Consider the following 132,935-nt stretch of genomic DNA (forward strand, 5'->3'; position numbering starts at 1 on the left):
GTGTGTGTGTGTACAGTCAGAATTATTGCCACCCTTGATGTGAACAAAGATGCCTGTAAAAATAAAAATGCATTTTTAATCATTTTGATCCTTTATTTTTTTTTTAAATCACAAAAAAATCTAACCTTTTATTGAAGTAAAATAATTGAAAATGGGGAGGAAAATCTCTTTATGAAATTTTTCTCCAATACATGTTAGGCACAATTAATTTATTCAATACTTTTTGCTACCTTTTTTTTTTTTTTTTTGCCAAGATAACAGAGTGTCTTTTATAATGCCTGATGACTTTGGAAAACACCAGACAAGACATCAGAGACCATTCCTCTGTAAAGAATCTCTCCAGATCTTTCAATAGGGTTCAGGTCAAGGGACTGGGATGGCCATGGTAGAAGCTTCATTTTTGTGTTGATTTTGATGTTTGTTTTGGATCACTCACGACAGAGGCTGTCAGGTTTTGGGAAGAGAAGACAATGCTGAATAAAGTCGTACTTTTTGTTACTTTTGGACCAAAATGTATTTTCGATGCTTCAAGAGATTCTAATTAACTAACTGATGTCACATATGGACTACTTTGATTATGTTTTTATTCCCTTTCTGGACATGGACAGTAAAGTGTGCCTACACTTCCATACCGTCTTGGACTAAATATAAAATATCTTAAACTGTGTTCTGAAGATGAATAGAGGTCTTACGGGTGTGGAACGACATTAGGGGGAGTCATTAATGACATCAATTTCATTTTTGGGTGAACTAACCCTTTAAGGGAATTCTGGCCTTTCTGTTTCCTAATATTTATACTCCTGTGGAACAAGAAGTCCCCCCCCCCCCCCCCCACCACCACCATTTGTTTTGCAAATCTAAAATGTTTGGATTTTTTTAATGAAAGATCAAAAGGGAAAACAACGCAGAGTTATTTTCACAGCCTTTGATCATATTTACCAAGGATGCCAATGATTCTGACCATGACCGTATATGTATTTGACAAAAATAACAACACCATTCAGTTGCATTTTATATTTTTCCACCTTGGTTTAATGTGTTAAATCTCATAAAAGAGTTTCACATTTGAAACAAAATATTGGCTTTATACAGTCTGTAAAACTCAAATTATTTTACACTATATACAAGACATGTGCATCACATTACACAAAAGAACGATGCTGTAGTGGACATGGAGTAGTTGACACGCTCTGTACTCAAAGCATCCAATAGCACGTGTGACTCTTTCAAACATACAGAGTAAAGGTTACTGGTAATTAGGCTCAGAAATGGTTTCATTCTGGTCTTGACAAAATCAGGATCATGTGACAAGACCAGGGTTTAAAACTGCTGTTAGGGAGATACTTTTTTCTTTGTAATGGCGCATGATCTTATGTAAAGTTTTTAAATGCTGTTAGAGGTAGAGACGACATGCTAAATATGTGCATTCAGCTAAACAAAACATGATTTTGTTATTTTAAAACAAAAAAAGAAAGTTAGTATTCAGATACAGTACCTTCCGAAAGTATTCGGCCCCCTTGAACTTTGCGACCTTTTGCCACATTTCAGGCTTCAAACATAAAGATATTAAACTGACATTTTTTGTGAAGAATCAACAACAAGTGGGCCGAATAATTTTGCACAGACAATTTTTCAGTTTTTGATTTGTTAAAAAAGTTTGAAATATCCAATAAATTTCATTCCACTTCATGATTGTGTCCCACTTGTTGTTGATTCTTCACAAAAAATTACAATTTTTGCTAAGTTCAAGGGGGCCGAATACTTTCGCAAGGCACTTTAGGACACCATACAAACTGTGCTAGAAAGCATCACAGACAGCTACATTCTAGAAAGAGCTCTTTTTCTAACTTCACCTTTCATATTTACACATACTGCATTCATAAGACATTGTTATCTCTAATCGTTTTTCAGTGAGCCTGATAAATAGGTTTTCTTTGTCTGTTATACTCTACTATTGACATCACAGGCTGTAAGTGCTCACTCACTCATTAACACACACGGCACACTGAGAAAAGCACACGAGCAAACAAATTGTGCAAACCTTCAATAACAGTGTTTGGTAATGAAAACATGACACTTGGCTTTTCTGCATAAATAATGAAATATAAAATCTCTAAAATCACTCCATTCTCATTAAGTTGCTCATGATGGTATATTAAACATGATGCTGTTACAGTATATGGCAGCACAACCAGTCTAAGAATAATATTGCTGTTCTGTATGTGTATATATACTTGTTATCAGATCGCAATACCATTACAAAACACATACATACACACACACACACACACACACACACACACACACACACACACACACACACACACATATACATATACATATACATATACATATATATATATATATATATATATATATATATATATATATATATATATATATATATATATATATATAATGTGTGTGTGTGCGTGTGTGGTAAAGGTACTGCGATCTGATACCATCAAAGTACTTTTTTATAATGGAAATAATTAATTAGGGATATTACAATAGCCTGAATGAATTAGCACGAGGGTTCATGAATTATATATTTTATAGGTTAAAAAAATTATGTTGGCTGTACTTAATTTCATCATTCAATGCTTAATTGATAATTTATAAAACAAATTATAATTGAATAACTTAAATAACTGCTCTACGGTTCCACTGTCTGTTCCTGTGCTGTTAATAATGAAATGTGGAACTAATTGGAATGGTGTGGCCACATAAATTGTTCATTGAATGTTTGTGTGCAAAATTCAGTCATTAAAATAGATCTGCAATTTCTTGGCTAAATATTTCCACACACTGATTTTCATCGGGTTGAAGTCACATGAATTCACTGACTCGACCTGCAGAAAGCTGCTTGGTTTCAGAGTGACTTCTGTGTGAGCTGTGCTTCATGCATCCCTAAAATTGACCTTTTTACTCACAAAGTTTCGCTAACGTGACTGCACTTTTGAGATAAAAAAAGAGTGAATGAAAATAACGAGATGAAGAAGAAAAAACAGTGAGTTGGTTCGATTTACAGGTGTTGTGCCAAATTCTGTGACCCACTGAATTTTGTGACCGTAGTAGGAGCTGTTTTGAGTTAATCCTAACCCCAATGTCACTACATATTGTGCAGTCACATAATTAGGTGGGTCACAGAATTCTGTATTACAACGGTTATCATGCATTTTTGTGTTCCATTGGGCTGCTTTTAAATAGTTTTTCTATGTAAACAATTGTGAACTGTATTATCATGACAGAGAGGAATTGTTTACAAGGCTGCGTCACTGCAGTACTGAAAGCTACAAAGCCAAAAAGACGTCACAACACCTGCAAATCATGCCAGATATAAAAGCCAGGTAATTTGTTTCTTCTTTTAGACAACTGTTGACCTAGACTGGTGTGTTTTTACAATAGTTATCTCAGTGATGGCTGTGTTTCAAGGTGTCTCTGTCAAGTTTAATTTGCACAGTGTTGAAATGTAGAACAAAAAATCTTCATTTTAAATGGAACTATACCAAAGATTTCATGTACAACTGTATAATTGGAATTTAATTTAAATTATTCGATTTGTTCATCTTAACCGTTACATGCTATGCGAATCTATAACGCATATTAAACAGTCTACCTACGTGTGTTTGCGCTGCGTTCACACCATGTCGTAATGGGGGTTATGCGCAACAGACTTCCGTATTCTGTAATACAGGTTGCATCGCTTCCGTTTCAGGTCTTTTTTATGTGCTTCATGAGTTATAGAGCGGTTTTACTGAAGATGCCTTCAAAGGAGCAAGCAAAGATCAGCATAACCAATGTCCATCGCATAGGCACACTGATATCTAGAACATTTTTTATTTTACATCTAACTAACATTTGGATGTTAAAATAGAATGAACCTCCACCAATAAAAATAACTAGCTAGGTTAGCTGTTTACTTTAAAAGTCCATAGATATCGCTGTCAGTTCCTCCGACAAGTGTATGCGATGAGATAAAGCCTTTTACCGTAATTTAAAATTGGTAAAATGACTGTAATGGGAATTATGGAGTATGTAATTACAGTAATTATGACATGGTGTGAACGCACCTTTGTACTAAAGTATCGATTTTGTATGCAATACGAGGTTCCAGGGGCAGGTATCACACTGAACCAAAAATCTGTAGTGTTCTATTTCAGCTATCTTTGTGTATGTTTTTCTGTAGTGTTGTGTTCCATAGTTTATAAATGAAAACGAGGTTTATAAGTCTCAGGAATATGAACTTTGTTGCGTGCATTACGTAGTGTGTGTTAAGGCAGTGTTTTTTCAGAAGCTGTTCTCGTGGCCCGCGAGGATGTACAGATTACTTTGAGCCGTGGGGTTTTCCGTCGGTTTGCTTTCCAACACCACCACTCTGAGAAAGACAGAGAAATGTTTATGAGAGCGTGCTGAATGTGGCTCTGCTGTGGTATTGCGTATATGTGTTGGTGAGCTCTCACCTGTCTGCACCCAGCAGCCTGTAGGTACGCGAGTTATCGGCAATCTCCTGAGTAATCTAAAGAAGAGGACATCAGTTAGCAACCACACACATATCATCTAAAGGTGCGGTCACATTTACCGTTGATCTGTGAAAATTTGTGGTCAAAATCCAGTAATTGCAAATGAATCTGCGTAATCTGGAGTTTCACATGCAGGTGAAATGTTTCCTGCGTAGATTTTGCACATGATCAAATTGGTTATTTGTCTGGCCATGACCAGACCAAGCTCAATGTAAGATTGAACATTGGTCTGGGGAGTCTGCTCTGTTTTTTCTATTGCCCAAGAGGCGTGATCAACGAGCATAATTCAAATTACTCCGTATGCAATTGGATAGTCCTTCAACCAATCCGAGCACAAGAGATGTGATCAATGGGTAACAAACCATCGCTTCTATATCCATCACTGTGTTAAACCTGCCAATAGCGCGCCAGGTGGATAAGCCGGTCTGTGATTGGTTCCCACAAAAGTGTAACAGAAGCAGGATAAATGAATGTACAGGTTTCCAGCCTGAGCTGCAGGGCGAAATCAAATTGCCAAATTGACCAACAAAAAGCTATCTGGTTTGATACCTTGTGCTCCATCAATCGCTCCACTGTTAACAATGGACAATAGACGCTTTTGAACGCAAAATTTTGCCAATGTGACTGCACCTTAAAGCTAAGATCATTAGTTACCAGCTATGAATGTATAATCTAGTTAACTGGTTCTCAACTGGTGGGCCATGATGCTGTGAGCACAAAACCATCAAAATCACTGTTACATGTTTTGGGCGCCACTTGATGACGCCTATAAAATCTGGGTCCTGAAACAAAACTATTTGAGAATCTACTAAATAAAAAATTCACAGGCATACCATACCTCACTGTTTTTAAAGCTTCGCCCCTGCATTCCATGCTTCCAGAACGCCAAAACACTGTCTTGCAGACACACTTGAAAAAAGACAAATACATTTAAATTATTCATCAAAGCACACAATGAATTCTCCTCTCAGACTTGATTTAATTTAACTTAATTTAAAACTTAATTATTTCTTACCTATTGCCTCAATCTGGAAGTTAAATGTAAGCTCAGTTGAGAGCTTCTGGTTGGATTTTAACCTGCCCTCTAAATTCACCAACTTTATACACCCTGCAAAACATAGAAACATTTTTAATGTAGTGATGAAATGGAACTGATGGATGGAGGAAAAAAACAAATTGCAAATGCTTGTTTGAACATGAATCTGTGCTACAGGTGCTGACAAATATCAAAAGAAAAATCCTGTGTAAATTCAGCAACTATGATAGCTTCACCAGGAGGCATTAGAGTGGTGTAGGTATGACATCACTTTGTAGGCCAACTGGCAGCACACTGGCTCCTTCGACAAAAAAAAACAAAGTTTATGATACTCATACATTTTGTCCATTAAGATTAACATCTCTGTTATCAATCCAACTTTTATGAATTTTGAAGCCTAAATGCAGTCACCAGAAGTAAAAAGCTAAAGGTAGGCTATAAACGAACTAGACCACGGTCCCACACAGCCTCTGTAGTCCCATTTAGCCAAGTGGTACTCACTGCAGTCTCAAATTTCATGCAGCTTCTCCCCTCTGGAGCTCCAGTGTGGTGGAGGGATAGAGTTGTGGGTAGGGTTAGGGTGTGGTTGAATATTCTAGCTCCACCCATTAGGCACAAATTACATTTGCCTTCTCTGGAACTCTCTGGAGTTCTAGTGGAGGAGCTAGTGTACGCTCCGCTCATTTGCTCTGCAGTGAGCAGCCATTTCGCCACTATCAAGACACATAAGGGCTTAAAAAATCACGAGTGGGTCATACTGATATATTTTATGTTGTAGAATAGACATGATAGTGTCTTGTGTTCAACACAGACCTCATTTCAAACCCATTCAAAATGCTAACTCCATGTTTTGGCCTGCAACGTGACATCATACCTGCACCAATCTATATCAGGTTAATGTACATGTGATTTTATCACACTGTGTCCAAAACTAGCCCTTAACTGAAAAAAAAAAACTTTAACACACAGCCTAAAGTGGTTGATTGATTTTATAAAACTACTATAAGTAGTATAATCAAGTCTTCCAAATAATATTAAGTATTTTATATAAATATTACAAAATGTAAATAATATGCATTTTATTATTATTTCTATTATATTAAAATGAATATTTTTTTTTTACTTACGATCTAAGCACACTAGGACAGTGTCTCTCTCCAGCTGAGTCACATGAATGACACACGTTTGAGGTGTTTCTGGAAACACATACCACAACAAGGGTTCATACAAGCAACAGTCTAAAAGCTCTAAACATTTTGTTTTAGCAATCCAAACCAAAATGTCATTTTGTGTTTAACATAGTGAGACTCTGTGATACTGACCGGGCTCTGTGAACGCGGGGGTGGCAGCATTGGGATCGACAGTGCCAAATGTGACTACCTGATCAGGGTGGCTTCCTTTACTGACTGCCACACAAACCACTGGATAATGCTGCTCGGGAACCACCAACATCTCAAAGACTTCTAATGGACACGGCAGGGTGAGCTCTATGCTCTGGACAGACACAAATACGCAGGATTAGACTGGATAGATGTATAGCTAGATTCAAAATGTGTTTCACAATATCTCACTTACCTTTATCAACATGAAGCGCTGCATGGCTTCTACCCATTCCAACAGCATTACGCTGGACTGGAACGCTCCACATAAGTACTTATGACCGGTGTATGGGTTTCGCACTATACATACAAATACAGAAGCATGTTGAGAATATTAACTATTTATGTGCAAATCCTAAAAAATGTGCAGTGTTCTGATCATATAATTTGGTAGGCATTTCAACACAAAATATATGAATGTATCGATACTGACCAACACAGCATTTCTGACAGCCCCTTGTATCTGGTATTTTATTGGATACGGTAAACTTTCTGAAAGAAAGACATTACACCATGACTAAAATGCAAAATGATGAGATTTAATAGGATGTGCATTTCACAATTATTTGATTGAAACTATCAAATAATAACTGAATTATAACAGAATAAATTACTAAACAAAAATAAAACGATTCTAAATAGATTAGTCTGAATTATACCGTGGGATGATTTTGTCAGGGAGTTTGTGTGTTGGTATGGCAACAGGTAACTTCTGCATCTGTCGAGCTTGCTCAAAGAGGCCCGTCAGGTTGTAAGAGTACAGCTGAGATGCTTTACCTGTGGAACACACACACGTGCATAGAATTACATTATGATAAAGCAAAAGGATTAAAATCATTTAAAAACATGTAAAGCCATTTGTTATTGATTTTCTCTCACCTGATATAGAAAGCAGCCAGTTGTTCATTACATACACCCATGTGCACCTTCGTGGAACCAGCTGCATGTGATACAATGAAAAAAAAAAACATTATTCTCCAAAAATCAATATTCAATTTATGTATTATATATATATATATATATATATATATATATATATATATATATATATATATATATATATATATATATGTATAACAGAGTATATATATATATATATATATATATATATATATATATATATATATATATATATATATATATATATATATACACAGTGATAAAACACCTATATTACACTGATGAGCCAAAACATTATGACCAATCACAGGTGAAGCAAATATAGTTGATCATCTCCTAACAAGTTCTGGGTATATTAGATATTAAGCAAACAATCAGTTATCATAATGGTAACAAACATGCAGGATGCAGGAGACATGGGCAGGAATTGAGAACTGAGGGACAAATTGTAATGGCAAAGCAACTGGGTGAGAGTATCTCTGACAGATCAAGGTTTGTGGTTTGCTTCCATTCAGCAGGGGTGAGTATTTACCAACAGTGATCCGAGGAGGGACAAACCACAAACCGACGACAGGGTTCCCAAGGTTTTTCAATTCATAAGGACAACGAAGGCTATGCCATCTGGTCTGTGCCAACAGAAGGTCTACTGTGTGAAAGTGCCTTCAATAGGCATGCAAGCGTTGGAAATGGACCTTGGAGCAGTGGAAGAAGGTCGTCTGGTCCGATGAGTCCAGTTTTCTTTTACATCACGTGGACGGTCGTGTACGTGTGCAGTGATTACCTGGGGAAGTGATAGCAGCAGGATGCACTGTGGGACGAAAATAAGCCAGTGGAGGGAGTGTGATGCTCTTGGTATTGTTCTGCTGGTAAACCCTGGGACCGCCATTCATGTGGACCAAATTTGACGCCACCTACCTAAACATTGTTGCAGACCAGGTACGTCCCTTCATCACAGTGATGTTCCCTGGTGGCAATGGCCTGTTTCAGCAGGATAAAGCACCCTGCCACACTGCACACATTGTTCAGGAATGGTGAAGTGTTCTAGATGTTACCCTGGCCTCCAAATTCCCCAGATCTCAATCCATGTGAGGGATTTGCTGGACCAACCAATTCCATCCATGGCAGCTCCACCTTGGATCCTAGAGGACTTGAAGGATCTGCTGCTAAGGTCTTGGTGCCAGATACCACAAAACACCTTCAGGTGTCTTGTAGAGTTCATGCCTTGGCGAGTTGCCACTGTTTTGGCTGCACGTGAGGACCAACAGCATAATGTTTTGGCTCATTGGTATATTATATACATTTATATAAATTGAATATGCTATATGCAAATACATTTCTAGCTATACTGCCCTTCAAAATTATTCCTGACCTGTTCCATGGTGCTCTCATGAATTTCATTCAGATTGAGGGTATAAATTCCTTCCTCGGCACCAAAAATCAGATACTCGTCTGAAAATGAGTCACAAGAGAATATTATAAAACTGACAAGAACCATGATTAGGATAATTATGTAAGAAGCATTTGATTTGAGAATGCCGGAGCTTTGCATGTGCTGTTTCTCACCCCTGGTGTTTGGGTTTATCCATGAGCAGGCACAGTGAATCTTCAGGGGACAGCCATTAAACACTTTAGAGAAACAAGCTCCCATCTGCAGAGCAGAAAGAAAGATAAACATCATGGCAGCAGAGCTGAGTTTGAATGGTCCAAATTTAGTTGCTATGACGTGTTTTCCTACAGGTGTTTCGATAGTTTCAGTGTCTTCAATGTTTGTGTGTATGAAAGAGATATAGCAAGAAAATTGGTGAAAGATGGAGATAAAGAGACAGAAAGAGAGAGAGCTGGATGACTCACATGTACTTTAGGGGTTGGTGGGAGGCCATTACAAAATGGTAGCTACAAAAAGAGAAAGAGGTAAAGTCTGTAAGATTCCATCACAGTTTACCAGAGCAGCAAATTATTTATTAAATCGTTTTTTCCTCGTTTAATCAGGGAATTGTAGTTACATGACAATAACTGTAAAGTCTGATCACTCTGGCAAAATATACCACATGTCCTCCTGTCCGTAGCACAGACAATGAAGTTTAATAAACTAAGTTTGGGGTTTAGAACAACCCTAATAATAACAACAACATAACAAAAGAGGCAGAGATATATATTTTAAAATCTGAATGTTAGGCTTTTTGAACAAATTAGGAAACATTTAATAAAAATGTACATTTTATATATTAAAAAACATGAAAAAGAATCATACCTTTAGACTAGACGAGGGAAGGGAGGCCAGTTTTTCTTTATCTCCATTCTCCTGAACAGGAACTCCATTACCTGCACATAAACACTCACATTGTATCATCTGTCCTTTGAAAACTGAAATCCCTTCCAATGAACAAGGACACAGCTATGTAAATTAGGCTCAATACAGACGCTCCTATTTAAAAAAATAATAGCTATTTGGCTGTTTTTGGTTGCATTGTTACTGCCTGCAGGAAGCAATTTGTGTAAATGTTCTATTAATGCGGGTGGTAATTCATCAAATGTTGAAGAGAAACATAACTGGGCATTTATCCAGATGCACAATTTAGTCAAATACACTTTCTGCATTTTAAAGAGCTGATAGAGCACGGCATGTTTGTTACCTTATTTGTTACACATTCTAACTACTTGGTCACACTTAGTAGTTCTCAACTAAACTAAAGTAAGGCTACAGCTATCTATGTTGTGGGACTGAAATAATGCTAACATGACAGTATTTAAAAGCACAAGGAACAAGGAAGACTGACTAGGCTGTCTACCAATCACAAGAGAGCACGCTCAAGTGGGCGGTGCTTAGCTTACTTTGTTCTTCCTGTTGTTCTGCATGAAGCCATTCCCAGAACCTATAAATCTCATCATCCCCTGCTGGCTCTGTCTGAACGTGTTCAGATGGTTTGTTACCTAGACTACTACGCCTGTGTGGGGGCAGGCGAGGAGGTGGCGGTCTGGGGGGCACGCAGGAAGCAGGCCGAACAGGAGGGGTGGAGCTTGCAGAAGCTGGACAACGTTTAATGGTCCCTTCTCCGGTATTGTCCTCTGAGACTGTACTGCTCTGTGCGGGAGACAGAAGCTTCGGCTAAGAAGTAATAAAGAGAAAGCGTATGAGTTGCACATTCTGTCAAAAGGCTGAGAGACAGAGAAGTGTCACTGTATCTTTTACCTTTGGTGGCAAAGGAGGTGGTACTTTAGGTCTCATGGTTGAAGTGGAGTTACAGCTGTGGGCACAGACACAAAAGAGCATCTTGTAATGATTTATACACTGCCACTCAAGACGTAGTAACACAAAAGGACACAAGGACCAATTGCACAGTTTCTTTCGACAATGAAAACGCATACAGGGATACAATGAGATGAAGAAAGAGACCATATACAACGTCAAAAAACAGTAAAGAACTATTACTGGCAAGCAAGAATGGTCATGTGGACACAAGACACACAAACATAGTGCTAAATATGCTCAAGTCTAATCTACCTAATCCAGAGCAAAGGTTGGGAATATTTTGAGCTTCTTAGAGTTTACTCCTTAAGGAAACTCTAAATGGGAGTAACACAATGTGGAATTGTCCTCAGCTCCGATCCTCCGAACTGACTGAAAATAAAAGTGTTTCTGTATGTCTTGTGCTCATCAACTTATTAAACAAACCAAAACAAGCATCTGATCAAACCATGACTGAAACACTAATCAGATTCAACACACAACATGAACAATTATTAATTCACTGTAATAGATTTTTATATCTAGATTTTGTGAGTAGAAAATATGAGTGGTGCTTGTCCCTGCAAAACTCATCGCCACAATGCTAGGGTGTTCTCGTGGTTGCCAGGGTGTTGCTATGTGATTGTTATGGCGTTTTAATTGAGTGATAGGTGGTTTCTTACATTCCCAAGTCAAATAAAATCCAGTCCTATCTTTTTACAATACTCGGGTTCCTCCTTCAAAGTAAATCAAAAATTGACAAAAATAGGAATGAAATTGTGGTTGTCTCACCTATTGTGACGTACATTAGGGTTAAACAGCTTTTCAAATGAGCCATACATTTCATTTCTATCAACTGAAATGTAAGACAGGACTTTTGTCCATCAGGAATTGATTGGATTGCTGTCATTTTTGTTGCCCGGGGAAGGCAAATCAATGTTTTTGAGTGATGATTAGGAAGGCTCGTGTAATAAATTATGTGCATGAATAAATTCCAATGTTTCATTAAATGTTAATATGTCCAACCATCAAATAAAGCAAAAATGCATACTAAAGTGTCTTAGCTTACCATAAACTCTCCTATAAATTAACTTACAAACACAAATGCATGTTTTCACAGGGATCATGCATTTGTGCACCAGCAAGCAACTTCAAACCATACACACTACAAAACAAACCGAGCACATCCATCAATCTCACATCCAGGAACACAGACAGGAAGTCACAGATGATCACAGATGTTTTTCAACGATACACATCTCACATCTTCCTCTCACTTACTGCAAATCATCACCTTCATCCTCCTCCTCATCCTCTAAATGTGTCACATGACCCCTGAGAGAGATGAAGAGGGTGAGGCTAAGAAGGTATAGCAGCCAGAGAAGAATGCAGAGAACACACACAGACACACTCTCTCAGCAGTAAGTGATTCTCAGTGCCAAGCAGAGGAGGTGAGACTGCAGAGGTGATTAGTTTGCATAGCAGGTTGGCTGACAAATCAAGTGACAGTGGGAGGGGCTGTACCTTTGATTGAGCTCCTCAGCTACAGATTTTAAAAGACTCCTGAAAAATAATGAATAAAAGAGGGAACTTGTTATATATGTACACAAACATATTAGTATAAACTAGGGATGGTTGGGACAAATTGACAAGCGACAACAACAAACTAGTCATCCAACAACAAAACTAGTTGATAAGTGAGTTCAACAGGTTGTAGCTTTCTCTTATTTTTTATTTAGTTTTAGTTTTGTTGCTTTAAACTAGAGATGAGTTGTTGACCAACAATCGATTATAGAGGCCAGCTAGTTTTAGACATTCCTTGTTTAATTTTCGATTTTGATATTTTAAACTAGGGATTGGTCACAATGGATACATAGTCAACTAGTACATTTTTATCTAGGGAAGGGTTTAGACTAGTCTTCTATCAACTGACTAGAGGATCAATGAGGTTGACTAGTTTTAGACTATTTCTTATTCATTCATTCATTTTTCAGATAGACTCAAAAATAATTGCTAAAACACACTTACTTGTTATTTCCCAGAATGCTTTGGGGCTCTAACGGTAGATCCTACATGAATCCAAAAGACAGTCAGACAAGTAATTCAAACAAACCGACTAAATGACAATAAATCAGTTGCAGAGTGTCACAAACCATCTCATGATGCGGTTCGGTCTCCTTCCTCAGAGGTGGATCGAACTTCACCTTATCAACTGGAAGAGGGCCACACACAGACTTGAGATCTCTTTTTGTGCTTATAAATACTCTGTTCATTCTTGTGTTTATTTCATTTAAGTGAGTCTAGAGCTGGTTGACACATGACTTACAATTAATCTCGGACAGAGTCTTTCCATCTCGTGAGCTCCTGCTAGTTGAGCGGATTCGATGTGGAACAGACACGGGAGACTGCAAACAAAGAGACCACAAGTAAAGTTTTAATACTTCAAAAAGTTAAAAAGGCTTAATTGTATACACACCTTTTCTGAATATCTGTTTCAAGACCCTAATCTTTCCTCAAGACAACACCGCAAGCCACTGCCGTTACATGTTATTACCAATAAACTCACATGCGTTCATATACACACACAATCGCATATGCACACTGCAGCATGGGTAACTGGACACACTTGTACCTGGCAGCTGGCAGAGCCAACTGTCTGCCCTCACTTAGGATCTACATCTAAAGAAACAACCAATTCAAAAATCAGTTCAGCTCAGTTTAAAGCCCTGACATGGTTTCCCACTGGTTAAAATGTGAAGAATAATTCAAATATATGGAGTTACCTCTGGGTCAATGTCATCCTCTTCTGCATCACTTTGTGTGCTGTGGTCAGGGTTGTTGGCTTTGTCCAGTAGCTCAATGGCGAGAGTCCGGCTAAGCGGCTGGGTAACAAATGGGTGCTGCAAAAACAGAAGTGATGCAATGAAACATTATTGAGCTATGGTGGCTCAATGGAGCCAATCATACATGTTCACTAAAGGAAGGGCAGATCGTACCTGTAGTAGTCTTTCAGCCGTTGGTCTCTTCTTGGGATTTTTGGTCAAAGCAATTTTCACAAAGTGATGGAAATTATTTGTCCTTTATGAACCAAAACAAACCAGAAGAGTTTCTCACGTAAAGAAAAGCTTTGTAACTTTGTTGTTTACCACATAAAACAATGAAAAAATGTAACTGTAACGTGATTAGTTTGCCATTATAGTAACAAACTTTTTGTTACTATTGAAATAAGAAGGGTAAAAGCAGATATTTATATTTTGAGCAATAAATCATTTTTTTAAATTAGGAATACTTATCTAGGCGATTGACCTTTTAGTTAGGAGTTACCAGCATAATATAAACATAATATAATTTTTAAAAATTATTATTAAATCCCAGATGCCCCCCCCCCCCCCCATTAATAAACATTAAAACAATTACCAACTATTTACCAACAATTACCAACAATCCAGTAATGCATTTCGTTTTTCTCATTCGATTTTGAAATAAACTTTAAATAATTTACTTACCACTTAACTTTGTCCTTCAGCTTAGGGGGTTGGAAACTGCTTTTGGTCATTAGGAAGAGTGCTCTAAAAGAGAAACACAACAGAGAGGACCAAAGTAAGACAAACATGGAAATGAGGGAGAAAGCTAGTGTCAGCATACTAACGATGTCCTGTTTAATATATATTAACTATGAAATTATGCAATCATCTAGCAGAATCTGACACCCATTATGCAACAATGCACTGCTCATGATGGAGGACACAGGATACACACCTCATGGGGTGCAAGTCGAACATTGGGGGCTCCAACTCTGCCAGTTCAATAGCTGTGATGCCAACGGCCCAAATATCACACAGCTGATTGTAGCCCCCTTTCCTCTCGACCGCGGCCACCTCAGGTGCCATCCTGCAGAGAAAGACATATATAGAAAGAAATTATATACATGTGACTACAGTTCAATGACTAGAATCAATCTTTTTTTTAAAAGAATCCTATCACACAAGAGACAAAAGAGGCCTACATACCAATATGGAGTTCCGATGAAGGACTTTCTCTTTGCTAAAGTGGCTGATATCTGAGCTGAAACTCCAAAATCAGCTGGAGAGAGACAAACGCAAGGTGTGAGAGAGGAATTCGATAGTTATGCTTAAATGAAAACTCTAAAGTCATTCATATAATTTTTTCTTTTACCTAGCTTAACGTAGCCATTGTCCGTCAACAATATATTTGCGCCCTACAAAGCAAGAATAGAGCCACAGTCAATGATTTTGAAAGATAACGAATCCTATTCTTTTGATTCAGAATCATTTAGACCAATTTGTGAACCAGTCCAACCAATTAATTGAACAAATACTGAATATTCACTTTAAAAATGCCCATGATTTTCAGTTCTATGACTTTTCCAGGCCTGAATAACAACCCACAATCCATGTTTTTAAGAATGGCATTTTCCAACAACAACAACAACAACAAAAACTTAATTTATCTGTTACTTTTGCATTATACCATTAGTCAAGTAGCACGAGTGACAATTATGTAAACACAGTGATCCTTCGAGTGAAATTTAATTGTATTTGAAAGTCCAGTTTGTACCTTTATATCTCTGTGGATCTTGCCTTTGTTATGGAGATAGTAAACACCCTGATATGAAAAAAAACAAAAAACACATTATCATTTTAATCAGTCAAAATTGTGACACATAATTACTTTTACACAATAATAAATGTGTGCATGTACCTGGAGGGTCTCCCGACATACATATGCAATCTGGGATTCTGACAACGGCCCGGTAACTGAAGACAAAAATATACATGTATATGAGAGCAGCTCAAGATCATAAATGTATCTCCTGTTTTGGAACTGGTAACAATAGATACCATGGTATATATCCTGGAGCGAGCCTCCACCACAGTATTCCATGCTGATCCATAATTTATCTCTCCTGAAACAGATATTAAACATCAATTATCAAGTCTTGTCAGACCATTTCTGGGCTCAACAGCCTAAAAGAGATGCATGTTGAGTTGAGATGTGCACCTTAATAGGTAGTGGAAAATATCAACAATTAATAAGAGAGAATTTGGGCTCTGTATGATTTTTGAATGTTTTTTTAAAGAAGTCTATTATGCTTATTTTATCATAAATACAGAAAAACATTAATATTGTGAAATATTCTTACAATTTGAAATAACTGTTTTCTATTGAAATGTATTTTAGCATTTATTTTTTAATTTAGAATTTAATTTAGAATTTTGAGCATTATTACTCCAGTCTTCAGTGTCACATGATCCTTTAAAATCATTATAATATGCTGATTTGCTGCTCAAGAAACAGATTTTCTTTGAAATTTAAAACATGTCTTTATTTAAACATTTATCAAATTAATGTGCCCTTGCTGAAAAAAAGTACACGTCAGAGTCCTCTCCTGCAAATCAAATCAATTCTTTCAGAAAAACGAAAAACTAATCTCACTGACTGCAGCATTTAAACATTAGTGTAATTCTAGTAAAACATAGTGTTAATTGCAAAAACGAAAGAAAAAAACTGCCGACATTAAATGAACAACCAGATTCTTCTGTATTAAGTTATAGACTGAATAAAACATATCAATTGAAGACAGAGACACAAGGGCGTTTGATTGCGTGTGTGTACATGTACCTGAGGTAACTGCCAAAATATGCAACGATGTTTGAGTGTTTACAATCTTTCATCATAATAATCTCCTGCTGCACCACGTCAAAGTCCTCTCCTGCAAATCAAATCAATTCACAACATAATTCAGTGAAAAAAGTTCAAAATTAAGCAATGTTGCAAACTGATGAAAATAGAATGAAATGGAAAACTGAATTCTGTGCTAAAAAAAGTGAGTGATCACACTGCCTGTATTTACAAAGCATGCGCAATTACATCATTGCAATGCATGAACACACCATACTTGTAATATTTAACTATTGAAGTATAGATGGATAGTGATAGGGCACTATCTACCGGTGGTTAAACAGCACTATGTGTGCAGCAGCGCTGGCTTACCTGGTTCTAGTTTGATGACTTTGATAGCAGCCAGTTCTCCAGTGCTGACATTACGAGCCTGGAAAAGAAGAGCATTGGAGCTGTGATTCCAAAAGTCCAACAGGTGTAATAACACATTCAAATGCCAATGCCAAATGCTTACTAACTCACTTGCTCTACTTATTATTATATGCATGAGATATAATTATTATGCATGTTGTATGGATCAGACCCACATTTAAACAATCAATCTGCAGCAACAATTAGAGATTGCAAGAGAAGTTTGCAATTTCTGCACCACTAGTCCTCCCATTTACCATCGTTTGGACATACAGACGTTCCCACTTGTTGACTGCAAAAACAAAAAACAATGTTCAAAGCTAAGTTGTTGCCTTTTTTTTTTTTAAATGTACCCATAAATGGAATATATATAGTTCTCTCTGAACATTAAGCTGGCATTATTTTAAAAAAAAATGTTCATTCAAAAATTATTTGATAAAATAAATTGTTTACTATCTAATGAGAAGGTTGATGTAGACTAGTGAACAAAAAAACATGGTGTAAGCATATTAAATGTTTCTTAAGCACCAAATCAGCTTATTCAAATGACTTCTATGTGACACTGGAGACTGGAATAATGGGAGCTGAAAATTTAGCTTTGCCATAACAGGACTAAACTACATTTTAAAATATATTCAAATAAAAATATGAATATTATTTAACATTTAAGTTAATCGGTTTATCAAATAAATGCAAACTTGGTGAACACAAGAAAGTTCTTTCCAAAACAGAAAATTATCTTACTGCCCCTTCACATTTGAACGCTAGTGGATACAGTCCAACCAAAATTTATTTAGACACCTTCAACATTTTCTCACATTGTCTTAGTTTATTCACTATAGTTTAGAAAATGGTAATAAAATATGACAAGAACAGTTAAACGGTGTTTGAAACAAATGAATCTTGATGATATCTGATAACTTTGATAGAAAGGTATGTAATGGATTACAATAAAACAATCATCTGTCAGCTATTACACAATTAGATAAATCAATTTAGGTTAACCAAATTACCAAGCAATGCTTCATTCTGTTCAGTCTGTGGTGTAAAAGGTCCCATTAGCAATTAAAGAAAAAACACTTAAGCAAAACATGGTCCGGTCAAAGTGTTTGAATAATTTTGGTACCAAATGTATCAATTTTCTTGGTAGTCCTCTGCATGAAGAATTTTTGGGTATTATATGTCACTTACATAAGTGAACTATAAACAAACTATAGTGTCCTGCACCCACTAATAAAAAATATATCTGGTGTCTGAATGATTTTGGCTTTGACTGTATATCAGTCCAAGAATATTCAGGATTTTCTAGAATACACGGCCACAGTATTTTGCATGTTCTCTCACAAGTTAACGCACAAACACACTCACAAAGGCCTCATCTATAAAACTGAACTGAGAGACATCTGTCTGCCAAACAGAAGTGAGGATGATGTCATCAGAGACACAAAAGAAAAAGAGATTTTCCAACATTTTATCACCATTTTAAACAGAATTTCATTCTGTATTTCAAGTAATATGGAACAGAGGCAGCTGAAATGTGTGTATTGATGTTCACAGCGCAGTGATGGCCGTCAAAAGTAGGACAAGGAGAACATCAAATAACTCACATGCACACACACTCGCACAGGGCCTCTCCAATTACAGTGAGGCATTTCACTGTCCTGTTATAAATAAGCTCAGTGCAGTTTCTACCTTTTACTAAAATAGATAATTGATATACCCAAGTAGGAGGAACATACATAATCAAATTAAATTATGTTCCAATAATAAATCAGATTTTTACTGACTACTAGAAAGTTAACTGAATTCGTGAAACACTCATTTTCCACACCGCTGAGTAGAGCCGAACCCCCATATTTCACATCTGCTCTCTATTATTATTTTGCTTACCGGTTTTGTTAATCTGGTCCTACATTTTAGACATGTCAGATGAACCCATTCATTCTCCACCTACAAGACTATGATTGAGTGAACGTGCGTGAATTACATGGCATACACCCAACACACACTCTAACCCACACACACTGCAAAACCCCAGGAAGAGGGAACAATTACGAACAAACAGGATGGACATAGTTGTGGGCAAACACACTCACACACTTGCAGTTTAAAGTTCAGCCACTTCCTGTCACCAGAGGAAGTCAGACACATTTAATGTTTCTCAAGATGATTGCACTTGCCCGCCCCCTTAGATCCTAAACACCTTGCAACACCCCTTAGTAGTGACCATCTGCCACTGCACAGTCTCTGTGCAGCATACTGGTCCATTCTTGCCTTTGTTTGTGATATAAAGAGATGCAGGACTTTGAGTTTGACAGCCCTGCTTTGGCTCTCTCTCTCTCTGGTGAAACAGACCTGCTAGGCCCTGTGCATTATGGAAACAAAGATCTCTAGAGCCAAAGATCTCTAGAGCCTTTCAGGAAATTATAACACCAGATGTGAGGCGCAAAATTGCTACAAAACACAGATACTGTGGTCCAGCATAAACACACATCTGTTGGCCCCGCATACACTGGTTACATTGGTCAGTTTTGTAGCTGCGTCTTAATCCCTAGTGAGCTGCCTACCTAGACAGCATTTTAGGGCACTATAGGGATATTCGGGCCGTTTGGAAAACGTATATGATGCCCAAAAATGTAGTCTAGGTCGGTAGCTTTCTAGGTTGTGATACCCAGTTGATCTCTACCTTGTACACATCTCCATAGGTTCCGCTCCCGATTCTCTGGATCAGCTCAAAGTCTTCCTGTGGGTTTCTGCGCGACAGATCCAAGCTTAAATTCATTGTGCAAGTCACCGTTTGCGCCTCCGGTTTATTTACGTGTCCCCGGTGTCAAAAACGGGAGGTGGGTGATGATCGCAGAGACATTCAGTAACGGAGAGATATGACGGTCCAGTCTCACCGAACTACAACAACATGGCCTCCTGCGCATGCGTATGGCGACGGACACACTCGCAAAGTGTCACAGCACACGCACTGAAGATGGAGAGAAATGTGTGCATATAACCCAGAAAGATTTTGAAAACTTGAGCCACGCTTAAAATGTATCAACGTTATTTTAGTAAATATCTAATTATCAAATATCTAATTAAAAATATTTTATTTATTTAAAGAAAGGTAGCACAAACTTATTTTTTCAAGCAACATATTTAAACCAAAACATAACAGTTTTAAATTATAATAGATATTGTCCCGGTTTTTATTAGGCTTAGATTAAACCAGCCAGTTGCATAAACCAATTAGACTAGTCTTTAAAGTAAGTCATCTAATTTTTTTTCTTTTAGACTGGTCCTAACTTTTTAAAATCAGTTACATAAAATGGTAGATCGTTTCAATTTGAATTAGAAAAGTAAGACTGATTACTTTTTGACTAATTGCTAACTGGACAAATTGTACTTAAGACACAGTCTTAACATAGTGGCTAAATTTATGCAACTAGCCCCAGGATTAGGCCTTTGTTCAATTAGGATATTTAAGTAGCTTAAATAACTTTAACCAGTAAACATTACTGGTATGCATCTAGAGACAAAACAATGGCACTGACATATTTTAAAATATGTCAGTTAAAGCTGCTTTCAATGAAAACATATCAAATATGCATTTTAGTCAGGGTCTAGCTTAAGCATTGTCTGTGAAAACAGGGAATAGTCTATTGTTTAAAATTGAGACTAGTATTTGATAAGAGGAACAATTCAAGTTTGTTAACACAGTTGTTATTGTTAACTAAAACAATTAAGTAATTTAAATTAAATTAAATAATCTTAGCTGAAGATTTAAAAGTAAAAAGACTGTCTGTCTTCATTTAAATAATGTGCAAATCTTAAATTCATACACACCACAATCATATTACAATCACTTAAATTAGTTGTAAAGTCATTTTACATAAAAGACAACATAAAGATCTTTTAAATAGTTTTTATTAGCATCCTGGTCATTTGTTGTTAATTCTAACTGTCCACAAGCATTTTAAGGTTAACTTATTTCGGTGCCAACTCAGAGTGTGCTTGAGTTTGTATTTTGGTGTAGGTGTGTATAAATGCGTCTGTGCTGCCCAGACTAACCTTGTGTGTCCTCCGTGCTTGCAAAGAGCTGAGTAATAACGGTGTATTTGATGTTTCAGAGGTTGATTTGTTAAACATTAAGGTTTTTGGTGTGTCTGTGCAGTCATTGTGTGTGTTTGAGGGGTCATTGTGAGCATTGTTTGTGTCTGAGGAGTTTAAGTGATGGTTGTGTTTGTGTGTGCAAATTGTCTTCTTAAGCTGTGCAGAAAGCTGCAAACTCAGCAACAGAACAAGATGTCCACCAACACAAATTACCCTGCAGAAAGAAAAACACACAGACTATAAAACTACAGCCCCAAAGCATTGAAACTGGTAGAGAACTAATATACATATGCACAAAGACGTCACCTCTCCATCTCTCTCAGTAAGTGTGGCAGGGCAGTTGACATGTCAGAGCTGCAGCTGAACTTCCTGCCAAATGGAACATCACAAAGCACAGCATCAACCGCCCCATCTGAAAGAGGGATCTCTGAGGAACAGAAAAAATATCGTAATGAATGAAGGAGATATGGCTCTTTCCTTCTCAAGAAAAAGATTGTTTTAGTGCAGGTAGCCAGTGCTTTGCAGTTGTTTGGTAGTGTCAGGATGTACATTAACTATGTACATCGCTATGAAGTCAAAATCGACAATTCGTATTTTATTTTTTTATATTATATATGATTTATCCGTGTGCATTTTGTTTTGCATGTTTACTGGTGTGAGAGCAGGACAACCTGCCACTCACATGAGATCACATAAATTCCCAAAGAACAAAATCCTGCCCTACATTTCATGCTGATTTTATAAGTGAGTGAGTAAAGTGACATGAAGCCAAGAATGATGGAATTTTTGGAATTTGTGCTCTGCATTTCACCCATCCAAGTGCAAACACACAGCAGTGAGTATTGAACAGACACTCACACCGTGTGAACACACACCCAGAGCAGTGGGCAGCCATTTTTGCTGCGGTGCCCAGGGAGTGATTTGGGGTTAGGTGCCTTTCTCAATAGTGCCTCAGTTGTGGCTAATAATAGTGGAAGCAAGCGCTGTTCATTCACTCCACCATTTACATTTCCTGCGGTACTGAGACTCAAACCCACAACCTTCAGGTTACAAGTCAGACTCTCAAATCGTTAGGCCACGACTGCCAATAACAATGCAATGTGGTCTCATATATTTCTGACTGACTCATTCACATCTGTATTTATCGCTGTCCACTTGTATACTTATCACCCAAGATGCATTTTAATTCTAGATGTTGACTAAATGGGGTCAGTGATGAAAGAGGAGTGAGTTTGTCCAAACCCATGGCAGAAGAACGAAGTAGCTGCACTCTTCCTTCCATTCCAGACGCTTTCAAGTTCTCTGCAGCTTTCTGCAACTGCGACGTGTCTGTATCCATGCCTAGAAATACAGCATTCTGAGCCCACACACAATATACAGTCAGAAGTCAATTCTGTGTGTAAAGAGCTGCATGTGGAGTTCGGCGTAGTGTGTTTACGTACAGAATACTCCTGAGCTGCTTCCAACAACACAGCTCCAACTCCACACATTGGGTCTAAAATCACACAATTGTTCAGCTGTGGAGAGAAAGACAGAAAGGATACTTTAATAAGGTGTAAGATCCAATAATGAAAATTCTGTCATAATTTAATCACCTTTAAATTGTTCCAAACCTGTATGAATTTCTTACTTCTGCTGAACACAAAAGAATATATTCTGAAGAATATGGATAACCAATCAGTTGAAAGCTTACTACCATAGTATGGGGGGAAAATACTATGGAAGTCAATGGGTTCCATCAACTGTTCTGTTACCGACATTCTTTAAAATATCTTATTAAAGATTAGACTTTTTTCTTTCTTTTTGGGTGAACTACCCCTTTAATATTAAAGAATTAATATCAATTAACATAATTTTATAATATAATTTATAAGTATGTGTAAATAATTTGAAAGTGAAAAAAATTTGGTACAACGTTTTTTTTTTAAAGAAATTATTAATTTTATTCAGCAAGGACACATTAAATGGATCAAAAGTGTCAGTAAAGACATTTATAATGGGTAATACTTTACAGTAAGGTTGTTTTATTTGTTAACATTATTTAACTACACCAATTAATACAAACTAACAATGAAAAATATCTTTAAAGCATTATTAATCTCAGTTAATGTTAAACATTTACCAATACATGATTCAAATCAAAATATGTATCAGTTAAGGTTCACTAACTAATGTTTACAAACACATTTTTTAACAAAGATTAAAGGGGGGGTGAAATGCTGTTTCATGCATACTGATCTTTTTACACTGTTAAAGACTTGGATTCCCATACTAAACATAGACAAAGTTTCAAAAGTTAAGGTGGACATTTGATGGGAGTATTTCTTTGTCAAAAATACTACTTCCGGTGTCATGACAAATCCTGTCCCCCTGTGAAATCGTGTCCGCTGGTAGCGGTTTTAAATGCCTGATCAAAAGTTGTTATACATGGTTCTGGACAATTAATTGCTTGAAAATAACTAAATAATAAACTAATAAACTATGAATTCATTGCCATAATAAGTACACACGCAAAACATTTATTTAAAATATGTAATTGATTGCTATAATGGGAGCAAAAACATGTTCTGAATTATATACTTATATAAGCACTTATAGCTTCAGTTATATAATACTAATATATGAAACATATGCTTTGTAAGACATTAAAGACTATTTTAACACAATTTAAACAGCAAAAATCAAAACGCAATTGTGTAAGAATTGTAATCAGGCTCTGAACAGATTACCTATTAAAATTTCTTTCAGCCAATAGAATCGCTCTTGGGGTCCTTGCGGACACGATTTCACAGGGGGACAGGATTTTTCATGACACCGGTTAGTCATAAGTTTCGGCAAGTTTTTTGCGATCATGCGTCCCCATTGACGTTAATGGGGGCGGAATTTCCTTGTATGGGCCTTACGGACAATTCTACCGGAAGAGCGTGAGAGAGAGAGAGAGAGAGAGAGAGAGAGGGAGAGAGCGAAAGCAACAGGCTACCCCCATCAAAGCGCTGGCTCGTAGGCTGCTGCACAGGTGATGTGCACAATTACAATGTCACCAAAAAAGTGCGTTTTTGGTTGCCAGACCAAGACAGTCCTGCACAGATTCCCCAAAAACCCAGCGTTAAGGCAACAGTAGATATAATTTGCTTTTCCGGATCAGCAACTGAGTTGCGCGAATGTTTATATCTGTTCGCTGCATTTCGGTGCCGACTGTTTCATAAACAAGGCCTAGCTCGACACAGGATTTTCCGATCGCCTAATGCTGAAGGATGGAGCAGTCCCAACGATAAAGGTCCCAACGTTAGAACCGCAGGCGGTGAGTAAGACTGCTTCAAATGTCTGTGTTTTGCCTATGCCCATCAAGTAGCCCAAACATGATCACGTATAGTTAATTGATCAATGGAGCATGCGATGTGTAGTGCGTGTACATTTGTTTAGCTGGCCACTATTTGTGTAACTTTATGTTTGTGTATTGTAAAAGCACTCCAAACAACAATACACAAAGAGTGGGGAAATATGTTGAACTAAATAAGCACGCTTCTTCATTCAAATGCGCTACTATTCCGTGTCTTTCTATGTAAACACTAACTTAGCCTGCCGTGCAAAACCAGTCCGCTTAATAACGTTACAATTGTCTACACAAACCACGCGTAAACACACAAACACACGTCCACAACTGCACTTCCCACATGTACACCTTCAAAGACAAAAATACGACGATATAATTCAAGTATAAATATGTAAATAACACAAGCCGCTAAGCATATTATCTAGTTAGTGTATAACTTGTACCACATAGAGACGTCCTGCTCTAGTCGTTTTTGCTGCTGCTCCTGTTCAACTGCAGCCTCTGGGTCTGATTCCGGATCATCGATGTATGGCTGTATCTGATTAAAAGCCATATTTTTATTTTGAATAAAGTTTTTTTCCCGCTGTTAGGGATGACACAGCTTTACGACGCACTCGACTCAACACAATAACAGCGACGCGCACACACGTCATTATTTAGCTCCGCTCACACGACACGCCCCCACCCGCTCGGCTTTTTTCGGAAAGACTCGGAACAGCGCATCTTTCTTATATAATTATAAAAAAAATAAAGACTTTTCGGAGATATGCAGGATGCAATGCTACTCTATAGGTACTCAAGATTGACATGACACTGACTGAAACTGAGTGTTTCACCCCCCCTTTAATGATTAAGATTAATACGTTCTGTACCAAATGTATAACTCATTGTTAGTTAATATTAGTTAATGCATTAACAAAATGTCACTAACAGAACCTTATTGTGAAGTGTACCATATAATGTTACAAAACATTTCTATTTTAAATACACACTGTTTTGAACTTTCTTTTGAAACTTACCACAGATGCAACAAAAAAAGCGGCACAAATGTTTTTTTACATTAATAATAATAATAATAAATATTTATTGAGCACCAAATCAGCATATAAGAATGATTTCTGAAGGATCATGTGACACTAAAGATTGGAGTAATGATGCTGAAAATTCTGCTTTGCATCACAAGAATAAATTACATTTTAAAATATATAAAAATAGACTTTTTAGCACTTATTTTGAATTGTAATAATATTTAACAATAATGCATTTTTTCTGTATTTTTAAGACATATGAGACTTCTTTCAAAAACAATTTTATAATCTTAGCAACCCCAAAGCTTTAAACGGCAATGTATATTTTAATGCAAAAAAAATTCAACTACCCATTTTCTTATCAACGACTAGCCAGGTATGAATACTTTTTCCACTCACTCTAAGAAACTGGATATACTGATTTAATTCTGCTAATTTAATGATTCTACCATGTGTGTGAGCATTTGCCTCTTTAAACTTCATTTTGGAGTCTGGACCGCACCTGTTTAGGGCAAAGAGAGGTCATGGCCCAGGCTATTGTAGAACGCAACCCGTGGTGTTTCATATAAGAACGACTGGCCAAAGGATGCCTAAAGAAACCACACACACTGAATTAGATCATAAGTTTAAAGCATAGACTTTCAAATCTTATATGTAAAGATACTTACTTCAAAAGAGGGATACCTACAACGCAATGGTCATCGCTTAAATACACATTCACCTAGTAAACCAAAGAAACAACATAAAGAGAGGAGTGACATTTAAAAAACAGTGGTATCATTGTAACTGTAAACATATTAGCTTATGTAGTATTTGTTTTGTTGTATATGCATGTATGCATGAACATCTGAATGCATGTGTTTCAGTGTGTGTTTATGAATGTATTTTTATTTTATTAAGTGACTGTGCATACCTCAAGAACAGGATCTCTCAGGTCCACCTTCCACCCAAGATGTTCTTTGATGGCCATCCCAATAATACGACTCAGTCTCTGAAGACACACATGCAACCACAATAAAAGCCTGTTCACACCAAAAGTGATAACTATAACGTTAATAATAACTATATTAGTGTCCACACCAACAGATATATTGTTTGGATTATTATAAGCACACGCTGCAGTTTTGTCATCTGCCATTTTAAATACTCAATCTGTTTAAAGCCGGATGGATTAAGAAAACAACATTGTGAAAGGGATTGCACTGATATCATTACTCTGTGCCATTATCGTTATAGTTGTGGTGTGAACTCTTCTTTTACATTTAGAATGTAAATGTAGCACCTGAGAGGTATAAGACCGGGCAATGACTCCACTACAGCGGCAGCACACTCTGAAGGATGGTGTGTGCTGACACGACTTATCCACTTCATGTTGTCTTTTTGTTAAGTGTGAGCTGGAGGTGAGAGAGTGTGTGGATTCATCTGCTACAGTCAAACTCTCCTCCTCCTCCTCCACATCCTCATCTTTTCTTCTTCTCTTGTGTCCACGCTGCTGGCTGCACTGAAGCTCTTCCTGTAAGTCTTTCCATATTAAGAGGGTCTGCTTCCAAATCTCTGGAGCTCCCACCACTCTCTGCTTTACAACAGCAGCTGTCTTTGCTATTAAAATAAAATAAGATCAGTAAAATAAGAGAAGATCAGTAAAATGGGTTGCTTAAAATGTAGTATCTATAAAGCAGCTGAAGGCTTCTCAGTCTACAGACTAGCCAAAACGAAGTGATTTTATTGATGCAAATAAGACTTTCTCAAATGTCCACAGCAAGTTCAACTCAAATTTTCCCATGATGGAATGGGAAGAGTTTGTTTGCCAGAGCAGAATTCTCATTCATACTCACCTGGGTTTTTGGGAAGTGAAATGGGTTCTGCTTTGCTCAGAAGTAGAAAGAGCCTCTCTGCAGACTTGAGTTGTGTCACAGTGTACAGATCAGCGTCGCAGCAAAAGAACACTCTACCTGGAATCTGCTCCACCTGACACAAACACAGCACAAAAACACTTATGTGTCAACATTGTGAAGGTGTGGATCATGGCTGTAATATGCAGTGAAGCTTTAGAGTAAATCTGACTAGTTAATCATGGGCTGATCTTTGTTCGGAGCTCGTTAATTTTCTCTTGTTTATTAGTGATGCACCGCTTACATTAATGCACTACTAGTGTCTGTCTGATGGCTGATAAGATTGGAGAATATCAGTTTCATATAATTTTATATACGTAGGTTTGCATAACATTTATGTAATGAAATAATGAATAATTCCAATGAAATAAAGGATAAACTCACTTGAGTAGCGCAGAGTTTTTGTTGTACCTCCTCGGCCAGCAGCTCTTCCATCCCCGCGCCTGCAGTGCAGTAGAAGCGCCTCATCGTCACCTCAAAAGAGGGAGTTTTATGAACGAGCACTACTACAATGTTACAAATACACGCAGCATGCAACTGTAAACCCTATGCTGTAAACACCACTTTACTCTTCCGGGTTCACCAGTCTGTCAAAATTAAACGTTAATGCCATTAACCGACTTTCTAAATAATCTATGACTTTCAATATTTTTTTTAAATAATTTAACAATACTTTCTTTTTTGTTTTTACATTGAGCTACTTTCCTGTGTTTTTGTTTTGTTTTTTATTGTATTGTATTTTTCGCTCGAATGTATTTATTTATTTTTATGCTCTTATTTCATGGAAATCCGTAAAGTAATTTGTATTGTTTTTTTTGTTTTTTGGAAATGCCTTATAATGCGTTCCTGAGTTTCTATTTTTGCCGCGTTGAGATTTGTATTGTTCTCCTTTTTTTTTTTTTTTTTTTTTTTTTGCAGGGATCCTGTCTAAGCCTTTTTCGTGATTTTACAATAAATAAATATTGTAGCTAGAGTGTTGTGTTATTTCCCCCGGTCATTCTAAATCCATAGACAGTAAGTCTAAATCAGGAAATATATTTTTTTTAATTGTTTACAGCGCCTCTCGTGGCCATAAACACAACTCTCTTTTTTTAACATCTTATGTTAGCTCTATACTTATGTTATAGAAACAATTAGCTAAGTAGTTCAACTCTATGATGCATGTCAATAAACTTGAAAGTGATGTCATACCAAAGCAGTTGCATGAAGTCAATTTATTACAATGTATTATTGCTATGAAAATATCCCGTGAACATAAAAAGTACTTCTAGAATGAAAAGAAAAAAAACGTATCTGTAAGGGACAACTTTTATATAACAAAGATTATAAACATGAAACAAACCACATATAAAAAAAGCAACAAACTAATGGAATCAGTTAACCCAGTTTACAATTCTTTATATTTTAAATGTCCATTTTTTCCCCCATCCAAAAACCATAATGTTTTTTGAATGTCCACAGAAAGATTTAGGGACAACATCTGTCATTCTGCTCTACTTTCTTGCCACTGCAGTCAGCTGGTCCCTGATGCGACCCAAACCGTCTATCATTGTGTCCAGTGTCTCTCTACTCAGCTCCATTGTAATCGTGGACTCACTTGGACCGCTGCTAATGCATGGAGTGTCCTGGAGCTTTGGCAAACACATACACAAGAGTTGTGAGAGGTATTTTGTAGGATTATTAAAAACATTCAAGAAATATAAACTAAATATTACATAGATCAAAATGAATTGATCATTTCAAATAAATAACTGTTCTAAACCAATGTTTTATTATTATACTTAAATTAGACATACCTTTTAGTAAAATAGTCATTTTAAATTACAGCAATGATTATGTCTGCATCTTACTTTCATTTGTAAAAGACAGGTTGGCACAGCCATGCGACTCAAGGAGTCCGAAGCAGTTTTCATGTCCACTCGCCACTCCATATCCACCAGTTTTGGTAGTGAAACTATATAAAAAATAAAAACTTCATAACTTCACAGCTCTAAAATGGTTTCATTATGCATCACAAACATAAAATACAATATCATCATGTGAAACAATGACAACTTTGACGAAAAGAAATCACACTTACTTTGACTGGACAAAGCATCATTTCTCCATGTGACACTGAAAATGTTTACACACATTAAAAAATCAGGTTATACACTTGTCTGCAGGGTAAATTACTGCAGGACATTTATTTGACAAACTAAAAGAAGGTTTAAAAGAAGCATCCACCTGTTTTCCAAGATAATTTTGGTGATCAGATTCTTTAGGTTTGAGTGGAATGATTCTGGGAAAACTGACAGGATCTGTTCCGGAGAGGTTAGATTCTGGTACACAACATGATGCGATAGTGTGTGAAAAGCTGTCAGCAACTGTTGATTAATAAAATAAAGGATGTATTAACACCAACAACATTTATGTGGTTGTGTACGTGCTTTATAGTGAACAATGAGCCAATCAATCCCACTGATAATTATATTTTTGAGTTTGAAGGATCTGAAAATAGCTGCTAATGCAAAGTTATTAACTATGTATGTAATGCCGTAGTAACATCTTTGATCAGTAAGCATTCTGACAATGTATTTATTTGAATATCGTACACTTTCCCCCACAAATTCATGATAGAAAAATATACATTGCTTTGTTTGCAACTTTCTTTTGTAAACATAAAAACACATACTTTTACATTAACAACCAAGTATACTAGCTAATGTTAGTATTTTAGCTGGGAATTACATGGCATATACGCACCTCCATTGCTTCAATGCTGGACACAGACAGAGAATTAGCAGTTTTTTCGATTACAGACTGACGCTTGGAGGCTCCGGCTGGGAAACTCTCCGCGCAGATCTGCCGCACAACATCTTTAGACGGAGCCTGAATCAGTAATAGTGGCAGAATACACGACTATTCAATGTCGTCAACAGAAACGGAAAAACCACATATGAATAACTGATATTCAGTTGCATACCTTTAAAAGCAGTTGTAAAGCAGTGAACTGGTCCTCTGCAAGAAAAGCCATGTTTTCAGAATGAAGTGGCGATCACGTGAATTGACCATGGAATTGACGACATACATCCATGTCAAAATAAAAGACCCCTACGTAGAAAAAAAAACCTAATACCCATGTTATCAAAACTATAACGCCACGGCACATCTCGTGATCAATATAGGCGGTCAGTAATCAGTATATTTTGACAGGCTTTAAGAGAACTTTGTATTCTCCATTTTTCCTTCCATTCTAAACAAGTACAAAACGCTCCAAAAACTTTACAGCCTTAAAAGCTTTCATAATAAACAAGATACATACTAGAGCCCAAGCTATTTTGTGTAGCTATGTCCACATTCAAACAAAGTTGTTAGAATGTGAATAAGTCAGAAGTGGAAAAATTTAAGGGAAAGTTGACCCAAAATAATTCATGAACACACCCAAATTAGTCGACTTTTATGAATTTCATCTGCTTAACAAGTTTGAACATGGCAATTTAGAACAGGAGGGGATTATTAAAGTGAAATTAATGGGGCCACATCAACTTTCTATAAAAACACTCAAATTATGTACTTTTCAGCAGAAAAATGTCATACAGGTTTGGAGCAACTTTGTAGAAACACCCATTTTAACTCAAAGCAAATTTTAGATTGGAATGGTGCTACAGAGACATTAAATCACTACAGTCAACTGAACCAATTAGATAAAAAATAATTGGGGGGCGGGAGGGGGGGTCAATAAGAAACAAACCACTCAAGACAATAGTTTCTATAAACATTTATTTTGACTTGCAGAACAGCTCAAACGAGAACACCATACTGTTTAAGAACCTCAGTGTATTTTGCAATCTTGCTTTCAACGTTCTTTTCTGCCTGCTTGGTGAGCTTGATCTCTAGTTTCTTCTTGGAATAGCGCAGCTTGGACTTTTCCTTCCTTTTCTCCTCCAGGGTGGCAGTGATGGCCTGGTACTTCCAGCCAACTTCATGTGCCAATCTTCCAAGGAGGGCAAACTAGAGAGAAATAAGTTTTTTACAAATTTAAATTAAGGCCAAATACTCAAAGCCAAAAATTAAGTGCAGAAATCGGTGTTTAAGCATTCTGGACCTTATAGCCAAGGTAAACAAATTAAATATCTGCAGCTTTTTGTCTCAGCTGGTAGTGCATGAAATTGACTCATGGTCGTTAAACTCATACTTGCTGTGGAAAAACATCACTGACAAAAAGCAAATTTCAAACAATCCAGAGATTGTGCCAAAAAAAAAAAAAAAAAAAAAAAAAAAAAAAAAAAAAAACTTACTTTGCGTGTGGGCTTCAGACGCACAATCTTGAGAGCAGCTGGGACGACCATACGCTTTCTCTGTGAAGCACAATCAGAGATTAAATGAGGAAAAAGACAAAAAGACCAATTTCTAACTCCAGGAGTAAAAGTCTCAGATAAGTTTAGGTGTATTCTCAGTTGACACTCAAACAAGGCAGTGAAAAGTCATCATCGACAGTATTCAGCTGTGAAATACTACGTTGAGACTGAAGAATAAGCTACCTTGTCATAAGGAGGAGGGATGCCATCAAAGACCTTCAGCCTGTCCAGAGCAGCCTGACCTCTCTTGGTTTTGTGTGGGAGCATACCTGTTAAAGAAATTCAACATTCAATACTTTATCCATCCATTGAAAGTAGCTAAAAATCACAGATCATCTCAGTGACATTCAAACTCAGTAGTCAGATCCGTAGATTGTATCATCAAACTGGACTCAGATTCGGGATAAAGGTGTTCATCATTGTTTGAAGTATAGCCAGTGTAAAATGCCCCTGGAGCAGAGAATGCATATAAAAATCACCTCTTACTGTCCTCCAGAAGATTCTGCTGGGGGCTCTGAAGTGATATGGTCCACGGGAAGGGTTGGTGTTCATCCTCTTGCGGAGGAAGGCCAAATACTTCACTGTACAAACAAACATCCCCTTTAGCACCACACAAATTCAATAGTTTCACATTGGTCAGTCAGTGTACTTAAAACCAAACATACTTATAGGTGATCAACAAACTTACGTTTGTTGCGGTAGAAGTTTCCAGAAATGTTGATACCTTCACACCTCACCACCACAATTTTGTGACCTGTGAACAAAGCACAAGTATTACTACTGCTTAAAAACTATGACAGTTAAGGTAATTTGAGGGCAAATAAACTTTAAAGAAAACAAAAACATGTCATTGTTAAACATTACATGTAGTCACTACAATACTCCATTATGAACAATTATAGTTATATAGCTTTAAGTTGTATGTATAGGTACACAGTAATAAGGACACATTAAAATAAGGTAACAGTTTAAAAAAAAACTTGGCTTCTGAAAAGTCTGAGCATACCCAGCAGCACTTGCTTGGCCACAATGGCGGCGAGGCGACCAAGTAGATGGCCTCTGCCATCAATGATCAGAACCTGTGAAGAAGTGAAACCAGGTTTGTTTTATTACTACTGAGTTGACTAATTGCATATTCTGCTATCAAACCATAGCCTTTTGTCTCAGATGGTAGTGCACGTAAGTATTCTCATGGTCGTTAAACTCGAATACTCGACTGTGGTTGCAAGCTAATCATCGACAAAAGCACATCTGACGTTATCCATGTTTTATTCTAGTAGATTACTACGCCATCAACTAATTTTCAAAACATTTTACAAATCAAGACGTGATCTTTACAATGGCGCAATATGCTTCAATCCATTTGCGCCGCTTGCAGTAAAACGTATTTTAATTAGTGTTGGCCTAAACGCTTCGAAACCAGACCATTCGTTAAGTATAAAAACATCCTAAAATAGAAGTAGTTCATTTATATACCTGAACATTGACACCAACGCTAGTCCGGTTTTACTGCACCACGTTACGATCACTACAGGCCTGCGACTTCCAACAAGACATGATGCGTGAGCAAAATTCTTTCCCAAAAATAGTAATTCTACCGTTTAAAACGGACCCCAAATAACGCAAACAGCGGCAGGTGATGTTACCTACACACTAGCCCCAAAATATCACGTTCACTCGATGAGGAAAAGCGAAATATTTTAATGTAAATCGCACCGCTCGAACGCACCTTATTGAACCGGTCCGCCATGATGTGGAAAAGAAAGACACGAGGGGCCGCCCGACGTAAAAGACAGGGGCATGGGCGGGTCTTTTCACATCGGAAATGACGTACAGGACTCTGTTCTTCACTTCACCATGTTCTTCAGTTCCGTTCAGAGGACGTTTGTAATTTGATTAATTTATTTCGGCTGCCACCAGCTGGAGCGCCAATGAGCTACAAGGGGTCTAAAATGACAAAATCAAATAAATTATTTTCCATTGCGTCTTGAAATCTTCTAAAGCTGTGTTTCTGAACCTATGTTCTGAACCTGTTCCTGGAGGTCCAGCTTAATCAAACACACCTGATTGGCTCTTTAGTGTTAAGGCCTGAAATTGGTTGGTCAATACAAATATCTAAAATGTGTCATTTCATTTGGTAGACAAAGTAGGATCAGGAGCAACTTTACCAACTCACAAGGTGCATGGAAGCAGTATATAAATTAATATAAAAGATGCAAAAAAAAAAAAAAGAAGCAAATTCAGCAACACTCGTGGTAAGGGGAGCTCTAAAAAATAACCAACATATTTCAGCTTCTGAGAGCCTTCTGCAGGGTGTACAACAGGCATTGCGCATAATTATTATTTGTTTTTAAAACACGTTTCTTAAAATGAGTATGCATCAAACCTGTTGTACACCCTGAAAGCAGCTTGTGAGTTTAAACACAGATTTTTTTTTTATTAAAGCTCCCCTTTTTTTGCATTTGATATACTTTGATCAGTTTGTCCACAATACAGATTAATACTGGTGCTTAAATCATTTGCCATCTTTGTGGAATAAGTATATAATTGATACCAATACACCATTTGAGACAGAAGTTAAATGTTTATTGACAAGAGAAACTGTACTGATTTAATACACATTAACCTATATTATTTCAGTGTTTCAATCACATGCCTTCATAAGTGACAGCAGATGTTACAGTTCAATTCTTAATATAAAGCATCCACAATTATTCCATAAAGTTTAAAACATTCTGTGTGGGACATTTGTCTATGAAATGTCTAGTTTTGCCAGTCTCAGTCATCATGTTTAAGTTTTCTGATTTTGCCCTCATGGCGGCTGATCTCCTGTTGTAATCTCTCAATCTCCTTCTTGTGGTGGTCAATCTCATCCTGGTGGTGTCTTCTCAGAGCAGCTAATTGTTCTTGCTCTTTTCTCCTGTGAAAGTAATGAAGAGGAAGAATATGACATGAAGTTTAAAATGTATAAAATAACTTTTTTTGGGTGGCTTCCAATTGGCACAGAACTTAAATCCTTCTAAAATAAAGTGCAATGAAAGACTGCAAGCTTTACAACTACACACGACGGAATCAAATGTTGAGAGGGCTAATCTTGCCGTACCCATGTAAGCAGTTGAGATCTAGTGTGAAAGATGAAATGCAATGGGATTAAGCAAAACCACTCACTTGAAGTACATCTCCTCCTCAGCGGCCTGTTTCTTGCCAAATGCACCTCCTGCCTCCCTTACCGAACCTCCACCGCCACCTCCTTTCCCAGCACCTTTACCCAGTTCTCCTAGCTTTATCAGAGGGAGAGACAGGGACATATTGCACAAGACAATTGTTTATTACTCTACCAGAAATTAGTAACAGCTCCATGGATTTACAAGCACAAATCAAATTAAATATATTATACATTATACAAATACATTGTACTGCAGGAGTTTCGCAGTTGTTAGTACAAAGGATGTAACTAGAAGTATCTTGAATGTAAACAAAAGGGTCATAACACAAGGGCAACCTGAAAGCGCTCTTGTTGTGCAATTAGTTACATAAAAAAGGTCCCGTGTTGACATGTTTTACCAACGTTATAACATAGGACTAGTGTCACATCTATAATATTCGCAGTTATTCAGCATACAGTTGAAGAAATGCCTTGACAAACTGACAGTGCGTGCTAAACAGGCATTTGAAATACAGCGAAACCCTTTCCCTTTAAGCTACGGAATAGTCACTTGGCCTTTTTTATCTACCTGGTCAGACGACATCCTGATCTGTGTGGCCAAACACTTCCTTATATTAGAGTTTAGAAACCTCGCCATTTTCTCTTCGTGTGCTCACGCGTGTACTGACATGAGCGTGCGCTCCTATTTTGTAGACTCAAAACAGGAACGTACCATTGTCATAGCAAAATAGGTGAGCGATATTTAATTACAATCATTGTTATCCAATGGTAAATTAGAAAGTGAGTTTATTTTATTATGTAAAATATAGTACAAAATTAAATACAACCGAGAGTTTATAGAATGTTTGTTTGTTTGTTTTTTAAATAAAAAAGACACAATAATGGTACAGCCGACAATCGTGATCAATGTACAGGTGCTGGTCATATAATTAGAATATCATCAAAAAGTTGATTTATTTAACTAATTCTATTCACAAAGTGAAACTTGTATATTATATTAATTTATTACACACAGACTGATATATTTCAAATTTTTATTTCTTTAAATTTTGATGATTATAACTGACAAATAAGGAAAATCCCAAATTCATTAGGCCATCTTTCTGTCAAATTCAGTAAAATTAGAATATTGTGAAAAGGTTCAATATTGAAGACACCTGTGGTGCCACACTATAATCAGCTAATTAACTCAATTTTTTTTAACTGGCATTCCTTGTGTCAAGCCACTCTTTAAAGGTGTCATGAACTGGCTTTTTTATTTTTTCATACTGTTGTCTGGGGTCAACTAATTATGTTAGTGTGTTTTTTTACATTCAAAAACATCATAACTAATAAGTAACAGGCTATTTTCTACACTGGTTTTGAGGCTCTCTCCAAAAAGCTGGGTTTTGATGGGCGTGATGCACTGGAGACTTGGAAGTAAACGCCCACGGCTATAGGATTGGATAAGATTTGCATATTTAATGAGCTTAAGCTCCCCTGTCAGTAGACATGAAGGAGAGGAGAGATTGAGGGAGAAGCAGCAACCAGAATGATTATCTCGATCACAGGGTTCATAAATGTCTTTATCAAACAAATACAATGTTTTAATTTCTCATTGACCCGTGATTGATTGGACTATTATATTACACATAGCCCGCAAGATCGGACGATATAAGCTCAAACTGCTCGCGCCGCCCTTCAGATGTCAACTCGAGGGAGACTGAGAGAGAATATAATAATAATAATAATAATAATAGATTTTATTTATAATGCACTTTTCATTCCGAAGAATCTCCAAGTGCAACAAAGGGGGGGGGGGGGGGGGGGGATAACAACAAAAAATGAATAACAAGTAAAAATATAGAATACTTCAAACAATCAACCAACACAGAAAACAGAACAGAAACAGAGCTGATGGTGAACAGAAACAGAGCTGATGGTGAACAGAAACAGAGCTGATGGTGAACAGAAACAGAGCTGATGGTGAACAGAAACAGAGCTGATGGTGAACAGAAACAGAGCTGATGGTGGACAGAAACAGAGCTGAAGGTGAACAGAAACAGAGCTGATGGTGAACAGAAACAGAGCTGATGGTGGACAGAAAACAGCTGATGGTGGAAGTCTCTGTTAGCTCCGCAGCACACTGTGGTCCACTCCATGTTTCAGATTTCTCCCAGCGGCAGTGTCCCGATGACATCGCCGAGGCATGAAAGGTGAAGACCAGATGATGGGTCTTCTTCATGATGATTCATACGATGGGGATCGCTGCAGCACCATGCAGGAGGCAGAACATTCCTCCGGGCACTTCTGTGGACACACCGGGGCCGGCGCAGATGTCGCTCCACGGTCGCAATGCAGGACGGAACAGCGGCGCAGCCGGCGCAGCCGAGAAGCAGAACATCCCAACATCATGCCGGACGCCGACGACGAGAGCCCGGATGACGCTAGCCCGGTGCAAACTTCAGCCACCATGCAGGAGACCACCAGTGAGCACCCGCGGCGAAAAACATCAAATGTCCTCCAAACCAGAAACCAACCGCAGCAATTCAAACGTAAACATTAGAGAAGCAGTGGAAAACGAAAACGGCGAAACGACGAACAACGACTTCTCAGTGGCTGCCAGCAATCAGCAACAGTCCCAATTGTAGCTCTGACTGTTAGACTAGTCACAAACATAAGGAAATAAAATAAAATGTAAATCTAATAGTACATTAACATGATTTGTTGTGGGTGGAGAAGCGGCGAACAGACAACGCCAGCGTCCTCTCCCCCACGTTGCCTCGTATATATACGATTCACGTTGCCTCTAGAATAGCAGAACAAGAATGGAATACTAAGAGATTCATCGGCCTGCCGGGCTTTGCGAGCCCTGGCCCATATGTGTCTGAGTCCATCATGCTAAAGTTATGCTCTGTTAGACACCTACACATAAGCAAAACGATCTATAACAATGCAATACTATTACTTATACCATGCAAGGTTATTATAGTTTTGCTTTTTTAAATTAGTTTTTATTTTATTATCGTTTTCAATTTTGCTACAAATTTCGGTTTAGTTTTAGTTAGTTTTACAAATGGTTTTGCTAGTTTTAGTTTAGTTTTTATTTTGCAAATACATTTCTATTTAGTTTTTATTTATTTAGTTTCAGTTTTAGTTTGAGTAATTATAGTTTAGCAGAGTTACCATAATGAAGTGTAGAGACCAAATCAAGGTTTTTATTTTCAGCAAAGTTTAATGTTTGCACTGATTAGAGTTTAATCTTACTAAACATCCTTAAGTGAAATCACTTGATAAACGAGCATTATTGTTTAAACCCAGGAAGGTCTTACAAAACATGCAGTAAAGTTGGGTCTTCACCTTTGAGCAAAAAAGCTTGAGTCAAACTATGACCTATACAGGATCTATCTTAAAGAACAAAATAGATGCAACGTAAAATATAAAAGTAAAAATTATAAATTCCAGACAAACTCACTCATAACAGATGAAATATTGTTAAACAATTAAAAGCTTATTTTAATTTCTTCAGTAGTACAATGTAGGCTAGCAGTGTCCTACACACTGTTTTGCTCTGTGTGTGTGTGTGTGTGTGTGTGTGTGTGTGTGTGTGTGTGTGTGTGTGTGTGTGTGTGTGTGTGTGTGTGTGTGTGTGTGTGTGTGTGTGCATGTTTTTCTAGCCTGGTGAGGACTTCAAACTGAATGCACACACTCATGGGGACTCGTGTCACCGTGGGGACCTAAATTGAGGTCCCCATGGGTACAAAAGCTTATAAATCATACATAATGAGTTCTTTTGAAAATGTAAAAATGTAGAAAGTTTCCTGTGATGGGTAGGTTTAGGGGCAGGGGCAGTGTAGGGGGATAGAATATATGGTTTGTATGGTATAAAAACCATCTATGGCAAGTCCCCACAAAGATAGCGCACCAGACATGTGTGTGTGTGTGTGTGTTTGTTTTGCTATAATTGTAAAGGGGACCAATGTCCTCACTTATCTAGTAAAATATTATGATAACTGACTAGTAAGGACATTTGACTGGTCCTCACTAGTTAAAAAGGCTTATAAATCGGCCAAAATATGTTTTTATTTAAATCTATTGTTTTGCACGTTCTTGGGATGGGTAGGTTTAGGGATAGGAATTGAGTTAGGAGATATAAAATATCATTAACCTGATATAAAATCAATGGAAGTCCATGCAATGTCCTCACTTATATAGTGAAACAAACCTGTGTGTGTGTGTGTGTCCTGGCATTCCCTACTTTGTGGGGAAATGTCTCCACACAGATAATAATATTATTAGAAGTAAATGATTATGATAACACCTTTGAGCCTGTCAATATTATGCAAACATGAAATCTCAAACGCACAGGAGGCTAGTAACGTTATTTGCTAATATAGTTGCTGACTTTTGCGCCTGCGTCTCTCGTCACGTAAGAAACGGCATTCTAAAACAGTGAGCTTAAAAGAAGTTCAACGTGCATCTCATTACCTTGTGTTATGTCCCCTTTCACTGCCACGGACGCATTGATTCTTTGTGAACTCCCGTTTAGGACTGGCGATGTGTTGCCTGTCTGCACGCGTCCGTCAGGACAGCGGTTAATCTCCTCAGCTCACTTCACGCGCAATAGACACTCCCTCAACCGCCGCAGTCAGATTTTTCACCGCATTAAAGAGAGCTTATTAACAACGAAAACGAATATTTTTTTTTGCTAATTATTATTTTATTTCAGTTAGTTTTTTAGCAAGAGTAGTTAGTTTCGTTTAGTTTTAGTTTTTTATTTATTCAGATTTTTAAATTTTATTTCAGTTTACGAAAATGTTTTTTGACCAATAGTTTTAGTCTTAGTTTCAGTTTTCGTTTACGAAAATAACCTTGATACCATGGTCTGTTTAAATACTCGATTCTGATTGGCTGGAAGGTGTGCAGTAAAACCTGCACAGGTAGTTCCAGTCAGTTTGATTACAGTTCGAAATTAATCTGCCACTATAAAAACTGGTACATTTTATGATGGTCGTGACACCTACACTGACAGACTCGAGCACCTATACTGACGTGACACAAAATCCTCAATAAATAGCCTAATTTTGTGGTATTTTAGATGTCAATAAAACGCATTAAAGTCAGTATTTTTTTTTAACATGTTATTTGTGTCACGTCTGTATTTGATTGGCATGTAGCCTAACACAGAATTTTATGTAGCCTACGTCACCCATTCTAGGAAAAATTACGACTACAAGTAAGGCATTAACAGTCGCGTCCGTTACTGTAAAACTTTATTTTTGCGTGACATGCTGACATTAGCCCTACGACATACTGACATTGCAACATATGAGATTTAGAACCTCAACCCTAATAAACCTGAATAACTCCATGTCTAATTTCACGAAAACAATCATCAAAAACGGAATTTTTAAAAGTTTTTTTTTATGTTTTATTATTATTTAATTTAATGCAAATGTAATGTGTCATTATAGTTTATTTCACTATAGGCTACATATGATTATAGTTCAGATTGCCTTCTCACTGCAGTGTTGCCTGTCATTCATAAATAATTTTAATAAATCCATTAACTAATCATTAAGTTATGTTCGATATGCGTAAGCAACGAGGGGATCTTCAGACTGACATAAAGAAGACTGCAGTCCATCGACTGGTTCCAGAAGGGAGCAGAATCTCATTGAGCCCCATGTTAAAATTCCTAACTTTACAGCAGAAAAAAACATGTTTACAGCCTGATACAAATTGTGGTTTTGGCATATACGCTAATTTTGACCTTCATGACAATTGTGAGGGGGGTGAATTTTTTTATAACTCATTGTTTATGTTATATAAAGCCTTACATTTTTGCATAATTAAGGGCGTGGTTACTTTGAGTGACAGGTGGATAGCCATTTATCTGCCATCTATAGTCATTGCGTCACCTAAGCTCCGCCCACATCCCGCCTTTTTGCCCATTTTCTGTTATCTGGGAGTGACACGCAATGACTCACTCGCAAGATGGCAACGCCCAGCTTGACCCTACTTTAAGCTTCAGAACCATAGATATCCAAAATAAAGGCTAGATGTCTCGTGCGCGCTGTTGGCCAATAGAGGTCGTCATATATATATATATATATATATATATATACGCTTTTATAATAAGAATACCACTATTATAATAAAATAATTTGTATTTTAAAAAACAAAACAAAAAAACAAACAAACATGCAAACTAAGTTTATTTTAACTAGACAAAAGATTGGTTGTCATAAAATCGTTATTGGTGTCAATAAAACCTATATAATTGAACAGCTCGATTGTGGTCTCAGCCTTGATAACGTGCATGTAAGTTAGCTGTGATACACAAGCTGCACAATTAAGTCATTTATCGAAACGAAAAGCTGCAATTTCAATGTGTTAAAGCATCTAGATTTGTAGTAATAACGTTTGTAAGAAACCAAACCATTTGTAAATCCGTCAAGATTTCAGTGAGATAAGAGTATTTATGTTCGTACAGATCACTCATCTTACATCAGGTTCCACAGAGCCCAACAGAAAGCCTGCCTGTGACAAGATGGCCGCCGGTGATGACGATGGTGACTCCGCCGTAAGATATCTAGCCCTACACTGTAAAAAAAATGTGTTGGTTTTTGTTGGTTTAACTTAAAAAAGTAAGTAACCTGGTTCCCTTAAAATTTTGAGTTGGTTGAAATTAAAAATTTGAGTTGATACAATGAAGGAAATTTGTTTAATAAATAGAAACTCAAAATATTATTGTATCTGAACCACATAAAAAATGTTTTTGATAAATCATGAAAATAGCACTATTTGGCATGTTTCACTGCGTCATCACAAATAAAACACACAATTACCCAATATGCTTACAAAATCTTCTAATAATATTTTAATAAAGGTTATCGAATCTCAAAAAATGTTCATTGTATTAACTCAAAATTTTAATTTCAATGAACTCAAAATTTTAAGGTAACCAGGTAACTTTTTTTCTAAATATTTTTTTTTTACAGTGTATGGATATCTATGTTCAGAACGGTGTCATGACAAATCCTGTCCGCCTATGAAATTGTGTCCGCTGTTATCGGTTTTAAATGCCTGATCAAAAGTTGTTATACATGGTTCTGCACGTCACGGACACTACGCCCATATATTTTTTTACAGTCTTTAATAGCGTTAAAAAAATTACGAAAACTAAGGACTTTACTCTATAATTTAATTTAGCCAAACACACATTACAGTTTTAGTTAGTTTTTTTAAAAGTTTTTTTTAATTCATACTTTTCATGTTCATATTTTTCAGTAGGCCAATATTTCTAAATATCCTTTCTTTGTATTGGTCTTATATTCTAATTTTCTGAAACTGAATTTGGGATTTTCCCAAGTTGTCAGTTATAATCATCAAAATTAAAAGAAATAAACATTTGATATCAGTCTGTGTGTAGCCTAATGAACGAATGAATATATTATACACATTTCACTTTTTGAATGGAATTGGTAAAATAAATAAACTTTTTGATAATATTCTAATTATATGACCAACATGAATAAAGGACCATGAATAAAGAGAAAATTACAAAAAATAGCTGTCTAGAAATGACCACATGCCCTTAAATTGGGCACTATTTTAAGGGACAGCCATTTGTTGTGGTGTCCAAAATGGACGTTAGAGTGCACTCATTAGTTCTGTCCAACTTGCATGTCCTGTATTTGCTGCGTGTGTGTGTGTGTGCGTGCGTTTGGCTACCCGATGGGAAAGTGTTTACAGAGCCTTTTGTTTTTTGTTTGCATTTTAAAATACATTTCTAATGGCTGTCCAGTAGTCCCTAACAATTTTGGGGTGAACTAAAGGACACCCACGAAAATAAACCGTGGTTTAAAATAAACCTTGGTTATTTTTGCTTCCTGTTAAATGTGCACGCGCTCTCAACTGCCCAAGTGGTTATTCGAAAAAGGCCGTTCATTCAATCTCACAATGCCACGTCCGCAAGGCTAGATAAGAATATCCACGAGACAATCTGGGAGACGCGTGCAGAATGGCTCACACATTTATCAGGGGTTTTGCAAACCATTTGTAAGAGAAAGCAAAAGCACTGACAGATGACTTTTCTCCCATCACCATGTCCCTTTAGAATCTCAAATGTATGTTTTCTTTCTTGGTCATTTTGTACACCTAAATGGTTTAGATAGAACACTAATGAACCTTTAGATAAATAAAACAAAAAGTTTTAAATGGATACATAAAAGAAGCTTTTACCAAAATAGTTGTGATCTTTTTTTATTCATAGTGAATGCAAAAATGTATCTTTCCAGTCAAACATTCCTGATGTCAAAGACATATTCCTTGGGGATAAATATAAACCTACAGCCATATCACTCTAAGGATGTTACTGTTTAGGGCCACTATTCAGTTGGTAGACCTTTCATAGACTCTCTAAGCAATTACTACTCCACTTCAAGCCATTACCATATCAGTCACAGTAAAAGCTTTAAGAGTCCAACATTTTGACAAGCTTGCATGCTAAATTTAACAGCCACACATATTCTTAAAAGTCACACAAATCCTTACAAATGCAGTTCCAAGCCAACAGCATAACTGACATGATTCAGGGAAATTAAATTAAATTCTGAGGAAATTGGGAAAAAGACATGACAGCATCATGTTTCTACACATTCTCATAGTAACACCTTGTACACTCAGGCAGAGAGAAAATTAACTAAAATTTACAATTTTTCTAACCACTTATTAAATATTTTTAGTCACCTTTGCCCTTGAAATGTTGCTAATTTTTCACAAAAATGTATATATTTACACAAACGTTCAAACTCTTTTGGTTATAAAAGTAAAACAAAAAACAATTATTTCAAAAGCTGGTCAAAAGAACTAAAATTGGAATAAACATTAAGTAGGCCTTATTTAGCCATACAATTTCAGAATAGCAGTCTCACATAACATCTGTCATTTGAACCATGTGCTTCGTTATAATGCAGTCAATCCTCATTCCCGTTTCAACAGACAGACATTATATTTTAAGTTCACTAACTAGCACTCAATAATAAATGTAAGAATCTCTTGGTTTTATATGGTGCTGAGGGCCCCTCTAAGATGTTTTACCCTCCTCTCTCACGGTCTAAGTGGATTACACTAAACCAAAGTGGAAATGCATGGTTCTAAATAACAGGAGGGAAAATTTACAGCTAAAATGTACAATCGAATTAAAACAATCAAAATCATATCAAGAACAATTGCAAAAGGCATACAGAACGCGCAGACTTAACAACTTGTACACTGAGTTGTCTGAAGCCATCTGAAAACAATTTAGACTTCCTTCTAGGGAGATAAACAAATGACAAATCCCAACCATTTAGGAGGAGGAATAGAAATAAAAGAGAGGGAAGGAGAGAGAAATAGGCATCAAAATCAGAGGGCCAACAGAGGCTGGCGGAGACCCTTTCTCGGGGGAGCAAGTGGTGAACGAGGTCCCCCCTTGGAAAGCCATCAGTCTTGCTTTGGTCCAGTGAGGGCTCTGAGCCTCTCTAGCAGGGGAGGATGGGAGTAATGCCACATAGAGAACAGCCAATCTGCTACAGGAAAGCCCAGGTTGTCTTTATTGAGCTTGATGAGGGCGGAGTACAGCTCAGATGATCGGCCCATATTGCGTGCAAATGCGTCTGCTTGAAACTCGAACCTTCGGCTCAACACTGTTAAACAGAACGACAGCAACTGCAGAGGGAAAAAAAAAGAAAGTGAAGATGAACCAGATGTATTCGATTATTCAGAAAATGACCATTGCTGCGTCCAAAATCATATTCTCGGGTAGAGGTACTCATTTTGAAAAAGTAATTACTTTAAGACTGCTTAAATGTATGTTCTATATACAGTGAGGAAAATAAGTATTTGAACACCCTGCTATTCTGCAAGTTCTTCCACTTAGAAATCATGGAGGGGTCTGAAATTCTCATCGTAGGTGCATGTCCACTGTGAGAGACATAATCTAAATAAAATTTAAAAAAAAAACAGAAATCACTATGATTTTTTAACTATTTATTTGTATGATACAGCTGCAAATAGGTATTTGAACAACTGTATCAGCCAGAATTCTGACCCTCAAAGACCTGTTAGTCTGTCTTTAAAATGTCCAGCTCCACTCCATTTATTATCCTAAATTAGATGCACCTGTTTAAGGTTGTTAGCTGAAAAAAGACACCTGTCCACCCCATACAATCAGTAAGGCTGGAGAGACACTGCAAGCGTAGCGTAGCGTGAGCGTTTCAGTTGCGTATCAGCTGCGGGGCGGCTGCCTTGCGTTTTCTCTGTTATTGCACACCAGAAGCATGTCTGACGCTGCGCTGCTGCTGTTATTGATGTACAGGGAAGCCCTATACTTCATGTTATATATAAATATATTGCCTACTGATACAGCAAAGACAACGTCGGCAGTAGCCTATTGACCATACATATTTATGGTATTGACGGCAAAATAGGCTACAGAATATTTCGTTCTGTATTGACACGTTTAATATTTCAAAATCAATAATTATGTTGTTTTTTATTATTACAATTAGTCCTATATCTGCATTTATGTTAACCTAGAGACTTTCAAACTTGAAAATTTCATTTATTAATATGTATTTGTGTCAAAATGACATATAAACATCTTTTCCTATAGTATTTTGCCTGGAAAACACTTCCAACACGCAAATCTCTTCTAGGCGTCTCTTCTATTTCAAGCATGCACACATTTTCCGCGCGGCTCCAACCGCGTGAGCCGCGCGTGTCACGCAGCCAGCGTGCAAGCTCTAACCGGTTAACATGGGAACCGAATTAAAAATGGACACGCCACGCAGCCGAGACGCTCATGCCAGGCTTACAGTGTGTCCCCGTCCTAAGAATCCAACTACCAGCATGGCCAAGACCAAAGAGCTGTCCAAAGACACTAGAGACAAAATTGTACACCTCTACAAGGCTGGAAAGGCTATAGAGAAATTGCCAAGCAGCTTGGTAAAAAAATGTCCACTGTTGGAGCAATCATTCGAAAATGGAAGAAGCTTAAAAATGACTGTCAATCTCCCTCAGACTGGGGCTCCATGCAAGAGCTCAGCTCGTGGGGTCTCAATGATCCTAAGAAAGGTGAGAAATTAGCCCAGAACTACACGAGAGGAGCTGGTCAATGACCTGCAAAGGGCTGGGACCACCGTTTCCAAGGTTACTGTTGGTAATACACCAAGACATCATGGTTTGAAATCATGCATGGCATGAAAGATTCCTCTGCTTAAACCAGCACATGTCCAGGCCTGTCTTAAGTTTGCCAATGACCATTTGGATGATCCAGAGGAGTCATGGGAGAAAGTCATGTGGTCAGATGAGACCAAAATAGAACTCTTTGGCCATAAATCCACTAAACGTGTTTGGAGGAAGAAGAATGATGAGTACCATCCCAAGAACATCATCCCTACTGAGAAGCATGGGGGTGGTAGGATCATGCTTTGGGGGTGTTTTTCTGCACATGGGACAGGGCACTGTATTAAGGAGAGGATGACTGGGGCCATGTATTGCAAGATTTTGGGGAACAACCTCCTTCCCTCAGTTACAGCATTGAAGATGGGTCGTGGCTGGGTCTACCAACATGACAATGACCCAAAGCACACAGCCAGGATAACCAAGGAGTGGCTCTGTAAGAAGCATATCAAGGTTCTGGTGTAGCCTAGCCAGTCTCCAGACCTAAACCCAATAGAGAATATTTGGAGGGAGCTCAAACTCCATGTTTCTCAGCGACAGGCCAGAAACCTGACTGATCTAGAGTAGATCTGTGTGGAGGAGTGGGCCAAAATCTCTCCTGCAGTGCAAACCTGGTGAAAAACTACAGGAAACATTTGACATCTGTAATTGCAAACAAAGGCTACTTTACCAAAAATTAACATTGATTTTCTCAGGTGTTCAAATGTCTCAGCTGTATTATAAAAAAAAAGTTAAAAAAAAAAAAAAAAAAGCATACATAGTGATTTCTGGATTTTTTTTTTTTTTTTTTAGATTATGTCTCACAGTGGACATGCACCTACGATGACAATTTCAGAACCTTCCCTGCTTTCTAAGTGGGAGAACTTGCAAAATAGCAGGGTGTTCAAATACTTATTTTCCTCACTGTATAATGTGAATGTGTGTTGTATGAATGTAATCTGGATATACAACATTCACTATGTTTTAATCATCACGTGACCTAACTTCAGGAGCATCGCAAGCAGGCACAACTCCTCTCCTGTTTCGTCAAGGGATAGTTAAGTGTCCATTGTATGTACACATTTTAGAATCTCTTCAGAAGAAGTAGGCCAACACCTTACTTTTTGTAAACTCTTGTACACCTACTCTTTTATAAGTACTATAAATACTTATTTTGTCACATACCATTTCTTTACCTACTATGTAGTAGGGAAGCATCCGATTTCAGATGCAGACCATTTATTTTCCAAACACATTATAATGTCCTGCATAAATCATAATTTCTAATTAAAAATGTTTGCACACGTTAGCAAATGAGCCCACATGTATTTTTCAGAGAGAAGGAAGGGGCCGGGGGGAAAAAAGTAAGATGTGTTACCTCATTGTAAGGCGAGAAGATAAACTGAAAGATGATCATCAGCCCGATAAGAGTAGGTTGGATGTCATGAAAACCAAATGCCATGAAGAGCTCTTTTCGACCAATCAGCACAGCAAAAAGGAAGAAACACAGGAAGGAGTTCATCTGTAAAGAAAGAGAGACATTGACATCAAATTATGGCCCTCTTTTCATGCTCGTAAAAAGGCCGGAAATTGACACTAAAACAAGAATTTTCAGTATTTTCAGAGAAACTAACATTGTAGAAATCAAGAATGTGTAGTGAAAAAAACATTGATATGGTAGCTTTAAGAAATACAATAAGACAAGAATACATGTCCTATGTGAAGACAAAATGACACAAAGACAGCAACTCGCCTGGCTGATGACAATGTTCTTGACTGTGTGGCCTAGTTTCCAATGTCCAAGTTCATGTCCAAGAACTGCCAGAACTTCAGGGTTACTGCAGCCTTGTTTCTTGTTCTAAATAAAGACAAATCAAGTGAAATCCCCAAACATTTTGAAACACTGAAAATAATTGGCTACATAATGCACTGTAAGAGACACATGGAAATTATGCAGTACCAACTAGTATCACACCATCAATCAAAAGTTTTGAGTCTGTAAGACTTTTTTCATGTTTAATACATCTCTTATACTCAACAACAACATTTATTTGATTAAAAATACAGTAAAAACTAATATTGTGAAATCTTATTACAACTTGTAAGCCATAACTCCAGTCCTTAGCATCACATAACCCTTCAGAAATCGTTCTGATATGCTGATTTTATTCTCAAAAACATTTATTATGATTTTCCGTTTAAAAAACTTGTGCTGCTTAATATTTTTGTGGAAACCTTAATACATTTTTTTTCAGGATTCTTTGATGGATAGAAAGTTCAAAACAACAGCATTTATTTGAAATAAAATAAAATTTAAACAATAGAAATATCATTACTCTACCTTTAGTAAAGTAATTAAATGTGCTCTTTCTGAATAAAATTATTACAAAAATCATACTGAATTCAAACTTTTGAAAAATAGTGTATGAACAGGTGCAATACAGCAGAGATTATCCAAAATTAAAATTTGTGGTTGAAATGGAAAATTCAGGATGCACTAGGCCAAAAAACTAAAATGAATAATACATTATTAATCTAAATTAATCAAACACTCAGTTAAAACGGACTTGTAAAAACAATTAAATGGCACATAAGGCTGTTTTTATATCAAACAAATTATCAACAACTGTTCCTACTTCAGTTTGTTGGTGAAATATAAATATTTAACAAATACATAATGAAGACATCAATAACTGGTTAAGTAAAAACATAATGACTATTGCAATACAGAGCATATTTAGAAAAAAAGCTTTTCTTTTATGGACATTAAATAGCTTTCTTGAGGTAAATGTAACATGACATTATATAGTCTAGAAGCTGATTTAGTCTTTCCCAGTTGAAACACTGATTGAGCAATTAAATAAGACAAATTAAGTAATGTATCTTTCAACATGCCTTCTGGTGTTCACCCAAGATGATTTTGTACTGTAAGTAATTATTAAAGAGAGGAGATAAACGGTTCATATGCGTTTGATCCTTGCTGCTGCTTAAACTGAGCCACATGGCTACATTGATGGAGTCATGGCGTATTAAAGTGCAGCAAATTTTGGTGCATTGCTACAATACAACATTTTATCTCATTTGTTAGCGTTCTTGCTCTGACCTTTGGTTTGGACTTGCTCTCATTGGCCACTGTCTCGTTCTCCTCTCCTGTTCCTGGCTCCTTCTCTTCAGATTTATTTAAAGGGGAATAGTCCTCCAAAAGTGTGTCAAACAGTACAATGCGCTTGTTTTTGAAGAAACCATAGAAGTAGGCATTACTGTGGGAAGATCTCTTTGAACCTAGAAAAGAGTGAACAGAAATATTAGGAGAAGGGAGAAAAGAGGGCTAGATATCAAAACTGAGAATTAAAGTTCTATAGAAGGTAACAAAAATGAAAATATTATAGTTTGCTGTACCTTCCACTACATAGACCTTGGTGAGGGGGAAGTAGATGGACTTTGCCATGCTCTCAATTTCACTCTTCAGCTCACCATCTGGCAGTGGAGTGAATTTATCAAACAGAGGGGCGATGTAGTCTGCGTAGATTGTCACTAGAATCTGTAGACCAAAGAAGAAGGGACAGTTCAAATCACTTTTCGTTGTTCCTCACAGACAACCAATGCAGCAAAAGCACAGAAAACTGACCAGTGAGACAATTAGTGTGAAGAGCCAGGCGTAGATGAAGAAGTAATCACCACCAATCTTGATGATGTAGAGGAGCAATGATGTCACTGGCAACAAAATACACTGAGTCACAGCAAACTTCTTGAGAGCGTCTTTCAGGAAGAAACCCAGCGTCTATAAGAATTTCATCATTAGTTTCAGTACTGCTATAACTGAAATATTAGATGAGAGTTAGACTTTATCAACCTGCTGGTTGAATCCATGCTTCTCTTCAATAACAAAAGTGTTATAGAGGCTCCAGGGAAGGCCAGTGAAAGCACTAAAGAGTGTCGCCAGCATCAGGAACACCAAAGAATGGGAGATCTGAAGGTAAGAAGACCATTTGAATCAATATAATGCTTTCTGGATATGTTTAAAATGACATAGTTTAAAATGCTTCTTACTATTTCAGCAGCATTTAGTGTACAGTAAACAATATATTTTCTATTAATTTATTAATGTGATTAGACTCCCAATAATAATATTTTTTTTATACATAAAATGTAATTAAAATGGGAAAACAACCTCTTCAGGTTTCAAGATGTTAACCTGCCCCTATTACGCTATTTTAATGAATCCTAATTTTGTTTTGGACGGCTCCTACAATAGGTTTACATGTATCCAAGTTCAAGAAAAACTTACATTTTCTCTTAATATACATTGCAGCTTCTCCTCATTTCTCAGTTTCTGAAACGGGAACTCATCCAGACCTTAGCTACAAGTAGTGTTTCAGGGTGGGTTTGTTTGTATTATTGCCATACCAGCATCTATTGCTATTTTCATGACAAGATTTTTTTTAAATGTTTAAAAAAAAAATATCTTCTGCTCACCAAAGCTGTAATTATTTGATTCAAAGTGCAGCAAAAAAAAAGTGTTAAATACGTTTACAATTTAAAACAACTGCTTTCTATTTTAATATATTTTAAAATGCAATTCATTTCTGTAATGGCAAAGGTGAATTTTCAGGATCATTACTCTAGTCTTCTGTGTCCCACTATCCTTCTAATATGCTGATTTGCTGCTCAAGAAACATTATTATCAATGTTTAATAAAGTGGTGTACACTTTTTCAGTATTCTGTGATGAATAGCAAGTGCATTAAATTAATTAAACGACAATATGACAAAATAATAATAAAGAAAAAATAACAATGAAGACATTCATAACCTACCTCATACTCTGGACCAAAACCAAAACGAGCCGTGAGATTCCCTGACACTTTCCAAAGAAATGGAATTCCTCCTAGGAGCAGTATCAGCTACAAAAATTAAATAAAAAGATTAAATGAATCCACAAGGTGCACAATTTAATGAGAAACTTGTAACTGAAACCTACAAATGTGAAGTTGTCTGAACATAAAATAGTGCCTAATATAAAAAAAGAATAATTATTAATAAAATAAATGCATAAATCACCCCACCACTTAGAATGCGGTTTTATTTTTTGAAATTGATAAGAATTTCTTTGGATGTGGGTTTAAGCTTACCGTGCCCTCTGCCTCAGAGTAGAGTCCAGACCAAAAGCCAAAGTTGCTCTTGTCCAGCTGATAGAGGCGAGACTTTTCAAATGTCTCCGAATCCATTATCTTGCCCAGCTCAGTTGGCACATGCATTGTAGTCCTGTAGATCTTCCTCTGTGAAAGGTAAACCGTGTCTTAGTGTTTACATTGTTCCTCTGTTATGTACATCAAAATACATCTGCACAAAACTCTAAAAGATAACAACTGGGATTTTAATAATCAAAATATGCAAATGAAAAAAGAAAGTGACTGAATTGACATGCTTTACACAGACAAAACAAAGCAATAAGCATATGCTCACCTGTCTGTAGGCGAGGTAGGCCTCCCAAACATACACCGTCCATGAGAAGACCAGGACAGCGTAAAAGATTTTGTCTTCAACTGGTAATGCAAGAATCTCCTGCAGCATTATTACGGCTTGGCAGTTATTTATTGACAACGTGAAATAGCTCGAGCTATCCAGTAAGTCTGCTCATTCAAGGCAACAAATAATCTTCGTACTTGTTACGATCCAATACGAGAGTTGAACCTTACAAGACTGTTTGAGTGTGTGTTATGTCCATAAATTGGCAAAACTACAAGCAAAGATGCACAAATAACGATAACTCATGCTCTATCATACTTCCTTTCCCATTCATGTGAAGATACGGTGTAACTAGAAACTGTGTTCGAGCGGACACAAGAACAGAACATGGGTTCCTAGTTTTATAAATTAAAATGTACAATAAAGTAAATGTAGTTGTACTGGATTTATTTGTTAAAAACCTACTACGTATTAATATTATGTCAATTAGTTTAGTTAAACGTTTCCTTTACAGTCAAAACGATGCAAGTCAAATAAAGTACTCAAAAATGTTAGAATGGTCAGATACTTGCGCAATATAACGTTAATGTATACGTGCGTTTTTTACCTTTATGCAAAAGGGGTTGTTTATATATATATATATATATATATATATATATATATATATATATATATATATATATATATATATATATATATATATATATATATATATATAAATACACTTTTCAGTTTTTAAAAGTTACTGTGTGACGAGGAGCCGTCAGTGAAGAGCCCGCAGGTTTGCGTTGAAATACGATACGGGACAGTTGAAGAAAACGAAACAAAGTAAATATTACTTGAGAATAATTCCTTTTCACAATAGCATGAGTACAAGGCTACATCAAGACTGCTAGAGAACAGGTCAAGTTAGGAAGTTGCTTTTTATTAAATTAGTATACAGTGTCTCTTAATGTAGGCTACCAACGCTAAAAACAAAACACTGAAGAGAACAGACTGTGGCCACTGGCCGTGATTACGGTACTATCGAGGGAGTGACCCTTGTCTGTCTCCATAGAAACTACAAAACACCCTGGATAAAGTCGTGCAATGGACGAAGATCAGTCTTCTGAAGAGGTAATTGGACAAAAACCTAACAATAGCATTATGTAATAAAGTTGTCATTCATACTTCTAACTGTAGTATAAATATTAATATATAGTGCTACTTGAAAGTTTATTAATCCATTGCAGAGCCTGTGAAAATGTAGAACTTTGTACAAAATAAGAGGGATCATACAAAATGCATGTTATTTTTTTATTTAGTACTGTCCTGAGTTAGATCTTTTACATAAAAGTAGTTTACATATAGTCCACCAAACAAAAAGCAGCTGAATTTATAAATATTATCCCATTCAAAAGTCTATGTAGCCTTGATTCTTAAAGGGATCCCATGGTGTTGAGACTTGTATGGCTTAATATAACATAAATGATGTCTCTTACTGAATTATGTAGTAGAAAACCCATGAAAGATCTACGTTATTTAAAAAATCGATTTTATATTTGGACCATGGGCGGCGCCATTTTGTTTGCGTTCTAGGTTGATGACGTAGAGTGGTTGAACTCCTCAATCAGCTGGCATTACCCGTAGCTATTTTTACCACAACGCAACTCGAAAATTGTTTCAGAGTTAAACAAAACAAATGAATTGCTTTGTAATTGTACTTAAAACACACTCAAACATACATGTGCACACAAACTCACCTACACAAGTCACAAACAGATCGGCGGGCGCGCACACACACACCTGACTGCTCTGTCTCAATCGCATGCATCATCACCAAAACATCCTGCCTCTCTTCCTCACGTTACTTTATCCCATCGTCCTACCTAGATATTTCCCTCTGCTGGTCACATTAGGCATTATAGTTAATCTACTATCAACAGTCTATCTGGGGAACAGGATGTGTTGAACAGGATATACACAGGGAATAGATTGAGGGTTATGTATGCGCGCGCAGTGCGTGCGTGTGTGTGTGTGTGTTCGCGCCGATCTGTTGGGTTGTGTGTGTGTTCGCGCCGATCTGTTGGTGTGTGTGTGTGTTGCTGTGTTCGCGCCGATCTGTTGGGGTGTGTGTGAGTCTGTGTGAGAGAGAGAGTTTGTGTGCACATGTATGTTTGAGTGCGTGAAGTCGGACAGCTGTTTGTAAATCGGCTTTACACTCGTTATTGCGGTGAACGTGAGACTGAATGACTGCACTCGAACATGTCCACTATGGTGTCGGACAACACTACAAATGGCCGTCCCTTCAAATAATGCCCTATTTAAGGGTATAGGGTCGATTTCAGATTCAGCCCCTGTCGTGGAGACTGAGCAGCCCAACATCTCGATTGAGACAGAGCCTGTCGTGTGCGCGCCCGCCGATCTGTTTGTGACTTGTGTAGGTGAGTTTGTGTGCACATGTATGTTTGAGTGTGTTTTAAGTATAATTACAAAGGAATTCATTGGTTTTGTTTAACTCTGAAACAATTTTCGAGTTGCGTTGTGGTAAAAATAGCTACGGGTAATGCCAGCTGATTGAGGAGTTCAACCACTCTACGTCATCAACCTAGAACGCAAACAAAATGGCGCCGCCCATGGTCCAAATATAAAATCGATTTTTAAAATAACGTAGATCTTTCATGGGTTTTCTACTACATAATTCAGTAAGAGACATCATTTATGTTATATTAAGCCATACAAGTCTCAACACCATGGGATCCCTTTAATACCATGTGTCGTTTCCTTTCTCTGGATGATCTACAGCTGCTTTTTTGTTTTTGTTTTGTGATTGATGTTCATGAGTCCCATGTTTGTCCTCAGAAATTAAACTGCCCAATGTTCTTCAGAAAAATCCTCAAGGTCCTAAAAATTCTTCAGTTTACCAACATCTTTTGCATATTTGAACCCTTTCCTGCAATGACAGTGTGAAAATATGGATCTCAAAATCATAGAGGACAATTGACAATTTGACAAAAGAACATTTGGCAGTTTAACTGCTCAGGACAAACAAGGGACTCATGAACAACCATCACAAAAACCAAAAACGTGGATCAGGTAACAGCAAAGTATTATGAATCAAGGGTACATAAACTTTTGAACAGTGTCTTTTAAACATGATGCTGTTTTTTCTTCTTCTTATGGACTATATGTAAACACCTTTTATGTAAAATATCTTATTCAGGACAGTACTAAATAAAATAAAAAACCTGGATTTTGTATGATCCCTGTTCTTTTGTTAAAATTATTCACATTTTCACAGATTCTGCAAGGGGTTCACAAAAATTCAAACAGCACTGTATATAACTGCAACCATAACCATGTATTTCTTTCATTCACAGACCACATTTCTTGTCGATGAGATTACCACAATTATTAAAGAAGTAAGAATTTACTAATGTGTAGACATGGTCAACCTTTAACTTTCAATAAAATTTCTTTGACTGCATGAAAAAATATTTTAAAATGAACATTGTCAATATTATTATTGCAATCATGTATTATGGGGTCTTTTGATAACAGGCTGTTGAAAGCACCATCGGAAACAGCTCTTACCAACACAGCAAAATCAGCCAGTGGATGTCAAACATTGTAGAGTCAAGTCTGTGCCAGCTAACTAAATTAGGAAAACCTTTCAAGTACATAGGTATGGTAACAGGCAATTTAAACAACAATTCTTATGTAAAGCTGTATGTTTTTTTCCAAATCCACTCTTCTGTTTGTTCGGCCAGTGACATGCATCATACTGCAAAAAAATGGGGCCGGTTTGCACACTGCCAGCTCGTGTTTCTGGGACAACACTACAGATGGTAAGACATTGTTAGAACAGAACGGTCAAGTATTTCAGATTTGATTTCTTACTTTAAAATTAGTAATTAATTAAAAACCATTGACTTTTGTTTTCCCATAGGGAGCTGCACAATACGGTGGGAGAATAAAACCATATACTGCGTAGTTAGTGTGTTTGGGCTTGCCATCTGAGAATGACTAACAACATGTAGGCTTGTCTCCTGTTCAAAGGTTTCTGAACCCTTTTGCAAGCCTCATAAACAATGCTGTTCCAGTTTAATTTGTAACTTGATTAAATTAATTTTCAATTCTAAATAAGTGGGTGTCTTTTATAGTATATATAAAAATCAAACTAAACTTAAAATGGATCCTGTGGAGTCATTTTCAGATATGGGTCTTATGTGTATACAACACAAGTAACAGAATATGTATTTTCTAAATCTTTTGTTCCTTTTTATTTGACCTTATTTACAGATATAAACATTCACAACTTAACAAACAAGGTACCTAATTCTGGCAGCAAAGAACCAAAATTGTATCAATGATATAAAAAAATACTATGAAAGTCTCTCAAATAAAAAAGGTGGACAAGAGTTTTAACTGCCTTGTTGCCCAGCAGAAGCTTATACTTTAGTTTCAGAGGGTAAGAGATCGAGAATGGAGGCAAAGGACTTTGGCCTCTCTAGAACCACCACAGGCTTCAAGAACTGAAGCTGTTTTATAGCTTGGTCGCCACAACCCCCTAAAGCCCTCTCCAAAATCAAACGGAGATTCTGGATAGAGGTACACTCTCCTTTAGAGATCAAGTGCCTCAGAGGGGATGACCGAAACTTCCGGGTTCGAGAGATGGGGGCTCCTCTCTGAGTGTTTTCTTTGACCGAACAGTTCCGTCTGAAACAATCTCTGTGGCGAGGTGAATCAGGCTTGAGACAAGGATTGGTAACTCCTGTAGTCCACGGCTTTTCATATTTGATTTCCTCGTCCTTCTCTTTAATAAACTTCAAGAATGAGGACTCAAAGCCCATAGGTTTGTAAGTTGCAATGTCAAATGCACGTGGCACTAGACTGTGCACTACAGGATCCTTTGGGATTGGCGAAAGAGAGGATGGCGGTGGTGGTTCAGAGAGTTCATTCTTCCGTCTGAGGGGCTGCCGAGTTGGAGTTGGAACTGATATGGAAACAGTAGAAGGAATGTTAATAGTTTTACTGTCTTTAACAGAGGGTTCAAATGTACTTTCATCAACAGCGATTCTGAGGGTAGAGGGTGGAGAGAGGTCAAGCGGCGGAGGTCGAATAAGAGGAGGTGCTGTTAACTCTGAGTCTGACCTTTCTTTGTGACTTGGACTCTCCTCAGAAACAGGCTCTTCAGGGTGCCCGCTAGACTTTGGGGAGCCATGGAGCAAATCTTCAGCTGCAATAATCAAGCTTCTATCAGGCTGTGGCTCCCCTGAATTCTCAAGTACTTCATGTCCCTTTGATTCGTTTTTGATGGAATGGAGGCTCATTGGCAGTGACGGGCCACCTGGTGTCGCAGGCTCAGACTGATACTCCATCTTAAGAACGCCATTTGGAATCCTTGTTAAATCAGGTACAGCAGACACAGCAGATTTCTTTTGTATAATCTCTTCTAACTTTTCAGCAGTGTAACATAATTTGTCCTTATTGTCATTCAGCTGTGTACGTGTAAATTTGTGAACCGCAGTGTAATGTCGAGTTAAACTACTCATTCTTGTTACTACCGAGTCACAGTTCTGTACCATGCAAGGGAAGGCCACAGATAGGCAACGGTCTTGGCACATTTGCAAAGCCTCCTCATGTGTTCGGAAGACAATCAGTTCAAAACATTCGTTTTGTTTGATTTTTGGTGTCTTGGGTACTTTGTCCAGCACCTCCTCTGCATTTTCTTCAATAGACACAAAGTTCTCCTCAGACGGAGTGATTTCCTGATCCTTGAGGCTACATCTCAAAGGTTGCTTGAGAGGCAGCTTTTGGGAATCTTTCGATGACTGGGAAGAAGGTGAGATTATCAACTTTGTTTGGCATCCACTATTTGACTCATCTCTTTTAGGTGTACTCTTGAGACGCACGACAAGAGAATCAGATGGATCACAGTGCCTATAGAACACATGCTTTTTATAGCTCATTTTGAACTTGCTGTTCACAGAAGTAGAAGCTGGATTCAGGGGAGTCTGGTTCTGGTGAAACTGACTTGTGTGACGCAAGAGGCTGCTGTTGAGATGGTAGGACTCATTGCAGTTAGCATAGGTACACTTGAACCTTGGTATGGGCTCCTCTGATGAGGCCGTCTGTCTTTTTGGTATGTTCTTAGATTTGCAGGACACTTTTGATGTAATTTTCTTTCTGTTAAAGCTGTGCTCGTTACGGTAGTGTTTAGTAAGGCTAGACAAGTTGTTGAACTGCTTTTCACATCCTTTGTGTTCACATGGGAAGCACAACTGTGAGCGGTTATAGTGATGCACTAATTGAAGGTGGCCAACAAGGGCATTCTGATTACTGAAGGCAGCATTGCAGTTTTTGTGCACGCAATGAAAGGGTTTATTGTATTTAGTGAGAATGTGACTCAGATTCCCTTTTGCTACCAAGCGGCGGCTTCCCCTAACATCAACTGTTTCATGGTTTACATCAGCATCAGTTTCAGAAGGGACTTGCCTTTTCTCTTCAGCTTTAACCTGTCCATTTTTCCTATCTAGTTTTTTTTTCCACAACTGATAATCTTGTTTTTGGCATCTCTGTTGCCAAATGTGTGTGTTTTTTCTTTTGGTTTTAAGGTCATCAGTCTTCAAAGATTGTGACTTTTTCTTGTTCTTCATTTTAGATGACGACAACACCGGTGCTTTATCAACTAGCCTCCTTTTAAAAGAGCAGTTCATCTGTTCAACAACAGCTTTATTTATGTGATGCATCTGTATATAGTGGACTCTCAATTCTTTTTTGTCTCTGTAGCTCTTGGAGCAGAGATGGCACTTAAAAGGCTTAAACATTTGAGACTTAAACACCTCCATCTTTTTCACGTTTTCCTCAGAGTATCCATGAATCTTAATGTAGTGCTGCATTAAAGCACGGCTAGTAACACTCTGGTAGTGGCAACCCTTTGCTTCGCAGGTGTAAGGCTTGGTTGTGGCCTGCACAAGGAACTCGCTTTGTGGTTGATTGTCCTTCAAGACAGAATCTTCAGTGCTATCAGGTGTTTTGAGAGGCTCAAATGTTTGAGACTGAAACACCTCCATCTTTTTCACCTCTTCTTCAGAGTATCCATGAATCTTAATGTAGTGCTGCATTAAAGCACAACAGGTAACACTCTGGAAGTGGCAGCTTTTGGCTTCACAGGTGTAAGGCTTGGTTGAGGGCTCGCTTTGTGGTTGCTCCTGCTCTGAATCTTTAATGTGTTCATGTGTTTGTGGCAATTCTGACATGCTCTGAAGCCTCTTTGAATCACTACTCGCTACATGAGACCTCACCTCTTTTTTGTTGTTTGCTGATTTGACAGGTGACCTTGCATTCAAGGTAGGCGTACAAGTGCTCTGTGAATTACACGTAGCATATCTAGTGCTGGGAGATATAAGGCTTAGTTGACTCAATCCAAGCATGATTTCGGTTAATGCTGCACCAAGTTCCACGTTTGTAAGGGTTGCATTACAATCTAGGGACTCAGGAGTAGGAGAGATATCCTTTTTGTGATTGGATTCCTCCGTAGATGACTTTTTTGGAGTCATTTTCTTATCCTGGCCACTTTTATGCAATTCACTAGCTTCAGTCTTAGAATGCTTTGCTTGAATTTTCTTCTTGCATAATTGATCCTCTTCATTAAACTCACCTGGATGAGCAATTCTCAAGTGCTTCTGAAGTTCTCTTGCAGTAGTGAAAGTCTTTTCACACCTTTTTAAGCCACATATAAACTTTCTCCCATCAAAGCAGACAGCAACACACGTCACCGATACCTTAGATTCACTGTTTGCCAAGAGCAGTGATGATGAACTTGAACTACCCTTTTGGATACCATTTTCTACTTCTGCCTTTGAACCAATAGCCAAGTCACTTTCTACAACTGGGAGCAAGAGTTTCCTTTTCATTTTTTTCTGTGTCTCAAAATCTTTCTCTGTGAAAGTGATATCATGAGTGGCCAAGTGCTGTAGAAATTCCCTGCGAGAGTAAAAAAAATTCTTGCATCCTGGGCTGGTGCAAGTGTAAGCTGCATCACGAAAGTGCTGCGCCTCATGGTGGTAGAGCTGCCCAAGGTCACAATAAGAGAAACTGCAACCTTTCAACTCACAACCGTAGGACAAATGAAACCCATGACTATGCTTATGCGCAATAAGTTCATTGGTGGTGTCGAAACGGGCACCGCATCCTGTGACCACACACATATAAGGATGATCTCCATAATGGAGCCACCGGTGCTGGCGGTGGTGATAGGCAGTCATGAAGGTCTTCCGGCAGAAAGTGCACTTCTCGCGCCGGTCTTTCATCTCCAGATAATGTTTCAAATTGGGGTCTTCACCATCATGCTCATTTTTGATGTGTACACCCAAGTACTTAAAAAGTTTAAAATTTCTTGAGCAGTTAGTGGCTGGACACTGGTAAACATCACGATCCTGTAGCTTAAAGTATGTGTTGATGTAGTCAAATGTAATATAGTCATTTTCTACTTGCTTATCAGGCACACTGGCAGCTTGCTCTAATATATGTTCTAATACAACAGGGTCATGGGTGGACTGATAGTACATGGCAAGGGAAGGATCTAAAGGAATTTGACCAGGCTCTAGCTCATCCAAACTATCCTCCTTGAAATAATGTTGCAAGTCCACCTTCTTCTTCACTTTTTTCTTTTTCCAGTGACCCTTTGCAGGAATCTGAATGTGTTTTTTGGAGTGTGGCTCAAACTCCTTTTTACTTTTAAACTTTTGTCGACATACAGGGCATGTCCACACATCATTTTTCATGTGTTTTCTGGCATGGTGACATATTCGTGTCTCAACCACTTCTTTGTGGCATATCTGGCATAAAAATGTATCCTTCTGATGCTTGTCAGAACTCTTAGAGATGTCTTGTGAGTCTTTTTTCTTTGAGACTTTTTGTTCCTTTTCCGTTTCAGTTTTTTCTGCTGTATGTTCTTGCTCAGTGCTGCTAAATACATTAACCTTATATTCATTTTCTCCCTCTTTCCCAACCTCTTCATTCAAAACTGCTCCAAGATTACACAGCTCCTCAGGTGCTGCTTCATCCTCTACTTCTTCCTCGGGTTCCAGACCCAGTAACTGAATGCAGTAGCGCTTCAATGTCTTCCAGTCCCAAAATTCAGGGTCAAAGGGCCAATGTGCTTTCAGAGAAAGTAACAGCTCGCAACGCAGGGAATTTGGAATAATGGCATTCTCCTCATCATATTTTTGATCAGGGCGTGTGTAGAGCTCCTCAAGGACATCAAATGCTTCCTGTGCAGGACTTAAGAGGAATTCTGTAAGCTGACAGGCCCGTATCACCTCCAGATCATCAGGTAGGAGACAGACAACAGCTTTGCAGACCATTGTTTTTGCATCTACGTCATCTTGCCTTGGAAGCCGAAGAGCCTTCACACACAGTTCAATTGATACTGCTAGGCCAAGCTGCATTGTCTGAAAAATACAATAGACAAAAAGTCAGAAACAGCTTAGTGTACATTAAAGGGATATCAAATAAGTATATAGGAAACAGGTATATTCACCTCTGTCTGAATTACACGAATGAGGAAGAGAAGATGGTAGATAGTCCTGGCAATGGCTGCAAACTGGAGGCATCGTTCAATAAATGATTCAAGGGACACATCAATTCTTCTCTGCAGTTTGCTCCAAAGGAGGGTTAACTCCCTGACAGACACCACAGAAGAAGAAGGAAAAAAAATAAAAACTTAGAAGACATCTGAGCAAAACAAATACACAAATCCATGGCCTTCACACCACAAGTTTACCTGTACATGAGAATCGTATGCACCCTAGTGTTGCATGAAATACCAGTACTCTATTTGATATTTAAAAAAACACCTGTATCGTGAAATTTTGGTAATTGGTTAAAGAATGGTAATAGGTTTTTGCAGTGGTATAGGTTCAGTATTGGTACTGAGATATTTTAGTCAAGTATCATATTGAAGTCATTAGTATGGTTACGATAAAATTATGTACACGCTATGAAATAAAGACAATGAGCTTGTCTGACATAAACATTTCATTAATTTACACCTGTATAAGCATTATCTCCAGTAATCAGTTCACAAGTGAACAAAGCTAAATACACATACAAAGACAAGTGTGTTTTGGTTATAAAAGGTCCTCACCAGGAACAGTACAAGCTGTCTTGCTGTAGCTGCTGTGTAAAATATGTGGTGCACAGGATGAAGGCTGTGCTCTCATCCCCCTCAGAATCCATGTTGCAAATAATGTCCAGGACATCTTTTGCATCTATTCTAGAAATCTTATAGAAAGATGGAGAAATAGTAAAATAATTTTGTTAATTAAGAAACAGGTCATGAAGTTCCAACCATTATCAGAGACGATCATTAAAGGGTTGGTTCACCCAAAATTTAAAATGTTATTAATGACTTACCTTCATGCCGTTCCACACCCGTAAGACCTCCACTCATCTTCGGAACACAGTTTTTGATATTTTATATTAAGTCCAAGCTTTCTGTCCCTCCATTGAAAATGTGTACACGGTATACTGTCCATGTCCAGAAAGATAATAAAAACATCAAAGTAGTCCATGGTTTCATCAGTGGGTTAGTTCGAATTTTTTGAAGCATCGAAAATACATTTTGGTCCAAAAATAACAAAACCTATGACTTTATTCAGCATGGTCTTCTCTTCTGGGTCCTAATCCACAGTGAGCTATCGCTGCTGACGTTTTATCTTGTGCGCCCGTGTATTCAGGTTCAAATAAATATGGCTGAGCCAAAAAATGCAAGTCTTCCTCTGTGTCAAAATCCTTAGACATGTTTGTCAAGGTTGGTTTGTTTACAGCTTGCGTCTCCCTCAGACTATAAACGAAGCTCAGGTGCACCAGATAACACGTCAGCAGCGTCACTGCGGAGTCGTGAACGCAGATTAAAAACAGACCCGGAAGAGAAGACAATGCTGAATAAAGTCATAGTTGTGTTGTTTTTTGGAACAAATTGTTTTTTCTATTCTTCTAACTAACCCACTGATGTGACATGGACTAGTTTGATTATGTTTTTATTACCTTTCTGGTCCTTCTGGACAGTATACCGTACACACAATTTCAATGGAGGGACAGAAAGCTCTCGGACTAAATATAAAATATCTTAAACTGTGTTACAAAGATGAACGAGGTCTTACGGGTGTGGAACGACATGAGGGTGAGTCATTAATGACAATTTTAATTTTGGGGTGAACTAACCATTTAAGTAAATCTGTACTTTACCTCTAAAATAGCTTCCTCACTAGGCAGCATCTGGCACAGTTGGGTGACAAAGGTTTGGCGAAAAGTAGACTGATTAGGCAGGAGGCTGCAGTTAGCGCAGGCTTTGTTGAGGATCAGTGCTTTCTCTACCTCCCCTACTTTCTCCAAGTGTTTGATCCGCATTTCCATAAAACCTTCTCCCTCCAAAGCAAGATAGGCATTCACTGTTCCAGAGGAAGGCGATGATAAGTAAACAGCAGACTGTTTTAATTTAGATATCAACGTTGTTCTAAGCCAAGGTCTGACTATAGACATAACATACTTTATTAAAACTCCCTTAAACTAGTAAAACCTAGGTCAAATATTGTGTAATATGTCAGCCTGTCCACATTGCTGAATAAATAAAAAACAAAAGGTTCAATCAAAAAAAAGAAAAAAAAGACATGTCAAGTTAGTTTATATTTATCGTGGGCATTATGAACAATTAATGTTGTTACTCACCCTCATCTGGGTCTGTGGGCTGACCGGTAAGAAGTGAGACCAGGACAGAATTGTTCCAAGCTCCACCTTCACCTGTGATGTTTAGAAGGGCATGCAAATCTGTACTGCCATACTGCAACATTGCCTCATGGGCCGCCTGTAAAGAGTCAAACCACACATTAATAATATATATAATAAAAAAATATATATAAAGTCTATTGCATCTGCCTGCAACTAGTGTCCAGAAAACAGACACTGAATGTTAAATTCCACTGTATTTTTTTCTGTATTTGGGAAATTTTCTGTACAGGATGATTGTAAATACCCAATAGAGAATACGGGTCTCTTTTTCTGTTTATTACACCAAGAGTACAACCCTGTCTTATCTCACTGAACACAAGCCCTGGAAATTATGGTTTGACCTAGTACAACAAAACAAAAAATGAAGGAACAGTTATAGTCAAACCATAATTTGCAGGTTCCTTCAATATTTACTTTATTATTGCATTCAAATAAAAATGCAAATGCACCAAAACAAAGAATTTTTGTGATTTTGTACATCAAAAATTATTAATTTAAAGGCTTTACGTTGAATGCATCATGAAATATGTAAATACCGTACATAAATATGCTACGACCTACATGCATGTTGTTTATAGGTCAGTTATATGCAAATAGTCACTGCTATGTCTCTTTATCCACAATATGGTTTATATAGGACTGAAATTTATTAGGTTATTAAACTTTATAAGGTTCCCCTAATGTCTACGATAACAATTCTGTAAGGATTCAGAACATTTAATTTTGCCGCATCTGTAAATTTAACTTATCACAACTTATTTACACAACAAATTCATATCAGACTCAAACAATTGTTACCTCAAAACAATCTTACCTGAACTGAACCATGGAACTGCAGCCAGGCTTCCAAAGGTATTTCATTTTGAGGCACAGACAACAACAATTCAAGGCAACTCCTGCAGACGGTCACAACATTTGGACAAAATTATGTGAAACTGTACACTATTATTATGTTATTAACAAGCCAGCAGATGAAGGGACAACATTTAAATTATGTTTCTGATAGTTTGAAATATAAATGATGGATATTATTTAATTGTATACCATTATATATATATACATTAATATACTAAAAGTAGCACTTACAATGCAAGTCTTTTGAGCACAAGGGCAACATTGGGGGAGTCGCCTGTGAGATGTGGCCTGGCAGCAGCAAAACAGTTGATTGACAGACAGTAAACTTCCAATAGAGGCAATCCATGTTCCACTGAATTCCTGCTCCCAGCGTAATGCATTAGAGCCTTCAAGAATAACCAAAATAAACAAGATAAGAAAAATAAATCAAGCCATTTTAACACCTCATGCAAAAGTCAAGTCTAATTTACTGCTCTTCGGGAGTCCAACAGATATTAAAACACACTAAGCAATAAAAGTCTGTTAAAGTGTAACCTAAACATCCGTCTAAATTCATGCTGTATGAGCAATTTTTACCATTTCTACGCAGAGGTACACAAATATTTGGAATGAGTACTTTAAAAAAAAGTATTGCTAATACTTTTATTCCGCAAGGACACATTAAACTAATTAAATATTTGAAATCTCTGACATTTATATTCTTCAAAGACCCTGGAAAATGCAGTTTCCTCAAAAATATCAAGCAGCTCAAGGGTTTTCAACATTTATAATAAAACAAGTTTCTTCAAACCTTTCTTACTCATGGTGATTTTACTTAATTCAAAAAACTTATTTATATTTTTTCAGTCAACAAAAAATAAATTCTTACAGAGTGCAGAATCCACAAGTCATGATTCAAACAGACACTAAGAAGCATTATTTTATTTATTGGCGATTTACATTCATAGTCCAAATTGCCATCAACTGGGAAAAATTGATAATAAAAAAAGATGTATCTAAAAACAATTGTTGTAAAGTGAGATTTATCATATGTAGTTGTATTATAGAGGTACATTATAAATAAAATGTATCAGTGCAAAAGAAACAAATATTGAGATTAGAGAAATAATAAACATTGCTTTAAAAAAAATTATAAATAATTTTTGTATATATTGTGTGAAACCTGACACACCCAAAGGAACCTCATCAATAGAGCATGCAAGTGCTGAACAGCTGAATTAAACTAACCTTGAAACATACATAACCTGTTCCTAAGCTGGTTGTGTTCAGAGAAGTTGCTATGTCTGTTTTATTTCCTGAACGTGTCATCACAGGAATAAATTATATTTTAAATATATCCTTAAATTGAAAACAGTTATTTTGATTCAAAATAATATTTCACAATATTACAGTCTTACTGTATTTTTAACACATAAATGAAGCCTTGGAGAGCATAAGAGACTTCTTTCAAAAATATTACACGCCCAAGCTTTTAAATGGTAATGTGTATGCTCCTTGTTTAGTCATCATTTTCATAGAATCTCCACTATGTGTCATCATCATAAACAAATGTAGCCCACCCCAACATTTTGAATGGCAGAGTATTATGCTCAAGAAACAAGACAAGTGGATGAGGTAAATATCTGCACTTCTGCTGCAAAGTGCTGACAAGGGTCTTTTCTTTTGAGAGCTTGGCTCTAACATGTTAGCATACTGTCAACCGCAAACCAGGTGACAGGTCCACACAAGGGAGGATGTGAGGAGAAACCCCTGATACAACACTTCCACACCGCTCCATCTGTGCTGGGGCGCTCTGATTGGACCTTAGGGACGGAAGCAGAAGTAACTAGAGCACAGAGCAACTCTAGATAACCTCCTCGTTCCTGATATACACATTCAAACTCTCCTTTCACAAACATCAAGCCTCAAGGATAATAAATCCCAGTTGATATCTTATTATAGAAAGCAAGAAAGGAAATGTCATGCCATATTTAACCTCTACAACTGATTAGGAGAGTTTCCCTCTGGGTAACCACCAGGTATAGCCCTGTTCACCCCAGAGCAGCTGGGATGCCTTCTTCTGAGACCATCACTTGAGTGAAGAAAAACTCACAGTAGTTAGATAATTTTCTGCTAATGACAAAACAGCCTAAATAGTAAAAGCAGAGCAGAACATATATGACAGCATTGAAATAGCAATTTGCAGTTTTAAAAGACAAACTTATTGACCTAATTGGGTTCAAACTAACATAATTATCAACCAGCATTAAAACAACTATTTTCTAAAGATAATGTATTTTAACCACAAAACACAGGTATATTAGCAGTAGATAAAAACTTATGGCAAGTGGCACACTTGTTTCAACTTGTTTTCAACCAAAATGTGGATGTTCTGGTGAAAGACAGAACTCTTTCCTGCTTCACAAACATCTACCAATAGGCTATGCTCTCATTCAAATAGAAGAACCCACGAAGCACACATGAAAAGTCTGTTGAAAACCAGTTCATTAATAAAATGTTTAGCAAATTAACAAAGAATTCTTAAGGCAGACACTAGTATGTATCATGTGATATCTGTCAGGACCGAATCCTGTTGGACTGGTTGCCACAGCAACAGTGAAGCTGAGGAAGAGAGGCAGAGCTGATGCTTCAATTGTAGTCTGTTAAAATGGGGGCTTTAGGTTCCTAATGGGATACTGTTAATGTGTGTGTTATGGCCAGACTACAAGCAACAACAATGAAAGATTAGCATTATGATGTTCAAGGACATGTCACAATTTAAAAGTCTTTGCATGACCGACTTGCTGTCACTCACAAATAACAGTTTTAACATGTGCAATGCATAAATCATTTTAACATAGTTCAGAGGCCTGGATTTCTTTTTGGAAAATTTCATCTTAACTTTCCATGCATTTCACTCATCTAAATGTTTGCTCACTCATTGTATGCGTTTTACAATGGGGTAATTTTATTGCTCAAGAGTTTACACAACACAAGAGAGCTTGACTTGACTGACTGAAAAAGTAGCATAGCACAAAAAACAGTAGGATAAAGATACAAATGAAATAAAGAGGAATAAAAAGGTTTTGCTAGATCTACCACTAGAATTTGGGTATCGAATTACAGCAGAAACTAAAGTAATAAAATGTAAAGTAATCCAGGAGCACACTCATATAATTTTCAGAAAAATTATCACTTTATAAGATGAACAGAGTGAATTTAGTATTTAGCTTTAATTCATATTTAAACATTGATTAGTGAACATAAACAGAGGCTGTAAAGAACCTGCTTGATTGACATGTAAGAACAAACCTTTTGCGGAAACGCAAACGTGCCGCATAACAGACGAGAATAAACCTCATTGGTTCTCACTCATCAAGCTAACTTTCTTGAGCTTCTATTTATGTGTCAGTAAACTTCAAAATTCAATCTGTTCATCATATAAAGTAATCATGTCTCTCCAGAAAGTTTTTGGACTTTCTGAAGTGTCAAAGCGTCAGTTGTGTAGCTGGACTGCCTTAAAAAGCTTTAAAACAATGGCTACTATTCTAATCAGGGCTGATGTTACATACACTAATTGCGATCAATCTCTTTTGTAGGACTAACAAGATTAAAGGTGCAGTAAGCGATTTCTAGGAAACAGTGTTGAAAATTTAAATCAACACCTAAAACTATTTAACTAGATAGTGTTTGTGTGTGAGAGTTGAAAAGAAATTGTGTTTGCACACAGCCCTTGCTGTTTAAGCTGGAAGATAAAAGTGTATCGCACCAAACACCACAACTCTCTTTTAGCCAATCTCTTGTAGAGAAGAGAAAGTGAGCAAGTGGGACATTTGAAGAGTGTAAATACAGATAGCAGAGATATTACAACAGAGGAAAAGGTCAGAGGAATATAATTGGAAAAAAGGGTTAAGATCAGGGAAGAGCTGAGGCCCGCATTAATAGTGAATACGGTAAAAAGCAGGAAAGCCTGAAAAAGGAAACCAAGGTCACTTTATTTCTGCTCGATATGTGAGTAACATTGGTTTTGTTAAGTTTAACAGAACCAAAATACACTGTTGTAAAGTTGAATCACAGCTGATTCATCCATGCTTGCTAGAGCTGCCTGATACGCCAGCTGTTAAGTCATTACACATGTTGCATAGCATATTTGTTATTTTCAGGGCAGAGGAATGGAGGCAGGGGTGTGTTTGCTTGAGTGTTGATAATGATTTTTAATATCAACAAGAATCTCTCTCTCTCTCTCTCTCTCTCTCTCTCTCTCTCTCTCTCTCTCTCTCTCTATATATATATATATACACACACACACACACACATCAAAATATAGTTGAATTATTTGCCTATTTCAAGCTGTGAAAAACAGTACCAAACATAATCAACACATTACAATAATATTCAAGTGGACTAGTTCCACAAAACAATATGGCATGACATTTTACTGTTTTTTAATCTCTTAATTTAATAAGTAATTTTTATTCACTGAGAATGAGAATTATATTGTTTGTTTGATGTTAATTAATTTAATGCAAATCCATGTGTGAGATGACAATAAAATAAATGATAAATATATTTGAATTGAATTAACATTTAAACATTACCTTGTTATAACAGTACTTAAGAATATATAATATTGACAAGTGTAACTGTGACTATAATACATTCAGTTATATTAATTTAACTATATAACACACACTGAATACCGCCTAATCAAAATAACCCTGGAGCAAGAGCTTCTCATGTTATTTCAGAGAGTGAGTTGCTGGGCTGCTTTACCCTCAAAGTTACCTCCGTTTTTGAAACCGAAAGTTGAGGTTATCTGCTTGCTTACTCACATAATCTGCTATCTGGAATACCATAAAATGGATCTCAGTGTGAATGCAACGAGAACTGGTTCTATTACAACTGGTCTGAATTGGGATTCAAGAAATCAAACGCTCCCTAGATTGATTAGAAATGACACGTGACAGAGGACATCAAAGTTAGAGACGAGAACATGCACAAGATAAACACAACCGAGCCCCACCCCACTAACGTGCTGTGCCCCCAGTACAAGATATACCTGTTCAAACAAAACATGCAAATGCCGTTTCAGCAGGCCCTTAAAACCAAATCACTATTATACACGATATTACAGAGCACAGACCCGCAATCTTCAACACAAACTTATATCCGCATATACGGGGGTCAGGGGAAGCAGTGGAACACGCTATGCATAGCATTAGCGAACTAACGCAACCAAATACAACGTATCATTATAAAATGCCAACTTAAAGCTTTCATCGTATCTTATTTTGCTTGTCATTGGGCGTGCATGCCACCACAATTAGCTTGCAATAGTTTTGCGTTTACACGGCTTTCTAAGCGGCCCACGCGTTAAGATCACATCCACGCATGGTCGGTTGCAGCCACAACTTGCATCTGGTTAGCTAACGCGAGCCGCCACAGCTCTGAAATGTTGCATATAAACAATTCGCATGCATGCAGCGTTTTCGGCAGCGCGTACCTGGCAGAAGTTATTGCAATACTCCGTGGACGATTCTTCAGAAACGTCTTGCTGCCGAAGTTCGGCTTCGAGGTGCTGAAGGGTGGCTTGCAGACTCTCCATAGCGAAAAATGTGTCCTCATCGAGCAGCAGGCTGTGTCGGCCGCTCCAGTCGAGCTCCGCTTCTGCGTTCTCATCCGCCATGTTCACTGGCAGCCACAGCGCGTACGCACACATGCAGTCATGTGATGGTAGGGCCTCCTGCTCCAGGTGGGACTGAAGAGAGTGCAACACACTCTCACACAGCACGTTGACCGCCCTATATTTTATTTGTAACCAATACATGTGGATTTATACAGATATATTTATCTTTTTATATTTACTTAACGACATAGCCTACATGTAGGCTAGTAGGGCATGGAATGGAATGGAAAATGGTCATCAAAATAAAAAAGCTCATTTTATTTCATTTTAGTAATACACACGTTTAAAAAAAACAACGTTTAGTAAACAACATTACCTAGAATTCATGGGACTGAATTATGGTTTGTTATTATTTATTATATCCGCATTATATATATATATATACATATATATATATATATATATATATATATATATATATATATATATATATATATATATATATATATATATATATATATATATATATATATATGTGTGTGTGTGTGTGTGTGTGTGTGTGTGTGTGTGTGTGTGTATATATATGTCCTTCTTACAGATGTGGGTTACAGGGTTTAAACTTTTCAGCAGTTACATTTTTGCATATCAGGGTTACATAAAATTAAGGACAATGATTTTTTAAAAATTAAAACAATTTTAAGGGAGTGGTACGGGCTTGCGTCTAGATTTCTAGGCTAACGGGCATGTATTTAAACTAGCTAATAGCTATGGTAAGTTTATCTCTAATAAAATATAACAATATCTAATCGCACCCTAATCGTGGAATGTGCTTTGAGTTCAGCTGTGATTTCCAGCTACTTCATATATATATATATATATATATATATATATATATATATATATATATATATATATATATATATATATATATATATATATATATATATATATAATTTTTTTTTATTTTTATTTTTTTATTTGTAATTATTTTTATTCCATCTGTCTCGTGCCGTGTCTCTGCTCCATACCGACAGGGGGCGGTAGATCAACGTTTGTGATCTGGAAGAGCGATAATAAAGGTCCTGGGTCTCCGGTTTCATATTGTTGGACACGGAACTCCGGATGAGCGCAGAAACTGGCGGTGAGAACCGGTTTAACTTTACCTAGACGAGACAAGACGAGACGATACTTGTCCTCTCGCTGTACATATTGAGAGTCCGTCATGATCATCCATAGAGGATAAGTTAAGGTAAGAATAATTATTCGAAACAGTCAGTCACAGTCAAACCATTCAGATTAACGTTACACGACAGTAGCGTCTAATGACCAATTGTGTAACATTGTTTATGGCAGTAACGTTACTAACTTTACCATTAGTGTTACAGCCTTGTCCTGAGATGTTGTTCTGAGGCGTTGAGTGGATTAGTAACCACACCGGCTGATGACAGCCGTCTCGTGTCATAATTCCAACAGACGTTGACAGCTCGTGAAAAATATTTCCTCTGGTCGAGGTGCAAGTTAAAGCAATATGTCATATATTTTGTCTCCTTTATGTTGTTTTACAGATGTTTAACTATTTTTCTTAATATGATGGAACACAATATATATCTGGTAGAATCTCAATCGTAGTCATTCAGTGTCACAGAAAATTGACTGTCAGGCGGTCATCTTTTAACTGTCATTGCTCCTTTTGTGTAATTTGATTAACAGCTCCTTTTGTGTTCCACAGAAAAAAAAAAACAGTCGTCAATAACATAGCCTATGCTATTTTTAAATCCATATACAATATCTGTCTGTTTATCTCTGTCTATGAAGCAGGAGGGCAAAAGCCACATGATTTGCTTGATCGCGTTATCTAGATGTTTGTATTATGCATAGTATTATGTCAGTTATCTGCTCTATGGCATTACCCAGGATGCCTGCCATTTATGCACTTCTCATAATCCATTTTTCAGTTCTACTTTATATAAAATTTCTTTAACTACTATGTACTTGAATAAAAAATCTGCACTATTTTATACCGCTGGTAGATCTAAAAAAAACTACAATCAGGGGACAGGTGCTGCATAATAAGTCTAGAATAGTAGATAACTGCTCAAAATAACACTTGTAGAACATTAAACTCTCAGAGACCAAGCATTGTTATGAATGGTGTATCAATATCAATGCAATGCCCTCGATTACTTTTAAGTGATCCCTAAAACACAAAACAGCTAGCAACTCCTTTTTCCCATGACAAATTTATGTGAGGCAAAACCTTTAAAGTCAGCATCCCATGGATGAGGTATGCTGATCTAATGGACACTGTTAGTAATCTGATTCTGACTGGAGGGGAAAAAAACTAAATTAGGTCACACAGTAACCTACATACTCTCATGGTTAGCGTGTAGTACAATAAAGAAATGTGTGATGCAGAACAAAACCAAGAACCTTTAATGAACGCTTGGAGAATATTACACAGAAGTATGAAAACAGAAGACTTTACACAGAGGATGATCCTTATCAGAAACAGGGAACAGGTGTGTAACTAATCAGAAAGCATGGAAACAAACTAGAACTCAAGCAGACAGTCAATATGTTTACATGGACAAAAATATATTATTAATATTAACCTGATTAATATTAACCTAATTAAGCAATACTCTGATGAAGAAACTACCATGTAAACAGTGATTTCTAATCACCTTAATCTGGCTAAAGTCATACTCGAATTAAAAACAAATCAAATTCCTATTTTAGTCTCATTATCGAAGTGTATTATATACATGTGCACACCTTAATCACAATATTAACGTTGTGTAGGAGTTTTCACTGCATTTTGCGACAGCACAGCAGTGGTCAACCGTTGGACGGCAAACAAGAGAGCTTGGCTTCAAGCATCTCTTTCCCACCTGTCCTGCACATATATCATGTCAAACCTGCACTTGAAGCTTTCTTAAAATTTAAATATGAAACAAACAAAACTGTATATGGTACCAAAATTAGGACGAAATGTATGTTGATACATTAAATTCTGCAGGAAACTTAATGAAGGAATAGTCTAAAAGCAACTCATGTAAAACCTTAATCAGTATAGTGTCTTATTCAGAATAAGGTCAATAATTAGATAACTGCAGTCCATGTAAACATAGTCAGTGACAATGAAACTAAACAGAATAAGATAATGAAACTAAACTAGACCTACATGTGACAAACATTATGGTTTAAACTACCATTCAGTTTCATGTTTTCTTATGCTCTACAAGACTGCATTTTTTGATCAAAATACACATAAGTATAATTTCTTCCTGTGAGGGAAAAGATGAATTTTCAGCAATCTGAAATTACTTTAAGGCCCACTGAAGTGCCTTGAAACGCGGCGCATTATTCAATGTGTTGACGTAATTTCCCCTGAAATGGCTTCAGCTGTTAGCAGCTCCTCCCCCTTTTTGAAACAGCCAATAGCGTTTCGTTAATATACACTTTGACTAGAGCGCAAGAGCGGACCTTCTCTGTTTGGTAAAGCCAGTTTCCTCTAACACTGTTTATCATCATAATCTCCTCCATATTATGCAGCATTCTGGACAGAATTCAAATGGATCTATATGTTTGTTGTCTCCGCGGACTCGTGCATATGATCCGCGCTGCGCTCTCGTGTCTGTAGTCTAAATTTAGACCAGAGCCGTTGAGGTGTGTGCGCTGCTGCGGTGTGTGAAACTAACATGAAAACAGACTTTATTTGCCTCAAATGAAAGCATTTTCACACTGAATCGTTTCCTATCACATATAGTGTGCTATGTGCCTTTCACCATGTAGAAATTAGTAAATGTGTATTAACAACTGACCGGTTTCAGCTGCCGCTTCAGCAGTGTAGGGGGCGGGCTTTAGATTCTAGAGCGCATTTTGATCGGATAGAAGATTTGATGAGAAAGTGAAGTCTGCGATGATGTCACCAAAATCTGAGATTCGTTTTAACGGAAGGGGGAGACTGTAAATTTTGAATGCTTATATCTCCTAAATGCAAATTTTGTCATAGTTTTGGAACATACCAGCTTATTCATAACTTTAAGGTTAACACAGTCATACTAAAAGCTAAAAAACTTACATTCGGATTTCAGTGGACCTTTAAGTGATTAGATACATTAGTCTTTAGTGTTACACGGCCTATCAGAAATCATCCTTTAATTTTTTTTATTTTATTAATGTTATTATCATGATTGTTATTAATCAAATTGGGTAGTAGCAAGTAATTATTTATATTTTGTAGCATTATAAATGTCTTTACTGTCACTTTTGATCAAATTAATGCATTCTTTGCTGAATGGAAGTGTTTACTTATTTACAAAAAAGGAGAATTACTCCTTACTGACCCCAAACCTTTGAACTATAGCATATACTGTGGCTTTTGTGTGTGCTTAAAGAGGGTACACAAACTTGTAGTTGAGTTTAAAGTGTACTCTTACCTACACATAAACTGCACAGAAACAATTTGATTCTGAAAAATCAATCTGACAGTTTCAAAACAAGAAGTCAGTTACACAAGCACAAAAGTACATTGATATGAATTTCGGCCAATATAATTTGAAAGATTTTGCCTACTAGCCCACATACTGGAGTATTTAGTTTGCCTCAGGCAAGCAGACACGATCACATGTGCATGCACACGCACACTGTGTAAACGTTGATATGTCCTCTTTGAAGGGAGTGTAAACTGATGAGGAAACCCAATCCACTTCCTTTGTACTCTTAGACAAACAGCACAGACTCAAAACTCCAGGAAAAAAAACATCTACTGTCAAAAAAAGAAGAAAAAAAATCATACAGAAAAAGAAAATTAGCAAAAAAAGAATCCAGATTTAGCCTAATCCACCATTTAAAAGTTTTTTGCATGAAAAATAACTAGGATTGTATTGTCCAGTACAATCCACAAAACCAGTCTGTTGGTATTTTTCTACCCCCATGATTAAACTGGAAAGTCTGCTGAGCTGGTCATACCGTCCAGAGATTAACCAGTCTATGTTTGTTTGGAACATAAACATTAAATGTTCATGCTAAAGAAAAATAAAAGATCTAAAAAATAAATAAATAAATTAAAGTATCAGAGTTTCATGGTCCCAACACCTTCATTTTTTGACTAATACATTTCCAGGACTGCTCATGAATTTTTAAGAATAAAAGTATAACTTTTTGCATGAATAGGAAACAAATTCATCCACTATAGTCATTTCAGTCACTTTTTCCCATAATGTTTAAGGATTTATTCAAGCTCATTCCATCACAATTCAGATTTTTTTTTCCAATGTTGTCCATGACTATGAAAATCCTGCTTTATTAAGCTATTTGTAATTATTATTTTATTACAGTAATTCCACTGAACTAAGTGCATCAGTAAAGGCTGGAATAGATCACATGATATTGCATCAAACACTTGCCAAATTTGCAAATGGTTACACTAAGAACTCAAGGAGAAACGTCTCATGGCTACACATGACGTACGCTACGACGTGTTCTAAAATCAGGTCAAAAGATGATAAAAGGCTGAAATCCTTCAGCTGGATAGAATCATAAGCTGTTGTTTCCACCCAACTATTTTTATGCAAATTTTGGGATATAGCATTAAAAACCTGCTGGATGGAAATGGCAAGATACGCATACATGAATGTGCATAAATAACATACTCATTTGAGTGAGATAAAAAAAAATTATCTGATAAGAAAACGTGCAAAAGCTACGATGGTAACACATTTACTGAATAAATTCCTTGATGCGCATCAAAAAGAAATCATGTGACAGCATAACTAGACTAACCTGCGGACCGATCTTTTCTGAAATGTTGTTTTCTGATGCCTGAGCAAAGTCTGTCGTCAAAGTGGTTCAGTATAATTAACTTCCAGAACTGTCTTACACGACTGCGTTCCCAATTACATGTTTTGTTTGCACGCTCTGAGACACAAGTCATTTATTATATACAAAAATAATTATATTCTCCTACTTTTTTAGAGCTATTTAGTGCCAGTTTATCAGGAAATTATGATTTTGTTCTCTTCAATTCATAGGATGGAAATGCTACTTTATTTGTAAATCCAATATTCCCATAAGTGAAATTCACTACTTTGAATGGAAACATAGCTTCTGCTATATTTCAGCTGCATTAGCATTCAGCATCTGATGCTAAAAATCATTTTCTGTGAAATCATTTTCTGTCCACTCAGACTGCCCATAATCTGCAGACTGGCTCTGACTCTTTAAATGACTAGACGAGTTGCCTCCTCAAATGGGGACCAAATCTGTTGCAACAACGTTAAAAACAATATTCCTGAATGGTATTCTATGCTGTCAGAAACTTCTAGAATCAAGAAACATGAACTTGCAGTGTACCACTATTATTGATTTTCCTTATTGCGCCACAGTTGTACTCTACACCAGGTTAATGATTCTGTAGACAAAGTTATTAGCTGTAACCACCATCATGTGAGAGGTGTCCGATCCTTTGAGGTTTGAGAACTAGTCAACAATTGCAGGTCATTTTGCTGCTTGTGCACAAGCTAAGAAGTGTTACTCTTTTCAGCTTTCTTTAAACTGTGCCCTAGATTTAGCCCATGAATGAGGGGGGTTACATCTAAAGTGCTGGTCAATAATGAATGGGCTGCTCTCTGATCTAGCAGTGCTGACTACTTTAGCCTAAAGCTTGTCACATGTATTTTATTTTTGTATTATTCCTGCTTTTAGTTTAAAATATACTACTAAACCTACTGCCAAGTAGTGCACAAAAGAAACGTAAGAGCTGATACAGTTAAAATAAGTTAAATCTAAATGTTTTTATTTAAATTTAAATGTTTGTGCTTATGAATTTGGCTGCTGTATTATTTGCTTTGAGCATTTCATGGTGCAGACGTGTATAAAATGTCTAATAATATCTACTAAAGCCCTATTCGGACTGGATTAGTTTAACATGGGGACATGGGGGTAAAGTCATTTTACCTCAGGACGTCTGTAATATCAATGGCCAATTCGCACGGGATAAGACATCTCAGTAAAACTAGCAGAAGTGGGAGGAGTAACTCGCTTTACGCACCTCCTTGACGTCATGTGCGTATGACGTTACCGTTATAACGTGAGCAAACACACAACCTGAGCGCCAGTCTGAACTCCGTCTCCAATATATATGTGTTTTAATAAACAGTTAGGTCCAGTCTAACGATTCTGATTGGATTATGTTGGTAATAGACACTTTCCTGAGCTAAAATGTGTTGTGCCTCTAATAAGTGCTTTTGATCTTCTTTTTGCTTTAAAGGGGGGGTGAAACACTCAGTTTCAGTCAATCTCATGTCAATCTTGAGTACCTATAGAGTAGTATTGCATCCTTCATATCTCCGAAAAGTCTTTAGTTTTATCATATTTATAAAAGAAATATGGGCTGTACCGAGTCTTTCCGGAAAAAAACGAGCGCCTGGAGGCGTATCGAGTGGGCGGAGCTAAAGAATGACAAGCGCGCAAAGCGGTGACGTCCTCAAGCGTGGAGAAACCCATCTATCTCAGCTAATACAGATAATGATCCACAATCAAATCTGAGGCTGAAATAAATTGAACAGGAGAAACGGCAACATCAGGACGTCCGTCTCTGTGGTATGTACTGTATTTAGGGGCCTTTGTGTGCAGTTTATGAGGACATGATTCGGTTTATGGACTATTGACTAGACCTTAGAGGTAGCAAGCAAAACGGTTTTGCACGTCAGAGTCAGAATAGTGTAACGTTATACAGAACAACAATGGAGTAACCGTTAGCGCATTTGAATGACGAAGCACGCGATCGTATCGTTTACTGATGTTTACTCATGCGACGGTAGCCAATAGCAGAGACATTTGAAGTTGATTTACTCACCGGCATCTTCCAAAGCAGGACCACTCTGTCAAAAACACACTTCTTTGGTATGATTTGGTGAAGTCCTGTGACAGCAGTGACCGTGGAAATCCACTTTGAGACGCGACTGAAGCGATGCCTTGAAGCTTCCCGTCATTTCTGCGTTCAAATCGGTTCAAATGCAGCGCTGCCTTCCCGGAATGCTGTGCTGAAGCGTTGAAGTCGCTCGACGTCACCCATAGGAATAAAGTGGAGCGCGGCGCGACATAAGTGTTCACGGACGACTGGATCTGCACCTGAGAGAGTGTTTACAGCGTGCATTTCCTCTCTCTCCCTCTAGTCACGCGCGCGCGCACCGTACCGGGAGAAGAGCCCGTACAGCCCATACAAGGACCTTCCGCTCTATTTAACGTCAAGTAGACCCATACTCGAAAAAAACTCGCCGAAACTTGTGAGAAACCGGAAGGAGTATTTTTAACACAGAAATACTCCATCAAACGTCCAACATTAGTTTTTGAAACTTTCTCTATGTTTAGGATGGGAATCCAAGTCTTTAAAGGTGTAAAAAGCTCAGTATGCATGAAACAGCATTTCACCCCCCCTTTAAATGATATGCGGAAAATACTGGACATTTTCCACAGATTTGTCCCACCACCTACAACGCAACCGAATGCTTCAAGCGCCTCCAAGGCAAAATGTGCTCTTTTTTTAACTTTTAAACAGGCAATGACGGAATTTTACCATACATTTTTACAGCAGGTCTATTCGAACGGGATTAGTATTACCTGAGGTAATTTTTCCGGACCTTTTTACAGAAGGTAAAAGTCTCGGTAATCTTTACTGACATTGTCCGTAATGATTACCGAGATGGCACATTCGGACGGGACTAAAATCACCGAGAACCTCTGGTAATAATTACTTTACCCCCACGTCCCCATGTTAAACTAATCCAGTCCGAATAGGGCTTAAGATATGTGTCTATGCTAATCAAAAGAAGTGGTTGTGATGGCTAAAGTGGGGTCAGTCAGTGTTATTTCGTATTTCTTTCTGAATGAAAGCGAATTAATTGTTTTATAATGATAATAAAACATGCTCATGTTTTCTATAATTGTCTTTTTGTCTTATCTCTTTTTTTTCTCTAGGGGTGTGTGTGCATGTGGCCACAGGTGGCGCAAGAGGACCATGGAGCCCGATGTCATCCGTCTGTACTCTTCCTCTCCCCCTCCACTGGATGAGGCTGGAGAGGAAGAAGAGGAGGATGAGTTTAGTGAGTTTGGTGAGTTCGGGGGTTTTGATGCCGGAGGAGTGACGTCCAGTTTCAGCTTCTCAGACATCGACACGCCCACAACATTCAACCAATCAAATGCGCTGGAGGAATCTCCACCTGACTTGTGCATCAAATCCATCCAAAATTTTGCAGTGTCGGGGAAAGGTGTATGGGCTAATGAGAGGAAAATGGTAGCAGAATCAATTAGCAGTGACGAGAATGTCACAAATGTGGCATCCTTAAATCAGAGGGCGCTCTCTGCTAAACATGGTGAGAACTCTCCCTCAATACATCCTGATGTCAACAGCACAGGCGATGGACACATCATCAGTAACGGATACAGTGAGTCTTGTGCAAATTCTGAGCTGAACAGAGCTCTTCCCACCTGCTTACAAAGCATCGACACTGAAGTTCACTCTGGACTGGACATCAACGTAGCTGATGTGTTAGATAGAAACCAGTTAATTAACCAAACGGACAACCTGAAAGATTCAAACAATCACTCATCCCATAAAGAGGCATCTGAACCTGAAGAGACAAAAGTGAGACTATGTGGCGACTCCCATTTAAGTTGTAGAGATGCACAAGAAACTGAAGGTGAGCATAAACAAAGGGAGAACTTTGTTGTTTGTGGTCACACAGGCTATCTGGACGGGTCTGAGGACTGTGATGACATAACTGAAGCAGAGGCGGCCCCCTCCATGGACGTGGATATAATCTCTGACACACAGCTGAGTGGAGACACAAAGGAAATTCATGTATCATTTGCAAAGGAAGAGGTGGAAGAAGAGGAGGACATTGAGTTACCCGCAGACCCCACGGGGGATGAGGATTTTGGTGATTTCAGAGATGTAACTCAGGGTTTTGCAGACTTCAGCCGGACTGAATCTATAACACAGGAAGGATTTCCTGAATTTGTCACGGCAATGTCTAGGTGCTCAACGGATGATGAGTTTGAGGACCCAGACACCCTGAAGGACTTCAAGGAGGACGATGAGCTGGCTGAGGAAGCAGTGTGCGATGAAGGAGCTTTTTGTTCGGAGTTGCCTCCCAGTGACAGTTTTGCAGACTTTAGTGCAGCTCCATTTGGAGGAGTGGCGGTGGGAGGGCAGGACAACTGGACTGCATTTGGACCGCATGAAGGCACGGAAGAGAATCAGGATTCATGGGCCACATTTGGGGAGGAACAGAGTACACACCTGGGTAAAGAGGAACAAGACGTTGAGACTTCAACAGCGCCCTCTAGTGGTGACCTCCAGGGCAACACTGTGAGTCATTTAGATGTTAATCACGATTCATGCAATTAATTTTTGTTCAAATGAATTGCAGTTTGATTGTAGATTTTAGTCTGGTTGTAATCAAACCTAGAATTGCATGTAAAAAAGTTTAGATGAACTGCAACCTGAGTTTTCATCTCACAGGCTGGGTTCAGCTGCAAATTACAGCATCTCTTTAGAATCGCCTTCCCTTCTGACATCCATCCTGAGGTCAGCAGGGTCACTGAGGTCCTGCCCCTCCACAAATTCCTGCAGGCTCAGGATTCTGAGGAGCAAAGGGATCAGAGCAGCTCTTTGGCACAGGAGTAAGAGCCTCATCTTGACTACGAGTTTCTCAGATATATAATTTTCACTCATTCCCAGAATATAGTTGCATATTTGGGCTCGCTAGTATGAAAACCTATCCTCAATGTAGAAAAAAAGTCTTTATATCTCACATTTTTGACTTTATTTTATTGTAATTGTGAGTTCATGTCACAATGAAATTTTATTTCTTATTTTAAACTGAATAGGAGCTCCACCCATGGCTAGTGTTTAATATAGCCTGTGTGTTTTGACTAGTTTCAGAGATTGGTCTTGATTAATTTTTCTTTCTGCAGTTATTCATTGGCCTTGTGGCGCCACCTTCAGGAGATCCATAGCAGTCATGGCCTTAAGTTCAAGTGGGCAGGTTCCCATAGCAACAGAATTCTTCTGGATTGCCTAGGAATCAGGAATATTGTGAGTTCTTGAAAGTACATATCTCATAGACATGCACCATTGTTGATCATAGCTGGTTTTGCTCTCATGTGAAGTATATTTCTTTTTATCAAACACTAATAAACAGACAGTCACATGATTTAATGCTGACTAATTTGTGCTAGCGTTTTTACTATTCCTTTCTTTTTATTGATTTGACTTGATTTTTTTTCTAATTCCTCTAAAAGTTGTTCACTGGAGACAAGCTGCAGCCAGTGATCGTGCCTATGTTTGCTGCCGGACTGGTGAGTGAAGTAAACCCCAAAAACATAATATTGGGAAATATTATCACATTAACTGTTCTCTCTGTAATAACATATTTTAAAATGTAATTTATTCCAAAAATGGCAAACCCTGATTTTTCAGCATCATTACTCCTTCAGTCAGTCAAATGACTTTTCTGAAATCATTCTAATATGCTGATTTGCTGCTCATAAAGCATATTACATTATCAGTTGTGCTACTTAATATTTTTATGAAAACCCAGATAAATTTTTTCAGGATTGTTTTATGAATAGAAAGTTTAAATGAAATGGTAAATTGTGAAATTGTAACAAATGTCTTTACTGCCTTTTGATCAATTTATTGCATTATTGGTTAATCAATTATCGGTTAAAAGTATTAATATTTTTCAAAATGGTAGTGTATATTAAGTTTTTTTAGTTTTTTGTTGGTTTTTGTTTTCATTAAACATCTGTCCCTTCTTCTCAGGGAATGCTGGAACCCACCAAAGAGTCTCAAAAATCTCCAGCCTCCCCTGCACTTTCCCCTTCTGCTCCTGTGGAGAGTGGAACTATGCTATGCACTCAGGTGAGAAGTGCACACATACAAATAGATATTAGTTATGTAAGGAATAATTGACAATGGGCCGTTGAATTATTAGAAAAATAAAGCACACAAGTGAAGCGGAGTGGCCGTTACACCTCGGGTGAGCATTATTTTTCTAATAATTCAACGGCCCATCGTCAATTATTCCGCTTCTGCTACGGTTTTTGTACTTAAATCACTATTGTGAGTAGGACTATTTCTTCCGCGCCTCATCCAACGGCTCTTTTGCTAGTTCCGAAACGTCATTTTCAAGCTGGTAACAGAGGCTTGATCCATTGATAGCAATCTACTGCAGTTAATGAAGTTATTAGAAAGAGAGCGAGAGCGAGAGCGACACACAGCGAGAGCGAGAGAGAGAGAGAGAGAGAGAGAGAGAGAGAGAGAGAGAGCACGAGCACGAGCGAGAGAAAGAACTTGTGTGAGTTAGGCTACCTTTGTGCTCTCTCTCTCTCTAAACGGCAGTTATTACCTCACTAGTGAAAAAAATGTAATTTGTAGACTTTAAGTTGCTTTATGTCGTTTTTTTTTTTTTTTTTTAGTCCTGTAATTTCTGTTATTACAGTTAACTATGCAAAGTGTTATGGAACTGCAATGCATTCAAGAGAGCTGCCTGGAACTACGTTCGCTGTGCTTTTCCCAGAAAATAATTGCACACCTCCGAATGTTCCAATCAGATTTAAGCTTTCAACAGCCTCGTAGTACAACTAGATATAAAGATACAAATATATTAGGGATCTAATCACCTTTCTGTAATTCTTGGATATTCTGTCACTCCTAAAAGTTGATTGAAAAGTACTTTGTATGGTTGCTAATCTACATTTATTGTGCTGCAGGTGGCGTCCTCTTTGGCCATTAGTATTGACGGTACGTCTTTTCGCCGTGCCTCCTTCTCTAGAGTTCAAGAAAAAGCCACTCGCCACTCACGGCAGAAATCCTACTCCTGATGCTGCCTCACTTATCATCCCTGTCTGAGCACTTCCTTTCTCTCTCACGACACTCTTCTCTCCATTTTTCAAACTTCCTGCTCCCTTCACAATTCACACACCACTTAGAGAAGTTTATTTCCTTCATGCTTGTTCTATCAGTGTTAATTTAACACTAAACTAACATTAGCAGAACAATTTGAGAAGTAAATTCTATTTATGATCCAAAGATCCAAATGGGAAACTCTTTTTTTTCTCCAGTTGTTTGTCTTTCATCTTCTGCTCAAAAGTGAAACACTATTCAGTCAGCAAAGATACAAATCAGTTCATCTTTGATATATTAGTTTGTTTTTACAACTTGCCTCTCTCCCCTCTTGTTCTGCATCTTAAAGTCCAGGCCCATGTTACTATGTTGTCCATGCTTATATACACACAGAGGCTGAAGTGTACTACCTCAGATTTTAAGTATGCAGCTTCATATGCAGTCATTTATTACCTTGCCATTGTATGCAAGACTTGACATAAAGAGAACTATACCCAATATTAAATATGTTCTCAGTTGTGTTGTCAAATGTACAACCAGTTTAGTCCCTGTGCACCAGCTAGTCTCAGGTTTGACTAAAAATAGATCTTTTTTTGGAATAGCTGACCTTACTGCTGGTGCTTACTTGAAGCCATAGCACTCCTTGGCTAAAATTAAAGTGGAAACGCATTTTCAAAGATTTACATGCAGATGCAACAACTCACTGAGAAGCTGTTCTAAAATTGTGAATATTTAATTAGGTGGTGATATCTGTTATATACAGTCTAAGTTTATGTATAATTCAGTTTTTCCTTCTTTCCTTACTGTCTCAAAACCCACTGTGAATGGCAGTGAAACCTTCATTAATGCACTTTTTAGACCAATTTAACTTGCAAACTGTGATATACCACTTTTTCTCAATCTTATGGGAATGTGCTGGGTTCAAATCAAGTTCGATCAACCTGATTTGTGGCATAATGTTGATATACCACAGTTATAGTTGATTACCACAGAAAATAATATTTAATTTTATGTTTCTTCATTTTTGTTTAAAACAAAAATGAAATTGTGTTTATATTTTGTTTTTAGACAGTGTATTTTAAGGCTTCCTTCTATTGCAATTGCCTTTATATTTTATATTGAGGGATAAGTTAATTATTTTCAGTGATCATCAGCATTATGCCATAAATGTCAAGATTAAATTGTATGAAGAAAATTCCTTGAACCAAAATTGTCAACATTGAGCTCTTTTTCTGGATAGTAATTTTTTCCAGTTATGTTGAACCAAATCTTTATTAAATCTGTCAATAAATATATTATAATACAGTATGACTATAGTTTCTCTATTCTTTTTAATCTCTTGCTTTCATCTCCTGTCTTTTCTTTTCCTGCTTCGTCACTCCTAATACAATTTCCTTGGTGCTGATCTACCTGTTTCTTTACATGCTGTTACACATGTACACTGTACCATTCAAAAGATTGGGGTTTGTAAGATTTGCAAACAAAGGCTGGATTGATTTAAAATATTAAGTGATATTGTTAAAAATGATTAACATTATAAAATAATTTTCTATTTTAAAATGTAATTTATTCCTGTGATGGCAAAGCTGAATTTCAGGATAAAATATTCCAGTCTTCAGTGTCACATGATCCTTAAAAAATAATTTAAATGTGCTGATTTGCTCCCTAAGTAACATTTCTTATCATTATCAGTGTGGTTCTGCTTCATATTTTTGTGGGAACTTAACTTTTTTCAAGATTCTTTGATAAATGAAAAGTTTCAAAGAACAGCATTTATTTAAAATAGAAATCTTTTGTACCATTTTACCAATGTAAAATGTTATTACTGTAATTTTTGATCAATTTTATAGACAATTGCTGTATAAAAGTATTCATTTCTTTCCAAAAAGACCCCAACCTTTTCAATAGTAGTGTATACTGTTAATATATTGTGGGTATCCTGAACTACTAACAACACACTAACCCTCCATGTTTCGCTGTCATTGCTGTGGCTCTCATGTGAAGCACAAGATGGTGGAATCTCAGGGCTAAATTTGGACTATTTTGGGCCTGTGGATGAATGTAGCTCAGATAGTGAAACTGACACTCCACTACCAGGTCAGAACAGAAAGGGTTCATCTTGGTGAAGTGTCTGGCTTGCTGTGAAACCTCCTTTTCCTTTCTTTTCCCTTGTGTCTGTGATTTCAAAATCAAATTTTAGGGAAACATTTGTTTGTAGTCTAGTGTTCTGTCCCTGATTTCCTCTCTGGACTTGCTTACAGTATCTTCCAGTGTGAGTATCTCTGCTTTTCTGCCTTTCAATCTAATGCACTATTGAGAGTGATTTTGCTTTTATGTGTCTGGGAAAATCTTACTAAGCAAATAATAGTCTTGCATGACTTTTATAGTATTTCTTTTTCTAGTGTGCCTAAGATCCTTTTTATGTAGTTTCACTGCTGTTACTGTCAGTATGATGAACTGTAAGTTTTAAGCATTTTAATTAAAATGATAACTGTGAATGTAATGTCTCTTTAATATTTTCAAATATTTTAGGTGTTGATCCAGAGATATATGAACTGACTACAGCTAAAATTGAGAACAACAACACTGGTCGCAGCGTTACAGATGCATTTACAAAACTCATGGAGTCTATGGAGAAAACCAGAACAACAGCCAGGTAAGACATATGCATAATACAGACTTTTTAGCATGCCTTAACATGTTGAGCACATCTACATGGTTACTTTACAGAAAGAGGTTTAAAAAGGTTCAAAGAGAGTGTGATTCTTCTTAATTCTCTGAGAATATGCTCTTTCTGTGTGTTTGACAGGAGGCCAGAGAAAGATGAAAAGATAAGCGAAGAAGCAGCAAAGGTCATCTCTCTTCTCCCTGACCTGTCCTTCATGCAGGCCAGGGTTCTAATGTTCCCCTCCATTCTAACTCCAGCAGCCAATCACATATAACCCAACACGGTCTCAGCCAATTCTCAGCAGTTCAAAGTCATTTGTTTTCATTCAATCAGTTTATAGATTGCTACAAAAAAAAACAGATCAAGTCATTGTTTCTTCCCCACCCAAAAATAAAATAAAATAAATCACATTTAATATAATAACTGAACCTTTTAAAAGCTCCATGTTTCTTCACTCCTGCAGTTATATGTTTTAAAGGGGATTGAATCGCCCTATTTTGTGTGAAAAAGTTCCTGCTGATTTGTTACAGCAGAAAAGGCGTTCTCCTTCTGTCTTTTATACACAGTATTTAGAACAACATATTCACCTTTTATGTCTGATAAATGTTCTTTTGTTTTGTTTGTGAAAATGTGAGTACTTTTCACTCAGTGAGGTGAAATGCAGAATTGCACATTTTACTACTTGAAACCAGAGCCATCAGGAATGGGCTACTTCGGTCCTGGAGGGCCACTGCTCCTCAGAGTTTAGCTCCAACCCTAATCAAAAACACCCGAACAAGTAAATAAATGTCTTCATTATTCATAGAAAGCTTTTTTTTATTTTTTTTTTAATCAGTGTTGAAGCCAAGGAAGTGACCCTCTGGGACCGAAGTTGCCCACCACTGATCTAAGTGAATACTGACCCCTGGTTGCTATATAAATATATACATACATACATACACACATACATGAATGCTTTTCTTTTTATTTCTCTGTATTGTTTTAAATGTCATTTAGCTCAGAGCTTTCTTTAACTCATTTGTTTAAAAAAATGTATGCTCTTGTACACTTAATTTAGTATAGTATCTTCTTACATCCTTTCTTTTTTTTTACTGGCTTTAGTTGTTTTATTTAATGTATTTTCCCACAACTGACAAGCACACAAGAAAATATATTATAATTTAATTTTTAGAATTTCAATAAGGGAACTGCTTATATTTCTGTCTTTTTTTATTTGTGATTTGGTTGTTTGTCTTAATAATGTCTTGTCACTGTATTATTTTTAAGGTGGATCTTTTGCACAATCTGATATAATATGAATATGACAGCAGTGCTATGATGTCTTAAAGAAAAGATGAAATAATTTGCACTGTTTCTGTGGAAAGGAGTGTATAAAAGAATTTGTGTGTCTTTGTCTTCTGTTGTAAATTTGTATTTTGAAGTTTAACAATAAAAAGGCAGATAAACTAGTTATTTCTTCAGTGTAAAAGATTTGCTCGGATGCGTCTAGCTTCTCTTGTGATTTCTGTATCAGGAGGGAGTTGCTGTTTATAAATGTCTCATGTATTTTCTCTACTTTTCTCCTGTTTGTAGGCTAAACATTAGTGCTACTTTATCAGTTTATTTCTCTATCTTTTTAAATATGTTAAATATCTATTTTTTTTCTCTGTCCCATATGGCTCTGCTTTTTCTACGCCCTTCCATTATTCTTTATGTTGTGCAAATAACAAACATACTCAGGAGTGACTTTCTTTCCCATAGGGAATCCTAGATTGTTGCACAGATATACTAATTGCAGCCTTTGAAATGAGAGACTCTACTGGAGAAATGATACACAGGTGATCAGAATGCTTTTTGAATTCTGAATGTTATTTAAACATGACCCACAAGCGTCTTCAGATTGCGGTTACTCTGATCTGGAGCAGAATGAGTTAACCCGTTCGTCAGCGCGGACTAAACCGTGAGCTGCTCATCACCGGCTGCATCTCGATCCCCGGCCCGGTGATTATGTCCGTTAATGGAACCGAGGAAGCGCTTAACGACAGCACAGAGATGCAGCAAAGAGTGAGTTATGTTTTTCCTAATTTGTATGCGTACATTTTACACGAACAGAGCCTGCACATCATACGAGAGACACATCTGTCAATTTGCAGACGATGTAATGAGTGTGCTATCGGATGATGGTCTCTTTTTGAGACTCGAATCCTAGAGCAGTCATAAACTGATTTTCCGGCGTTCATTTGTGTTTGTAAGGTTGTTTTATAGATGCAATGTGAAGCGCAAAAGACAGATTGGTCTGCTACTGCAGTGTCTCCCCATGACGCAGAAGCGGAAATTAACTACAAATGTCCGAGCGAATCGTGCTTTTGAGTCGGATCTTTTGATTGAATCGACTGAATCAGTTCAACAAAAGAAAATGAAAGTAAAAATGACAAGGAACATTGCTTTATTGTACATGCAAATTATATTTAGGTAAATTAATGTTTAACGCTATGCTGCAACAAATTAATCCGGGACAGAAACTAAAACAAGCAGCCGCCTTCATAAAATGTAATAAACGGCTATGTGTGCCTCTTAAACTTCTTTGGGACGTTTTAACCATGGTTTTTAAAACGTGTAAATATGCCACGCGATGGAGTCGTTGCGTCAGGACGTAAAATACATTGTGAATCGGGTTTTGAACCAGTTCTTTAAAACAAACAGTTCAAAAGAACCGACTCGCGTGACCGAATCGGACTCTCCATCACTAAGAAGCAGCAACAAACCGCGTAAATTAATAACTCTAACCCTCAGTTGTAATTGTAAGTTAACACGAATTGACTTCTTACATTAAGATGTTTGCTGCATAAGGCTGCAGAAATACAGCATGCAACCAGCGTTATTTCCCCCGCCGGTATTTCGACAGCTCCTGCCCTTTGCTGTACCACTGTTTGTCGCTTTTTGAACGACTTCTCGACTGTCAAATCACAGACTTTTGTGTAGCTTCTCGGAAGCTGATTGGTTTAGTAAGACGAGGGTTGCTGCTCAGGAGGCTGGGCTTGTCAGTACTCAACTGGTGGAGGAGACAAAAAATATCACGAGCAGATTCTGTCATCCTGGGGCCACCGGCGGTTACAAACGCTGCGCATCGCTGCACCTGTCATGAAATAAAGCTGCAGCAGAAAATACCGTGTTTCCCGACCGGACAGCTGGACTGTTCATTTAAGCGACGGATTGTAAAACCCGCCTTGGTATAAAATCTTTTTCTTTCTACTTTTCCTTTCTACTTTTTTTTTCTTTTCTTTTTTGTAGATTGTACATTCCAGAGTAGGCTCCGCCATTCATTGGAATTTGCATAAAAGCTAATTTGATGTTACGGTAAATAATGCTCTGTAATCTTTGTAATTCTGTCATTTGTCTTTAAATATAAATTAACAAAACAACAACAACAACAACAACAAAAAACCCAACATTTTATATCACCGGTTGAATATAAAAAGGCGAGTTGTTGTAAAGTTTGTTTAAAAGAAGTAGGCCTACTGCTCCAGCCAGGTGCTGTGACTGAGATTGGCGCTTCCTCAAAAACACTGAAGATATTAAATACCAACCAGTTCAGCTGCTCAAAGTTGCTCTTGTTCCAAAATTGTCAGCTGATTTCCACGTTGTCTCCATTCGAACGGTTCCTAGACAGTTGTCTTTTTACATCATCACATTTTCTGAGAGCAGTTTAAACTAAACACATAGTCGATGACAAATAAAGATGTCCGAAAATAAATACTTCAAATAGCCTACATATTCTCGAAAAATTAATCTCCGTGTTTATTTACATTTTATTTAAAAAGAAAGATTATGTTTCACAAATATTTATTTATTGACTCAAAAAAATTACCAAATATTTTGCGCTTACCTATGAGTGTATAACAATGTATATATTTAAAAAAAATTCTATTAAAAATAATTAGCATAAGTTTTCTACGTTTTGGTCTTGTCGCACTGATATGTCAGCCTGGGGTGCGTTTCCCAAAACCAGTTGCTAACCTATTAGCAATTTAGTTGCTTGGCAATGGGAAATTGCATTGCAACCAACAAAGTTGCTAGTTAGAAACTGGTTTTGGGAAACGCATCCCTGAATGAGACTTTTTGTTTTTATAATCTTCAGACAGTTACACCTCCAAAACTTTTTTAAATTCGAATTAAAAAATAATAAATTATATAAAATAATAATAATAATAATAATAATAATAATAATAATAAAACACCAATTAACATTGATTATTGATCAAATTAATCTGATTAAAGTCATTAGTCTACCTTTCTTCAGGACAGTCTTAATGCAAAGATAAGAGATTTAGATAGTATTTTCTGTGTTTTGTGATTTAAAAATGTGGGATTAAGTGTACAGAGATTGAGTGAGAGTGAGCAATTCTGTGAAAGAATCAGGATCTGGAGAGATTACAGATTACAATGTTGATGACCCAGTTAGCTCCATCGGGAAAGGGCATAGAGCCTACTAAGTTACAGAATCAGAGCTGTTGCTAAGAAACCAATATAAGGATCAGAAATGATGAGGCGTCATATTTTGCTTTGTGTTTACAATATAAGTCATGCAGTGCATGACATTGTTATAGTCAAAGGCTACGTTCACACTGTCAATTTTCGGTATATAAAACTGGATTTTTTACAGTTTCAAAAGCTTTCTTAAAATCCAAAAACACAGCACCAACTACGCCTCCTTTATCCATCTTAGATTTAATATTTTCCAGCATAAGACAATTTGCAGTTTCTTTCGAGTACAAGAAAATGACGGATAAACTCGCACCTCAATTGGACTCGTCATGTCAAAAGTGACTTTTCAGTTTTATGGATGTCGCCATCTTTGATATTACTTTGGCCATTTTAGTAATGGTTACTGGTAACAGAATACAGGCTTGACTCTCGTTGTACGCTCATACAGACAGTATTCGAGACGCTACTGTAAGTTGATGTGTAAAAGGGACATTTTTAGACTAACACCTGTGAGTAAATGCGGTTGTCAATCCCAAAAATTGACATTGTGAACGTAGCCTGTTTTTGAAAGATGTGTGTAGAAGCAGTTGACTCTTCTGTCTTGAAATTCTTTTAAAGCTACACTGTGTGATATTTTCCCCCATCTAGCAGTGTAAAGGTATATGACCATCCAGTGAATAATAGTTTCTGTTCCTCTCAATTCTGATTTCGTTTTAACTCCTACGGTGGCCGATTTAGTCCAAGATTAACATGGCAATCCCCCTCTTCACATTCGACACGGTGTCATCGAGTGTTAAAACATGAAAGGCAAAGCTTTTAAGAATTTACAGGTATGTCCCTCTTTTGGGGGGGGGGGGGGGGGTGATTCAGTGCATTTAGGGGTGTGGTCCTGGTCAAGACAATCTCCTGAACTCCAAACTAAATGTCAGAATGGGAAAGAAAGGTGATTTAAGCAATTTTGAGCGTGGCATGGTTGTTGGTGCCAGATGGGCCGGTATGAGTATTTCACAATCTTCTCAGTTACTGGAATTTTCACGCACAACCATTTCTAGGGTTTACAAAGAATGGTGTGGAAAGGTAAAAACATCTAGTATGCAGCAGTTCTGTCTTGTCGATGCTAGAGGTCAGAGGAGAATGGGCTGACTGATTCAAGCTGATAGAAGAGCAACTTTGACTGAAATAACCACTCATTACAACCGAGGTATGCAGCGAAGCATTTGTGAAGCCACAACACGCACAACCAGGGCCGGCGTTTGCTATAGGCGAGCTAGGCGGTTGCCTAGGGCGACAATTGTGTTAGGGGCCCGAGCGCGCTCTAGTGCCCATTACTTCCCATTAAGCATAGAATCGGAACAAGCGAAATACAACATAATGTTTATTAAACATGATCATCATAGGGCCACACGTTTAATCAGCCACACGTTTAATTACTTATCAGCCTGATTATTAGATTGAATTGATGGTGATTATTGATTATTGGTTCAGGGCAGGCGTTAGGTCAGGCAAGTGCTCATCTTGAGCGTTCATCAAAAATGAGGTGTCTAAACCATAGTCTAAACCTGCAGATGCGCAGGGACGGAAAAAGAGAAAGGAAGAAAATCGAAAGAAAGCCCAGTATAGATGTTAGTCTTCTTATCTCAGCCAATAAGTTGTCAAACTAAATAAATTTACTTAGTATTATCAATATTGTCAAATAATATTAATTGTATTAATATTATTAATATTGTCACTAGCTATCACTTGCTAGTTTTCTAACGTTACGTATTACTACGTATTGCAAACATAACTTCATTGACAATAATCTACAATAACCTACATGGATGTCATTTAAATATCAAAAGTCCAGTTCATTATAAATATGGATAACGTATGCATGCTAGTTATGAAAAGTGCAAATGCTCTCTACATGGGCATCGGAAGCAAATAAAAAGTGGGGTGTCTCAGGTTTTTTTTTTTTTTTTACTGGAGTAACGATAGATGCCATATTATTTACATTAAACACAAATATGCTGTGGTTTATTAAAGATTGATTGAGTCAGACAAAATTACGGAAATTGCCAAATTCTCTTCAGTGGCTGTAGTGTAGGGGTAAGACGCATGTCATTGACACAAATCGATCAGAGGTTCGAATCCGCCTTTTGCCACACTCACTCTATTCCCTTTTCCCATCACATATCAGATCGGCATTTATTTTCAATAAAAAGTGAGAAAATATTAGAAAAGTGGAAATAAAGCGTCTAACGTGTGTGCTTCTCGGTTAGGGGTAGGCCTAATTAAACAGACGTGCTGAATTAGAGACGATAAAAGTGAGGGGGTTGGGGGAGGAGGGCGCAAAACTCAATCTCGCCTAGGGCAACCAAAGAGCTAGAGCCGACCCTGCGCACAACCTTGAGGCGGATGGGCTACAACAGCAGAAGACCCTACCGGGTACCACTCATCTCCACTACAAATAGGAATAAGAGGCTACAATTTACACAAGCTCACCAAAATTGGACAGTTAAAGACTGGAAAAATGTTGCCTGGTGTGATGAGTCTCGATTTCTGTTGCGACATTCAGATGGTAGAGTCAGAATTTGGCGTAAACAGAATGAGAGCATGGATCCATCATGCCTTGTTACCACTGTGCAGGCTGCTGGTGGTGTAATGGTGTGGGGGATTTTCTTGGCACACTTTAGTCCCTTAGTGCCAACTGGGCATCGTTTAAATGCCACAGCCTACCTGAGCATTGTTTCTGACCATATCCATCCCTTTATGGCCATGATGTACCCATCCTCTAATGGCTACATCCAGGAGGATAATGCACCATGTCACAAAGCTCAAATTGGTTTCTTGAACATGACAATGAGTTCACTGTACTAAAATGGCCCCCACAGTCACCAGATCTCAACACAATAGAGCATCTTTGGGATGTGGTTTCTTGCCCTGGATGTGCTTCGTGCCCTGGAAGTGCATCCCATGAATCTCCATCAACTGCAAGATGCTATCCTATCAATATGGGCCAACATTTCAAAAGAATGCATTCAGCACCTTGTTGAATCAATGCCACATAGAATTAAGGCAGATCTGAAGGCGAAAGAGGGTCAAACACTGCATTAGTATGGTGTTCCTGATAATCCTTTTGGTGAGTGTATTTCAAAAAATTGCGTTGCAGTTTCTCCCATCCATAAGTAATAGGACGAACCATCTTTATATACAGTATAGTCTTTGGTTTAAGTAAAGCGTGTCTGAAAAAAATGTATTGATTCCTGATTCTGCAATCAGATGTTGTCATGTTATTTTCGGAACTTCTTACAAAAGTCTCTCACCTCAGAAAAATTAACTTTCCTGTCTTGTCAGCCATAAAGGGACTTTGGTTACACTTCATTATAAATAAAGCGCAAAAAACTATGAGCATCCAATGTCATAGATATGTTGTTAATTAGTAAGTCATGAAATTACCAATAATATCATGGCATGGTAACTGTTGTTTCTATAACCATAACTTTATTTTCACTTTGTGTTTTTGTATATTTTTAAATGACTGTGAGGGCTGGCTCATACCACTATTTTGGGACTGATATTTTATAGTCCTACTTTATATTCTTTATTCATCAGTATTAGTCATATTCTTACGAATTACATTTATAGGAAAGTGGGGTTGTACTTGTGTGTGTGTCAACCATTTTTGTTAAATAAATTAGCTTTATAATTTTTTTTATTGTCTAATTATATATAAGAGTAGAATAATTCAAACCATAAAAGAGAATAGTAACAGGTAAGTTTGAGATTAATTTGCGCAAACTCTGCTATTTCGAGATCAAGCAGGTGGATTGGTTTCATCGCCATGATAAATTATGCTACATGGCTGACCTGCTCCGGAGCAGTTTTTATTCTGGGTTAGAGATTGCAAACCAAAACTGGACCAATCAGCTGTAAGTCAAGTGACATGTATCTGATGCAATAAAGCCACTCCCCCTGTATCTTTTGCTGAAATATTTTTTGAGACAAAATTGCCCATTTTTTACTGCTAATTATTTATTATATGAATACATATTTAATTATTTGTATATTTATTTATTTTTATATGTAAATGTCTATTTCTATTTAAGTTTAATTTATATTACTTTAATGTATTATAATGAGTTTGTACTGAACAGTTCAGCTGCATTTCCCAAATTTTGGGTGGCAGTTAAGAGAGTAGAGTTACCGTGACGACACATCCTCACAGACAACAGAGGCACTTATCAGCAACCATTAACTCTCATTAACTCTATATATATATATATATATATATATATATAGAGAGAGAGAGAGAGAGAGAGAGAGAGAGAGAGAGAGAGAGAGAGAGAGAATCTCATTTACTGCTAAGGTTAGTTAATTTCATTCAATTTCATATCAAACTAATTTACATGCTTTAATGTCCAAATAATTTGTATCAATATTGATTCTTTTTATTAATAGTTAGTTAGATACTTATGTCATAGCAAAATCATTTCTGTGTGTTACTTACCTGATGGCTTACTCATGGCTGTTTGCCGCAGGTGTCACACATTCAGGTGGATGATGCGCTTCAGAGTTAATCACAAACTCTGGATGAAACCTGAGTTGACAGAGATTTATTTATACTAAGCCTGTTGAACCTGATCTAAACTAGGCTGGATTTTTATGGATGTCAACTCTAATTCAGACTTTGTTCAACTAGCTTCATGCAACAGGCCTCAGGTCTTGGGGGTGCTGGGACCACTTGGCTTAGTATGTTAGCCCTGTAAAAACATGACTTGATGGTTCCTGGCTGAGCTCCGGGGTCGGAGCAGTCTCTTGGCTGAGCTCTGAGGCCGGAGCCAACACTGGTTTGTGCTCAGGGGCTGGAGCAGGTTCTAGAGCGGCTTTAGAAAAGGACTTTGGTGAGGACTCTGGACTGTTTTCAGGGGCTGGAGGTGGCACTGGACTGTGCTCAGGGGCTGAAGCAGGTTCTGGAACAAGCTTAAGAGAGGACTCTGGACTGTTCTCGGGCTGGAGCTGACACTGAACTGTGCTTGGGGGCTGAAGCAGGTTCTGGAACAAGCTTAAGAGAGGACTCTGGACTGTTCTCGGGCTAGAGCTGACACTGAACTGTGCTTGGGGGCTGAAGCAGGTTCTGGTGTGGGCTTGGGAGAGGACTTTTGGGCTGGCGAGGACATCTGAAGGTGGTAACTTGCTTGATTTTGCTAAACTAACACAATACAACAAGGTGAAAGCATCAGCTGACATGACATTAAAAATGTACCACAGTAAAAGTAAAAACATTAGAAGTACAATAGTAAAAACATGTAATATTAAGTTAACACGTATAAAATCTTGGCGGTTTCACAACCAGAACCTTCGCAATGTTGTGACATCATTGATTCTAATTGTAAGTGACGGCATGCCGACATGTCTGGAACGGTTGAATGTGGCATCTACGTAACTATGGGCTGGAGGCTCTGATGGGATGGCCATGATGGCTAGAGGCTCTGGCGGTTCCTTTACAAGAATTAAGTCTATGGTCGACTCAGGATGGGCAGAAACAAAGGAGCTTGGGATGGGCTCACTGCAGTCTAAAAGAATGACAGGAGAATAATTAAACTGGTGATTCTGGAAGCGAAGATCTGAATTGGGAGCATGGAGGAGGTTATGCTGCTCCCGGACAGGAATTGTTGTCACATAACCAATGGTTAAGGAAAATCCACTCATACCCAGCACCATGTCCAGGTAACGCTATCCTAGAATCCCCATCTGGTATTCACGAGGTGAAGTGTGGGTCCAAAACAAATCCATCAGTTGATTATCACAGGTAGTTAGATTGCAGTGTTATGAACTCTGGAGCTGTTCTGGAAGATGGAGCACAGAACTGCTTCATAAATAAATCCCTCTGGGTTCATGTTGAAGGACTGGTCTATCTGTAACACACCAAATTTAGGAGATTGTTAGAACCCAGTTGCGGGAGCTTTATTGCCGACTTAACTGAAAAAACACAGAGGAGCACAAGCAGGCAGGTATTCTCCTTTTCACAGAATAATTGAAGGACTTCAGAATGAGTGAATCCACAACACTTAAATGCAAATTTTTAGGATAGCGGTAAGTATGTACAGGTTCCATCCATTACAGCAGATCAGTATACCAGTGTCAATATACCAGTATATAGTACACTGGTATATCGAGAGAGAGAGAGAGAGAGAGAGAGAGAGAGAGAGAGAATCTGTTATAGACAACAATGATTTAATTTACACTTTGGTCAATTCTGTATTTGTAGCTAATTGTGAATATCTCCTGCTTAATTTTTGCTTCTTTAAAAAAAGCTGTTTTGTTTTGTCAAAATATTTATTTTGACCTGATTTCATTCTCTTTATATAGAGTTTGGAGAGCGGTAATATGAAGACTGACTTGGAGGCCGGGAGTTGCAGCTCTGCAATCCACTGTCGTGATGTGTGTCGCTCATATGGGAAACTTAAAGTCCTTAACAATCTCAACCTGTCAGTACCTCAGGGCCAAATGTGAGTCCAGCATTTTCGCTTTCTAAATGTGAAGGTTTACAAAAGTAAAGTAAGGTTACACCAATCTTGCATGTTCACTAAGCAGGAAAACATGCCTAAATGCTGACATGATGTGACATGTCATGTACATACATTTCTATGTCTCCCCCGCCTCTTCCCTTGGGCACTCTGGAATAGTGTTATAACAAAACTATAAAATACTCCAGACTGATGGGCTGGAGAATCTAAAACCTTTGATCTGTGAATTTGATGTTGCAAAAAAAAAAAAAAGTTTATTTTGTTTGGTTTATATATCAACATTCTCTGATCTTGCATCACCTTATCTGACTTAGTCTATCTGTCTTTTTATCATCTGTTTATAGTGTACTGAAGTGCTGATAAGTTTTATCAGAGCATTGTTTTTAAAATATTGTGCTATAGTGTTTCCTTTTATTTCCTTGTTCTAAAACATTTAGTTGTAATCCCAGCTGTCTATCAGAGCAGAAGTGGATCAAATTATGTTTGTAAAACTGCATCCTTCAGAATTTCCATTCAAAACAAGATTATAATTATATATTAAATTCTAGTCAGTCGAGATTCAAAATGAGATTTTAGTGAAAGGAGAAAAAAAAGTATGAGCCACTTTTACATTATAACTAGTCTTGTTTTGATGATGGAGTGTAACTGAAAACCTAGTAGATATCTAGCTGTTCTCAGCTTGATTTCTGTGTCTAATTTTAACATTTCTCACTTCCTATTCCTAAATCCCCTCATCTGAATCACCCACATATCTTTTCAGCATTTGAGTCTGTATTCTCTTGCTTATTTATAACTTTATTTCAAATGTCAAAAGTTTGGAGCCTGTAAGATTTTTTTGTTGTTGACAAAAATATAGTAAAACAGTCATATTGTGAAATAATATTACAGTAATTATTATTACAGTACTATTACAGTATGCTACTATTATTACATTTGAAATAGGCCTAACTATTTTCTATTTGAATATATTTTAAACCACACATTTTCATACTTTATATATTTATATTTATCACATTATCTTCTAATAATCATTCTAATATGCTAATTTGGTGCTCAATACACATTATTATGATCAAACAGCTGTACTGTATAGTATTTTTGTGGCAACCATAATATACATATTTTTTTCAGGATTCTTTATTGAATAGAAAGTTCAATAGATCAGCATTTATTTAAAATAGAGAACTTAACTTACACAGTGGCACCTATAGGATTTCAATTATTTATTATACTAGGTGTTCTGTGGAGTATTGACTGGATCTTTGGACATGTTTTCCTCCCCCTGTCTTTAGTTATGGCCTGCTGGGGCCAAGTGGCTGTGGGAAGACTACGCTGTTGAAATGCATTGTAGGAACTCTAAAGATCTCTCATGGTCATATCACAGTGCTGGGGAAACCACCAGCTTTTCCAGGACATGAAGTGCCAGGAAGGATGGTGGGATACATGCCACAGGTGAGAGATGAGGAGAGGCTAGTGTGTACCCACAAAAACCTAGGGTATTAATATTCAAACAAGTAAATCCTCTTCAGTCTCATATTTTGTTCTCTCTCTGTGTTTTTTTTTTTCATTCTATCTGCCTTTAGGACATAGCTCTGTACAATGAATTCACTATCAGCAACACACTATGGTTTTATGGTCGAATTCATGGTCTTTCATCTAAAGACATGGAAGCCAGGATTAATTTCCTCATCGACTTCTTAGACCTGCCACAGAAAAACAGCCTTGTGAGAAATCTCAGGTAGAATGACTTGAGCAACAGAGCTCTTTTTTCCAGAGCTCACCTAAAATGTAAATTGTGTCATTAAATTTGAGTTTTGATTTTCACAGAAAAAAGAAAATAATAATTTTTGGTTTGGAATGAATGGGTTTGAAATGTAATGAGGCTGAGAAAACAATGATAGATTTCTGAGAGAGCGAGGAGGATGAAACAAAACGAGGCATCATGTGTGACCCAGTTTTCTTTGTTGACTCTCCTGGCAGCAACGTTCTCATTAGAGCTTGCCAAATGACATCATGCATTCAAAACATTTGGGAAAATCCATGTATCTGGCCATTCTCTTCTGAAAGTTCTCACGCTTCTTCTATAGGGGTCTTATAAGGGTGAAATAGTCGTGCGACCACAGTTTTATATGGACAATTACAGCTGAATGAATCTAAAAGATGGTGATCATGAAATACAGGACACTTATTTCTTGACATCTATACACATCTGACAAATGTTGGCAGATGAAGATGGGTTTTTGAAGGAAAACTATCCATATTTATCACGCTATAAAATATCTAGCTTCCGTCAGACAACCTTCCATGTTCAACTTGTGAAAAAAACCTGCAACCGACGCGACGGTGACGTTGGATGTAGCATAAACGTTTTAAACTGCGAGAGGCAGTTACACTTTCTTTGTAAGTTGAATACGGAAGGCGGTCTGCTGGAAGCTAGATATTTACTTATTTAAATATTTTTATAAACCCATCGATTCGCTTCAGAAGGCCTTTATTAACCTCCCGGAGCTGTGTGGAGTACTTCTATAATGGATGGATGCACTTTTTTGGGCTTCAAATTTTGGTCTTCCATTTACTGCCATTATAAAGCTTAGATTAGCCAGGACATTTGTTAATATAACTCTGATTGTATTCGTCTGAAACCTACGATGGCTTAAGGGTGAGTAAATTATGGGATAATTTTCATTTTTGGGTGAACTATCTTTTTAATTACTCAGTGCCTTTTGTGACTTTGTGTGTCCCCTGTTTGGAGGAAATAAAGTTGACTATTATTAACATTATTTTAAAACGAAACAAAGTCCTATCTACACAAAGGAGATTGTCTTTCACTAAGGCAGGGGGATGTGCAGCACGAGACGTTTAGTTTGGTGCAAATAGGCAGCAAGTGTCCTGTTGTCCTCTGGATGATGTCTGTCTGGTTTTGTTTTCATAGCAATGAGCTGGGACAAGACAGGGCTCATCCATCTAAAAATCAAGACAATTGCCCTAAAGGTCTTAAAGATGACATTAGTTAGTTTGTTAGTCAGTTCCTCCTTGACAGGTCCAGATAGTTATGGTGGAGTTCTAGTAGGTCTTGTTCTAGTAGGTCAGTAGGTCTAGAGTTCTAGTATGTCTTGGGCGGCAGTGGCTCAGTGGTTCATGTAGATTGTATACAAACCGGAAGGTTGGTGGTTTGATCCCCGGTTCCACCTGACCAAGTGTTGAGGTGTCCATGAGCAAGACAACTAACCCCAAACTGCTCCCGACGAGCTGGATGGCGCCTTACATGGCAGACATCGCCGTCGGTGTATGAATGAGAGAGTGAGTGGGTGAATGTGAGGCAAGATGTAAAGTGCTTTGGATGGCCATAGGGTCTGTTAAAAGCGCTATATAAATGCAGTCCATTTACCATTCTTGTGAGTTGTGATGCCTCATAAATTGCTAATCATCATTTAATTTATTTAACGTTCATGTACAGCCTTTCAGTGTAATAGTAGTTGGCTGCTCAATGTATTAGCAATAAGAAGCATTTCAGGTGCCTAAAATTGTTTATAAAAACAATGCTTTTGCATTTAGAGTAAACACCCACAACTCCACACATCAGTTTTAGTTAAATAAGTTCCAAAGCAAACTAGGGACGCTCAATCAATTAATGAGAATAAAACACTTTATCACTTAATATATTAAACTTTTTATTATTACTTATATTTTTTGCAACCTGTTCTTTTTTATCTGTACTATATATATATATATATATATATATATATATATATATATATATATAATATTTACTTGAATAGAATTTCTTTTTTGTATTTTTTAACTTTTTAACTTATGCAATGCCTTTTAATGTTTACTATAAATTAGAGCTCATTTTCATTGTAAACAAGTAGGTTTCTGCACAGTCATTGCATGTTTTACAAATAAAACTGATATGATTTATTTTAGTTTTTTGATGACAGTTCATAACTGATCACTTACATCCATTTTTATTCACTTTGTTCAGTGGAGGCCAGCGCCGCCGTGTTTCTCTTGGAGCTGCTTTGCTTCAGAACCCTCAACTCCTGATATTGGATGAACCCACTGTGGGAGTGGACCCTGTTCTGCGGGCCAAGTATGCACTACATACCTCTATCTCAGTATTCATCCATCTTTATCTTCCACAGTCTCTTCCCATCACATTTACTAACTCTCCAGTGCACTCATTGTACTACTTGCACTACTAGTCTGTTTCTTACGTCTGTGTGTTTGTGTTGTGGATGAACCTTGTACTGCATTCTAAAAACATGACACTGAGGTTGTAATCCTGCACCACTCCTTTCATTCGTTCTCTCAGACATTTCACATTTTAGCTTGCATATATATGTGCCATTCCTCTTGACATTCCTCTTAAATGAAAGGATTTCCCAGTATCTGTTTTGTGGCAAGCAGGACGAGGCAGAGGGACCGTGAGAACGGGGCAAGGCCGGTGGCGTGATGGATAATGAGGGCTAACTGCGCCCAACATCGGTCTTGTATCTCTTACGCCCTTGCTTGCCACACTGCTGTTCAGTTTTTAAATAATTATTCAACAAAAATAAACGTAAAGGCTTGCCTTGCATTTGTACTATGAAGGCCTTTTCACAGTAATTAATGGCACACAAATCCCAGTCGACTCTTTTGCATGCTTTTGCCATAGGCTCAAGATTCCAACAATTATAACTCATTATAGTAGGGAGGTTAAGCCCAAAAAATAGGCCTTTGACTTCAAGTCATGATGCAAAGGTCCCCTTTGGTATGGAAGTACCTTAGGGTCATACAAATAAATTTATCCTAAGACACAAGTGAGATCACACTTTTTATCAGAAATAAACAGGTTTTTTCAAAAATGGCCGCCAATGTGCCAAAAATACTCTAGAGCCCATATCTTTGCTTCTGTTATCACTATAATGACAAATTTGGTGTCAAAGTATACATTTTTGGGGTCAGGGAATCCAATAAAATTGGTTTCAGGTTTAAAAAAACTAAATATTTCCACATACTATAACAACTGGGGGTAAATATGCACATTTCACATAAAAATGATGTCATCAGGGTGACTTTTTAATTATATTTTCCTTCAAAAACTTTAATTTTGTATTTAAGCAGTGCAGCTACTTGTGTACATTACATTTGTCCTAAGTAGCATGAGATTTCGACCAGTCAGGAGTAGCCTATAGCAAATCAGTTCCTGCAACAACACATCCCATCTGCACCAGGAGCTGTGACAGCTGTTAAAGGTCAGAGGTGACAGGTTAACACTGAGGTTCGAATGACTTTCTTATTAAATAGAAACATGTTTTTAATGTTAGATCACTAATAACTAGCTAGCTAGTAACTAGTTAGCTTCATTATAACTAGGTTGCTAGTAACTAGTTAGCTTCATCATAACTGTATTAATTTTTATTGAAGCAAGCACATAGCCTACTAGTCCAGGCGTTTTAGGGAAAAAGGGTGAACAAATTGCAACAGAATCAAACTCAACTGATTTTGTATCCTCAATATGTCCTGAGTAAGAAAATAAAAAAATCCCAGAAGAATCCCATTAGGGGAAATTTCTGAAAAAGACCCAAATATGTCCTATTCATACAGTACGCCTATTCATTATTTTTCTCACATGAATAGGGTAAAACGTTTAACCTTTAGATATCGCCATGAAAATTACTGAATTGATTACTTATATCAAGACAAACAAAAAATGTATTAACATTTTTTTAAAATTGTTTGTTAACATGGACAAACAGTGCATAATCTTTTCAACACATCCTTGAGTTGCTCTGGGGTCAGTCAGATCAGACCAAAAATCAACCTGCGCCTTTGACACACTCCCCACTTCTTTTTTCAAATGTGTGTTTAACTGTTTAGAAGCAGATCTCCTAGAAGTGATAAACTCTTCCCTCATGGGACTTTTCCAAACTCCCTTTAAACCTGCAATAGTTAAGCCTCCCCTGAAGAAGAGATATCTGGATACCTCCATATTGAGCAGACCAATCTCAAATCTCCCCTTCATAGGAAAGATCATTGAAAAAGTTGTTTTCAGTCAGCTGAACAAATTTTTAAAACTCAAACGGATACTTTGACTTTTTTTAATCTGGTTTCCGTCCGCATCACAGCACAGAGACAGCGCTCATAAAGATTATAAATGATATTCGCTTAAATACTGATACAGGTAAAACATCAATTCTGGTTCTACTCGACCTCAGTGCTGCATTCGACACTGTTGACCACAACATACTTCTAGACAGGCTGGAAAACTGGGTCGGGCTTTCTGGGATGGTCCTCAAATGGTTTAGGTCATACTTAGAAGGGAGAGGTTATTATGTGAGTATAGGAGATCATAAGTCTGAGTGGACATCCATGACATGCGGAGTCCCACAAGGGTCCATTCTGGCACCACTTTTATTCAACCTGTGCTGCCACTGAGCCAAATAATGAAAAAGAACAATTCCTTACCACAGCTATGCTGACGATACCCAGCTCTACTTAGCACTGTCACCTAATGACTACAGCCCCATTGACTCACTGTGCAAATGCATTGATGAAGATAGCAACTGGATGTGCCAAAACTATCTCCAGTTAAACAAAGACAAAACTGAAATCACTACATTTGGAAACAAAGATGAAGTTCTCAAGGTGAACGCATATCTTGAGGCTAAAGGCCTGATAACAAAAAATCAAGTCAGGAATCTTGGAGTGATTTTTGGAGTCAGACCTGAGTTTCAGTAGTCATGTCAAAGCAATAACTAAATCAGCAAAATATATAGATATAATCATACAGAACGCTTCTGCCAGAATTCTGAGCAGAACCAGAAAATATGACCATATCACACCAGTCCTCAGGTCTTTACACTGGCTTCCAGTTACATTTAGAATTGATTTTAAAGTACTATTACTTGTTTATAAATCTCTCAATGAGCTAGGACCTCAATACATCGCAGATATGCTGATTAAATACAAACCCAACAGATCACTCAGATCAGCAGGATCAATCAGTTAGAAATACCAAGAGTTCACTCAAAGCAAGGAGAGTCTGCCTTTAGCTATTATGCCAGCAGTAGTGGGAACCAGCTTCCTGAACAGATCAGATGTGCTCCAACAGTAGCCACATTCAAATCCAGACTGAAAACACATCTGTTCAGCTGTGCATTTACTGAATGAGCTCTGAGCCACCGTACGTCCGACTGATCGCACCTCATCTATGCATCATCTTTTTATTCTTTTATAACTGTTTTAGTTTACCTTTGTTCTTATTTTTGGTTATTGTTATTTTATATATACACTCACCTAAAGGATTATTAGGAACACTTGTTCAATTTCTCATTAATGTTCTAATCAACCAATCACATGGCAGTTGCTTCAATGCATTTAGGGGTGTGGTCCTGGTCAAGACAATCTCCTGATCTCCAAACTGAATGTCAGAATGGGAAAGAAAGGTGATTTAAGCCATTTCGTGGCATGGTGTTGGTGCCAGACGGGCCGGTCTGAGTATTTCACAATCTGCTCAGTTACTGGGATTTACACACACAACCATTTCTAGGGTTTAACAAAGAATGATGTGAAAAGGGAAAAAAAACATCCAGTATGCGGCAGTCCTGTGGGCAAAAATGCCTTGTTGATGCTAGAGGTCAGAGGAGAATGGGCCGACTGATTCAAGCTGATAGAAGAGCAACTTTGACTGAAATAACCACTCGTTACTGTACTAAAATGGCCGCCACAGTCACCAGATCTCAACCCAATAGAGCATCTTTGGGATGTGGTGGAACGGGAGCTTCGCGCCCTGGATGTGTATCCCACAAATCTCCATCAACTGCAAGATGCTATCCTATCAATATGGGCCAACATTTCTAAAGAATGCTTTCAGCAGCTTGTTGAATCAATGCCATGGAGAATTACGGCAGTTCTGAAGGCGAAAGGGGGTCAAACACAGTATTAGTATGGTGCTCCTAATAATCCTTTAGGTGAGTGTATATCATCATTTTATTCTTTTTAATTCTCTTTGCAACTGTATATTTCTATTTCTTCTGCATCTGTTGATTATTACTTTTGGTTAGGGCTGTCTGACTGGAAGAGATTGGAAAAGGAGAGCAGTGTGCTTCGCTTTTTTCTGCTTGTGGTAGCAGAGAGTGTAAAGAAGTAGACTCAAGAAAGGGGAGGCCGTGCGGGGCAAAGGTAACGTCCCCTACAGGAGCCCGTCTTTGACCGACTTGTAAGGTCCAGGAAACATTGTGAACCTGCTCCATCTCTTCCATCTCAGACAGGGGTAGCAGAATTTAGAATCAGGCAGATAGAGATCTATTTATCACCTTTATATTTTAATTGTATTCTTTTTTATTTCTCTTTACAACCATATTAATTGTCCTTGTTTTTATTTTAATTCTTACACATGGTATTCTTATTTCTTATGCATATGTTATCACTATTTTAATTAATTTCTATGTAAAGCACTTTGAATTGCCATTGTGTATGAAATGTACTATACAAATAAAACTGCCTTGCCTTGTCTACAGATGTGCTAATTTGCATTAATACCCCAACAGATCTAAACATTGGGTACAGCGTTTTTAAAACATTCAGAGATTCAGTCAGTCATTAATTCAAGGTCCACTCAACTGTCAACTTTCGGATGAGATACATTTGATTATTCATTAATAAATCATACCTGGTGATCAACTACAATTTATTGGGAACATCTGGGTGTGTGTTGAGCTGTTGTAAAACTATTTTTGGTGAAACGATGTCAAGTTTAGGATTAGAGAATAGTTTCATTAGATAGCTAACACGACAAGCAGCATCAAATAACTTGTTAGCTGTCTTAAGATATGGATACATGGATTGTTGTAGGAATTACACAGCCATGTAGGCCATTTAATTCAAGTCATTAATCTCAAGTAAGGGATAATGTATAGCGAGGCAGTTGTTATAGCAAATATTAACCCCTTCAGGCTGATTCAAGACCCCTCCATGACTGACTGAATCTCTGAATGTTTTAAAAACGCTGTACGCAATGTTTAGATCTGTTGTGGTATTTATTCAAATTAGCACATCTGTAATTAGATTATACACCGTTTGTCCATTTTAACAAACAAAAAAACTTGTAATACATTTTTTGTTTGTCTTGATATAAGTAATCAATTCAGTAATTTTCATGGCGATATCTAAAGGTTAAACGTTTTACCCTATTCATGTGAGAAAAATAATGAATAGGCGTACTGTATGAATAGGACATATTTGGGTCTTTTTCAGAAATTTCCCCTAATGGGATTCTTCTGGGATTTTTTTATTTTCTTACTCAGGACATATTGAGGATACAAAATCAGTTGAGTTTGATTCTGTTGCAATTTGTTCACCCTTTTTCCCTAAAACGCCTGGACTAGTAGGCTATGTGCTTGCTTCAATAAAAATTAATACAGTTATGATGAAGCTAACTAGTTACTAGCAACCTAGTTATAATGAAGCTAACTAGTTACTAGCTAGCTAGTTATTAGTGATCTAACATTAAAAACATGTTTCTATTTAATAAGAAAGTCATTCGAACCTCAGTGTTAACCTGTCACCTCTGACCTTTAACAGCTGTCACAGCTCCTGGTGCAGATGGGATGTGTTGTTGCAGGAACTGATTTGCTATAGGCTACTCCTGACTGGTCGAAATCTCATGCTACTTAGGACAAATGTAATGTACACAAGTAGCTGCACTGCTTAAATACAAAATTAAAGTTTTTGAAGGAAAATATAATTAAAAAGTCACCCTGATGACATCATTTTTATGTGAAATGTGCCAATTTACCCCCAGTTGTTATAGTATGTGGAAATATTTAGTTTTTTTAAACCTGAAACCAATTTTATTGGATTCCCTGACCCCAAAAATGTATACTTTGACACCAAATTTGTCATTATAGCGATAACAGAAGCAAAGATATGGGCTCTAGAGTATTTTTGGCACATTGGCGGCCATTTTTGAAAAAACCTGTTTATTTCTTATAAAAAGTGTGATCTCACTTGTGTCTTAGGATAAATTTATTTGTATTACCCTAAGGTACTTCCATACCAAAGGGGACCTTTGCATCATGACTTGAAGTCAAAAGTCACTTAACCTCCCTACTATTATAAACTTTTCAAGAAAAGAAGCTTTATGCTGCAAGTTCTCAGACAATCCCCATTCATTCTTGAGTTTGAGTAATTCATGGGTAAAAAGAGGGCCACTGTGTCACATACCTGCATGGTAATATGATGCAGCAATTACTGAGCAGAACATAGATGCAGGTGTTTAATGAAAAATACTAAAAACCTATATTATATAATAACTCAATATATTAAACCACAGCCTCCTGAATGTGATATCAGTGGCTGTATTACTTCAGAATGTTTTATTGATTAGAAAAGCTGACGTCCAGTGTAATATATCGTCTATATTTTTATATTTCATTTTGAAGATAAATTGGTTATTTTTATGCTGAGATCACATATTCGGTGGAACTCTGTTGAACCCTGCTGAAATCCTCTTACACAACAAACTATGGGCCAAGCCTGTCTAAGCCTGCAACCATTTTGGGGAGCTTTGTTTTGTAAGATACTAACCTATGCATTGTGTGCTATGCTAAGAGCCTTGATTTACTGCATATGTTCTATAGCTCAAAAGTTTGGGGTTGGGTTTTTTTTTTTTTTAATTGAAGGAATAAAGCTACATATTGCAACATGGAATATGTCAACAATCCTCTGACATCCCCCTCACTATTAATATACATCAATACAACATAACATTGTTGTAACATTTCTTAACGAGTCGGGGAATGGCAAATCACATGTTAGTTTTGTGGATTCATAGGTTTGATTGCCAGAAAATGTGTGTACTGATGAAAAGTTTTTTTATGAAAGCTTACTTTGGATAAAAACATCTGTCAAATGCAAACATGTAATTCTCATACAAAAGACAGAAGTCCCATTTTAAAAAAGCACCACACTTTAACAAACTTTCCACTTTTGCAGGATATGGCAGCACCTGGTAGACATTGTAAGAGGAGGACAGGTGTCCGTCATTATTACAACACATTACATTGAGGAGGCCAGACAAGCCAATACGGTAAGATACCATCCTGAACTAACCTACAACAAACCTGTATCAAAATTCACTCAACTCTTAGTTGAAACTGACATTCTCAGACCTTAGTCCACCCCAATCCACATGATGCTATGATAAAGTTGTTAGTATTTTGTGTGTGTGTGTGTGTGTGTGTGTGTGTGTGTGTGTGTGTGTGTGTGTGTGTGTGTGTGTGTGTGTGTGTGTGTGTGTGTGTGTGTGTGTGTGTGTGTGTGTGTGTGTGTGTGTGTGTGTGTGTGTGTGAAAAAGAAAACCACCGCAGTCAGTATTACTTATACAGATTCTTTTTCTGTAATCCCTTATTATAGTTGTGGCTCATTTGCCAAATGTACTTTGTAGTGTGGCTTATTACATAATAGATTGTGGTAGAAAGTACAGGAAAGCTTTTATGTTTGAACTAGCAAATGTTTATTTACCCTAAAACCTGTTTCTAGCAATTATTAGGGACATTACTATGTATATCTTTAAAAACAGCACTGGTAGGCATCAGACAAAAGACATTCTAGGAGACAAATCTGTGAAGATTTAAGTCACCTGACTCTGTTGTTTAATTAAATTTCTATTCTAAGTGTTGTTTTACCAGTTTGTCTTGAGGTCAATGCGTACGTTGTGTTCGGAATAGTGTGTTACTATCAGTCACGGATGCTACATCCTGTTTAGTCACATGAGCAAATAACACACAGTTACACCAAAGACACAATCATATTATTCTTATTTAATGCACTCACATATTCACTTGTCCTAAAGCAACACATACCCAGAAAAGTTATGTGAATTCCTAAATATGAGAACTATTCCTCATACAACAAACATGACCCACCTTTTCTCTGTTTAGCACCATGTCTTTCTTATTCTCTACCTCTAGGAAATGAGATCACAATAATTTCTTCTAGTCTTAGTTTTGCTTTAGCCTCCAGTTTCTCACGGAAAAATAATCTCACATGTGTCTCCTTTGGCATTTTAAACAAACTGCTCAGGCTTGCCAAGTTGGAGATCTAAGTATAAACTCAAATATATCTCAAATACTTACAAGAACTAATCATCCGAGCTATGTTGTCCACATTCATTTATATATGTGTTCCTGCTTTAAGTCAGCAGTCTCAATTGTTTCTATTTTTACTTCCCCTTGAGTACATTTGTAAGTGAATCATCTGAGACAAAGTTTGTACTTGAATGAAGCATGACTGTCTTTTAAGTATTAAAACCTCTCTGTTTCTCTCTCTGAAGGTGGGTTTAATGAGGAATGGTCGGTTGTTAGCTGAAGGTCCCCCAGACACTGTTATGAAGCAACACAATGCAGCAGTGAGCACACGCACACACACCTCACATGCATGTACATGCACTATGTCTCTGTATAATTCAGACTTATCACATGTGCTTGTGTGTGTGTGTGTATTAGACTTTAGAGAGTGCATTCTTGCAACTTTGTGAGGACTTTGATCAGATGGGCTCCAAACAGAGTCCGCAGGGCCGTCTGCTGGACAGCAGCCCGTCTCCAGACAGTATGAGGGATGAGAGCAGAGAGCCCATACTGAGAAAGAGCATACCAGAAGACATACCGAAATATAAAGGTACAACAAAGAGGTAGAAGTTTACTTGCTCTGAAATATGCAAAAGCTAAACTAAAACTGAAAGAGAGAGAGACAGTTTTGTACAAGATATGCATGTCACTAGTTACATATTTAGAATAGCAAACTTTGATTACCATTGCGACAGATGCTTGCAGTTGAAATGTTTTTGTGTCTCCGCAGCTGATTGGAAAGTTCGAGCCAGACACATCATACCAAAATGGCGCAACATTGCGGCGCTGATGATCAAGACGATGGTTCGAATGAGAAGAATGCCAGGGTAATGATATCCTAATAATCAAATAGATAATCTAAAAATTTCAACTCAAATCTGTAATATGTGTATGTTCTTCTGTTTTGTGTTCAGGTCCCTCTGTTTCCAGTTCCTGTTGCCCGTAATTCAGATCTGTCTGATGTGCCTGTGTATTGGTGGAGACCCCAAAGGCATTGACGTGGCTGTGGTCAATAACGAAACTAGTCCCAGTGCCTACAGTAGAACATTGCTGTCCTTCCTTGACAACACGAGTGTCTACCAGGTACACACTCATTTGTTTTCAAATGCAATATTTACACTGAAAGGCTTTTAATTTCAAAAACTAGATCTGTCACAATAAAGCTGTCACCGCCGTCCCACCCCACAAATTTAGGACATTAAACGTTTTACAGACTCTTGCTCTCTCACTTCCTCTTTTCTTCAGTTTCACTTAATGAAAGCAACTTTATAAATAGTCATGAGAAAAACTACATTTATTTTCAGTGTTGCAGTTTTCCTGTCTCCTTTCTGCAGGTGAATTTGTCTCATTCTGAAGCTTTTGCTGGTATCCATAATGGGGAATACTGGGGTGTCATAGAGTTTGGGGAGAATTTCACCAGCTATCTAACCAAAAGGTGAGCACCAGTCACTATTTCTGAAGTTTGCAATGATAAACCTTGAAGAACATGTTTTGTTTTGTTTTGATGCTGTGACCATCCTTTGTGGTACAACTCAACCTGAAAAAGGTGCTTATTCTCTATGTCAAAATGCAGCATTGGTTTTTAGCAAGTGTTAAAAAAAAACGGAAGTGCTGGGAGAGTTACTAGCGTAGCTACCAACTACAGAAAAAATAGCTAAGGTAAACTGAAAGCTAACCTTTGTAGTTGCACTACAAGATGCAAGAATCTAGGCATTCATGTAAATAAGGTGACGTGTCAGATGACAATGACTGCAGCAGAGAGACTGATGAGAAGAGTGTTGGGAGAGGCTGCAGGAGTAAATAACAGTGTTTTGAAAGGGAGAAAAGCAGGTCTGTCCTGTCTTTCTGTTTCAGTCTGTCCATCTGTGTCTCTGACATTTTTTTGTACATCTCTGTCTGCACTAAATCCCACACACAAACTTTGCCCTTTTTGCACATACACTGCAGGAAAAGTTGCTGTTTGGATTTAAATAATAGTACATAGAACACTTAAAGGTGTCATGAACTGGCTTTTTTATTTTTTTATACTGTTGTCTGAGGTCAACTAATGATGTTCATGTGGTTTTTACATTAAAAAACATCATAACTTATAAGTAATAGGCTATTTTCTACACTGGTTTTAAGGCTCTCTCCAAAACGCTGAGTTTTGATGGACGTGCCACACTGGAGTAAACGCCCACGGCTAGGATTGGATAAGATTTGCATATTTAATGAGCTTCAGCTTCTGTCATATCTATGGCCCTGTCAGTTCAGTTCACATGAGAAGGGGTTACTTTATCAAACAAACACAATGATTTATTTCTCATCCACCTGCGATTGATTGAATAATACATTATTTTTGTATTACATAGCCCGCGCGATCATTTGATATAAGCGCGAACCGCACGCACACATACATGTGCACGAGCGCCCCCTTGAAATGTCAATTCAAGAAGGAGAGAATAGCAGAACAGGAAAGGAATATTACGAGATTCATTGGCCTTTGAATTAGGACGTTGAGCTTTGCGAGCCCTGGCCCATACATGTCTGAGTTCAGCGTGCTAAAGCTAAGCTATGTTCTGTTAGAAACGTACACATAAGCAAAACCATCTATAAAAATGCAATACTATTACATATAAAAACATGTTTTGCTTACATAGCCTAAGTGTGTTGCACCATTCCTCCTGTTGGATCCAGTACAGAAGAAACAGTGGTTGTGATTTAATCTCAATATGTCTACAAATCTAGCGCCACCTGAGATTTGTTTACAAACGATTCCGCAGTGAACTGAAGTGAACATGTCTTTCCCACGTGAGCTGGAACCTCATTAAAAATAAAGTTCAACCACACATTCCTAATATTATGATCTGAAGGAAGCTTATGCAGCAACTGTGTTCTTCCACAACCAGGAATAGCGCAATATCTTTCTATATTCTTCAGCATGTTTATTGCTGCTGGCTAGCTCAATCTGAACAGCTCCATGAGTTGGTGGTCGGGGCCACTGAACTACACATGATTATTATTCTGTAGAGGAGAGGCTGTGTTTCGTCAGTTGATCACGTCAAGCCGTGAACACAATCCTTTTCTGGGCCTGGTGTCTTTAAAAGCTTTTCTTTGACTAACAAGGATGTTTTCAGCTCTGAAACTTGCAGGATATTCTTATATTACCATGACCTTTTATATATCAAAAGCTCAAGGGAAAGTTGTTTTCTCAATTCATTGCCCCTTTTATAAGAGTCTACAATTGGATAATTTTTTGCAGTGATTATTATGTTTCTAGCATGTTATATGTTTGGCAACAGGTTATCATGTCCTTTACAAAATCAGCTTTTTTGTGAGAAGTTCCAAGGTATTTCAGGCAATATGTAATAACACAATTATTAGAGTGGCGCACTCTTGGGTTATGTAAACTTGGTGATTTGTTCAATGAAGGTTTTCTATTTGTAACCCGTCCTGTTCGAAACACCCCCTCCAGAGCGGGACTCAAACCCTGGTCCGCGGGCATTAGAGTCAGATGCTCTAACAAGGAGGCTAAAGGCTGCAACCTCTAGTGTCAGTCGCTAGAGCGTCTCTTGAGGACAGAGGAGTTAGGTTTAATTGCACAGTGACTGGTGTTACTGGTCAAAAGTGGTTACAGTGGTGTCACAGCTGGACCCCTTGTCTTTGATTTTTAGGTCTTCGAAAAAGACAAACAGATACACTAGCGCAGGGGTTTTCAAACTGGGGTCAGTGGACCACCAGTGGTCGTATAGATTGTGATAAGGGGTCCCCATAAAATTTCAGAGGATAAAAAGACAGTATAATGAACATTCGGACTGTTTAATTTCTAAATGTTTCTCTAATTTATTGCTGTAGCTATATATACTTTCCCTAATTGTATGTTTTCTTTGTATCTTTCTAGTGAGTTTTTCACACTTTAGTCCCCTTTATCTTGCTCACTGGGTCTGTAAGGCAGTATTCATTGATTGATTGATTGATTGATTGATTGATTGATTGATTGATTGATTGATTGATTGATTGATTGATTGATTGATTGACTGATTGATTGATTGATTGACTGATTGACTGATTGATTGATTGATTGATTGATTGATTGATTGATTGATTGATTGATTGATTGATTGATTTATTGATTTATTGATTGAAGTTTATTTAGAGCAAAAAAAATAGAATAAAAAATAAAAGGTTCATCATATTTGGAGGTCCTTTGCATCATATTTGTTTTAGTTTGAAGACCTATTGCCAAACATTTAATAAGCTAGAAACATAATAATCACTACATTAATGATTATTTCAAAGACTCTTATGCATTTAAATATTTATATCCAAACAGCAACCTTTTTTTGGCCAGGCAGTGTAAACAACTGCTCTAAATGGTAAATTAGTTGAGTGATGTTTAAAGCTTTTCTTATTATTTTTCTGTGTGTTCAGGATGTTGCAGCCCCGAGTCTCCAGAGATGTGGTTGAGGGAGGATCTGTGCATGTTTGGCTGGATCTGACCAGTGAGTTTTATTCAGTTTTAGTCCAATGAATATTATTCAGCGTTTGAACTCACGTAACCTCATATTTCTGCCACAAGAGCGTGTCCTTTACGACTTCAATTAAATCTTGGTTTAACTGATTTGTACTGAATTTTGCATGCATCTTCAGACAAGAAGCTGGATTCAAAATATCAGAGAATGAGTCTATTTTTTATCATTTGTTTTATTTTAAATTATATGATTAGCATAATATGAGTAGGGCAATTAAGCTAATTTTCAACATTTCAGACCGACAGGTTGCTCTAATGGTACAGAAAAAACTCCATGAAGCCTTTAAGGTGAATAAAATAAAATACTTTTTTTAAATCATTAACCCCCCCCCCACCCCCACCCCCACCCCACCCCCCCCAATCATTCGAAAACTTCAAAGTATTTTCCTTGTTCTTAAAGGCTTTTATTGAGAAAAAGCTGGGGAGTTTATCTTACATGGTGGCCGTCCCTATAAAAGTGAGTACAGGGCAATAATAACCTTTTTTAAATATTTAAGAAAAAATATTTTAAGAGATTTAAATATTTAAGAGATTTAAATATTTAAGATCTTGTCTTTGTATTTCCTTTATTCTTGCTCTTTCTTTCTTAAAATGCCCTTCTTATTTTTGTTTCATGTGGCGTTATAGTTTGAAAAACCTATATATGGCAGTGAGAACACAGATTTCACAACGTTTGTGACGCCAGGAGCCGTCTTGAGGTAAACACGGATACATACACATCCATAAATACACATACACCTACAGCCAATTATACTGGTGCTGGTCATGTAATTAGAATATCATCAAAAAGTTGATTTAGTTCACTAATTCTGTTCAAAAAGTTAAACTTGTATATTGTATTCATTCATTACACACAGACTGATATATTTCACATTTATAATACATTTTTAATTGTGATGATTGTAACTGACAACTATGGAAAATCCCAAATTCAGTATCTCAGAAAATTAGAATATTGTGAAAAGTTTCAATATTGAAGACACCTGGTGCCATCCTCTAATCAGCTCATTAACTCAAAACACCTGCAAAGGCCTTTAAATTGTCTCTCAGTCAAGTTCTGTAGGCTACACTATCATGGGGAAGGCTGCTGACTTTACAGTTGTCCAAAAGACAACCATTGACACCTTGCAAAAGGAGGGCAAGACACAAAAGGTCATTCCAAAAGAGGCTGGATGTTCACAGAGCTCTGTGTCCAAGTACATTAATAGAGAGGCGAAGGGAAAGAAAATATGTTGTAAAAAAAGTGTACAAGCAATAGGCATAACTGTACCCAGGAGAGGACTATGAAACAAAACCCATTCAAAAATGTGGGGGAGATTCACAAAGAGTGGAGTCAGTGCTTTAAGAACCACTATGCACAGACTAATGCAAGACATCAGTTTCAGCTGTTGCATTCCTTGTGTCAACCCACTCTTGAACAACAGACAGCGTCAGAAGCGTCTCGCCTGGGCTAAAGACAAAAAGGACTGCTGAGTGGTCCAAGGTTACGTTCTCTGAGGAAAGTCAATTTTGCTTTTCCTTTGGAAATCAGGGCCCCAGAGTCTGGAGGAAGAGAGGAGCAGCACACAATCCATGTTGCTTGGGGTCCAGTGTAAAGTTTCCACAGTCAGTGATTGTTTGGGGTGTCATGTCATCTGCTGGTGTTTGTCCACTATGTTTTCTGAGGTCCAAGGTCAACGCAGCCGTATACCAGGACGTTTTAGAGCACTTCATGCTTCCTGCTGCTGACCAACTTTATGGAGATGCAGATTTAATTTTCCAACAGGACTTGCCATCTGCACACAATGCCAAAGCAACAGTACCTGGTTTGAGGACCATGGGATCCCTGTTCTTAATCGGCCGACAAACTCGCCTGACCTTAACCCTATAGAAAATCTATGGGGTATTGTGAAGAGGAAGATGCGATATGCCAGACCCAACAATGCAGAAGAGCTGAAGGCCACTAGAGCAACCTGGGCTCTCTTAACACCTGAGCAGTGCTACAGACTGATCGACTCCATGCCACGCCACATTGCTGCAGTAATTCAGGCAAAAGGAACCCCAACTAAGTATTGAGTGCTGTACATGCTCATACTTTTCATGTTCATACTTCAGTGTGCCAAGATTTCTAAAAATCCTTTCTTTGTATTGGTCTTAAGTAATATTCAAAATTTCTGAGATTCTGAATTTGGGATTTCCTTATGTTGTTATATTAATCAAAATTTTAATAAATAAATATTTGAAATATATCCGTCTGTGTGTAATGTGTGTGTGTGTGTGTGTGTGTGTGTGTGTATATATTATATTAATCCTAAAGTGTCGTGAAAGGTGACCTGTAAGTATCCCTAATGCTTCTGCAACATGATGGACCTCTTTACAATGTCACCTGTCTCTAATAAATTTTCTATTTTCAGCATCACATTTTACCTGGCAGTGGGGTTGACTGCTCTGTCCTTTGTGTTAGAGAGAAAGGAGGGTCTGATGGACAGGTGCTGGGTGGCAGGTGAGACAGCTCACTTCCACCAGATGACCATCATTTGACATCTAACATTTGCAGCACTTTTGAGCAGGGCTCTATCTAGGGTATCTGAGGCCTCAGTGCAGGTTGTTTTTGTGGGCCTTCCTCAGTTGAAATCACATTCCTCAAGAATCATCCCCACCTTTCCCCTTTTTTCTTAGTGACAGTCCTGCTTTTGAGTATTTACTAACCACCTGCAAACCATGTGAATAAACATTATGACTAATTTATTTAAGTAGAACCAACCCGCAGAGTAAGATTTGTGCCATAATTTACAAATCATTTTTATTGAATTCAGCCCTTACGTTCATCAATGAGCAGTAACAGATATTTACCTATAGGGGGAGCTGATCGCACACAGCAACTAAAAGCATGAGCAACAAAGGCCGTTTTAAACTCACTTGGTGAGCATTTTATAGTATGTGTGTTCATGGATGAATGTGTATATATGTTTCTGTGTGTGTGTTTCTCTAAAGGTGTAAGTTCTCTGGAGACCATGCTGGCTCACCTCTTCTCACAGCTATTTGTCATCAGTGTTCAGATAATCCTTCTGCTGATCTTCATCCTGCTGGTCTTCAAAGTGAGTGTGTGTGTGTGTGTGTGTGTGTGTGTGTGTGTGTGTGTGTGTGTGTGTGTGTGTGTGTGTGTGTGTGTGTGCACGCGTATGATTGTGTGTTTGCCAGCTACGTGTTTATCTCTCATCAATACTTTATGTATAATATATGTATCTCTCAAGATTCAAGATCTCTGTGTGTACAGCATAAATTAGGCGTAGTGTTGAATCTGTGTGTGCCGTTTATTTCTGTCTGTAAGTGAAAGAGTAATTGTATTTAATACTAACACATGCATATTAACATTCCTGTCTCAAATGCCACCCTCGGACTTTGCCGTCCTTCGAGTCTACACTTGAGAGACATAACACCAGATAAACTGTTGGCTTGTAGTCCACTGTGAAGTTTTCACACAAGACCAAAGCAATCTATAAACATAATCGCTAGTCAAAGAGCCAATCAGATCCCCTCATCTTGAGTTTCAGAAAGATTATTTCACCAGAATAAGTTCTATTTTATTTTTTTCCTTTTATCAACTAAATAATAAGAAATATACACTACTGTTTAAAATTTGGGGTCAGTAAGATATTTGTGTGTGTGTGTGTGTGTTTGGAAGATGTCTTATTAATATAAAAAGGCTGCATTTATTTGATCAGAAATACAGTAAAACCGTAATTTTATGAAAAGACATACATTTAAATGCTTTATATTTTAATATATTTTAAAATGTAATTTATTCCTATGATGTTAAAGTAGAATTTTCAGCATCATTACTCCAGTCTTCAGTGTCACATGATCCTTCAGAAATTGTTCTAATATGCTGATTTGGTGCCCAAGAAACATTTATTATCTGTGTTGAATGCATGTTTCCTTTCAGGATTCTTTGATGAATAGAAAAAAAAGCATTTTGATATAGATTTGTTTGTTACAATGTCAAAATCATTCTGTCACTTTTGATCAACTTATTGCATCCCGACTTTTGAATGGTAGTTTGTGGTAGATGGTAGAAAAAATCGGGGATATCTAAGTGAGTGAGTTGTTTACTTACTTTTTAATTAGCCTTCCCATTAACAGCATCATTTGTTTGTTCAGAATGACGCGGAACATGCATAAAAACCAGAGGCAGGATTTATCGCATGAACCAATCATAGCACAACGGAGGCATTGCGTCTCACGTGTCTTTCCCCCATTCATTCTTAATTGCCCCTCCATCAAACCCAGCGCATGCTTTAGGGGCTCTGTTAAAACTCAGTGGCCTCAGGGGAGGTAAGAGGGGTTCCTGCTATAACTTTACCCAAGTTATAGCCTGTGGGACAGTGTTACTTTAGAAAAACAAGTAGTTTATACATTTTTAATGTTTTATTTTTGAAATATGGATTATTTCGAGGAGGTACTGCCTCCCTTGCCTCTTTGAAAGAAACGCACCTGAGTGAACTTAAAGATATGGCTAAATCCTTAAATGCATTAAAATTCTAGATTCTTTCAGATGTGTTGACCTTACAGGCTTTGGAGACTTCTAGCTTATGCTGATGTTCACAAGCATATCAGGGATGAGCAGGGCTGTTGTCAGGGGGATTTAGGATCTGTGAATTGTCCTGTGCTCTGTACATTTTAGAAACAGCTCTGGGACTGAGTCACATAAATATATTTAATAAATAATTCCTTGCTTCGCTTCTAGTGACTTGTGTTTGACCACCACATCAACAAAGGGATTGTTTTGGTAACAGATCCAGCTGTAGATTAGAGGTTCTATTTCTGATGTGTAACTGTAGCAGTGAGGACGCTACACTGACTAGCATGTGCTGTGAAATCAGCCAATAAGAGCTAGGAGCTTCACACAAGATACTCTTCACACTTGCTTAAGATTTCTGGGATTGTAACATGCCAGTATGTACAGATCACTATCAATTTGAACCACTCTTTAAAAACAACCTATTGTTAAATATTACACATATGTATTGTTTTTGCAACATAATGTTAAAATGGTATATTTGACTCCTTAGATCAGGGGTATCAGGGGTGATATATATATACACACACACACACTATACATATAAAATAATTACACTGTGCTTTGGAATACAGTATTACAGCTCATCATTTATCATCACCATCTTTCTTATGTCTGTCTCTGTCTATTGCAGATTCCTAACGAAGGCTCTCTGGCTTTGGTGATCTCATTGATTGTGCTGCAGGGAGTGACGGGAATCTCATTCGGGCTGGTTATCTCCTCTGCTATTGATGACGAGCAGTCGGCCAATCAAGCGGCTCTTGGAATATTCTACCCCAACCTCATCATTAGCGGTAAGCTGTCATCTCACAGATGTTAAAACATTTATTTGATGGCATATGGTTACCCTGTGACTTATTTTACTTGGTCATATTTATATTTAATTTACCTTTAAACGTCACACATCAGTACTGATGCAGCCTTCTGTTTTAAGACTCTGTCATTTCTCCCCATACCCTAAAATGGTGCAGTCTAGAAAATATAATAAGGGCTGTTTTGAGGGCCATACTATCTGGGTGTGTCCAGTGAATTAATGGATATGATTCCACAGTGAATTCAATATTGATAGTGGAGTGGAATAAAAAATGGAAGGGAAATATACATGATTATTGTAAAGAAATGGAAGGAAATTCTGCTTAGTGAGGTCTTTACCCCAGTTACCGGTCATAACTCCAATTAACGCACAAAATAATTTGTCATTTATGGTCTGCTGAAGTTAAACAGACACACTGGTAACTAGTGTATATATACACATAGATATATAGATTAAAGTATTACATGAATTAAATGAGTATTTTCTTTGTTCCTCTATCTACCTCCTGTAGGTGTTATCTGGCCGGTTGAGTGTATCCCGTATCCTCTGCGTTATTTGAGTCTAGTGCTGCCCCAGACCTATGCATCTGAAGCCCTGCGCTGCATCATGTACAGAGGTATTATTTAAAATATAGCACCAATAACAACATTTCAGTAGTCCATAAAAGTACCACTGAGATCCTCAATGGCAATTTCAATACTACAGAATTGAAACATTTAAAAAATGTAATATTAGTGTAAATATTATTATTAAATTAAGATGATGCTTACAAATCTTATATATTTATAAATAAATATATTAATAATATAATATACATATTTAGATATTAATATGATCAAATAATATGCTTAGACTTAAAATATTTCCATTATTTTCCAATATAATTTACATTATTTTAGTTTTTAATAAATAATATTATATAAATATAATGTATATGTAATATTTTAATGTTTTTTAAAATATATATATATATATATATATATATTTATAATTTATTAATTTATAATCAAATGTATTACAAATATATGTATAATTATTTTGTCCATAATTATATTTATTAATATTCTTATTATTTGTAGGCCTAGATTTATTATACTAATGTATATAGTGTCAATATTGACACATTTAAGTTTTAAGGTACTTGTGACATCCTTATAGGCGGCTGTACAAAGAATGTATATCTAAACATCTAGATGACGGATGGTGTGTAGTGGTGGTTGTAGTAGTTGTTGAGTTGGATGCTTGTTACGGGTGTAGTCCTCACGTTTCACAATTATTGGAAACGGAGCATCTGTAGTGTGACTCTAGCATCGTATCACGAACCTTAAAGCCACACTCCTACCCGCACACTTCAGATGTCTAACGTCTCTTCAGTGCTGTGTTCAGCCGACACACACACAACAATCTTCTATGAAGTCCCACTCACCTAACATTTTCCCTTTGATACAAACATCTTGAGTTACAGTAGACTTCAGGACACCTGACACTCTTCTATCTCAATTATTCACAGAGCAGGAGCGTCTGCCTCCATTCCTAAATTAAACACACAGCTTCCCTGCTGTTTACCTATCAGCATTGCACACAGATGGGAAATGCTTGGTTAGATGAGGATGCCACACAGTTGAAGTTCAAGTTCAAACTTCTTGAAGTTGATTGTCTGTACAGGGTAGATCAGAGCTGAGACTGGTCATGTGACTGGAAATCTGCAGACTGTACACAAACATGGCTTTCCCCTTCATTAATCTACCTGAGCCCTTTTATGATAATGGTTTATGATTATGACATTACATCAACTCGGGAAAAGTGGTGATATTGTTGAAGAAAACTGAAAGTAAGTATTACAATTTGTTTTCATTTATTGATATAAAGCTTAAATTGAATCAAATATAAATATTAGATACAATTTTTTTTTTTACAAAATGTAAACTAACTAAAATAAAAAGTCACAAACATAAAATAAAAGTATATTTTTAAAATTACAAAAGCATTTAACAAAATTCCAAAAACTTTTCACTCAAAATTTAAATAAACATTGAACATATAAAAATGTTCAGCTAATTAAAAAATATTATGAATATAAATAATTCTAAAATAACACTGCTCTGGGAGGAGTCACAATTAAAAATGGATAAAAATTGTTATTGTCATTCCAATTTCACTTCTGACTATTTGCAGAGACACTATTTACATAAAGCTTAGCTTCCCTAAATGTTCCCCTCTCTCATATGTGCTGTTGGAAAATCTGATGAATTGGTTTGTTCAGGGTTTGTTCAGATGGTTTATGCAAATGAACAGATTCATAAAAGGAGACTACCACAGATAAAAGAATAACCTTATTCCCATGAATTTGCATTGAATTGTTATCTGTTAATGAGTACTGATTCTCCAATTTTGCATTTAGGTTGGGGTCTGTCCCGTATGATGGTTTGGCGAGGATTTGCTGTCACTCTGGGCTGGAACACATTCTTTCTTATGCTAGCAACGGTCATTCTCAAGCTGAGAACATAGGAAAAGTGCTTCAGATTGGGTATAGTGGTGTCCGGCAAAGCCAAAAAAATGATTGAAACATGGAAATGCCAATCTGATCCTCTCTCTTCTCTAATATGCCATTCACCCAAAAGGACCACCAGCGTGAAACTCAGGGCATTTCTCAAGCAGATAAGAGAACTATTCCAACCTCTGTCAAGTTTACTGACAATGCGACGCATAATGCTCAATGTGAGTTTGCCATGGGCTTCAGGTATTTTAAACATCCATCGAAGAAGAAAGAAAAGTGTACTGTTCCCATATCTCTCAATTTTTTTCTGGATTATGTAATGCATCCTGAATTCAATGACTAGGTCTTGTGTGCCTGAGTTTCTAAGGGTGTCTCAATCAGCTCCCTAGGGTTGTGTCTGTCGCAAAATCCTTCCATGGACTGAAATGTTTGGGCCCTAAAAAGACCCACAATGCTCGGTGAAAACAAGGTAGCATCGATGCTCACTAAATTTCCTTTCCGCAATACCTGAAGTAAATCATGTGAGCCAACTCAATACACATAATGACGTGTGTTCGATGTTTTTAAAAAATATATAATTATTTAATTATATTTCTTGCGTCGCTATACAGGTAATGAACATAACCTAGCTACCACACTGTACATTTTTTTTTTTTTAAATAAGCTACCTGGTTGCCTTAAAATTGTAAGTTCATTGAAATTAAAAATATGAGTTAATACAATGAACATGTTTGATAATCGATTATCTTTATTCAAATATTATTAAACGTTTTTGTAAGCATATTGTGTAATTGTATGTGTTTTATTTGTGATGACGCAGTGAAACAGGCCAAATTGATTTAATGATTTATTTAAAAAAATTATGTGGTTGAGATACAATACTATTTTGAATTTCTATTTATTAAACCAATGTCCTTCATTGTATCAACTCAACTATTTAATTTAAAAAACAACAACATTTTAACGCAACCAGGTTACTTACTTTTTTAAGTTTAACCAACAATATTTTTTAGTATTTATCATCATATACTTTTAAATAACAAATAATGTCAGCAAGATATCTGTGCTGCTGTTCATAAATACCAGTAGTGATACTGTTTTTGGAGGGCACTGGAGATAGAGCCATCTAATGTGTAGTGAGTCAGGGTCCTTATTAATGCCTAAATTTATGAACATGATAAACTGATTTATGCCCTATAGGGAGCTGATTTAGACACACCCTTAAGTGTATGCTCCATTTGCTTCTTCTGTGCCAGTAAACCCTAGATTGGGTACAACCAGCCATCTAAGTTGCTTTGGTGAAGCCTGCATTGTTGCCTACCCTTGTCATCTGACAGAAAGGACCCTGCTTAGCGAGGATTCTTCTCTGGGCACGGTTCACCCTTTGAATAGTAGGGTCTTTAATTATCCAAATTGCTGCTTTTTTCTTTTTTTAATGATAAATGTTTTTAGATAAGCATCCTGGGTGTTAATTTATCAAGTGCCATAAAGAAAATGAAGGAAAAAACGACAATGTTTACATTTGAGCACATAGCAGGCCAAAGTTACACCTGCAAGCTGAACTGAAAAGACAAGTTTAGTCTCTTATTTTAGTATGTATTATATTTGAAAGACAGCACAAGCTGCATTACAATGCAAGCCATATATTCTGATTTACTTGGAATGGTGAGAATAGTTTGATGAATATTTTAGTGTGTAATATTTGACAAGGAGAATGCATAAAGAATATTTAAAATGGATTATTGGTTTTGGGTATAAATATTAGGTGTATGTGTATCGCTGTTCTTCTGACAACCTTTTTAAATTTTTGAATCTTTCAGTTCATCATTAGGGCCTGATTTCTACCTTTACCTTCATTAACCAGCTCCATGTTCTGGATTGGTTTATATTTAAGTCTACACCACAGCCAGACTGAACAAATCTAGACCCTGCTCAACTGAACTTAAAGACTTTGCAAGCTACTAAGAAATTGTTAGTCTGTTTAAAAAAAAACTTTAAATTTGGTTCCACATCAAATCAGATAACTGTATTTTAAACAGTTAAAAATCTATTTGAATTTGTGTAAATCTTTTTACACAAATTAAACAGGAAAATGCTATTGTTTAGAAACTGTGCAAATATTTAAAAAAAAATTGGAACATTGTTTTCCTTCATTGTAGTAATAATGAAGCCCACAATAAAGGCTGGAATTTCATGGTATGTTTTGATAGAACGTAGGCTGACAGTTGATTTTAGAACTAGAGCCTTGTTGATTTTGGATTTTCTGTGTCTGGCTCCGGTTAAGGCAAAGAGACCAATGTTTGGCAAGGGTTTGTTAAGTTCTGTGCCATTTTAAAAGTTCATCGTGTCACCTCTATACACACACAAGACCATTATTTGCTACCTCTTGAATTGTTGCATAAAAAGCCCTTATATGTATGCACATTCACATGCTCTTGGTGTAAAGTGATCTTTATGGAATTAATGACTTCTTTTTCAACAATAAACCTTTTTAATAAGATCTTATTTGAATAATGACTGTCATTTGTATCGTTTTAATAATAATGTTTCCACCACTCACTCTTGCATTTCTCTCCGCTTTTCTCTTTCATTACCAGACCTTAATCACATTTCAATATTTACATTTCAAATCTCCTCTGGCTTCAAAAGCTTCTCAAAAACACTCAAGTTTAAAGGGTTATTCCTGGAATATTACAGATATTTTCCACTTTTAATATATCACTGTAAACACTTTTCTTTTTTTAATGAACTGTGGGACCAATTAAATGCAGAGTTAGACGCGTTTCTGGGTCAACATATTTTGTTAGTCCTAGAAACAACATTCATGTCCAAAAATTTAGTCCAACAATATAACCTACCAATAAGTTATTCCTAAAAAACAGATGGAAGAGGTAGAGAATAACACTGATGAAGCACCTAACCCTTGTAAGACTAAACTTGACATAAACTGTAAATTTGTCCCTCAAATCTGATTGGAATGTTGTTCTAGGATCAACAAAGATGATGATCTGACGTGTTGGTAAAATCAGGTTCAGCAAGATAATTCCAAAGATGCTAGTCATAGACTATATACGTTCAAAATAACTATTCCTGTAACTCCAAGCACAGCTGTCTGAGATGAAGGTCAAAGCTCAGCTACACCCAAAATGAAAAAAGAAATTTCTAGTATTAATCTTGTATGATATCTACTGATGTCAGTATGGCTGGCGAGGTCAGGCTGTCAGACACATTACGTCAGGTAATCATTCGCATGCTGCTGACATAATGTTAGTCTGTAACGCTGAAATTCCAGCTTTTACCAGGGTTGGAAGATTGTGTAAGATGTGTTATTATTAATGTGCTGTCAAATTGCTAATGCGTAATGAATTGTCTCTTTCCACTGTCAGGAAACAAGGAAACTTCCAAGAACAAGTTAAGACGTTCCTCTGTATTCCTCAGTTCTAGAATAACTGAAAAAGGGCACATGCTCCCATATCAAATTTCATTTATTACAGGAAATCAAACACCACACCCAAGTTACATGATCAGGATTCCAAGTTACTCATGAAATACACTCGACCCATTACTGGAAGTCAGCTGATTAGAATAGATTGATTATTCTGGATTTTGTATAAGAAAAGTTTTCTTATCTGCACTAGAAGAGTTTTGGGTCAAATTTTCAATTTTAAGCATAATACATATAGATTTGCTGCCGCTAGGGTGCGTCTAGATTTCTAGTCTATAATACATAAATTTCCTTCACAACAATTGATTTATCATTATGTGAGAATTGATCAGTGGTTGAATAACTATATATCAATAATGTAAACTGCATAGAAAACAGCTGTAAAACAGTGTTTGGAGTCTATGTGACTATGACATCACTGCCAACTCACCTAGTGAAATCAAAATCTATAAATAGATTCTTTGCCAGTCTCTCACTGCTGTGTTGGGGAAGGTTTGGATTTAGGAGGGTAAAAGACTTCTGAGAGAGAATCTACTGCAGCTCATCTTTATTTTATTAAATATATTTCCGAAAGAACTAAATGTACAGAGACTTTATTTGCACTCATTTTCAGCTGCCATTTTGAAACAAGCTCCAGCACAGTTGATCTTGAATAAAGTATTTGACTTGTGTGCATCGTGATTCTTCAGGTTTATTTCTCCATATTATAAGCATTCTGTAAATATATTTTTATGCATGGTTACAGTCACCATGACAGCCAAGACAACAATTTGAACACCAGCCCCCAAAACAGTTTGGACATCTAATATTTGGTTAAGGCTGAGTGTTGTGATTATTCACCAAATGTATTCTCTGTCCAGCACAGCTCTTGTGTTTTGGATCTTATCAGAGCAGCACTAAAAAGCAAATCACCTTTAAAACAATCTGCCTTTAGAGTCATTTGCAATTTGTGGCCACCATGAGGAAACAGGGACATTCTTTTCTGCATTTAAAGCATTGTGACAAGCCAGAACAGTGCTGAAAAACGCAAATCATTTAAAGGCTTTGGAGGTCATTGCATAATAAAAATAATACTCCGAAATAGTTTGAGTTGTGAGATATAAAAGGTAATAAAGAGGTTGCAGCTACTTTTGTTTAAATTCCATGGTGGAAGCAAGCCTTCAAAATCATTAGTGTATGAAAAATAAAAAATAAAAGAGTGGCCGTGTCAAACAAGTGAGAAATGTAGAAATATAAGTATGATGTGTCAGAGTAGTTGCCATGAGAACATCAAAACAGACATCAGATTTAAGTAAGCATAATACATAAGTAGACATCTACACCACAGCTGAAGATGCATGCATGTTCATGTCTGTGTGCACTGACAAACCACTAGACACACCGCAGCAAAAGTTTCTGAAAATGTATGTGTAATGCTTGCTTGTTTTGTTGATCCATCTGGCTTACATTGTTTTTGGACCATGATAAAATTATAAGTATTTCATCACATGACCTGTGCCAACATTTCCCTGTTTTCACAACATTGCTATGAGCAGGGTTGGGCTACAGTTGAAGTTGAATGTAAGGATACTACCAGATCATGTCTGAACAAATCAACCTCTACTGGAAACTCTTTCCCAAGCACAGAGTTATAGCAATTTTAAATCATCTCTCTGAACATGTTATCTAGATCAGGACTAGTCATAATGTGTCTGCTTTTAAAGTGCAAGGAAAGTCCCTGCAGTTGGCAGAGAGATTATTTGATTGCTTTGAGGAGTATGTTAAGCAGTTAATGTGTTGGCGGAGAGCAGGGCACTTCCTAACACTTTTTCACTGTCTCATTTTTTGTAAATCCACTTGGGGTTCACAATATATATTTTTTCCCACATGTCTAGAACAACTGTGTGGTTTTGTTTCATTAATACAGTGTATACTTTTTTATTGATTTACATACACATTGTAACATGACCAAATGACAGCTTAAAATGTTACCTGAACTAATAATAATAATAAAAAATTATATATATATATATATATATATATATATATATATATATATATATATATATATATATATATATATATATATATATATATATATATATATATATATATATATATCCAAGACAATAAAATACAATTATTCATTATTCAAATAAGATAATACATTTAAAAAAATTACAAATACATTAATTTTTGAATTTGACAAACACCAAGTGCAATGCACTGCAATGCAGTGGAGACGTGTTCTCTGGAATGACAAAACACAATTCTCTGTCTGGCAATCCAATGGATGAGTCTAGGTTTGATGGTTGCCAGGAGAATGGTTACCTGACTGCATTGTGCCAAGTGTAAAGTTTGGTGGAGGGGGAATTTGGTATGGGGTTGTTTTTCAGGGGTTGGGCTTGGGCTTAGTTTCAGTGAAAGGGACTCTTAATGCTTCAGCATACATTTAGGACAATTTCATGCTCCCAACTTTGTGGGAACGGTTTTGGGATAGCCCCTTCCTGTTCCAACATGTCTGCACACCAGTGCACAAAACAAGGTCCATAAAGACACGGATGAGCAAATTTGGTGTGCATGGAGGAACTTGACTGACCTGCACAGAGTCCTGACCACAACCCAATAGAACACCTTTGGGATGATTTAGAGCGGAGACTGCAAGCCAGGCCTTCTCGCCCAACATCAGTGCCTGAGAAGAAAGATCAGAAATTCTCATAAACACTCCTAAACCTTGTGGAAAGCCTTCCCAGAACACTGTAAACCCTAATGTTGTCTTTACTTAAACACATCAAGTAATCTTGACTAAATATTACTAGTTTAGCCAAAAACAGCAAAAGTAAAAGCAAATAGTAAGAATCACAGAAAATTAGTCACATTTTCGATGCATAATTTATTCATGCCGCAATGCATGTTGGATTGGTAGTATCCAACTGAACTGGTGTACCCAATTTGGTGACCTTAACAATTTAAGTACAGTGAACGTGAGCACCAAGTTAAGTGAACTTAAATACAAGTTTTGGGAGACTCCATTACTCAATTGAATTGAGGGAACAAGTTTACTCAAATTAATTGATTAACTTATTAGGGTTTTCAGTGAAGAGTTGCAGCTGTTATAGCTGCAAAGAAGGGGCCAACTCCATATCAAACCCTACGGATTAAGAATGGGATGCCATTAAAGTTCATGTGCATGTAAAGGCAGGCGTCCCAAAACTTTTGACAAAAGTGAAATTCTTCGGTTTAAACACATAAGTTACCTCAAGCTAGACTGGGCAAACCCAATCTGGACACCTATTCATTTCTACTTCTTCTGTTACACTTTTGTGGGAACCAATCACAAACTGTCTTTTCAACTGCCTATTGCTGGGTTTAACACGATGACGGATAGAGAAGCGATGGGTCATTGCCCTTTAAACACACCTCTCGTGGTCTGATTAGTTGAAGGACTATCCAATTGCGTACAGAGCCATTTGAATTATGCTTGTTTATCATGCCTCTTGTGCAGTAGAAAATACATAACAGACTCCCCAGACCAATGTTCAATCTCAAACTGAGCTTGGGCTGGTAATAGCCAGACTAACCTTCAGCAGCACTGTCTATATGAAATTGTCTGTGGCTGTGCAGTAAACTATTGATGTCTCTGGGTGCCTCAACAAACCTTAGACAGGTTTGGGATTTTATCTGCTTTGTTTATTTTGTCTACATGGTCTCTTTTGTTTTCCTTACTCTTGCAAAGGCAATACACTTAACTGGGCCTGCCATTAATCTTAACCAGTATGGCTAATGATGAGGCATTCTCTTGCATTCATAACCCTTAATAGAACAATCCCACAACATTTTTCCTGTTCACAATTATCTCATTAAAATTGTCTAAACTTGTTTTTGTTAAAGGCGTTAGAGAACTTCTTGATTACTGAGTCATGTTTCATTTTCCTTTGGAATACTACATTCCAAAATAAGGCAGTATCGAAAAACAGGAAACGACACAATTGTCTATGAAGACAAGTTAGTCATGGGTGAGCAACAATAAAAAAAATCTGTTTCAAATGACTAAAATGATACAAATAAATAAAAATGAATACATTCATGAATGCATAAATACCTAAATAAACATGCCAACAACAACAACTACAACAATAATAATAACTAGACAAAAAAGTTTGATGACAAACTTTAAGTTGGCTTGGAAGAGAGTTGATCAGAAAGTTTGAAAAGGTTTGAAATAGTTTAATGAGTTTAAAGTTTAAAATAGTTTAATAAGTTTAAAGTTTAAAATAGTTTGATAAGTTTAAAGTTTAAAATAGTTTAATAAGTTTAAAGTTTAAAATAGTTTAATAAGTTTAAAGTTAGATAGATAGATAGATAGATAGATAGATAGATAGATAGATAGATAGATAGATAGATAGATAGATCTGTATCACACACACACACACACACACACACACACACACACACACACACACACACACACACACACACACACACACACACACACACACTTACTCACAATTGGTTGCTAGGGTGTTGCTAGGCGGTTGCTAAGGTGTTCTGGGTGGTTGCTAGGGCGTTGCTAGGTGGTTGCTAGGGTGTTCTGGGTGGTTGCTAGGGCATTGCTAGGCAGTTGCTACGGTGTTCTGGGTGGTTGCTAGGTGGTTGCTAGGCGGTTGCTAGGGTGTTCTGGGTGGTTGCTAGGGCGTTGCTAGGCAGTTGCTAGGGTGTTCTGGGTGGTTGCTAGAACGTTGCTAGGTGGTTGCTAGGCGGTTGCTAGGGTGTTCTGGGTGGTTGCTAGGGCGTTGCTAGGTGGTTGCTAGGGTGTTCTGGGTGGTTGCTAGGCGGTTGCTATGGTGTTGTGGGTGGTTGCTATGACGTTGCTATGTGGTTGCTAGGGTATTTTGGGTGGTTGCTATGGAGTGGCAGCATCCCATAATGATACCCCAAAATCACCTTGCCAGTACGCATTATATAAACCAACCCCCATGTCTCTACGATTTTCTGATGCAGAGTTCTGAACGGTTGCTATGGTACTCTGTTTGGTTGCTATGGAGTGGCTTGGCAGCATCCCATAATGCTACCCCAAAATCACCTTGCCAGTATGAATGATATAAACCAACCCCCATGTCTCTACGATTTTCTGATGCAGAGTTCTGAACAGTTGCTAGGGTACTCTGTTTGGTTGCTATGGAGTGGCTTGGCAGCATCCCATAATGATTCCCCAAAATCCCCTTGCCTGTATGAATGATATAAACCAACCCCGTGTCTCTATGATGTTCAGATGTGAAGATATACACTGTGGATTTGGGTTGTTAGGGTGCTCGATAATGGTTGCTAGGGCGTGGCTAGGAAGTGTTGAAGTTGATTTGTGATTGGCTGTTGATGCCCTGAGTCAATCAAACCCACCCTCATGTTTCTATGACACTCCTAACCAGAGATATAACTTTGATCTATTTCAATGGAAGTCTATGGGATTGGTTGCTAGGGAGCTCTAAACGGTTGCTAGGGCGGGGCTTAATAGCATCATCATGATCCTGAGATAGTGATTGGTTGTCTGAGTAGATTGGGCCCACCCCCTTGTCTCTGTGAGTCTGTGAGTCTGAGCTATGCTCAATACAAAATCCCTATGGGATTTACCATTGAATGAGAATGGATAGATGAGTTTAAATGAGAGATAGATGAGTTTAAATGATAGATAGATGAGTTTAAATGATAGATAGATGAGTTTAAATGATAGATAGATGAGTTTAAATGAGAGATAGATGAGTTTAAATGAGAGAGAGATGGTTTTAAATGAGAGAGAGATGAGTTTAAATGATAGATAGATAGATAGATAGATAGATAGATAGATAGATAGATAGATAGATAGATAGATAGATAGATAGATAGATAGATAGATAGATAGATAGATAGATAGATAGAGTTAAATGAGTGTATAGTTTATAGAATGTCAGTTTGAGTGAGTCTGAGCTTCAGTGTTTAGATTTGAAGTTTTGTCAGTTGGTCAGTTTGAACAGTCTTGGCTCATTTGAACATTCCGTCAATGAAAGTCAATGGGATTTTTCCGAGTTTTGGGAGTCATTTTTAGGAAAACCGTGAGTCGGATCAGTTAGAAAAGATATAGCATACCGAGTCAGAACAGTCTGAGAGTCTGAGCCGAGTTTGGAGTTTGAGGAGTTAAAGCTCTAGGAGGAGTTAGAGTCAGAAATTTTGAGTAAGAAGAAGAATAATAATAACTAGACAAAAAAGTTTGATGACAAACTTTAAGTTGGCTTGGAAGAGAGTTGATCAGAAAGTTTGAAAAGGTTTGAAATAGTTTAATGAGTTTAAAGTTTAAAATAGTTTAATAAGTTTAAAGTTTAAAATAGTTTGATAAGTTTAAAGTTTAAAATAGTTTAATAAGTTTAAAGTTTAAAATAGTTTAATAAGTTTAAAGTTAGATAGATAGATAGATAGATAGATAGATAGATAGATAGATAGATAGATAGATAGATAGATCTGTATCACACACACACACACACACACACACACACACACACACACACACACACACACACACACACACACACACACACACACACACACACACACACACTTACTCACAATTGGTTGCTAGGGTGTTGCTAGGCGGTTGCTAAGGTGTTCTGGGTGGTTGCTAGGGCGTTGCTAGGTGGTTGCTAGGGTGTTCTGGGTGGTTGCTAGGGCATTGCTAGGCAGTTGCTACGGTGTTCTGGGTGGTTGCTAGGTGGTTGCTAGGCGGTTGCTAGGGTGTTCTGGGTGGTTGCTAGGGCGTTGCTAGGCAGTTGCTAGGGTGTTCTGGGTGGTTGCTAGAACGTTGCTAGGTGGTTGCTAGGCGGTTGCTAGGGTGTTCTGGGTGGTTGCTAGGGCGTTGCTAGGTGGTTGCTAGGGTGTTCTGGGTGGTTGCTAGGCGGTTGCTATGGTGTTGTGGGTGGTTGCTATGACGTTGCTATGTGGTTGCTAGGGTATTTTGGGTGGTTGCTATGGAGTGGCAGCATCCCATAATGATACCCCAAAATCACCTTGCCAGTACGCATTATATAAACCAACCCCCATGTCTCTACGATTTTCTGATGCAGAGTTCTGAACGGTTGCTATGGTACTCTGTTTGGTTGCTATGGAGTGGCTTGGCAGCATCCCATAATGCTACCCCAAAATCACCTTGCCAGTATGAATGATATAAACCAACCCCCATGTCTCTACGATTTTCTGATGCAGAGTTCTGAACAGTTGCTAGGGTACTCTGTTTGGTTGCTATGGAGTGGCTTGGCAGCATCCCATAATGATTCCCCAAAATCCCCTTGCCTGTATGAATGATATAAACCAACCCCGTGTCTCTATGATGTTCAGATGTGAAGATATACACTGTGGATTTGGGTTGTTAGGGTGCTCGATAATGGTTGCTAGGGCGTGGCTAGGAAGTGTTGAAGTTGATTTGTGATTGGCTGTTGATGCCCTGAGTCAATCAAACCCACCCTCATGTTTCTATGACACTCCTAACCAGAGATATAACTTTGATCTATTTCAATGGAAGTCTATGGGATTGGTTGCTAGGGAGCTCTAAACGGTTGCTAGGGCGGGGCTTAATAGCATCATCATGATCCTGAGATAGTGATTGGTTGTCTGAGTAGATTGGGCCCACCCCCTTGTCTCTGTGAGTCTGTGAGTCTGAGCTATGCTCAATACAAAATCCCTATGGGATTTACCATTGAATGAGAATGGATAGATGAGTTTAAATGAGAGATAGATGAGTTTAAATGATAGATAGATGAGTTTAAATGATAGATAGATGAGTTTAAATGATAGATAGATGAGTTTAAATGAGAGATAGATGAGTTTAAATGAGAGAGAGATGGTTTTAAATGAGAGAGAGATGAGTTTAAATGATAGATAGATAGATAGATAGATAGATAGATAGATAGATAGATAGATAGATAGATAGATAGATAGATAGATAGATAGATAGATAGATAGATAGATAGATAGATAGATAGATAGATAGATAGATAGAGTTAAATGAGTGTATAGTTTCTAGAATGTCAGTTTGAGTGAGTCTGAGCTTCAGTGTTTAGATTTGAAGTTTTGTCAGTTGGTCAGTTTGAACAGTCTTGGCTCATTTGAACATTCCGTCAATGAAAGTCAATGGGATTTTTCCGAGTTTTGGGAGTCATTTTTAGGAAAACCGTGAGTCGGATCAGTTAGAAAAGATATAGCATACCGAGTCAGAACAGTCTGAGAGTCTGAGCCGAGTTTGGAGTTTGAGGAGTTAAAGCTCTAGGAGGAGTTAGAGTCAGAAATTTTGAGTAAGAAGAAGAATAATAACTAGACAAAAAAGTTTGATGACAAACTTTAAGTTGGCTTGGAAGAGAGTTGATCAGAAAGTTTGAAAAGGTTTAAAATAGTTTGATAAGTTTAAAGTTTAAAATAGTTTAATAAGTTTAAAGTTTAAAATAGTTTAATAAGTTTAAAGTTAGATAGATAGATAGATAGATAGATAGATAGATAGATAGATAGATAGATAGATAGATAGATAGATAGATAGATAGATAGATAGATAGATAGATAGATAGATAGATAGATAGAT

At 37.3% G+C, this 132,935-nt stretch overlaps 10 protein-coding genes and 3 non-coding genes across 16 annotated transcripts; 3 read left to right on the forward strand and 10 right to left on the reverse strand.

Moving 5' to 3' along the window:
• Positions 1–4,126: 4,126 nt before the first annotated feature.
• Positions 4,127–20,054, reverse strand: map4k3b (mitogen-activated protein kinase kinase kinase kinase 3b). Of its 2 annotated transcripts, XM_067455514.1 has the most exons (33): positions 19,805–20,054; positions 17,080–17,137; positions 16,708–16,798; positions 15,927–15,991; positions 15,787–15,842; positions 15,643–15,690; positions 15,241–15,283; positions 15,075–15,147; positions 14,824–14,955; positions 14,571–14,633; positions 14,061–14,142; positions 13,848–13,964; positions 13,391–13,469; positions 13,218–13,276; positions 13,093–13,133; positions 12,589–12,627; positions 12,346–12,399; positions 11,029–11,083; positions 10,770–10,944; positions 10,090–10,160; positions 9,690–9,731; positions 9,402–9,486; positions 9,208–9,287; positions 7,818–7,878; positions 7,598–7,715; positions 7,372–7,430; positions 7,135–7,238; positions 6,882–7,053; positions 6,687–6,755; positions 5,539–5,631; positions 5,362–5,432; positions 4,464–4,519; positions 4,127–4,378 (listed from the first exon to the last, which is right to left on the reverse strand). In XM_067455514.1, exons 1-33 carry the CDS (start codon positions 19,898–19,900, stop codon positions 4,291–4,293), a joined length of 2,595 nt encoding a protein of 864 aa, XP_067311615.1. In that variant the 5' UTR covers positions 19,901–20,054; the 3' UTR covers positions 4,127–4,290. The 2 variants fall into 2 exon arrangements, with proteins under 2 accessions (XP_067311615.1, XP_067311616.1); XM_067455515.1 differs by lacking the exon at positions 12,346–12,399.
• Positions 20,055–21,016: 962 nt separating this feature from the next.
• On the reverse strand, positions 21,017–28,109 carry thumpd2 (THUMP domain containing 2). Its single transcript, XM_067454588.1, has 10 exons — positions 27,858–28,109; positions 27,417–27,549; positions 26,864–27,180; positions 26,495–26,572; positions 26,250–26,302; positions 26,084–26,171; positions 22,662–22,736; positions 22,462–22,576; positions 21,526–21,646; positions 21,017–21,433 (listed from the first exon to the last, which is right to left on the reverse strand). The coding sequence occupies exons 1-10, from the start codon at positions 27,939–27,941 to the stop codon at positions 21,094–21,096; spliced, it is 1,404 nt and encodes a 467-aa protein (XP_067310689.1). The 5' UTR covers positions 27,942–28,109; the 3' UTR covers positions 21,017–21,093.
• A 658-nt stretch (positions 28,110–28,767) lies between these two features.
• On the reverse strand, positions 28,768–30,504 carry commd9 (COMM domain containing 9). Its single transcript, XM_067455519.1, has 6 exons — positions 30,439–30,504; positions 30,219–30,344; positions 29,700–29,839; positions 29,554–29,588; positions 29,324–29,427; positions 28,768–29,104 (listed from the first exon to the last, which is right to left on the reverse strand). Exons 1-6 carry the CDS (start codon positions 30,487–30,489, stop codon positions 28,967–28,969), a joined length of 594 nt encoding a protein of 197 aa, XP_067311620.1. The 5' UTR covers positions 30,490–30,504; the 3' UTR covers positions 28,768–28,966.
• A 714-nt stretch (positions 30,505–31,218) lies between these two features.
• rpl13a (ribosomal protein L13a) lies at positions 31,219–33,626 on the reverse strand. The gene is made up of 7 exons (XM_067455518.1): positions 33,543–33,626; positions 32,820–32,892; positions 32,502–32,567; positions 32,293–32,394; positions 31,997–32,082; positions 31,754–31,813; positions 31,219–31,466 (listed from the first exon to the last, which is right to left on the reverse strand). Exons 1-7 carry the CDS (start codon positions 33,561–33,563, stop codon positions 31,257–31,259), a joined length of 618 nt encoding a protein of 205 aa, XP_067311619.1. The 5' UTR covers positions 33,564–33,626; the 3' UTR covers positions 31,219–31,256.
• LOC137091685 (small nucleolar RNA Z195/SNORD33/SNORD32 family) lies at positions 31,599–31,677 on the reverse strand. The gene has a single exon (XR_010908129.1). It is a non-coding gene; the product is annotated as a small nucleolar RNA Z195/SNORD33/SNORD32 family (small nucleolar RNA).
• LOC137091687 (small nucleolar RNA SNORD50) lies at positions 32,164–32,238 on the reverse strand. Its single transcript, XR_010908131.1, has one exon. It is a non-coding gene; the product is annotated as a small nucleolar RNA SNORD50 (small nucleolar RNA).
• LOC137091686 (small nucleolar RNA Z195/SNORD33/SNORD32 family) lies at positions 32,971–33,057 on the reverse strand. The gene has a single exon (XR_010908130.1). It is a non-coding gene; the product is annotated as a small nucleolar RNA Z195/SNORD33/SNORD32 family (small nucleolar RNA).
• Positions 33,627–34,377: 751 nt separating the features above from the next.
• atp5if1b (ATP synthase inhibitory factor subunit 1b) lies at positions 34,378–35,703 on the reverse strand. The gene is made up of 3 exons (XM_067454589.1): positions 35,548–35,703; positions 34,982–35,094; positions 34,378–34,733 (listed from the first exon to the last, which is right to left on the reverse strand). Exons 1-3 carry the CDS (start codon positions 35,614–35,616, stop codon positions 34,592–34,594), a joined length of 324 nt encoding a protein of 107 aa, XP_067310690.1. The 5' UTR covers positions 35,617–35,703; the 3' UTR covers positions 34,378–34,591.
• Positions 35,704–43,213: 7,510 nt separating this feature from the next.
• zmpste24 (zinc metallopeptidase, STE24 homolog) lies at positions 43,214–52,019 on the reverse strand. Its single transcript, XM_067454590.1, has 10 exons — positions 51,632–52,019; positions 51,298–51,444; positions 50,983–51,069; positions 50,020–50,136; positions 49,795–49,947; positions 49,566–49,707; positions 49,270–49,448; positions 47,920–48,024; positions 47,545–47,688; positions 43,214–44,672 (listed from the first exon to the last, which is right to left on the reverse strand). The coding sequence occupies exons 1-10, from the start codon at positions 51,737–51,739 to the stop codon at positions 44,448–44,450; spliced, it is 1,407 nt and encodes a 468-aa protein (XP_067310691.1). The 5' UTR covers positions 51,740–52,019; the 3' UTR covers positions 43,214–44,447.
• Positions 52,020–54,383: 2,364 nt separating this feature from the next.
• Positions 54,384–55,716, forward strand: LOC137091265 (dynein light chain Tctex-type 1-like). The gene is made up of 4 exons (XM_067455521.1): positions 54,384–55,035; positions 55,175–55,298; positions 55,384–55,461; positions 55,563–55,716. Exons 1-4 carry the CDS (start codon positions 54,973–54,975, stop codon positions 55,631–55,633), a joined length of 336 nt encoding a protein of 111 aa, XP_067311622.1. The 5' UTR covers positions 54,384–54,972; the 3' UTR covers positions 55,634–55,716.
• A 154-nt stretch (positions 55,717–55,870) lies between these two features.
• On the reverse strand, positions 55,871–70,008 carry rlf (RLF zinc finger). The gene is made up of 8 exons (XM_067455520.1): positions 69,747–70,008; positions 64,496–64,650; positions 64,224–64,305; positions 63,350–63,485; positions 62,870–63,072; positions 61,767–61,903; positions 61,161–61,302; positions 55,871–61,071 (listed from the first exon to the last, which is right to left on the reverse strand). Exons 1-8 carry the CDS (start codon positions 69,960–69,962, stop codon positions 56,065–56,067), a joined length of 6,078 nt encoding a protein of 2,025 aa, XP_067311621.1. The 5' UTR covers positions 69,963–70,008; the 3' UTR covers positions 55,871–56,064.
• A 921-nt stretch (positions 70,009–70,929) lies between these two features.
• aftphb (aftiphilin b) lies at positions 70,930–86,901 on the forward strand. Of its 2 annotated transcripts, none has more exons than XM_067455523.1 (9): positions 70,930–71,010; positions 78,852–80,244; positions 80,398–80,558; positions 80,853–80,973; positions 81,180–81,236; positions 81,703–81,801; positions 82,653–82,683; positions 85,318–85,441; positions 85,595–86,901. In XM_067455523.1, exons 2-9 carry the CDS (start codon positions 78,892–78,894, stop codon positions 85,725–85,727), a joined length of 2,079 nt encoding a protein of 692 aa, XP_067311624.1. In that variant the 5' UTR covers positions 70,930–71,010; positions 78,852–78,891; the 3' UTR covers positions 85,728–86,901. The 2 variants fall into 2 exon arrangements, with proteins under 2 accessions (XP_067311624.1, XP_067311623.1); XM_067455522.1 differs by having other exon boundaries at positions 70,953–71,118.
• A 443-nt stretch (positions 86,902–87,344) lies between these two features.
• Positions 87,345–121,565, forward strand: abch1 (ATP-binding cassette, sub-family H, member 1). Of its 2 annotated transcripts, none has more exons than XM_067455524.1 (20): positions 87,345–87,496; positions 96,269–96,408; positions 97,719–97,878; positions 98,010–98,164; positions 100,412–100,519; positions 107,407–107,500; positions 108,746–108,820; positions 108,918–109,089; positions 109,270–109,366; positions 109,454–109,622; positions 109,874–109,974; positions 112,950–113,020; positions 113,288–113,337; positions 113,450–113,506; positions 113,677–113,747; positions 115,443–115,531; positions 116,023–116,126; positions 118,242–118,401; positions 118,933–119,037; positions 120,823–121,565. In XM_067455524.1, the coding sequence occupies exons 1-20, from the start codon at positions 87,440–87,442 to the stop codon at positions 120,927–120,929; spliced, it is 2,142 nt and encodes a 713-aa protein (XP_067311625.1). In that variant the 5' UTR covers positions 87,345–87,439; the 3' UTR covers positions 120,930–121,565. The 2 variants fall into 2 exon arrangements, with proteins under 2 accessions (XP_067311625.1, XP_067311626.1); XM_067455525.1 differs by lacking the exon at positions 87,345–87,496 and adding an exon at positions 88,533–88,662.
• The last annotated feature ends 11,370 nt before the right edge of the window (positions 121,566–132,935 follow it).

This window comes from Pseudorasbora parva, chromosome 10, assembly GCF_024679245.1.
Source record: "Pseudorasbora parva isolate DD20220531a chromosome 10, ASM2467924v1, whole genome shotgun sequence".
Taxonomy (NCBI): Eukaryota; Metazoa; Chordata; class Actinopteri; order Cypriniformes; family Gobionidae; genus Pseudorasbora; species Pseudorasbora parva.

What these genes read in the sequence shown, in the direction of transcription:
- commd9 (XM_067455519.1), bottom strand. Translation starts at nt 30,489, where the DNA reads ATGGCTTTTCTTGCAGAGGACCAGTTCACTGCTTTACAACTGCTTTTA. An exon ending in CCAGCATTGAAGCAATGGAG is followed by an intron (nt 29,840 to 30,218) that starts GTGCGTATATGC and finishes ATTAATCAACAG; the next exon opens with TTGCTGACAGCTTTTCACAC. An exon ending in CCTGTCTTTTACAAATGAAA is followed by an intron (nt 29,105 to 29,323) that starts GTAAGATGCAGA and finishes TGTTTGCCAAAG; the next exon opens with CTCCAGGACACTCCATGCAT.
- rpl13a (XM_067455518.1), bottom strand. Translation starts at nt 33,563, where the DNA reads ATGGCGGACCGGTTCAATAAG. An exon ending in GGCCAAGCAAGTGCTGCTGG is followed by an intron (nt 32,568 to 32,819) that starts GTATGCTCAGAC and finishes CTTTGTTCACAG; the next exon opens with GTCACAAAATTGTGGTGGTG. An exon ending in TCCCTCCTCCTTATGACAAG is followed by an intron (nt 31,814 to 31,996) that starts GTAGCTTATTCT and finishes TGTGCTTCACAG; the next exon opens with AGAAAGCGTATGGTCGTCCC.
- LOC137091265 (XM_067455521.1), top strand. Translation starts at nt 54,973, where the DNA reads ATGTATTTCTTTCATTCACAGACCACATTTCTTGTCGATGAGATTACC. An exon ending in TTACCACAATTATTAAAGAA is followed by an intron (nt 55,036 to 55,174) that starts GTAAGAATTTAC and finishes TTTTGATAACAG; the next exon opens with GCTGTTGAAAGCACCATCGG. An exon ending in CTGGGACAACACTACAGATG is followed by an intron (nt 55,462 to 55,562) that starts GTAAGACATTGT and finishes GTTTTCCCATAG; the next exon opens with GGAGCTGCACAATACGGTGG.
- rlf (XM_067455520.1), bottom strand. Translation starts at nt 69,962, where the DNA reads ATGTGTGCGTACGCGCTGTGGCTGCCAGTGAACATGGCGGATGAGAAC. An exon ending in GACAGCTTGTACTGTTCCTG is followed by an intron (nt 61,303 to 61,766) that starts GTGAGGACCTTT and finishes GGTGTCTGTCAG; the next exon opens with GGAGTTAACCCTCCTTTGGA. An exon ending in TTCGTGTAATTCAGACAGAG is followed by an intron (nt 61,072 to 61,160) that starts GTGAATATACCT and finishes TGTATTTTTCAG; the next exon opens with ACAATGCAGCTTGGCCTAGC.
- zmpste24 (XM_067454590.1), bottom strand. Translation starts at nt 51,739, where the DNA reads ATGCTGCAGGAGATTCTTGCATTACCAGTTGAAGACAAAATCTTTTAC. An exon ending in AGAGCAAGTCCAAACCAAAG is followed by an intron (nt 48,025 to 49,269) that starts GTCAGAGCAAGA and finishes GTCTTTATTTAG; the next exon opens with AACAAGAAACAAGGCTGCAG. An exon ending in AGAACATTGTCATCAGCCAG is followed by an intron (nt 47,689 to 47,919) that starts GCGAGTTGCTGT and finishes CTTTCTTTACAG; the next exon opens with ATGAACTCCTTCCTGTGTTT.
- aftphb (XM_067455523.1), top strand. Translation starts at nt 78,892, where the DNA reads ATGGAGCCCGATGTCATCCGTCTGTACTCTTCCTCTCCCCCTCCACTG. An exon ending in CTATGTTTGCTGCCGGACTG is followed by an intron (nt 81,237 to 81,702) that starts GTGAGTGAAGTA and finishes CCTTCTTCTCAG; the next exon opens with GGAATGCTGGAACCCACCAA. An exon ending in AAAACCAGAACAACAGCCAG is followed by an intron (nt 85,442 to 85,594) that starts GTAAGACATATG and finishes TGTGTTTGACAG; the next exon opens with GAGGCCAGAGAAAGATGAAA.
- abch1 (XM_067455524.1), top strand. Translation starts at nt 87,440, where the DNA reads ATGTCCGTTAATGGAACCGAGGAAGCGCTTAACGACAGCACAGAGATG. An exon ending in GCACAGAGATGCAGCAAAGA is followed by an intron (nt 87,497 to 96,268) that starts GTGAGTTATGTT and finishes CTCTTTATATAG; the next exon opens with AGTTTGGAGAGCGGTAATAT. An exon ending in AGGCCAGACAAGCCAATACG is followed by an intron (nt 107,501 to 108,745) that starts GTAAGATACCAT and finishes CTCTCTCTGAAG; the next exon opens with GTGGGTTTAATGAGGAATGG.
- atp5if1b (XM_067454589.1), bottom strand. Translation starts at nt 35,616, where the DNA reads ATGGCGAGGTTTCTAAACTCTAATATAAGGAAGTGTTTGGCCACACAG. An exon ending in TCAGGATGTCGTCTGACCAG is followed by an intron (nt 35,095 to 35,547) that starts GTAGATAAAAAA and finishes CCTCTGATAAAG; the next exon opens with CTAGGAGAACTGGGTAAAGG. An exon ending in GAGGAGGAGATGTACTTCAA is followed by an intron (nt 34,734 to 34,981) that starts GTGAGTGGTTTT and finishes TTACTTTCACAG; the next exon opens with GAGAAAAGAGCAAGAACAAT.
- map4k3b (XM_067455514.1), bottom strand. Translation starts at nt 19,900, where the DNA reads ATGAATTTAAGCTTGGATCTGTCGCGCAGAAACCCACAGGAAGACTTT. An exon ending in CTGAAGGACAAAGTTAAGTG is followed by an intron (nt 14,143 to 14,570) that starts GTAAGTAAATTA and finishes TGGTTCATAAAG; the next exon opens with GACAAATAATTTCCATCACT. An exon ending in CCTGACAAAATCATCCCACG is followed by an intron (nt 7,431 to 7,597) that starts GTATAATTCAGA and finishes TCTTTCTTTCAG; the next exon opens with AAAGTTTACCGTATCCAATA.
- thumpd2 (XM_067454588.1), bottom strand. Translation starts at nt 27,941, where the DNA reads ATGAGGCGCTTCTACTGCACTGCAGGCGCGGGGATGGAAGAGCTGCTG. An exon ending in TTCACTTCCCAAAAACCCAG is followed by an intron (nt 27,181 to 27,416) that starts GTGAGTATGAAT and finishes TTATTTTAATAG; the next exon opens with CAAAGACAGCTGCTGTTGTA. An exon ending in TTACTGAGAGAGATGGAGAG is followed by an intron (nt 21,434 to 21,525) that starts GTGACGTCTTTG and finishes TTCTTTCTGCAG; the next exon opens with GGTAATTTGTGTTGGTGGAC.